Source organism: Dipteris shenzhenensis, chromosome 25, assembly GCF_047967505.1.
Source record: "Dipteris shenzhenensis isolate YYH24624 ecotype China chromosome 25, Dip_SZ_1.0, whole genome shotgun sequence".
NCBI lineage: Eukaryota > Viridiplantae > Streptophyta > Polypodiopsida > Gleicheniales > Dipteridaceae > Dipteris > Dipteris shenzhenensis.
In genome coordinates, this window is record NC_141620.1 from 1,225,590 (window position 1) to 1,369,768 (window position 144,179).

General features: G+C 42.6%; 3 protein-coding genes across 6 annotated transcripts in view; 2 read left to right on the plus strand and 1 right to left on the minus strand.

Annotated features, from left to right (window-relative positions):
• Window positions 1-736: 736 nt before the first annotated feature.
• Window positions 737-86,259, minus strand: LOC147885290 (uncharacterized). Its single transcript, XM_087396895.1, has 6 exons — window positions 86,000-86,259; window positions 73,111-73,381; window positions 57,935-58,144; window positions 45,290-45,551; window positions 25,023-25,211; window positions 737-1,083 (listed from the first exon to the last, which is right to left on the minus strand). The coding sequence occupies exons 1-6, from the start codon at window positions 86,214-86,216 to the stop codon at window positions 826-828; spliced, it is 1,407 nt and encodes a 468-aa protein (XP_087253021.1). The 5' UTR covers window positions 86,217-86,259; the 3' UTR covers window positions 737-825.
• Window positions 86,260-118,285: 32,026 nt separating this feature from the next.
• Window positions 118,286-120,521, plus strand: LOC147885291 (uncharacterized). 2 transcript variants are annotated; one of them, XM_087396043.1, is made up of 3 exons: window positions 118,286-118,439; window positions 118,603-119,092; window positions 119,764-119,906. In XM_087396043.1, the coding sequence occupies exons 1-3, from the start codon at window positions 118,363-118,365 to the stop codon at window positions 119,767-119,769; spliced, it is 573 nt and encodes a 190-aa protein (XP_087252169.1). In that variant the 5' UTR covers window positions 118,286-118,362; the 3' UTR covers window positions 119,770-119,906. The 2 variants fall into 2 exon arrangements, with proteins under 2 accessions (XP_087252169.1, XP_087252168.1); XM_087396042.1 differs by having other exon boundaries at window positions 118,289-118,439; window positions 118,603-119,187; window positions 119,764-120,521.
• Window positions 120,522-142,045: 21,524 nt separating this feature from the next.
• WEE1 (WEE1-like kinase) overlaps window positions 142,046-144,179 on the plus strand; it is a 14,470-nt gene continuing 12,336 nt past the window's right edge. For 2 of the 3 annotated variants that reach the window (XM_087396547.1, XM_087396548.1), the window contains exons 1-4: window positions 142,046-142,356; window positions 142,535-142,595; window positions 142,793-142,859; window positions 143,066-143,350. In XM_087396547.1, coding sequence (XP_087252673.1) covers window positions 142,121-142,356; window positions 142,535-142,595; window positions 142,793-142,859; window positions 143,066-143,350 — 649 coding nt within the window. In that variant the 5' untranslated portion in view covers window positions 142,046-142,120. Of the gene's footprint in view, window positions 142,357-142,534; window positions 142,596-142,778; window positions 142,860-143,065; window positions 143,351-144,179 lie in introns of those variants that run through there. The other variant, XM_087396550.1, reaches the window with a different exon arrangement.

The following is a 144,179-nucleotide window of genomic DNA, read 5'->3' on the forward strand; positions in this document are numbered from 1 at the left end:
GTGATCAAGTACACTACACAGAGACTATATCTAAGAGTTTCTTGTAGGGCTTACATGCCTCCTTTAGACTCTGCTCCTCCTCTTTTTGGAGTAGAGAGCAGTTGTCCTCTCTATAATTCATAATCAAAATGCTACTGAACTCAGAGCGTGGCACTCGCACCACCCCAGAAATCGGCATGTAAGAAACTCAGCATGCTGAATATCACATCTTCTGTACGGCTCAATTTGAAATGTTATGCTGTTTTTCAGAGCAGTCAAATATAATCTCTATCATTCACACAGCAGCTGACGTGTTTTATAAAGATAAGAGGACAAACATTAAATTCTGAAAATGGATTCCTACTTTTGAGATTAAATTTTGTCGTACCAAATGAGGCAATGGGAAATTACTAATAACTAAAACACCAATGCTTATACAGAGAGACAAAGAATTACTAAACATCTTTTGATTCCTAGGTGTATTCTTGCACATAAAAGCATTAATCATTGTGCAGTGAGGAAACTTGGAACAATCCTATACAACACTTCAAGAGAAAATCCACCCCATAAACTGTATCTTCAGAAGCTATATTCCTACTTTCTATTTACTACTTGTTCAAGCTGACGTACGTCATCTATATGCATACACAAGGTTGCTCGAAAGCCAATGTTTCTGCGATAAAATTTCCTCTTCTTGAACGGCCTTAGGGATTATTTTATAATATGTGTTCATGGTGAATATTCAAGTAGAAAACGCTTTACAAGATATAAACATTCTAGAGAAATAGTTTCACTCATTTCTTTTCCTTAGCTTTTGTGGTTGGAACTTTCTGATTATCTTCACATTCATTGTCCTCTAGAATTGGCTGACATTCGTGAAGATAAGCGGCTGTAGTTCTTGGGGACATCGATGCCAGATAGAAAAGCAGGGATGACAGTACATTTGCGAAGAAATCCTTCCAACAACACATCGTCTGGAACCTTTAGTGCCTGTCGTATATGAGTCAGTGAGTGACTTGTTGCAGAATCGTTGAGATCCGTCCCTGTCCTCTGAAGGTATCTGAGCAGTTCTACGTATTTTTCTGAGTTGAATTGTGATCCTGTCTGCATATTGAGACAAAAATGATAATCAAAATGAATCAGTGCTGCAGTAATTAAAATACAGCCTTGCCATAGATGATTTACATTAAAAGAAAACAGACATTTAGATTTATGTTTTCTATTTATCGGAGTGTTCAACTCTGATAAATAGAAACCATAAATCTAACTCTGTTCTAACTCGGTTAGAACCCGAGTTAGAACAGAGTTAGATTACTACACATGGAAATGTGTAAATTGCATTCAAAAACATCAGAGAAGCTCTAGAGACATCCTTAGGCAGGGTTTGCAGTTGATAGACTGTGTTTTGTAAAACCATTTCTGCAATTTTGCAGGAATTAACAAAAAGGTGATCGCACACGTATTTGGACTTGTGTAGAAAGGATGCATTTGCAGACTAACACACAAAATGACAGCAAGGGACAACAGGATTTGGAGCACAATTGCATGCAAACGATGATGCCCATGACCACATCGAGGCTGACACGGAGAGTTAAAAATGGCTAGTGTAAAACAATCATAATTGGTGCAAGTGTACTGGGATCACATGTGTTTGTCTGTCTGTTGAAAGGATGCAGTGCAAGTGACACATTCGCAAGTACTAAACAATTAAATCAGAGCGAGGTGAAGTAAATGAAGCATACACTTCGGGCTTTGACAAGACCATGGCACACTGACAGAAGACAGACAATAGAGAAGACAGTAAGACATTTGCAGAAAAAAAGAGTTAAATCGGACTGTGCCATTGAGTTCCATTGGCGCACATCTGTTGGTGTATATATATATATATGTATGGACTTTACCATATGGTGAGATATGAGTAGAGTTATAGTGACCATGATATGGTCTAGTGGAATTAGGGATTTTTTATATAGTGACATGAGTTGAGTTTAGTATAGGGCGGCTGTAATACATGATCTCCTCTCTGTAAAGTAGAATGAGGTTGCATGAGCATTGTGATTCATCCTCTCCTCTCCCCTTGTTTCAACATTGTGGTATCAGAGCTGCAAATATAGTATTGACAGTGCCAAGGTTTGAAAGATCAAGTTCATTAACATCCACGGCCTCAAAACCAGCTAGATCATATTGTCGGCAGTTTGCTGGATCTGACAATATACCATAAGAGCAGGCTGTCCAGCGCCTGCTAGGCCAGTGCCGTCCTCACGTGGACCACCAAGCTGTAGCGTTGGGATGCCTAATTGGTGAATGATTGATGCATATACCTCACATGAAGTGAGAGGTTGATTTGCAGATCAAAAAAATTCAGCTTATGGTGCATTTGGTGGATGAATGTCTTATCACTCACATGAGTTGAGGTGGATTTGGGGACAAAAGAATTCAGTTTGGCATTTGCCTTGAAAAGCGTTATGGTTGATGCCATTTATGCTCAAAAATTGGAAGCCGTGGATGCCTAAAAAGAGAGGGTAGTTTCAGACTTGCATACACTTGCAAGTGGTAAATTTGAAGTGGTTTATGCCTTTGCTGTAATTTGAAAAGATAAAATTCTCAGATTACGCAAATCGTGGGTGAGAAACTCACCAAAGACAATTATAGTGTTTGGTCTGATCGTATGGAAAATTTTCTCATGGGCAAAGGAGTATGGGGTTTGATTATGGGAGAAATGAATGCCCCAGATTTCCATGGGATGACCCAACGGAGGAGCGAAAATTGGAATATAGGACTATGTTCGAGAAGTCCAGGAAGGTGTTGTATTGGATATCAATATGCATTTCAGAAACTCTCATTTGACATATCAAGAAGGCCAACACTCCAAAGACTTGAGACGTAATTCAAAAAATGTATGGTCAAGTACCAAAGCAATAAAAATTCAGCTCAAGCAGAGACTCCACGGAATGTGGAGAGGCAATCGAGGTATTACAGATTATGTTGCAGAAGTTAGGCAAATAATGGAGGATTTGGCCACCATTAATTGCAATGTGGAGGATGATGACCTAGTTTCCATCACGCTGAATGGGGACTAGGGCCAAAATGGACACATCTATCTCCGTGAGAGGTTCTATGCCTGATTTTGAAGAGCTGGTTGCTAGCATGACGGAAGAAGTGAAGCTTGGACTAGTAGTGGGAGAGAGAATTTGTTCTATTATAGGAGAGGTAGCGGTGATTTTAGAGAAAGGAGTGATCCTCTAGAAACTGCAGTAGAGCCTCATATGATCATGAATACCCTATGGATAGAAATGAATATGTGCCTTGAGGTCGTGGTTATATGCAAAGAGGAAGGAAGAAAATCCCCAAACGTGGTAGAGGCAGGGCCAGCCATGCACAAGGAGCTGGAAATTGCCATTTTTTATTGTTATGCCAAATAAAATTCCAGCCATGAGGCTGTAGTGAAAGGCACCAATATGATAATTATGTTAGCCAAAGAGAGTATAAGCATAGGCATGGAGCTCATTTATTTAGCATGGAGCATGTTATGGGAAGCATGTTAGAGCCATCACAAAATGGCAATTCATAAACTTTAATTCCATTTGCCTCTTGGCAATTCACACATTTAGGTGCATCTAGGTCTTCAGCCTTAGATTCATCTAGTCTGTGCCATATCACCCTCACCAAGGACCGTAACATTGATTCCTTTAACCGTTTACATACAGCACAGTAAAATAATGCAAAAATCTTCCCTCGAAAGAAAAATGTCCACCGACCCTTCCGAGGTCATGTTATCTCAACTAGAGCATAACATTTCTTCTCTCTTCACGCATCAGCGTCCTCGATGATGAAATCTCGGAATACTCTCTGCATCTGGTATGCGGATTTCCAAGTAGCCTCAGATAGAGGTAAACCATTCCATGCAACCAACACCATGTGGGTATCTTCCGATTGCAATTGCATACTTGCATTGTTCCTCGGTCCAGGATTCTTGTTGGTTTGCGTCTTGCATATACTCTGTCTCCTGAAACAAAACAACATCCTCAATTAGTGAGTTACCTGGGTGCAAAAACTTCTTTAAACGAGAAACATGAAACACTGGGTGCACCTTACAATCCTATTGTAATTTCAATTTGTAGGCCACCTTGCCTATTCTTTTAAGAATTAACCGCGGTCCAATATATCGGGGTGATAATTTAGCACACTCTACTGCAGTCGAAGCCTTGGAGTGTGAAGGAACTCTGAGAATAACTTTTTCTCATTCCTTAAATTCTCTGACAAGCCTATTTTCATCCGCATACGTCTTAGCTCTATCCATAGCTTGGTGGATGTTAGCTCAACTCATTCCTTAGTGCCTCAAACACCGTAGTCCAAAAATGACTGGTAAATTTAACATCCCTATCTGACACTATGGATCTAGGTATCCATGCACATAAAATATATGTTTAGTAAACAAATTTGCTACTTGTGGAGCACTAACAGACTCCCTAGTCGGAATGAAGTGAGCCATCTTGGTAAGACGGTCAACCACCCCAAGGATAGAATCATATCCATCTTGCATCATAGACAGACCAACTATGACGTCCATGGATATGTTGGATCAATAATTTTTAACACCGGACTAGAGACCACAGCTGCTTTATAGCGCTAAAACTCTCTTGTTGATTCTATTCTCATCGAAAATGTACTTTATCTGAGGTTCGGTCAAACAAAGGTGATACTATCTCGGAATATCCATTGATATGCCTTCGATCAAACTGAACAAATCCTAAGAATGATCGCAAAGCGGTCAAACTTTGAGGAACATGCTAGGTTAGTATCGCAACGACTTTCTTCTGATCCATTTCCACCCCATCAGGAGTAATAATGAACCCTTAATATTCGAGTCTCACCATGCACAACACAAATTTTTTTAAATTCACATAAAGATTGGCTTACCTCAAAGTATCGAACACTTTTTGTAAGTGTTTACGATGCTCAACAATACTTTTGTTGTAAACAAGAATATTGTCAATAAAATGTACTACAAACTTTCCGATATATGGGCATAGTAAATCATTCATAAGCATGACGAATGTCGTCGGAGCATTGGTAAAGTCTAAACAACATTACCAGAAAGTTATAATGTCCAAATCTGCTTCTAAAAGCGGTTTCATACTCATCCTCGGCTCTAATACGAATCTGATGGTAGCCATACTTAAGATCTATCTGTGCTGAAAATTATGGCTCCATATAATGCATCTAGCAAATCATCAATCCGAGCCATCGGATACCTGTTCTTAATAGTGATGATTTTAGTCCTCTATAATCTATACAGAGATAGAAAGTATTATCTTTCTTCTTCTTCAACATCATTGGCGAAGCGAAAGGTGAGAAATTGGACTGAATCTCCCCCAACTTGAGGTATTCTTCTAATAACCTTTGCACCTCATTTTCCTTAGTAAAACTTAATCTATAGGAAGGCCTATTTACAGGTTTTGCCTCCGGAATAAGTTTAATCTTATGTTGAACATACTACTCTGAAGGTAAACCATATGGCAACTCATTCCTAAAATAATCAGAGAACTCCCCTACAATCTGATCTGCCAACTTGGCCATCTCCCCATCTTGGTGGGTAGCGTTAGTGCTAGTCGATGGACCGTCAATCGACTCTACTGATGTTGTACAAAAAAACAAAACTCCTTTTGAGTTTTTCAAACTTCCATCACAGAAACTAACGGTCCCTAGCGCAAAACCTTTTCACCTAGTAAGACATATAGCCCATCCTTCATCTTGAATTGATAAATATGCTTTTTTAAATCAATTGGCTGGATTCTTCTTAGAATGCCACGCCTTTCCAAGGGCTATATCTACATGAGCAAGCCTAGTCATTTCAAAATCCATCTTCTCTGCATAGTCATGAATCATAAGTTCTAACTCGATAACCACTTGGTCCCATACTTTAGTTGAACTTTCATCTGCCATTCTGACTGTATATGCATAGTCAAATGGACTAGTTTTAGTTTCATCCTCTTTACGAGCTTGGAGTTAATTACATTGTGTGTTGACACATAGTCAAACAACACAATGACATCATGATTGGCCACCTGTCCCTTCATTTTAATTAAATCGGTATCGCTAAAAGCTATATACCCAATTGTTGCAGACTTAGATAGGATATTATCAGGTGCACAACCCACTAACTTAGCAATAGATACACACAATAATACCGGCACCGACCTCTGAGAAGATCCCACTAGCTGAATCTACATTTGGTTGGCTCTGGGACTTGCCTTAATTTCCACGTCGCATTCTGAGATCACCATCTCATCCATATGACGATCCTTGTTGTGTGGACAATCTTTCTACTGATAAGGGTGAAGGCATCCAAAATATAAGCCTTCTCTCCTCGCTTTTTCTTTTCGTTCTAGAGTCAAAGAAGATTTTAACCAAGCGCGGGCTGCCATTGGAGTTACTTTTCTCTTCACTCCTATGGTGGTACTTGGTTTAGAAGGAGCCTCTGTTGGCTTTGCCTACTTGGCTTGGCTACTAGGTTGTGAGGCATTGCCCTTACTAATCCAGTTCTTCTTAAACCCACTCTTTTTCGGGTACTCATACCGAGTCCCAACCTGCACAAACCCACTTGGCTTGTTACCCTTGGCATCTTCATAGTGCAAGGCTATGGCTATTGCTTAATCTAGAGTGTTCACATATTTAGCCTGAACTTCCATCTTGATTCTATTATTCAGTCTGAAAATAAAATCCTTTACTTGTACCGACTGAGCAAGAGTTTCATATAATTTTATTACACATTTCCTAAATTTATCACTATATTCAACCAATGATAAATTTCTCTGACGAAGGTTCCTATACTTATCCCAAGCTCGGGATGCTTTATTAGGAGGCAAGAAATGTTTTCTAAAATCCTTCTTGAATCCCTCCCAAGTAGTGGATGCCACACCATCCCTTTGTTGTTTAATTCACCACCTATCCACTGCCTCATTAAACATGTCAGTTTTTATTTCAAAAATGGCAAAAGATTCTCCCCATTTGTGCAACCAGGCTTCCATGACATTAGAGCTACAATCAATCATCTGACCATAATATTTTTCTGACCTGTAATTGGCAATATTAGGTATCATAGCCCTCCTAGGCTCAACCGTATGAATATTGGTTTCAGGCTCTATCAGAGCTTTTCCTTTATCCTCCCTGGATGGTCTTGCAGACATACTATGAACCATCTCTCTAAGTTCGGATTACCCTACATTTGCTTGTATTTGCTGAGCCAAAATTTGTTGTAAGGCATCCTCTAGCAAAGCAATCCTACCAGACAATGTATCGCTGGGCGCGACACCCGCTGTGTCAGCCGGACTCCCGATTCTACGGGATCCACCCATGAAGCTTCTTCTTCAACCTCCATTGCTATAGTTTTGCATTTATCCATATAACCTTAAGTCTAAAAGACTTAACCCTGCTTGGGTTGGTTGTTTTTATTTTTTATTTTTTAATACATTATCTCAAACTGAAATTCCAAGTACATATACCAACTCCAAAACCCCCTACAATCTCCTATTACTGGATATACGCACTATATGCACCTTTTTTTAAATCGCACAATCACAAAAGGCATCTATACAATAGTGAGTTTACAGTCCTGAAAATTCACAATCCTTGAAACCAACTCCCTTTTCCTATACTAGGAAAAACTGCAAAAGAACTTGAATCCAACAAAGAAGCACTCAAAAATCGAAAGGCTGAATTCAAGAGAGAAATGGAAAGCTCCCTGGTCTGGTTTTTTGTTTGTTTAGCTTGCGCTTAGCTTTGTCGTAACTAACGTTCCTCAGCCCTCCCCCTAGCGAGTAACATCATCAACACTAGAGGCAAGAAGCCTATTAATGGGACGAACACAACTTTTAAAGAGCCTGTAATAGGCCTATCATTATGACCACCAAACTGGAAAACTGGTAGAGGCGGGGCGCCGGAGCATGAGGCACCAATGAAATGCACAAACACCTATGTAGGGCCGCCTTGCCCGTCCTAGCAGTATCAAGGCCTAAATGTGACAATATTTATCCCTGAGCCAATTGCCGTCGCTATCACCTACAACTGTGTCACTTCGCAGAAGCAAAGACTCGTCATTTGACAATTTCGCTTAAGCCTTGTACAACTGACAAAGCTTTTGTGATCAATTCATAAACCTCTACAAGGCGAATCACAATCTCTGCTCCCATGAGCAGCCCTCTATCAACCAAATCACAATCTCCGCTCCCAGGCCAAACCTGTACGATGGTGTGAACAAGGAGATCACGAATCCCATGGGTAGGTTGGAATTCCACATTGGAATTCCACACTGTGGGTTTGATGGTCGCATATCCATGGGAAGTATGACGTACAAAGCTCCTCTTAGCCTTAAACGACAGTGTTACCTGTAGCTCTAGCCTCTGGCCCCAATCCTGTATTACTCAAATGGAGGATCCCCTTTGTTGTTGCATACCTTCACCTACAAGCTCTAATACCAAATGAAACAACCCAATCCAAATCTCGGAGCCTAAATCCCAAATCTAGAAATCACGGGCGATGGCACATGAAATTTCCGCCCAGCCAACCTCAAGAGAAGCAAGCCCAAGAAGTATGTACGTAATTACTCCTAAATACTTCCCTAGATCCCTCATCTCCCTAGATGAATCTAGATGCTGCATGTCATGATCTGGAAGCCCCTAGCATGCACCCCTTTTACCCCTCTCTTGGGATAAATGTTAATTCCATTTGCCCCTTGCACGTAGGTGCATCTACGTCTCCAGCCTTAGATTCATGTAGTCTGTGCCATATCAACCTCACCAAGGACCTTGACATCGACATAAATAATGTGCACTCACTCTAGGGTTGAGAGTGGTCAACCTTAAAGTCTGTTCACACATGAGATGTGAAGGGACGTGGACCTTCACGGTTCCCAACTCTCTCACCTATCTTTTCGTCTTGTATTCATTGTACGTATGTGGAGATGGGAGAATGAAATGAATGGAATGCATTATGTTTTCAGCCTGCTTATTTCTTGCAAAATGAATATGTTTCTCTCTCCTCATCTCCATCTTTTAGGCTGTTTTGTCATGCCTAACATTGGCGATCTTGTTGTTCGAATACCCTATTAACTCTGAGACCGAATATGCCTAGTCGAATACCCAACCAATTCTGGTTGATCGGGGCCTTGTGATTGAGGGTACCCAAAGTTTGAAATCAGAATTTTGAAGATGCAAAGTACGTGAGGGTGCAAAAGCAGTGTGAAGAACAACTGCCGAGTAACTAATCAAGAAAGAGATCCACACAAAGATAGTAGCAGGCAATTTTCTGAGATTCACAACCGCCCTTGAAGTAAGGTCAACGTGCTTCTTGAAGGTAAGTGTCTAGGCGAGGCTCGTGAAGGAAAAAGTATTCTTTGTGTGAGTTTCTACCAAAAGTTTCACGCTGATATGAAGATTCATGTTGAATAAAGCAATCCAGATCTACTTTAGGAGAGTATCTCAGCAATTCGGATCTATTTTCCTCGGCAAATTTTAAGGTCCGTCTTGGTCCAGCAACGTGAAGCACATTCGGTTCCTCTTAAAGCTCATTCAACTCCTATTCCTACAATCCCGCACTTCGAAACTCCGTAACATAATTCCTTCTGCAGGAACTTCAATTGTTTTGGTGATTCGTCCAACGCTATAGTGATTCCCACAATTCAAAATCTGAAATCCGAACGCCAGCACATTTAGGATTGTCACTGGAGAAAATTTCATAGTTACGCTGAAACATGTTTCAGAGCCCAGCCAAGCCTGAAACGCTGTTTCAGGGAAGCTTGGATGCTGAAACACATTTCAGGATCTGAAACGTTTTAGGACCTTGAAACGGCTGGCTGAAACGTTTCAGCCAGCCTGAAACGCGTTTCAGGGCACAGAACCGTTTACGACAACAAAGTGTCTAGGGTCAAAATGTCGCAAAAATTCGCTGCCAGCCCGATTTTGGTCGTTTTGATTTTGATTTTGGCCTCTTGTGCAATGTTTCACTCCTTCCACTCCTTCAGCCTCATACTCTCTCCATCCTCAAGATTTTCCAGCCCTCCTTGAGCCCCATTCACTCCTTTGCACTCCTTTCTCTCTTGCAGGCTGCTTCAGCCCTCCATCATCATCTACTCCCCTTAAGCCCTCCTTCAAAGCTCTAACTCCACTCCTTCAGCCCTCTTTCAGGCTTCAGCCCTCTTTCAACCCTCCTTCAGCCCCCTCTTTCATCCCTCTCTTTCAGCCTTCTAAGTTAACTCCTAAGTTCTAACTTCTAAGTGACATTGTGGTAAGTATTATGCGCTATATTTTAAGTTACAGGTAGGTTGTAGACTATAGCAATCTAAATGTGTGTGTTATCATCTCAAAATCCCCTTTTCTAAAAAACCCCCTAACTGACGTGGCGTTTTTCCGTTTCAGCCGTCCCAGAAATCCCGAAATGTTTTCGTTTCTTGAAACGTTTCCGTTTCCATTTCCGTTCCCCGTTTCCTCGTTTCCCTTTCCCCCAACTATGGGAGAAATACAACAAGAAGATCAAGATCATGACGTTCTCAATTCAACAGATCCATTCAATTCTAGCACTTCCCTCTATTGCAGAAATCAATTCCATGGTGTACGAGAGAATGAGATAAATCAATTCCGATTTGCTAAGCTAGAGTTTCAGATCCGGTCCAAAGTTTCCTATCTAATCCGGAGTTTTAGATCCGGTCCAAAGAATAAGGTGCGGATGAAGTGGAGTGTCAAAGCAATGCATGAGGAAGACATTAAAGCACTGGATTGTCCGATGTCATCTGTGGAGAGCTCTCGCCTTCCGTTCCTTTCAGCTTCGACCCGACCTCCTTATTTTGTGAAGAAGGAAGTGTCGATCATCAAGGTGTGAACAGCGTATGTGAAAAATTTGAAGAGCAGTAACCACAATCAATTGTTCACAATCGTCAAAAAATGGAAAGACATGAATCAGGCAAAAGATTTGGACGAGCAGATCTTCAATGACTGACCCCAATGGCCTAGGAGAGCAGGCCGTAAATATAAAATCAATCTATGAGGGCAACCAATGGATTATATGGTGCTACATTTTAAAGAAAATGGCCTACGTGAGAGATATCGGCTTACATATGCAGAGAATTGTTCAATTGGTGAAGACAATCGCCCATTAAGTCAGCTAAAAGGAGATTGCTAGTTTGACGCTGAGGAATCCGCACATGGTGGATTAAGGCAATGCTCAAACCAAGGCTGACGATCAAACACACACATGAAAATCTCTACAGTAGATGGAAGACTTGAGAGACACCTACGCTTGTTGATCATGAGTTGGCTCTAAAGGAGGAGACAATGACTGATAGGAGAAGCCTCTGGACATCTGTGTTCGACAAAGACAAAGGTTTGATAAAGAACCTTCAACAACCTTCAAGGCCTGAAAGATCTACTTCTAATCTGGGTATCTAGTGTTATGCTCTAGCCAAGGTAGCATGACCTCGGAAGAATCAGTTGACATTTCTCTTAAAGGATCTATATTTGTAATATATTTGTTTGCGCTTCATGTAAATGATCGAGAGGGAATTAATGTCAAGCTCCTAGGTGAGGGTTGATAGCACCAGACTAGGTGGATCTAAGGCTAAGGTTCTAATGCAATAAATGTGCCTAGGGGCAAAGGAAACTAAAGCATCCCAAGAGAGGGGTGAAATGTTGCATTAGTAAGGCCCTATAATGATGGCATGTGGCATCTAGATCCATCTAGGGAGATGGGGCTTGTTGAAGCTAGAGAGAGAGATGAGACTGAGTTTTTCACGTATGTTTTGAATTGAATTCTCTATTGTTGGCTCTCACGTTTCAACAAGGTTGGCTGGGTGGAACAATAGTGGTGCTTCTCCCGTGATCTGCCTGTAGCTAGTAGTTAGTGTATAACAATTGGTATCAGAGCTCATGGAAGAGATCAAGGGATGGACGAAAGATCAGAGCCCAGGCTAGGTGCAAGATACGTGACGTGTAGAAGAACGGGACTGTTCGTGGGTTTGACGGAGGGGCTTGATCGACGCTGGCCTACACAACGGCGTCGAATTGAAAGACCTACGATACCAAGAGAGGGGATCTGGTAATTAAGCGATACGTGGATGAACGGGTCCCGCAAGGATGGTTGACGAATTACGAACGATGTAACGACGAACAGCAGGGCCTGGGGACAGCGTGGTGGCTGAGCTCGTATTGCGGGAGACCTTCGATGAGATTCGTGGATGGGCTCACGATCGCAATATGCTCTGTCGTATATTTAGCACCGATGCTCTCTGGCTACGTAGCTGACTTGCCGCGTAACTTGGTAGCGGACAACAGGCTTGGAGCGCAGGTGTGACGCTAAACAGCGTGGTGGCTGTACGTATCATTTGCAAGGTCATCGCTTGTAGTTCGTGAATTGTGACGAAGGACTTTGACGGAACATTAGCTCACACGTAGCGATGGGCGACGCACGGACAGCGTGTTCATCTACGATCTATTTGTGATAAAGTCTATTTCATTTGCTCCTTGGGTATCAAATCGAGAGGTAGGGGCGTATCATTTTCGTTCAGAGAGAGCAGGCTTCGGGGACTCGAATTGCATGGAGTTCCAGGGGGCATCAATTTTTCCTTTATTATAGAATTTCAGTTTTTAGTGTGCAGCTTAGCTTATTAATTCTGTACAGCAGAGTTTGCAGTTTACTATGCCTGTGTATGTACCTGTGTGTTTCGGTCAGAGTTAGTTTGCAGGAATTTCCCTAGTATAGGGAAAAGCGAGATTGGATATATGTATGTGTCAAATGCCTGGTCAGTTGCCTGGTCAGTGTGCATGTGTGATTGGAGGTATTCCCTAGTATAGGGAATTGTGTCAGAGTGTCAGTACACTGAATTGCGTCAGTTTGTAAATACAGTTTTCTAGCGGTGTTTAAAATTTATTTATTAAAAAAAAACACCTATTGACCTGAATGGAAGCAGAAGAAGGGGCTTCCAGGAGGGACCCTGGTGAGTCAGGACTCCGGCCGACCCAGTAGGTGTCGCACCCAGGAGCTCACATCTTATCTGGCAGGATTGCATTACTTGAGAATGCCTTGCAGCAGTTATTAGCGCAACAATTACAGACAAATGCAGGGCAATCTGAACTTAGAAGAGCAATATATAGTATGTCTGCCAGACCTTCTCGAGAGGAGAAAGGAAAGGCTCCAATGGAGCTGGAGGCTAAAGTACCAAATATTGCCAATTACAGGCCGGAAAAGTATTCTGGTCGGATGAACGACCGTAGTTCCGATGTCATTGAGACCTGGTTACACAAATGGGACGAGGCGTTCGCCATTTGTGAAATCAGGAATGATATCAAGAAGATCCGCGAGGCCACCCATATGTTTAGTGAGGCAACGGATCGGTGGTGGATTAAGCAACAAAAAGATGGTATAGCATCCACTACCCGGGAGGGGTTTAAAAGAGAATTCAAAAAACATTTCTTACCTCCTGATGAAGCATCCCGAGCTTGGGATCAGTATAGGAACCTTCGTCACAGAAATTTGTCAGTGGCAGAATACACTGATAAGTTTCGAGAGAGCGTAATGAAGGTTGATGAACCCCTGCCTCAATCAATCCAAGTGAAAGATTTCATATTTGGATTGAATGATCGGATAAAAATGGAAGTTCGGGCTAAGTACGCGAACACGTTAGATGATGCAATAGCCATAGCCCTGAACTATGAGGATGCCAAGGGCGACAGGCCAAGTGGGTTTGCATAGGTCGGAACCCAGTATGGGTATCCGAAGAAATTTGGGTTTAAGAAGAAATGGATTAGTAAAGGGAGTGGTTCTCAGCCGAGTGGTCAAGCCAAGCAGGCGAAACCAGCTGAAACTCCTAAATCGAGTACCACCATTGGAGTGAAAAGGAAAGTAACCCCAATGGCAGCCCGGGCTTGGTCTAAGTCTCCCTTAAACCCAGAACAAAGAGAAAAAACGAGGAGAGAAGGCTTATGTTTTGGTTGCCTTCAGCCTCATCAGTGGAAGGATTGTCCACGGAATAAAGATCGTCAAATGGCTGAGATGGTGGTCTCAGAATGCGACGTGGAAATGGAGGGAAGTCCTAGAGCGGAAGAGATACAGATTCAGCTAGCGGGATCTTCTCAGAGGTTAGTACCTTGTTTGTTATGTGTGTCTCTTGCTAAGCTAGTAACGAGTGCACCTGATAACATCCTATCTAAGCCCGCAGCAACGGGGTATACAGCTTTTAATGATACGGAGTTAATTAAAATGAAAGGGCAAGTGGCCAATCATGACGTCATTGTGTTGTTTGACTCAGCGTCAACTCACAATGTGATTAACTCCAAGCTCGTGAAGAGGCTGAAATTAAAGACAAGTCCATCTGACTATGCATATACAGTCAGGATGGCCGATGGAAGTTCAACTGAAGTATGGGACCAAAGGGTTACTCAGTTGGAGCTTCGTGTTCAGGACTATGCTGAGAAGCTTGATTTTGAAATGACCAAGCTTGCCCATGCAGATATAGCCCTGGGTATGGCAAGGCATTCTAGGAAGAATCCAGCCATTGATTGAAAAAAGCACGTATATCAATTCAAGATGAATGATGTGCTTTATGTCTTGCGAGGTGAAAAAGATAAACCTCAGGGACCGTTGGTTTCTGTGATGGAAATCCGAAAAGCTCAAGAAGAGTTTTTATTCCTTTGCACAGCATCGGTAGAGCCGGTTGATGATTCTTCGGCTAGCACTGATGTTACGCAAAGTGGTGAGATGGCCAAGCTGGCTAATCTTATAGCAGAGTTCTCTGAATGTTTTAGGGATGAACTACCTTATGGGTTACCTCCAGAGCGGAATGTTCAGCATAAGATTGAACTGATCTCGGGGGCAGAACCTGTAAATAGACCTCCCTATAGAATGAGTTTTACTTAAGAGACGGAGGTGCGTAGAAAACTGGAAGAATACCTCAAGTTGGGGCAGATTCAACCAAGTTTCTCACCTTTTGCTTCGCCAGTGATATTAAAGAAGAAAAAGGATGATACGTTTCGCCTCTGTATAGATTACAGAGCATTGAATAATATCACTGCTAAGCACAGGTATCCGATAGCTCAGATTGATGATTTGCTAGATGCATTACATGGAGCCGTGATTTTCAGCAAGATAGATCTTAAGTGTGGCTACCATCAGATCCGGATTAGAGCCGAGGATGTGCATAAAACCGCTTTCAGAAGCAGGTTTGGTCATTATGAGTTTTTGGTAATGCCCTTCGGACTTACCAATGCTCCAGCGACATTCGTCATGCTTATGAACGATTTACTACGTCCGTATATCGGAAAGTTTGTAGTACATTTTATTGACGATATTCTAGTGTTCAGTTAAAGTATTACTGAGCATCGTGAACACTTGAGAATAGTGTTCAGTACTTTGAGGAAAGCAAGTCTTTATGTAAATAAAAAGAAAACTGTACTGTGTATGGTTAGGCTTGAATATTTAGGATTCATAATTACTCCAGAGGGGGTAGAAATGGATCCGAAGAAAGTGGCTGTGATACTATCTTTGCCAATCCCTCAGAGTCTGACCGCGTTGCGATCATTCTTGGGATTTGTCCAATTTTATAGAAGGCATATCAAAGGGTATTCCGAAATAGTATCGCCATTGACTGATCTGACCTCTGATAAAGTACCTTTCATATGGGGACAAAATCAACAAGAAAGTTTTAACACCATAAAACAAGCTGTGGTCACAGGATCGGTGTTAAAAATAGTTGATCCCCAGAAACCGATGCAAGTGGCATTGCGGTAGGAGCAGTTCTCCTTCAAGAGGGAAGGCCAGTAGCCTTTGAAAGCAAGAAGCTTTCTCCCTCTCAAAGGAATTGGCCAACTCATGAATTGGAGTTATATGCTGTTATCCATGCTTTGAAAACATGGAGGCATTATTTATATGGTTTAGAGTTTTATGTGGATGTGGATCATGATACTCTGAAACATTTTTGTAAACAGCCTGACTTGAGGGGCCGGCAAGCTAGGTGGACAGAGCTCATGCAGGAGTTTAATTTAACGATTCAGTACCGAAGAGGAAAAGATAATAAGGTTGCTGATGCGTTGTCTCGCATTATGCACAATATGAGTTTCACGGTATTAGAGAGTACTCTAATGACGGAGATCAGAGAAACTCAAAAGGTGGACGAGTTTGTCCAGAGCTTATGGCCTAAAGCTCATGTGTTAAAACACGGGGAAAATGAAAAGGATGACCTGGCATCCAGAAAAGGCCAAACATATGCAAGATATACCATAAGGGATGGTATGCTGAAAAGAAATGGCAAGGTTGTAGTACCTAGTCAGAATGATCTCAGGCAGAGAGTCATTCGACAGTGCCATGATAGCCTGTGTGCGGGACACCCAGGGGTCGAGAAGACATATGATCTCGTGAAGCGAGATTTCTTTTGGTCAAAGATGAAAAAGCATATTCATGAATATGTGACACGGTGTTTCTCGTGTCAGGTAAGTAAGGCCGAGCGGGTGAAGCCACCTGGACTTTTACAGCCCTTGGAAGTACCACTAAGTAAGTGGGAGAGCATTTCCATGGACTTTATTGTAGGGCTGCCTACAACACAAGGAGGATATGCTTCTATCCTTGTGGTGGTTGATCGTCTAACCAAGATGGCTCACTTCATTCCGACTAGAGAGTCTGTTAGTGCCCCGCAAGTGGCGGATTTGTTTATTAGACATATATTTCGTCTGCATGGATTGCCTAGATCCATAGTGTCAGACAGAGATGTCAGATTTACCGGTCATTTTTGAACAACGGTATTTGAGACACTAAGGACTGAGTTGGGAATGAGTAGTGGGGATCATCCTGAGACGGATGGTCAGACGGAGAGAGTCAACCAGACTTCAAAGGATATGCTGAGGGCATATGTGTCATTGAGGCAACATACATGGGACAAGTGGTTGCCATTGTTGGAGTTTGCCTACAATGATAGAAAACATTCCTCTACAGGGTTCAGTCCGTTTGAGCTGAACTATGGTTATAGACCAGCAAATCCAACTATAGTTGGAGTACCTCAGAAAGTGCCTAGTGTCGCGAACTTTGTGGTTCAGATGCGGGAGATGCTAGTACTTGTGAGATCTAATATCCGCCAGGCTATAGAGCCAAGATGTATGCGGATGAAAACCGATCTATAAGAGTATTTAAGGAAGGAGAAAAAGTTTTTCTCAGAGTTCCTTCGCACTCGAAGTCGTTAACTTCAGGAGAGTGTGCTAAGTTATCACCTCGATACTGTGGGCCGTCGTTAATTCTAAGGAGAATAGGCAAGGTAGCCTATAAATTAGAACAGGGGTGTAAGGTGCACCCGGTTTTTCATGTTTCGCACTTAAAGAAATTTTTACATACAGGTGACTCACTAATCGAAGGTGTGGTTTTGTTTCAGGAGATAGAGGATAATGCGAGGCGCAAACCAACAAGAATCCTGGACCGAGGAACAATGCAAATACAAAATCAGAAGATACCCACGGTGTTGGTTGCATGGCATGGTCAGCCTCTATCTGAAGCTACCTAGGAATCCGTATACCAGTTGCAGAGAGTGTTCCCAAACTTTATCATCGAGGACGCTGATGTCTGAAGAGGGAAGGAATGTTATGCGCTAGCCGAGGTAGCATGACCTCGGAAGAATCAGTCGACATTTCCCTTAAAGGATCTATATTTGTAATATATTTGTTTGCGCTTCATGTAAATGATCAAGAGGGAATTAATGTCAAGGTCCTAGGTGAGGGTTGATAGCACCAGACTAGGTGGATCTAAGGCTAAGGGTCTAATGCAATAAATGTGCCTAGGGGCAAAGGAAACTAAAGCATCCCAAGAGAGGGGTGAAATGTTGCATTAGTAAGGCCCTATAATGATGGCATGTGGCATCTAGATCCATCTAGGGAGATGGGGCTTGTTGAAGCTAGAGAGAGAGATGAGACTGAGTCTTTCACGTATGTTTTGAATTGAATTCTCTGTTGTTGGCTCTCACGTTTCAGCAAGGTTGGCTGGGTGGAACAATAGTGGTGCTTCTCCCGTGATCTGCCTGTAGCTAGTAGTTAGTGTATAACATCTAGCGCTCATCGAAGCAGTTGATTTTGATGAAGGGAAATAGTTGATGCAGATTTCCATAAAAGGACAACTTTGATACGCAAAGTTGGTGTTAAGGAGAGTTACAATATGCATCTTTCAGGATGAAAACCGTTCAGATCAGAGATTGGCACAATGCTAATTACTTGAAGTCTCACACCAAAGATCATGTTCTGAATAAGCAAATTTTTGTGTTTCTTGCCTAGCAGAGACTCTAGGCGCTGCACAACAATATTTGTGTGTTCTTCCTCTCAAAGCTTTGGCTTCTAGCATTTGCAAGGTTCTACGACATCTAGTGATTGTGATGAGTGTTTGAAATCTCGACGGTTGTATTGGTACAACGTAGCAGACATTCAGGTTCATGCTTGGAATGCCCCACGATGGAGGTCATATGCCTAAGGCCCTCGTTGGGCTTCTGCTCACAATTTCAAAGATGGGTAGCCCCAAGGTATCTATGGTGACCTAAGATTTATCATTTGGATGACAGAGATACAAAACAGAACAAAACAGAGATACAGAACAAAATAGATATATAGATCCGAAACTGGCATCAGAAACAGAATCCGGAACAGTACAGAGATCCAGAACAAAACTAAAATTCGAAACATGCACAAACAGAGATCCGCATTCTAGAGACAGAACAGAGATCCTGCATTCTAGAGAGAGAGAGCCAAAATTGGGAACATAACATGGATCCTGAGCAGAGACTTACAAGATCTGGATTTGAAACCGGAATTTCACCCATAACTGCTGTGGTATTTCTGTTCCTTTTTCTATATAAGTTTTGAATTTTTTATCAGTATGGCAAAGTCAAAACATAAAAACCAGATCCGAAAATGCTCATTGTATTTTCTCATTTTCGGAAAGATTGTGCCTTGTATTCTTGCAAGAACTGTTCGCAGCAAGGTCATGGTAGGAAATATTGTCCATTTCTCTTGGATGAGAACTTTTATCATATTTAGCCGTCCATTTGTAAAGCAAAATCTATCCGAAAGGTCCAAAAGCTCTTGGAAAGCTTTCATTGCTTGATGATGCAAAAGATTGGCATATGAGATTTCATCGAGGTGATTATAGATCTCGTCAACATATTTGTGCCATTTTAGAGCTTCAAGGAAGAGTTTAGACTTTACAATCAGAGTATACTCCGCACGAAGATGATGAGTCAGATTCCAAAGATAATGGTATGTTTGAAGACTATCCAATGCCAATCAATTCTGGATTATGTCATAAACAATTGGAGCAACAAAAAAGTAAATTATCTTCTTCTTCTTCTTTTTTCAAAAAGATTACTTCATTAAGTATGAATGAAAGCCGCAAGAGCGAGCTCTAATGCGGGAGTACATCATGCCATGCATGAGATTCATCATCCTTCTCCTTGTTGATCATTTCCAAGGTCACTTCTATCTTCTCAAATCCCCTTTTTCTTGATTTTTGAGATCAATGCAAATTAGTATGGATGTATACTAATTGTTCTGTATTCTTTGGAAGCAACCTATTCCTTCTTTTGGTATGTATAAGAGAGAACATGCTCCAGTTCCTCTCACAAGGAGAAGCACATGTCCCCTGCGAGAGCACTCGAATAGCCAACTGCTGCAAATTTGGAGTGTGAGTCCCAAATGTCTCCCACCACTTCACCCCTTGGTGCATCCTCTTATCATCCTTCGCAATTGCCTGAGTAAATGTGCTTGACATGGACTTGTAAACATCAAACTCATCAAATAAGATACCCTGCCTCTCAACATCATACTTCATGTACCGCTCAATGACATCCATCCACCCATCACGCACCTCCTTATCACCATCTAGATTTTTCTCTCTCCAAATAGGATGGAGAACAAAAGTTGTTGCATGTAATGGAGAGTGCATCATATCCCACCTATCAACACACAAGGCTCGGACATCAACCAACTTGGAGGAGTCTATGCCATCTATAGTTTGTATCTTCTCCACCATTCGATTAGTGAGCTCATATACAAGTCCCATGGTAGCCCCTTCCCTATCAGCCAAACGAAGGATCTTCAGAATAGGTGCACATATCTTCACTATGACTCTTGCTTCCTGCCAGAATGAGGCACCCAATACAATGGAAGACACCTGTTGTGCTTTCACAGTTCGTGATACTTTCTTCTTGCAGTACTCATCACTCACAACCATATGATGCAATCCATTGTAGACTCTATCATCCAACAAGTTTGCTAACACGATAAACATGTAAGCAAACCAAGTCTATGCGAATTCACTAATTCCTTCTTGCTGAAAGTTCTAAATAATGCTAACACAGTGTGCTTCCGAGTAACAAACGTGACAATCATGTTGGCATGTGTTAACACTGGCTTCACCCAAGCAAGCTGCCCAATGTCCTCAAACAAAAGGTCAAGGCAATGGCATGTGCATCTAGTATAGAAAATATGAGACCACTCCTCCTCTACCATTTCTCCTGCTCGCACGCAGTTAGATGCATTATCCATGCACACCTGCACCACATTATCTCACCCAACATCAACAATCGCATCTTTTAATATCCCAAAAATGTATTCCCCTGATTTATATTGTCCACTAGTATCCACAGACTTCAAGAAGACTGATCCCAAAATGCATGAGACCATGATATTAATGATAGGCCTATGCCGAGTATCAAACCAGCCATCACACACTATGTTGCATCCACACTTTTTCCATTTCTCCCGAAACTGCAGCAACTCTTGATCTATGCACCCACCTCATTTTTCAGCTCTGAAGTGCGCAAGGATTTATAAGATGGAGGCTTAAAGCTAGGCCCAACTTGGCCAATTGCACAGACCATTTCCAAAAAATATGGACTCCTCACCTTCCAATGAGGAATGTCCTCTGCAAAGAAAAAGCGCCGAAGAGAAATGTAGGCATCCTTCCATGCCTGGGACTCCCATGCCTTGGCTAAGGCTCCCTTTGACACCTTTTGTTTCTTCTATTTTGGTTCATGTGCAGATGCACTTGCAATTGGAGCACCACTCTCTCAAGCATCTCCCAAATCAGCCACATCTGCATCAAGCTCTTCTGCAAATTTATTTTTACCTGCCTTTGCTTGCAACCTTCTGCAAGTGTCTTTCACATTTTCAGGGGGGGAGGTGCAAGGGTCAACCCCAAGGCTTGTCAGCCACTTGTCTTGAGTCTTTTCATATCAGTCAACATCAAGCTTTATCTACATGTGAGTATTTTGGTTATCATTGCCTTGCACTTGTACTTTCTTTCCATTTTCATTATGCTTTCCATGTTTCCATTCCGTTCCTAGTGTTAAGAGTGATGCTCCCCTCTCCAGATGTCCCTTCATGTGGTATCAAAGCCTCCGTTCCTAGCCTTTCCCTTTCTCCATAGCTCATTCTAGAGGATGAGGAAGGCCCGCAAATGGAAGGCTACTCTCTCCTCCATGATTGAGCTCCCCTTCCCTCCACCTGAGCCTCTCTGAGTGAAGATGATGCATTAGAGATGAAGATTTGAGCTCTCCACCAACACTTGGCTTCCCCGACATTGCTTCTTCACCGCCATTGGAGCTTCTCACGGAGAATGAAGAAGTTTTGATCGCCAACAACTGATCGATGGAGACGAAGCTGATTACTGAAAGTGTTGCCGATGATGCAGGATATCTTCTCCCTACGAGCTGCTGATTCATGACGCACCGCTTCCTCCTCTACCCGAGATTGCTCTACTCCCCGCCATTGTGCCCTCTGCCCTACATTCGCCCATTTGATCACCAGATTTCTGCTTGCTGTACCTCTGCAAATTCCACCATCAACTGAGCTCATTTCATGCAATGTACTTGCAGTAAAATGCTCAGCCAGTCTGCCTCTGACCAGGACTGTTGGCAAGAGACTTAGGCGGAAATATGAGCTTGTTGATGTAGGAGTAGAAGCAGCTCATTGGCCCGCAGATCTGCTGCCCATTCGTGAGCAAGGGACGCGCGCGTTTGCTCACTCTCAGCCCACACATCTGTCCCGTATTGCTCATTCTCTGCCTGGGCATCTGCTACGCCCATTTGTGATCCGCCTCTACAGCAAGAACTGCCCAGCATTGAGCAAGCATACAGTCGAAATGTGCAGAACAGCTCCAGAAACCCTAAAAGCCGCCTCCCCTAATTTCTGCCCTATTTTAAGATAAAAATTGGGGGTTTTGTGCTCTGAAGGTTCCTAAGAGCTGTGGGCAGACACTCCTTCAAGAAATTTTGAATTCTGTAAAACCCTAATTTTCTACTAAACCCTAATTTTACAGATTTAGGGATTTTCTTATTTTTGTATCCCTTCAGCTCTATTGAAGCCCCCAGCATGTAAATCATTTGGGCCAAATTCATGTAAATTTATTACTATTTTGTCCATTCACTTGGGAATTTTGCCCCATTTGGGCATAAGTGCTTAAATTTGAGCTTCCACCCCGACATTGCTTATTTGATCAGTGCCTGAGGTACTTCACATTGATCAAGTTTCCGATTGCTTGTGGTACCTAAGGCCTCTACATCGACCTTTGGGTGACTCTCACTTCGACACGTTGAGAGTCATGCGGTGATCGCTCCGCAAGTTGTTCCAATGGGCTTCATCGACATCTTCAAGGGGCATTCTTCCCATATATCAGGAAGAATGTGCACACTTGCGTGCAACAACTATGCGGAGGACATCTCTTACACAAAGAGATTTTTATTTATGCTATAGCTTGATGTATTTTGGGGTCCTCTGCCCTGGGTAGTCCCCCTAAAATGATATGTATTGAGTTTGGATTTCATTGAGTCTATAAAGGTACTCATCCTTGGATAGTCCTCCTAAATTGATGTTATTTCACTTCTTGAGTTGTGTGTGGCTTCTTACCCGATCTATCGTCATGAAGCCAGGGGGGGATGTGTATTGGATGGAGTTCTTCCATTGGTTGTGGTGTATATTGGAAGGAGTCCTTCCATAGATAGTGGTGAGTGCACTCGATCAGGCCTGGCCGAGTTTTCAGGATGTTGGTGCATTCCTTGGACCAAATTCGTTGGGTCAAGTAGCCACGCTTCATGAGTCTCTGAGCTACTAGGGGTGTATAGCACCGAGTGACTTCATCATGGTCATTAGATGTGGTTTCTCTCCTCTATTCTCTCACCATCATAGGATGTGGCTTCTATCCTCTATTCTCTCACCTTTCCTTCATGGAGGGATGTTAGAATATGAAGCCAAAGTGTGAGTTATTTGGAGAGCCAAAGTGTAATTGTAGCACCTTATTTTAAGGTTGCTACTCATATAATATAACACCCAAAAAAAAAGTGAGTTATTTGGAGTGTACTAGGTCTCTAGGCGGTGTTTCTAGTGTATTTTAGTAGACACCATTCTACTTTATATCCTAGAGTGCCACATGTCACTATGGGACTTATCCCATATACATTGTTTGTTTTCTAGAGTCTAGTGACACACTATATAATGTTGTACTTGTCTTGAGTCTTTTCATATCAGTCAACATCAAGCGTTATCTACATGTGAGTATTTTGGTTATCATTGCCTTGCACTTGTACTTTCTTTCCATTTTCATTATGCTTTCAATGTAGAGTGATGCTCCCCTCTCCACATGTCTGTAAACCCCTCTCCACATGTCCCTTTACAAACAACCTCAATTCTCCAACCTCAACTCTTCTTTGTCCAAGCTTTCGAGATTCACTATGTCGAGTGACAAGTAGGAGCCGCCCTCTCATTACAAACTTGAATATAAGACCTATGGTGCCAAGATCTTTGCTGATCTCCTATGTCATGGCCTTAAGCAACCCCTCTTTTGATCGGGGTCTTCTATGTATATGGCCCATGGTTCCCTGATCATCCTTCTTGCCAACTACCCAATCTCAATGCGAAAGCCACACTGGGGCCTTTACCAACTTCTAGCAGCCTCGACCATTGCAGCCCACCTCTGGTTAGGATTTCCACTTGGCCATTCTAGAACAGCTGTGGCCCAATGCTACTGCTTTGCCTCTACAGCTGGGATAACGCGTATACTTGGCATGGCTGATATGGTCAGCATAGCTTGAAGTCAAAGTCATAGTTGAAATCAAATTGAAGATGGCACGTGTTAAAAACGCTATACAAAGGGTAGAGCCTGTTAGAAGAGCTCTCAAAAATCCTTGTGTCAATATATTGGCTCAATTTTTGGTGGGCTGTACCAGCTTCCACGATATAGCCCTCTTGTCCTTGAATCAAAAAAGGGTGCTAGAATCTAGATGAAGCAGTTGCCTAGCGGAAGCAGGGGATGAGAGGGGATGAAAGAGGACAAAAGAAGAGAAGAAAAAGAAGAAAGAATAAGGCACCCTTACAAGAAAGAATCAGGAAAAAACTGTTTCCTTTGAAGGGCAAGAGAAAATCAGCTATGGGGGGACTGTGTGTATAGCTACAGCCCTTGTAAAGAGGGGACACCAATGCTATGGGACGAAACACTATGAGTGACTGAGAAGAGGTTGAAGGGGGCTCATTTGAGGTGTAGGGGAGCACCGATTTTAGCTACAATGGCAGAATTAAAAACAAGAAAGACATCATCAAAGGATGAGAGCGAGAGAAAGAGACTGAGAAGCTGGAACAAGTGGCAAGCTAAAATAAAAGATGCAAAAAGAGAATGGAGACAACAGGAGAGGAATGGAGCGCATAGGGCAGGGACGACGAGGCGCAAGGAGGGGTATACTGAAAGATTGGAGATTTGAATGAGAGGGTGCATCTGTGAATCAGGGGTACCATGCAGAACAGATCAACTAGATACACAAAAGAAAAGCTCGAATAAATGAAAACGGGTTGGTCGGACAACCAATTTTCCTTTTTCTTGTATTTTTCGATGATCAGCAACCCTTTGTATGGTTGTTTTTTCAAGCATGAATAGAAAGTTCTTCTAAGAAAAAAGAGCACATGACCTTATTTCAGAATAATGATAGCAATCCTGTACAAGACAGGTCTAAACCATGAAAGCTGGATAAAAGAAGGCAAGAAAGATACCTCTAGAACATGGCCAACTTGGGCCAAAATATCTAATTCGGACCTTGAAGGGCATTTATTTTCCTTAAACATCATGTCAATAAGCTCTTCATACCATTTGTGGCACTCCATATTCAACCTAAATGTCTCTATTCTTCTTGGACTGGTGGTTGGTCTATTGTCCCAACTCTTTTGAGCAGGACTTAACTTCTGGAACAAGAAATTTGAAGAGTTGTTAGAAAAAAGTAATAAAAATTTTCGTTTTTCGCTGAATGAGAAAACATCATCACAATGCTTCTTAAAGATCTGGTCACTTTAAAGCTGTTCTACCCTGTAATGATGGGATTCTCCGTACTTTCTCAAATTAAACTATAAACTTGTATTGGTACTAGAAAATAAAAATAATTTTCAATGAGACATAAAAGCCCTCTTGCAATCCCCACTAACTAGATCTCCTAATCAGTGAACATATAAAAAGAATTGAGAAGACTCTCTCTTTCCTTGAAAACTCATGAGATGGTCAAACTTGCCATCTATAATGTGATTTTTAAAAATCCCCCACGATTCTCTTTGACTGCATACAAGACAAGGCAAATAGGTTTTCTTCCCTCGAAAGTCAAAAGAAGATCAAACATAAATCTGTGCAATTATTATGGGAAATTATTCTTAAGATGGAAAGAGACATAAGAAATTAAAAAAAAAGGTCTACGTCTGCTGAAAAAAACTTTTGCATACTTTGTGCATTTCTGCCTGTGCCACTATCGATGGCTGTTCAACTTAGGTGAGATTATTGTGTGGACCACGCAAAGTGGTGATGCATGCTCATTTCTCCAAGCTTATTGTGCAAGTCATATAGCTTAACAAAATACAAGACTGGACCTCCAGTGAATTCGTCTTCCCCTTTGTCTCCCATGCAACATCTCATTTTGTCTTGTGTACACCTCAATACATGCCTTCATAGGGTGATGTACATATCAAGGTGCTGGTGAAACAAAACCAGTGTTGTTGTGCGAGCCAATGGCTCAAAATGGCAGCTGCTTGAATGAGGTCAGGTGAAGTACTGAAGGTGGCCTATCAATGGGAAAGAGCTACGTGGTAAGTGGTGATCCACAGGTAACCAAGCTTTCACCCCTTAAGATCTGTTTGTGATATACGATTGTGTTCAAGGTGAAGCGATTGTGATGGTGGTGGAGGACTCACGATGGCAAGTCGTAATAAAGGGAAAGCTGCTGTCTCTGATGGCTAATAAAAAGCAGTAGTAAGGGTCTCTAGAAGTGCTCCTTGAGTGGTCTGCATAGCCTACGTCTCCAGCACTCGTTTATTAATCTAACTTGCAACCACTTCTGTTACAAACCTGACCAAGAGATCATACGCAGGTCCAATGGAATATGGGTTTGGGTATCTTGCTAATCTCTCTACTTTTCTTTTCCCAAAAGATAACTTCATTAAGTATGAATGAAAACCGCAAGAGCAAGCTCAAATGAGGGAGTACATCATGACATGCATGAAAGAAAAACCAGTTCAAAAAGAGCTAACAAAAATCCAAGGTGGAGGCTGAAAATGCCACCTCAACCCTAAAGAAGACTCAGAGAAGAACGGAGATCCTCTCCAAACTCTGAAAAAAGTATCTCTCCTAGCTGTAGCTACTCTGAAGGATCCCTGCATGCTCACCCAGATGGCCATTAGAGTGTGTATAGTATCAGTCCATATAAAGGCCATAGACTGGGACGGGTGAACTTGTGAACCCTCCATCGCCTCTGTACACCTGTGAACCCTCCAAATATGCCAAGCTGCAATGCTAGCCAGAATCTCCCAAGATGTGTCTACCGAGGCGTGAGCATCTCTGAAAGGAGTGAAAGGAACATCCTGGAGAGAGCATGACTCCACAGAGCTAATCTCTCTACTATAATCCTTGTGCATCAAAATTGCACATCTTTTTTCTTTCCCAAAGAAAAGACTTCTATTTAAGTATGAATAAAACTCCTAGAACAAAGCATAAGGAAGAATACATCATGCTAGGCATAAGAAAACAATACCCTAATCGGGTAAAATCAAGCTCTTGTAATAGAGCTAGAAAACATGCAAGTTGATGCTGAAAGTGCCACCTCAACCCTATGGGGGACTCCGAGAAGAATGGGGAGCCGCTCCACTCCCTCAAAGTTGCACATCTTTTGGTGAAGCCATTCCATATCCGTTGTAGTATGAAGCAGCCTCATGACAACGAACCCTACTATACTACTTGCATCTCAGCATGGACCTCCCAATGATTGGTGTCTTCCCTTGTTTCCTCCTACGGAAGCCTGTGTCATCAAGCATAGCGGCATAGCTTCACCTTGCCATCAGTCTTGATCAGCTTGCTTGCTAGTGTGTCCGATAGCCAATATCACAAGAGTTAAACCTGGCTAATTAACCAATTTTGGTTCAAGCTTCAAAGTTTTGCATTGAAAAATGCAACACCAAATCTCCCACCTTGAGCTCCCTCTTGAGATTCATATCATGTCAAGTCAATATTTGATAGTCCACACCCCTTGTGCAAAAGGTTATTGCATTAGTCTCTTCACCTATGCAAAAATGTTATTGCATTAGTGCTCTTAAAGCCTCCAAAGTCTAGAGCTTGCTACAACGACATTGTCGCTTGATTGGTTGGAGGTGCACTTTTTCTATTGCATCCAGATCAGGAGAGTTAAAGGAAAGGACTCAACTTGTTTTTCTCTCGTCAATGTTTCTATTTGCTTCCTCAAAATAGTTTCTGGCATGCATGCTAGAGGAAAGCAGGCCATTGTTTGTTCCCTCGAATTTTTTTTGACACTTCATGTGGGAGGTTTCGAAGGCTTCCTGTGTGACCTATTAGGGGAGGTAGTAATCAGGAGCGGCCTTTTCTGAGCTCTTGTTGATCTTTTGAATTGGGATTAATCTCTATCTCGCACCTCTTGAGTAGGCTATGCGAGGTTACGGATTGAGATTTATCTCTCACCTCTGTTGTAATTGTTTTGGGGGTTTTGAGCAGGATTGGGAAGGAGATAGCTCTCCCACCTCTTGAAGAGGCTAACCTCTGTTGTAATTGTTTTTTGGAGGTTTTGAGGAGGATTGGAGATAGCTCTCCCACCTCTGATGTACTGATTGTACTTCGGTACTTTGTTTTTTTTAATAGAATATATTACTCTTTTCCAAAAAAAAGTATGTCGCCTAACATCACATTGGCATCAAAGTGTTCCTTGTCTTATTACTCTTTGGTCTAGTTCATATGGCAGCACGATTGAATTCGAATGGATGGTTGTCTGGATGACCATGCTAGCATTTTCTATAGCCTGTTTTGATGGGAAGGCATCTTGATCTTTCTTGATGACAAGTGACTAAGCATGGTTAAATTACCTAGGGTGACTAATGTAGATTGGTTGTAGCCTCGACAAAGTGACTTAGGGTGGTCGAATTACCTAAAAGGGCTAGTGTGGTCAAATAGCCTAAGGTGTCCTAATTGCCCAAGTGCACATGGTTGCTTCATCACTCTAGTCATGGTATTTCAGCCAGTGGGTGGGATTTTCGGGCATATGCCTTATCCTTGTGACTTATCCTAAAAATCAGAATAGGCATAATATATAGAATAAGAACTAATAGGCCCTCACGGTGGCACTATATGACATGTGATACGTAAGGAAGTGGGATTATCCAACATAAGGCATAATGAAATATAAAGAGATAAAAGGGTTAGAACCCCTGTCTTCCCAGTACCTTAAGCTCCTCCCTTTACAAAGGAATGGGGGAGAGGATCAAGGGCTACGAAAGCACGGCTTGATATGTCGCAGCGAGGGAGTGGTGACCCTCACATGCCTAGACACTCGTTACCTTTTGGTGTCTTCATATATGATGAAATATGCCTCTCAATTTAGTCCCCAACTTCACTAAGTAAAAATATGGGCTGGTGAGCACAATTTGGCAAAGATTTTCCTCGACTGATTTGGTGTTGTAGTTGCCTCGCTTAGTTCGAATCTTCACCAAGAAAACAAAGTTCAAATCCTCTTTAAAGGAGATGTTGAAATTTTGCAAAAGTGCACCAAAGGGCTCTATCTACCTTGTTTAGAAGCATCACATGCATGGACATAGGATTGAGATCATTTAAATTCTTGTCCAGCAAAGCTCGACATGCATGATTTTTCTTGTGATGGCATGTGGAGAAGAGTGTCCACCTTCCATATCTACATGGCCATCCTTGAGAACTCCTGGACATCCTAGGAAGGATACACCTTCTGGGAATGTAATTCTTGTACAGCCAACTTAAAGTGTGCCACTTGGATGATTTGGATGTTTTCCTATGGACAATAATTGGATTATAATTAATACCATTGTAGAACAGGCTTTTGCGAAGGAGCTGCTGCTCCTCCCTGACCCTTGCTGCCCCCTCTCCCTCAGCCCCTCCCCCTCTCCCTCCCTCAGTCCCTCTCTCCTCTCCCTCTCAGCCCGCCCCCCCTTCCCCACCCTCTTAGCCCACTCCCCCTCCTCCGCCCCCTCAGCCCTCTCCCTCCCCACCTCCTCTTCCCCGCTACCTACTCTCTCCTACCCTGGCCCCTTCCCCGCCCCCTCCTCTCCCCCACTCCCTACCCACCGCCTCAGCCCTCTCCCCCGCCTCCTCTACCCCTACCTCTTCCCGCTCCCTACCCCCGCCTCAGCCCTTCCTCCGCCTCCTCTACCCATACCTCTTCCCTCCCTCCCCCTACCTCAGCCCTTCCCCCGTCTCCTCTACGCTCCCCTCCCCGCCTCCTCTACCTCCCCAACCCCCCCCCCCCCCCTTCCTACCCCGCCCCTTCTACCCTCACCTCAGCCCCTCCTCCCTCCCCCTCTACTCCTCCTCCCTCCTCTCTACCCACCCCTTCTCCGCCCCCTCCCTCCTCATCCTCATCCCTCATCCTCACCCTCCTCCTCCTCCTCCTCTCCCGAGCAGCTTAGTGCAGAAGGAACCTTATCGTGTTCGAGTCGGCCTCACCCACCTCGATTGGTGATGGCTCTGCCTTAGCCAATCTCCGTCCACTCCCACCGGCTGCAAAAACAGTTGTTTTCTCAAAAGACGAGTTGCAACAGCTCAAAAAAGATCTTGAGCAGGAGAGCTCGACATTGCTCTTTGCTCGCATCCATGGGTCGTCTGCTTGGGCGAAGTTTCTTCCAGATTGTTTTTGACTCCTCAGAGGTAGCTCGTACAGTGCTGCAGGCTAGCTCGTTACCTTTTTTTGACCCCTTTTTCTTTGGGGTTTGATCCTGTCGAGGAAGACAGCCGGACGACATCACTCTTTATCAGATTTCTAGGCCTTCCTCAGGTGTACCATCGACTGTTACATTCCATTGGAGCCGCCTTTGGAGTGGTTACTGAGATTCCCCCTCTCCCTGAGATGCCTACTTCAGCAGCAAAGGCAGTCAGGTCCGATGGGGTACCGCGTGTTCGGGTCATTGTCTCTGACCCTAACATCTTGGATGACCACATTAGGCGTCAGCGTCCAAATGGCTCCTTCTTCAGATAGAGAGTCGAGATTGCAGGGAGACAGGATCAATGTAGGATTTGCAGGACCCTTGGGTACTTTGCCAGAGATTGCCCAAGGAAAAAGAAAAGACCAAAAAGATCCACAGGTGCGCCTCATAGCTTCACCCGACCTTCACGACTAGTTCCTACCGCCTCACGCACTGCTAGACCTTTAACTTCACAGCCAGGACCATCAGCCTCTCATCTTGGTACTTCTACAGCGCGGACAGGACAGTCAGCAAGTCTTGCTTCGGTCATCCCCCGTTGGGTGCCTGTCAGAGTTGGTGAGCCAGTACCTCAAGCTACCACTGACAGGGCCGCGGACCCGTCTCTTCAGGCAAGAGACATCCCTGACCTTGTTCCATGTGCACATGAGACTGCTCCTGACCCTGTTCAGATGCAGGAGCACTCATCTAGGGAGAACCTTTCTGCAGAGGCCCGGGCTTTACTTGAGGAGGGTGACAGAATTGTGGCTGAGGTCTGTCTGCCTAACCTGACAAAGGTAAGGGGGTTATTGGTTCCACTCCTCCTTCCGCAAGGCTCCTTCGCACTCTTGCGCCAGAGGTACTTTGCAGGAATTCATTTTCAGTTCTGGCAGACTTGGCTGAGTTTGAGGCAGAGGAGTTGTTTATACCCTCCACGCTTGGGGAACATATCTTCCAGGACAATGTTTCCTCCTCAGCAGGGGGGGTGTGCTTTCCCTAGTTGACTTCCCTCCTCTTGATAGGAGGAATTTTTCGCAAGAGAAGGCTTTCTCCGCTACCAGGTCGGGTAGGATCTTCCATCCAGCCTCCTCCTCTCGCAAATGAGGATTGTCAATTGGAACGTTCAGGGCCTCGGGGGTGTACCTCACCACCGCCGCAGGTAGCTAATTCGTAACCAACTTCATCCAGGTGTTACTGGGAGTCCATGGACATTCTGATGTTTCATGAACACAAATTGGATGCCAGGGATTGTTCCAAGTCGGGTAAGCTTCTTTCAGGCCACACTTTTTGGTCACTCACCTTGGGCATCAGGGGAGGTAGTTGCATTTTTGTTTCTTCTTCTATACTCCCCTTGGTGATTGGACACGGGATCATAGTCCCTTCCAGAGCTCAGTGGATTATACTTTTGATTGATGGGCATAAGGTTGGTCTCTTAAACCTTTATGCACCCAATTCTAGAGGGGATCGTGTTCTTTTTTGAAAGGAACTGCTTTCTTGGTCACATATTGCAAATGCTTGGATTATAGGGGGCGATTTCAACATGGTTGAAATGCCCTCAGACAAAAGGGGTGGTAGGGAAGGTGGCCTTCACTTCCCAGAGAGAGCAGCGTGGGATGCCTTCCTTTGATGATGCTTTTCACACTCAGCCACATTCTCTCTTGTTTTCTTGGTCGACCAGGAGATTGCAGATGCCTATACATGCACGAATTGACAGATTTTATGTGGATGATTGGGCTCTTGACAGAGGTGGTACTGTTTACATTGCCACTGGGGTGTCCACTTCGGATCATTTTCTAGTGGTTTTGATGGTCTCAGATCCCCATGTGAGGCGCCGCTCTACCAGTATCAAGATTCCAGATTCTTTCTATGCAGAGGAGGGCCTTACAGAGACAGTGTTGAGGACCTCAGTATCTCATTTGCAGGATGGACAGCTTTCTCCTTTAAACTTAGCCGCAGTCCTCTCTGATATCAGTGACTTTTATCTTTCAGTTTCTCGTATCAAAAGGGGTGAGATCCTCATGCGTGAGATAGGTATCCGCCAACAGTTGGCTGCCCTCCAGAGGAAGGAGGAGAAGAGGCCTATAGATGCTTGGATTCAGGAGTGCCTTGCTGCAGCACGGGCTCAGCAACAACAATCACTTTCAGATCAGAGAGCAGAGTATGCCTTTCACGCCAGAGAGTTATTTTGGACACAGAAGGGAGGTAGGGTCAACACGCAGTTCTTCTTTACTCTTTGCCCCAGACATAGTAGGGAGAGGCTTGTTGACTCAGGCGGAGTTCTTCCGCCAATCCAGATGCCGTCTTGCAGGTTGTCACAGATTTCTATGCCTCCCTTCTTACAGCAGATTTAGACACTCAGGCCACAGATGATGCTAGTGTGGTTATTTGGCGACACTTACCTGGGTTGGTGACAGGGGATATGACTATTTCACTTGATGCACCCTTCACCAATGTAGAGTTCAGAACTGCTCTCTCTGCCCTTGACAAGGGTAAGTATCCTGGTTCAGATGGACTTCCCCCCTTATTTTTTTATTATTTTTTGGGATCACATTGGGAATCATATTACCTCAGCCCTGCAGGGTGTATGGGACTCGGGTGAGATGCCAAACTCACTTACGGAGGGCCTCATTCATTTGATTCCGAAGGGAGTTGCAAGAATTTAGTGTCTCAGTGGAGACCGATTACCTTGTTGGGTACCTTGTACAAAATCCTAGCTAAAGCTATCAGCCTTCGTCTGCAGCCCTTTCTACCACATCTTATCCATGATACGCAGACGGGTTTTGTGCATGGTAGGAGCATCTTTGATAACATCTTCTCATTGACTATGGAAGTTTGAAAGACTCCAAGTGAATTTTTATATGTTTGTAGTATGTGTATTAAATGTACCAAAATGCAACAATAAATTCCTGGATGATCTAGATAGGGAGATGGCCTTACTAGCTGGTCAAATTCTCATCGAGTTTCTTATGTAGCCTTTACAAAAGTATCTTAAGTACAAAGACAACTGGAAGAATACGTCAAGCTAAGGCAGATTCGACCCAATTTCTCACTTTTTGCTTCATCGGGTAATATTAAAGAAAAATAAAGATTATACTTTTCAATTGTGTACTGATTATCATGGTTTGAATAATACCACCATAAGATACAGATATCCAATGGCAAGAATAATGATATGCTAGATGTGGTACATGAAGCGTAATCTTTATCAAAATTAAAGCTCAAGATGTGTATAAAAATGCTTTTAGAAGCAGATTTGGTTACTTTAGTTTTTGATAATGCCATTTGGGCTTACCAATGCTCCAACTACGTTCGTAATGCTAATGAATAATTTACTACATCTCGATATAGAAAATCTTGTAGCTCTAGGAGTGCAAACAGGTGAGGACGATCTGGAAGGGTGTTGCTAGGATTTTTAGCATATTTCATAGAGCACCCTTCTTCATGACTTGGGGATCAGTGGCATGGTTATCTCTTACTCACCCCCAAGTATTTTTCGAGGGACGTGACTTAGACTCAACCTTCATTATACAACGACACTCTGTGGAGTCTTGTTCTCTCTAGGATGTACTCTTCACTCCTTTCAGAGCTGCTCATACCTCGGTGGACACACTGAAAAAAGTAACTCTCCTAGCAGTGGCTGCTCTGGAGGATCCCTGTATGCTCGCCCAAATGGCCATCAGAGTGTGTACTATGTCAGTGCAAATACTGGCCATAGTATGGGAAGGGTGAACCTGGATACCCTGCATCGCCTCAATACACCTGACTCTCCAAATATGCCAAGCTGCAATGCTAGCCAAAATCTCCCAAGACGTGTCTACTGAGGCATGAGAAGCTCTGAAAGAGTGAGGGGAACATCCTGGAGGGAACAAGACTCCACTGAGTGTCGCCGTACAATGAAAGCTGGATCTAGATCATGTCCCTCGAAAAACACATGTGGGCCAGTAAGAGATAACCAAGCCACTGAACCCAAGGTCATATAGAAAGGTGTTGTATGAAAGATGCTGAAAATCATAGCAACACCTTTCCAGATCGTCCTCGCTTGTCTACACTCCCAAAGGCAATGCTGTATTGACTCAACTGCCATGTGACAACGAGGACAAGTAGGGTCAGCCCTGAACCTGGATCTCCACAGGTTCACTGCAATCCCTCCATGAATAGAAAGCCAAAATAAAAGAGTGAACTTTCTATTCCTGAGGGATTTCCAGAGCCTACGCCAAAAGTTCTTCCGCACAGCTGCAGAAATCTGAAAATTATCCCAATGTGGCACTCTGGAGGGCCTCCAACCTCTAATGCTGAGCTGAAACCTCCGGGCATTTCTAATTGTGTAGCAAAAGAAGGGAAAGCTCTTCTCTCGATGCCCCTCATCAATCCATTCCCACTCCCCTGGGTCCCACTGCAAGAACCTAATAGGGGAACAACCATACAGCCAGAGTCTCCAAGACCCCATCGCAAGGAAAATAGGATCAGGGTCAAGATACCACTGTGAATCCCTGCCCCACTCCATGAATCCTACAATCCTAACAGGCTGAAATGCAACCTCCAAAAGAATATCATCAAAAGATCTGATAAGTCTGCCTCCCGACTGAACATCAAAGACAAGGGTATCCTCATGTGCATCCTGCAATGCAATGATCTATAACGGAATGCCCGTCCCTGCTGAGAACGCTTCCCAACAAGTGGACTTTGTAAGCGGCATGTCATCTGTGTCAATCCACTCTAGCGGAATGGCTGCCTATATCTGTTGTATCCTGAGTGCACTCTCTCTGAGGTGGCCAACTGCTAAAGTATCTGATCCTCTGGAAGTCTCATAAAGGCCTGCCAAGCGCCTACAGTAGAGGCACAGGTCCCCTCTCCCATCTAGACCACTGCATATAATGTGACACTCCAAGTGGCTTCTTCATGAGAAGTGGGTGGAACTCTACGAAGTGTGTTTCTGAAGCAGCCCCAAGCTTTCATAATAGCAACCATGAGAGGGGAAGGGGGGGATTTGAGATGGACTGAAGTAAAGATCCATCTACTGCTGTCCAACCAATCTCCCCCATGAGAAGGGGTGCAAGACTGAATGCTGCGTGAGAAAAAATCCTTCCAGGGCTCCTGTCCAGGCATCAATCCACGTTCTACAAACTTGTAGAGCAAGGCCATACACTACAAGATCGGGTCAATAATATTGAGACCCCCTTCTCCTGTGGGGAGAATGAGGGGCTCCCAAGCCATCCTGGCTACAACATCTGAGGTACCATCTAAACCGCTCCATACGAAGTTCTTGACAGGTCTCATGAGCTGAGCGATACAATCTCTAGATCTGCACCAACATGAGCAAACAAACCAAGCAATGGCCAACAATTCCTGGTTCACAAACACAACTCTGGATGCAAGGTCAAGTCTGGCTGAACTCCAAAAGATGAGTTTCCTTCTGATACTCTCCAACACAGGAGCCAACTGCTGTGCCGGAGAGATGCCCAACCCAACCTGGCATCCCAGATATCTAACGGAGACTCCCATCTGAATCCAAGTGAACCTTATGTCAATCATGCTGTTCTGAATGAATTCAATGTCTGTGGAGTGGCATCCAAAAATACAGCCGTGTCATCTGCCAACTCACTATCTAAGAGCTCATCCTCCTGCCTCAGAGGAAGCCTGAGCCCTACAATTCCAGCTTGAGCTCTAATGTAATAGCTCATAGCCTCAGCCACAAAAAGGAATAAAAAGGGGGCTAGGGGGCAACCCTGACGGACTGATATAATAATCTCCAACCTGTCTCCCCTAGCTCCATCAATAAGAACCTGGCTGTGGGCTGATCTGTAAAGGGTTGACACCCCTCTGATCCATGCATCTGAGAAGCCAAAGCGTGTGCCCTCCAGAAAGCCCCAGTCTACCTTGTCATAAGCTTTCTCAAAGTCCAAGAGTATAGATGGGCCAGCCTATGGCCATTATGCATGGCCCACTCCGAAGCCTCCCAAAATGAGACGATGTTATCAAAGATGCTCCTACCATGCACAAAACCCGTCTGCGTATCATGGATAAGATGTGGTAGAAAGGGCTGCAGACGAAGGCTGATAGCTTTAGCTAGGATTTTGTACAAGGTACCCAGCAAGATAATCGGTCTCCACTGAGACACTAAATTCCTGCAACCCCCTTTCGGAATCAAATGAATGAGGCCCTCCGTAAGTGAGTTTGGCATCTCACCCGAGTCCCATATACCCTGCAGGGCTGAGGTAATATGATCCCCAATCTGATCCCAAAAAGTAATAAAAAATAAGGGTGTAAGTCCATCTGAACCAAGATACTTACCCTTGTGAAGGGCAGAGAGAGCAATCATGAACTCTACATTGGTGAAGGGTGCATCAAGTGAAATAGTCATATCCCTTGTCACTAACCCAGGTAAGTGTCGCTAAATAACCACTCTAGCATCATCTATGGCCTGAGTGTCTGGATCTGCTGTAAGAAGGGAGGCATAGAAATCTGTGATAACCTACAAGACAGCATCTGGATTGTCGGAAGAACTCCACCTGAGTCAACAAGCTGTGAGGTGCTCTCCTACTATGTTTAGGGCAAAGAGTAGAAAAGAACTGCTTGTTGACCCTACCTCCCTTCTGTGTCCAAAATAACTCTCTGGCGTGAAAGGCATACTCTGCTCTCTGATCTGAACGTGATTGCTGCTGAGCCCTTGCTGCAGCAAGGTGCTCCTAAATCCCAGCATCTGTAGGCCTCTTCTGCTCCTCCCTCTGGAGGGCAGCCAACTGCTGGCGGATACGTATCTCACACCTAAGGATCTCACCCCTTCTGATACGAGCAACTGAAAGATAAAAGTCACTAATATTAGAGAGGGCTGCGGCTAAGTCTGAAGGAGAAAGCTGTCCATCCTGCAAATGAGATACCGAGGTCCTCAACACTGTCTCTGTAAGGCACTCCTCTGCATAGAAGGAATCTGGAATCCTGATACTGGCAGAGCGGCGCCTCACATGGGGATCTGAGACCATCAAAACCACTGGAAAATGATCCGAAGTGGACACCCCAGTTGCAATGTAAACAGTACCACCTCTGTCAAGAGCCCAATCATCCACATAAAATCTGTCAATCCGTGCATGTATAGGCATCTGCGATCTCCCGTTCGACCAAGAAAACAAGAGAGAATGTGGCTAAGTGTGAAAAGCATCATCACAGGAAGGTATCCCACGCTGCTCTCTCTAGGGAATGAAGGCCACCTTCCCTACCACCCCTTTTGTCTTAGGGCATTTCAACCATGTTGAAATCGCTCCCTATAATCCAAGCATGTGCAATATGTGACCAAGAAAGCAGTTTCTTCCAAAAAAGAACACGATCCCCTCTAGAATTGGGTGCATAAAGGTTTAAGAGACCAACCTTATGCCCATCAATCAAAAGTATAATCCACTGAGCTCTGAAAGGGACTATGATCCCGTGTCCAATCACCAAGGGAAGTATAGAAGAAGAAACAAAAATGCAACTACCTACCTTGGTGCCCAAGGCGGGTGACCAAAAAGTGTGGCCTGAAAGAAGCTTACCCGACTTGGAACAATCCCTAGCATCCAATTTGTGTTCTTGAATCATCAGAATGTCCATGGGACTCCCAGTAACACCTGGATGAAGTTGGTTACAATTCAGCTGCCTGTGGCGGCGGTGAGCTACACCCCCGAGGCCCTAAACTTCCAACTGACAATCCTCATCTGCGAGAGAAGGAGGCCGGATGGAAGATCCTACCCGGCCTGGTAGCGGAGAAAGCCCTCTCCTATGAAAAATTCCTCCTATCACGAGGAGGGAAGTCAACTAGGGAAAGCACACCCGCCCCTGCTGAGGGGAAAACTCTGTCCTGGAAGATATGCTCCCCAAGCGTGGAGAGTACAAACTACTCCTCTGCCTCAAACTCAGCCAAGTCTTCCAGAACTGAAAATGAATTCCTTCGAAGTACCTCTGGCGCAGGAGTGTGAAGGAGCCCTGCGGAAGGAGGAGTGGAACCAATAACCCCCTTACCTTTGTCAGGTGTAGGCAAACATGGTAACATTTGCCTGACCTCAGCCACAATTCTGTCACCCTCCTCAAGCAAAGCCGGGGCCTCTGCAGAAAGGTTCTCCCTAGATGAGCGCTCCTGCATCTGAACAAGGTCAGGAGCAGTCTCACCTACACACGGAACCAAGTCAGGGATGTCTCCTGCTTGAAGAGACGGGTCCGCGGCCCTGTCAGTGGTAGCCTGAGGTACTGGCTCACCAACTCTGACAGGCACCCAACGGGGCACAACCAAAGCAGGACGTGCTGACTGGCTTGTCCGCGCTGTAGAAGTACCAAGACGAGAGGCTGATGGTCCTGGCTGTGAAGTCGAAGGTCTAGCAGCGCGTGAGGCAGTAGGAACTGGTCGTAAAGGTCAGGTGAAGCTATGAGGCGCACCCGTGGATCTTTTTGGTCTTTTCTTTTTCCTTGGGCAATCTCTTGCAATGTGTCCAAGGGTCCTGCAAATCCTACACTGATCCTGTCTCCCTGCAATCTCGACTCTCTATTTGAAGGAGGAGCCATCTGGATGTCTTTTGAGAAAATGATGGTTTTTGCGGCCAGTGGAAGCGGGCGAGGATTGGCTGAAGACTAAGCCATCAATAATCGGGGTGGAAAGGCCGACGCAAACACAGTTGAACTCCGTCCGACTAGAATGCTGCAAGGAAGGAGAAGGAAGAGGCTGAAGGGAGGAGACAGGAAGGGGAGAGAGCTGAGGTAGGCAGGGAGAGGCGAGGAGAAGGGCTGAAAGAGGGAGGAGGGGTGAGGATAGGGGCAAGGGAAAGGAGGAGGAAGAGGGGCTGAAGCGGGCGGGGGTAGAGGAGAGGAGAAGGGGCTGAGGGTAGGGGAGAGGGTAGGAGGGGGTAGGGGGTGAGAGAGGGGTCTGTAGAAGGCGGGGTAGAGGCGGGGTGAGGGGGCTGTAGAGGGCGGAGTAGAGGTGGGGTAGGGGCTGAGAGTAGAGGCAGAGGGTAGGGGTTGGCAGAGGGGGGGCTGGGAGGGCGGAACAGAGGCAGGGGTAGGGGCGGGGGAGGGTGGAAGAAAGGGCAGGGATAGGGGCGGGGAAAGGCAGGGGAGGAGGCTAGGAAAGGGGGCAGGGAAGAGAGGGTAGGGAGGGGGCTGAGGGGAGGTACGAGAGAGGGGCGAGGAAGGGGGGTAGAGCAGCAACAGGGAAGGCAGGGAGCAGCAACAGCTCTTTAGCTCTTGCAGTTTTCATTCATACTTAATGAAGTAATCTTTTTGCAAAAAAAATTAAAAAAAATCTTGTAGCACACTTTATAGTAGATGGCCTAGGGCTAACAGTTAATGGTAGGCAATAACAATTTTGTAGGGACATCCCCGGCGATGAACATTATATGAGAAACGAAGCTGTGTGAGGCTTCGCCTTGAGAACTATGTTGTGTATCGTCCCACTTTCTGCTTGCATGCCCGAGTGATCCCATTAGGGAGTGGGTGTTAATGTGGGAGAGGTGAATATCAACCCCTTTTCTAGAGTATGGGGTAAGCAGTTCGAACTTGAAGCATGCAGGGCATCCTAACTAGGGGAGATGTGAGGGGGAAGGGAAGCACGTGGCTGAGCCGGCAGCCCCTAGCAAAAGGATGGCCCCAACACCCCCCCCCCACTTGTGCGCATGCGCAACCGTGTGGTCTGTGTCCTCAGAGATGGGTTAAGGTGTTCGTGTGAAGGTATAGAGATGGGTTACAGTGTTTTTGTGTGTGTGTGTGTGTGTGTGTGTGTGTGTGTGTGTCAAAGTGTAAGAATGAGATCAGCCTTTTTGATTGATCAGGATGTGTATACAGCTTATACTGAGATCTTTTCTTGAGTAGTAGCTACTTCGTTTTTGAAACAGCTATGAATGTAATTATTCTATAGAAATAAAAGATTTATTCTCACAAAAAAAGTGTGTCAAAGTGTAAGATCACTGTCGAAACTCTCTATGTGTGTGAATCCTAGGGCAATTTGTGTGGGCATCATGAGACTGCATGTATAAGACATGGCAACTGGTTGACCTGCACAATGGATGGCTCGTTTGTTCGTAAGGTACACTATGCAGCCAGAGGCTTTTTTGAGGTCATCATGGTAGATGAGATTCACACGCAAATGCTTTTGGAACATTCGCCACTCTTTTTTGGGCAGCAAATGGTGCACGTTTTGCCATGGTCTCCCACAAGGGATTATCAGGTTCTGATTCGACATCGATGTCCGGTCTGGGTTGAAGTTGTAGACTTCCCGCAATGCATGGCTTCACTCTTGCCTAAAATTGCAGCAACTTTAGGCAAAGTGGTTTGCCCACCGCGGCCTAACGGCAACTCTAATCGATTTTGCATTCTCTAGGATACTGCTAATCCCACACCGGAGTCTTATTCAGTCACGGTGAACAATGTTGACATGGAAGGTGCTTTTTATAAATTCAAATGGAGATTATTTGCAGGGGCTTGCTTTGAATGTAAAAAATTTGGGCACATGGCTTCACAGGGTCCACTAAGTTAGCATAAAATGCCTCCTGCTACTTTGCCTGCTCAGATGCCCAATAAGGATGCTTCTGCCTCTATTGGGAATAAAAATAAAGGTAATAGACAGTTTTTTGTGAATCAGGATAAAGGCAAAGCCCCAGTTGTTTCAAATGGGAGTGCTCCTTCCCCTTCGCTTCCTGCTATTCAACCCTCAGCAAAAGGACCAAAAGACTGGCATAGTCTTTTGTGGCCTGAGAAAATTGTTCCAACTTCTCAATTGATTCGACATCTTGGCTATCCTCTAGGTTGGGGACTCACTCATTCTCAATAAACTGATTGGGTGCTCACAAAGTTGAGAGCAAAACTGGAATATTGGAAGCTTGCAACTTGGCCATTACATGTTCGTTTGCGAATAACGCAATCCATTTTGATAGCATACATACAATTCTATTTGCCCCTCATCATGTCTACTAAGGCAGATCTGGTTTCCTTTATGTCTACTATCATGGAGATTTCTGGCGTTCAAAAAATGGCAAGACAAGTCTCAGATTACTCTCTATGCATCGTCTTTGTTCTCCAAAGATGCACTGGGGTTCGAACATACTCAATATTCAAACGCATATACTTGCTCACAGGGGGAAAATGATGTTGCAATTTATGCAAGGGGATCAGCCTTGGGCTTTCATGATCCGCTCTCTTTTGTTGCATATTGATACCTCTGTTTTTGGGCATTGGGAGCCTACACAATGGGATTTTCTATTTGGCTCTATTCTAGGCAAGATCAGAGGCTGCCCTTTTGTCTCTCGTTTGCTTCTTGATTGGAAGCATATTTTATCCCACTTGGAATGGAATGGCAAGGATTCTTTGTCGGGAAATTTCTTGAGGGCTGAGAATATTTATTGGTCCAAAGTATTCCACCCTCCTTTGGCTATACAAGACCCAAGCATTCTTATTTTATATCTTTCAAAGGTATTTCTTATGTGGCAGATGTACTTCAGGATGATGGGACTCTTTTATCTTTTTCAGCGACTACTAGCAAGTATGGTTTGGGAGCTCATTATCGTCCTTTATGGCACAAAATTTCAGAAATGCTTCAACCTTTCTTGCCAGTACCTCGTTTGGAACTTCAGGATAGGCTTGAGGATCCTATGCTGCAACACATTGATCATCTAGTGGCTACAAATTCTCTCCATGGTTTGGAACTGGATGAAAATCACAGCATGGTTGCTCAGGCCTATGCTGATGATTCTTTCTTTACTCCAAGGAATACTCCACCTGATCTTTGTGCTTTGATGCAAGCCCTTTCAGTTTATGGTTTGGCAGCTGGCCTTCATGTTAATTTTCAAAAGTCTAAGCTGCTCCCATTGCATCTTAAAGACTGGCACAGTCTCTTATGGCCAAGGGAGATCATCCCACCCACTCAGTTAGTTCGACACCTTGGTTATCCTTTGGGCTGGGGACTTACTCGTCGATAGCAAATTGATAGGGTTCTAATCAAGCTTCAGAAAAAAATTGAATATTGAAAACTGGCAACCTGGCCTTTACATGTTCGCCTCCGAATAGTGCAGTCCATACTTGTGGCATACATTCAATTTTATTTGCCTTTGATCATGTTCACCAAGGCAGATCTTGATTCCTTTATGTCTCTCATTATGGAGATCTTTAGGAGTTCCAAACATGGCAGAAAAAGTCTCAGACTGCTTTCGGTGCATCAAATTTGTTTCCCTAAAATGCATGGAGGTTTGAATATCACTAATATCCAAGTGCACATCCTTGCTCACAGCGGGAAAATGTTGCTGCAATTTCTGAAGGGTGATCAGCCCTAGGCTCTCATGATTCAATCTCTAGTCCCACATATCAGTACTCCTGCTTTTGGTCATTGGCAACCCACTCAATGGGATTTCTTGTTTGGATGCATTAATGGCACTTTGCATGGCTGCCCTATGGTCTCCAACTTGCTTCTTGACTGGAAGCGTATTCTATCTCACCTAGAATGGCATGGTCGACAGTCTCCAATGGGTAATTCTTGCGGGCTGAAAGCATTCACTAGTCCAAATTTTTTCAACCTCCGCTTGCTTTACAAGAACCTCGCCGTTCTTACTTTATTTCTTTTAAAGGGATCAATACTGTTCCTGATGCTATTCATAATGATGACTCTATGCTTCCTTTTTCTCTAGCAGCCAGCACACAGTTGGTTTATCGTACTTTGTGGCAACAAATCACTTGTATGCTTTTGCCTTTGGTTCCGATTCCCCCTTGGAACTCCAAGATCGATTAGAGGATTGGACATTGACTTCCCTTGGGTCCTTCTCTCGTCCTTTGAGGCTATCTCAGATTACTATGCCTGCATTATATAAAATCCTTTTGCCTCAACCCTGGGTTTCAGAAAGGGGCAATTCGCCTACCTTTCTATATGACTTGGGGATCAGTGGCTTGGCTTACTCTTTCAGGGCCCCAGGTATTTTTTGAGAGACTTGACTCCTCTTGGGCTCTTCACATCCGACGACACCTTGTGGAGTCGTGCTCTCTAGAGGATGTTCTGGCAACTCTTTTCAGGGCTGCTCACTCCTCGGTCGACTCTCCATGGGAGATCCTAGCTAGCATTGCAGCATGGCACATTTGAAGAGCCAGGTGCACTAAGGCTTTGGAGGGTTCTCAAGTTCACCCTTCTCAGATCTTGGCCAGTACTTGGACAGATACGATACACACTCTGATGGCCATTTGGGCGACCATGCAAGGATCATCTCGAGCAGCCTCCTCTAGGAGAGTTACTTTTCTCAGAGATGGAAGAGACTCTTCCTTCTTTGCTGACTTCTACAGGGTTGAGATGGCATTTTCAGCCTCAGCCTTGGTTTCTTTCTACCTCATTCCTCTGAGGTGTTTTTATTACATGCTTAGCATGGTGTATTTCCGCACAGAGCTTGCTCTAGCGAGTTTCTTTCTTACTTAATAGAAGTCTCTTTTTTGAAAAAAAAGAAAAGAAAGGGGTAATTCTCTTTGGCGAATGCATCAGCCAGCTAAGTGGTGGAGGAAAAAACTGCGGCAACTTTGGGCATACAAGGTTCCACTTCAGCAACAGGTTTCTTTATGGCGAGTGCTTCTGGGAATTTTTCCATCTGGACAGTTACTCACCCGTAGGCACATTGCTCCTGCTTTAACAGCATCTTTGGGCCTACAAAACTCCTATTCGGCAACAGGTTTTCTTCTGGTGCTTCTGGGCATTTTTCCATCTGGACAGATGTTGGCTCATAGACACATTGCTCCTGCTCGTTGCCATAGATGTTTGAGTTCTCAGGAGACTATGGCTCATTTATTCTGGTTTTGTCCATGTTCTCGTGAGTTCATTGATCTTCTTCAGCAGTGCCTGCGAGCGAGATTCCCGACTGTTCCTTTTGGGAAGTATTTCTGGCTCTTTAGTTTTCATCCACCCAGACCGGAGTTTCATCTTTTCTTTGTTTGGGTGGAACTGTAAAGTCTTTAGTGATCCTATATTTTCCTTGTTCGGCTTTTTTAAACGTTCTCTACAGCAATCCTTCTTTGATTGCTTGCAGATGCCCTGCATAGATCATGATGTATATCAAGCATACACTGAGATTTTCAGCTGATGTAATTTCGGCTGCCTCATTTTGAGGTCGCTACTCTTGTAATATAATCAATTAAAAGTTTCCACTTTAAAAAAAAGTGTGTGTATGTGTGTGTGTGTGCGTGCGCGCGTGTCAAACAAGTCCCCAATAAGGGCTAAGTGATGGAAAAATCTCAATAAGATGATCAATGGGTTGGTGGGTGACTGGAACATGACTGTACAAAGTGATGATAGGTTGTTTGATAGTCTTGGAGGCTTGAGATGAGCTGTGTCTAGGTAAAGGGTTGATTGATGCTATAGAGTTAGATGCAGAGGGGCTGAGTGGATATTCGTGGAGTAATAGGAGGAAAGGGTTGGAGAGTAGAGAGAGTAGGATTGATAGATTCTACTTTTCTCAAATTGGTCTGTCCACTCAAAGGGTGATCTCCAGTTTTTTCAATCGAATGGCATGGACCAGAAGTCCCCATGGAGACGACACAGCCGAGACTCAGAGCGAGAGACATGATAGACCTTCAACATGTTGATGCACATATAAGGAAGCTTGGGGATTTTCCCTACACGTTCGCCGAACTAGGGACACAGCTGACAGGGGTGACAGTGGCACTTAGCCGATGTAGAGCTACTACGAGGAGACCACAGTGGACCACGTAGGTTGACCGACACCAGCACTCTATTTTGGGTTTCATTCCTCCACAGCACTGAGCCTCTTCTGTCAGAGCCCTTCTATCCATTGTCAGACGCCTAGTGGACTTGATTCCTCAGATAGCATACAGATGACCGTCATAGTGATATCACTTTGCAGATTTATCCTTCTCCCTATGGATTCAAATATTTAGTATTCGTATTTGTATTTGTCTTGAGGGCAGATATACGCTTAGTGGCTCCATTCATTCAGCTCATTGTATCTGGTTTTTTCATTCTCATAGACCCTTTGATTCTTTCAAAAGATTTTAATAAACTTTCTTTTTTTCTTCCTTTCTCGTTTTGGATCATGAGGCAATACAAAATACAAGAAGAGCATACATAGGGAATAATTACTCACCTTCAGACAAGTGAATTGACGGGTGTAAGAGAATGGCCGTGCAGAATCTGTTGCCTTGGACACTTGTCTCAGATGCTTGTTGAGGTTTTCTTGCACTGCAGTGAATCTTGTTTCTTTATCTAGAATATTACTCAATTGTCGTAGACTTGCATCTGCAACTGCTTTAGGAGGTACTGTGCTAGATGTACGTTTTGTGTTTAAACTTTTGAGAATATTAGTTGTACAATCAGCAGTATATTGTCTTGCTGTAACAACTGCAGATCTGCATAAAGTCATCAGGAGAAAAAATCATCTATGGTATGCTAGTATTGCATGTGCTACAATTTATAAGGACCCTTTTATGGATACAAATTCCAAATACATATAAAACAAATGTAGTCTATACTGTTGTTGCAAGGGACCCAAAAAAAGCTTATGAAAACCCGATTTAATAAATCTGTGACCCATTGATATCATTGCAAGGAAAGTTGCATTCCATTTCATGTCTTTCCTGCCAGACATCACCTAATCAATCAGAATAGACTTCTCCACTTAAAAGAATAATTGATACATTGCTAGTTCTCCATTTCTTTATGGATGGTGTAGTGGAGTGGACAATCAAAAACTGTGCAGTCTTGGTTCATAAGAATATATTCAGAAAGACAAAAAGTATTTCACATACAGAGACACACGTGCATTCCTCGCACAAAGGTGCATGCACACCCATACACACAAAATCACCAGCGTTTTGGTACCAAATGGGAGAGGACTATATACATGACATTCTTACTCTTATGATCATTATGACGGGTGGACCTCACACCAACCAAGAAGGTAAATTTACAAGATCATTCTATATCAACGGCTACAGATGCATGCTGAGTGTGCATATTAATGGACATCACTTGTATCTTTAAGTATATATGCACAAAAAGAAGGAATATCTTATAGGGAGATGCTGAAAGTTGTATCTGGGAGAGAAAGGGGGACTAAACTATACTTTCACAAAATGAGATGAACGTTTCACCTGTCCTACTGTGTTGGTCATTCAAAAGTTTAAACAGGGCTTTCCTATTTCTCAGAAGGGTAAACATGAGATCTTGAGCATCTGGCTTGTCTGTGAACAGAAAACCAGTAAAAAAATATGATATTATTCAATTAGAATGTAGTGCAGAAATGAAAACTTCAAAATAAGCTTGTGCAAGTCAATAGGTAGATACCTCTATGTTTTGCCTATGCTTACGGTCACATATTGTCAGGATAGTTACCTCAGCAAGGACTAGTTAGCTGTCATTGAATTAGCTAACATACGTACATTGGATAGTGAATAACAGCTAGTTGGCTAACCAGCTAGCAAGGACAAAATCAGGCAATGATTGGTGACATGAATAGTAAAATTATTAAACGCATGAGAAAATTAGCCATATCTTAATATAAGGACTTGTTTCTAAACAAATCCCTCTAAGGTCTGGACTTAAATAATAGGAACATTTTACGTAAATTTTGTGAAATAACATCCTTTAATCCTTTAAAAAGGCAAATTCAACACTTGTGTGGGTTGCTTGAGTTATGTGGGTTAGCCCAATGTGTGGGGGTTAAAGGTCACTGTGCCTTTACCCCAGTTATGTACAATACTCAAACACATATATAAATGAATGAAAAAGAAGATTAGGATGGTTCTGCACCCACCAAACTTGTGTGGCTCCCTGTCTCTCTCTCTCTCCTTCTTCCGTTCTTGCTTCCGTTGAGAGCACTCTCAACTGGTATCAGAGCCCGGGTGATCTAGCTGAGCATGCGTGAATGCTTGAAGTTCAGCAGCTCTGTGGGAGGAAGGAGAAGCTTTGTGGGTGACTTTACTTGCATCCAAGTGTGCAGAGACCTTGGAGGAACCTTTGGAAAAGTCACTTTGGCTTTACGAAGTGGTTTTGAGAGCCTATTAAGTAGTTTGAAAGAAAAAGTCGTTTTTTGAGCTTTTCCCTGTTCCGTTCGATGACAGAGACTCCGTATTGACTTGTAGAGGCAACTATTGCTTGCTTTTGGTGTCCACATTACTTCAGGAGCTTGGAAACACCTTCATTCTTGAATCTGGGATCATTTCATTGGATTTCTGACTCACTGTGTCAGTTTCTGCGTTTTTTGCCCGGGTGTTGGAACTCAAGTTTGGAGCAACCATTTGCAGATCTGTCAGTTCCAGTGGACTCAGGAGGTCCTAAAACTTCTATGTTGCTCATCATTCGCACTCCGGTGGAGTTTACAAACAGCTCTGTTTCCAAAAACGTTTTTCAGTCCGTGTGTTGGACCCAGTGATTGAGACCACGGTTTCTAAAACCGTCTGTCCCATTGCGTTCCGGACGCCCAAAAACCCCTACCTATTAATTCTTGCACAATTCGGTGGAGGATTTTCAGAGTTATAGATCTCTGTGTATTCGATTTCGCCTCTCTGTTATGCATTTTTCATTCTAAGGTTTTGAAACCTTAGATTTATGCCACGTGGTAGTGGATAAGTATTGACTCCCATTTCTCACTCATCGGTTGGGATTTTGGAGTTCTGGCAGAAGAGAGATATTTGCAGATTTTCTTGCTGAGTCCGATTATGCAAAGGCGCCCATGTTTTGAGGCATCTCAGGTTCTATTTTCAGTAGCGCTCATTACCGTGGAACTATGATTTCTTGAGCATACCTTATGCAGATCACTCTGGTTGCAGTTTGAGCAGTGTGCGCTCATTCGTGGTATGCATTGGGTTGCAGTGGATGATTTATAGGCCATTTGGATGCATTGCGGTCCTTGTTGGATGCGCTAATAGGCCCAAATTGCCTTGTGGGATGCTATTTTTTATGGACGCTTTGCACATGGATGCTATTTTATGCTGAGGGACAGCTTTGACACATTGCTGGTAATGCACTGATAGTGCTATGTTCTCTTGGATGAGATATTATTGATGCATATGCCAGTGGACGGTGTTTATGCTTGAGTCATTTGGCACTTATTGGCATTTTCTTTTGGGCCAAATTTGCTCATATGGATGCATAGTATATGCACATGAGTCAGATGCATCTTTTGATGCTTTGAGCTTTGAGTTTTGGTGACATTTCACTCTATTATGGCATACACATTTGGGTGCACCTGGTATTTGGTGTGATTCTCTCTTGCAAGCACTAGCATTTGGGATTTTGTTTCATTTGCATCTTGGCATCCTCTTCCATGTCTGAAAAGGAGTTTTTCAACATTAAAAAGTTTGATGGGACAAACTTTTCTTTGTGGAAAGAACAAATAAAGGGATGTACTTATTCAAAAGAAGCAGATTAAACCCTTGGCAGGGATTGAAGCTAAGCCTGCAAATATGTCTGAGGATGATTGGAATGAGTTGGATGCATTAGCAAAGTCTACTATTAGACTTCATCTTGCAGAGTCAGTTTATTTCACAGTAGTAAATGAGCAGATAAATGAGCAGACTACAGAAGATTTGTGGAAGAAACTGTGGGCCACTTATGAGAAGGAAACTGCCTCCAATAAAGTTTACCTCATGAAGAGGTTATTTGAGCTGCAGATGAAGGAAGGGGTCTCCATTGCTTCTCACTTGAATGAATTCAATATTATTTTCAGCCAGCTTCAGGCTCAGAAGATGAATTTTGATGCGGAGACTAAGGCAATATTTCTCTTATGTTCATTGCCATCCTCATGGGATACCTTCCGTACAGCTGTCAGTAACTCTGCACCTGGTGGAGTACTGAAATTTGATGATGTTGTGGGTAGCTTGTTGGCCGAGGAGATTAGACGAAAGTCTATGGATGGCAACAAGCAAGATGCAGCCTTAAATGTACAAAGGGACAGATCACAGTTCAGGGGGAAGTCCCAAGAAAGAGGGAAGTCTCGTAGCAAATCCAGGGCACGGAACATTGAGTGTTACCATTGTGGCAAGAAGGGCCATATGAAAAAGGATTGCTACAAGCTGAAAAGAGAGCAAAAGGATAAGAAAAAGAATGCAAATTGGGGTGCAAATCAAAAGGAAGAGAGTCCAAGGGAGGACAAAGGAAAAGTGAAGATCGAGGAGATCAATGCAGTCACACATGATAGTGACAATGACGTTCTCTTCATGTCTAGTTTATCTACAGAGTTGCTTGCCACTTCAGATGATGCATATTCCCAGGATTGGATTTTGGATTCTGGTGCTTCATTCCATGTTACTCCCCATAGGGAATGGTTCTCCACTTATGACAGTGGAAAGACAGGTTGTGTGCATCTTGGAAATGACTATGCATGTGACATAGTGGGAGCAGGTGACATAAAGTTTTCTTTTGCAAATGGGTCTGCATTTGTTTTGAAACATGTGAGACATGTGCCTAAGCTGACCAACGGTCTTATTTCAGTGGGTCAGCTAGATGATGCTGGTTTTCACACCACTTTTGGCTTTCAGAGTTGGAAAATTCAGAAGGGCTCTATGCTTTTGGCCAGGGGTGCCAAGTGTGGGACTTTGTATCCCTTACATGTATCAGGGGTATTTGATCATGTTGTTGCAATAACCGAGCAGCCAAGCACTTCTTTGTGGCATTGCAGGTTGGGGCACATGAGCCAGAATGGAATGAAACTCTTATGCCGTTTGGGTTATGTACCGCATTTGAGTTTCTCTGATTTTGAATTTTGTGAGCACTGTCTCTATGGGAAGCAGACTAAATCAGCCCATAAAAAAAGGGAAAAGAAAGAGTTTGAAATGCTTGATTTGATGCATTCAGATGTATGTGGTCCCATGCCTACACGGTCATTAGGCAGGGCTGAATACTATGTGACATTCATTGATGATGCAACTAGGAAAGTGTGGGCTTATGCTATAGCTCGGAAAGTGATGTGTTCCAGGTATTTCAGAAATGGCTGGCCTTGGTTGAGAATCAGTCAGGTAGAACGCTTAAATGCCTACGGACTGACAATGGTGGAGAGTATCTCTCTCATGACTTTCAGCATTTCTGTGATACACGTGGGATTAAGAGGGAGCTCACATCCCCTCGTACTCCAGAGCAAAATCCAGTTGCAGAAAAGATGAACCGTACCATTCAAGAAAGGTTGCAATGCATGCTTTCCAATGCAAGTCTTTCTGGTGGTTTTTGGGCTGAGGCAATGAAGACTGCAGTGCATGTGATCAATAGATCACCTAGTAAGAGTTTGGATGGTGGTATTCCTGAAGAGGCATGGAGTGGCAAGAAGCCCTCTTACTCTCATTTGCGTATATTTGGGTGTGAGGCATATGCACATGTGCCAAAAGAGCTTCGAAAGAAGCTAGATCCTAAGTCTAGGAAATGCATCTTTCTGGGTTATGGTGAAAGTGGAGAGATGGGCTATCGTCTCTGGGATCCAGAAGCAAAGAAGATCATACGCAGCCATGATGTGGTCTTCAATGAGAAGAAGATGCATAAGGCACCCATGAGGGATGTGGAAATGAGGAGAATCACTTTTCAGGATGTGAATCCACCTGCATATGTTGATAGACAGCAAGCTGTCCATGCACCAAATGTGCAAGAAATGGTACCACCAAGTACTCCCACAGGTATACAATCAAGGGTAGATGATGAATCATCTATTGGTGGAAATGATGAGCCAAATGTGGCTGATATTATGCAGGTGGGACAGCAAGCTGAAATGCCCTTGAGAAGATCATCTAGAGTGTCTAGACCACCTGATAAGTTTGTTCCAGGGGTAGACTATGTGATGCTTACTGATTGCGGGGAGCCTTCTTGCTACAGAGAGGCTATGATGCGTGAGGATCAACGCAAGTGGGAGTATGCTATGCAATCAGAGATGAGTTCACTTATGAAGAATAAGACTTGGGACTTGGTTTCTTTGCCACATGGAAAGAAAGCATTGCCATCTAAATGGGTCTACAAAATGAAGGTCACAGGTGATGATGTGCCTAGGTACAAGGCCCGTTTGGTTGCTAAAGGGTTCAAGCAAGAGAAGGGTGTGGACTTTGATGAGATATTCTCTCCGGTTGTGAAGATGACCACACTTAGATGCATGCTTGGACTAGTGGCATCAGAGGATATGGAGCTTATGCAGATGGATGTCAAGACAGCTTTCTTGCATGGGGATTTGCATGATGAAATTTACATGATGCAGCCGGAAGGCTTTGAAGAAAAGGGCAAAGAGCATTTAGTTTGCAAGCTGAAGAAGAGTCTCTATGGTCTTAAGCAAGCACCTAGAGAATGGTATCAGAAGTTTGATGCTTTCATTCGGTCCCAAAGTTTTAGGAGGAGTGAAATTGATCACTGCCTCTACACTAAAAGGGCTAAGGATAGTAGCATGATAATCCTGGCACTATATGTGGATGATATGCTATTGGCTAGCAAGAATACTTATGAGCTAGATGCATTAAAGGCCAAGTTGCATGAGGCCTTTGATATGAAGGATTTGGGATTTGCAGGTCATATTCTTGGTATGCGCATCACGCGTGATCGGAGTAGGAAACTCCTTTGGCTTTCACAAAAAGAGTATGTTACAAAAGTATTGCAGCGTTTCAATATGGAGGGGGGGAAGGCAGTGAGTACTCCATTGCCTCCATATGTGAAACTGAGTCATACAGATAGTCCCAAATCAGATGAGGAGAGGGCCATGATGGCCAAGGTTCCTTATGCATCAGCAGTTGGGAGTCTTATGTATGCTATGATAGCTACTAGACCAGACATTGCATTTGCAGTGGGAGTTGTTAGCCGGTATATGGCTAATCCAGGAAAAAGGCATTGGGAGGCAGTTAAGTGCATCATGAGGTACATGAAGGGTACCAAGGAGATGTGCATCTGCTTTGGTAAAGGAGACATGCGTGTACTTGGGTACACAGATTCAGACTATGCAGGGCATGTGGATAGTAGGAGATCCACTTCTGGTTATGTGTTCACCTTTGCAGGTGGTGCAGTGTCGTGGATGTCTCGTGCACAGAAGTGTGTTGCTTTGTCTACCACAGAGGCTGAGTATGTTGCAGCCACAGAGGGTTGCAAGGAGGCTATATGGCTTGATCGGCTAGTGGGAGATTTGGGGATTCATACAGGTATACCGACATTGCATACTGATTCCATGAGTGCTATTCAGCTAGCACGGAATCCGGTCTTTCATGCAAAGACCAAACACATTGAGGTCAGGTACCATTTCATCAGGGAGGTACTTGAGGACAAGCGCATAGAGCTTGTCAAGGTTCATACAGATGATAACCCTGCAGATATGCTGACGAAGAGTCTACCTAGTCAGCGGTTTGAGTATTGTTGTGTATTGATGGGCATTGGATAGTATGCTCACTGGTTGTTCTCCCTTAAAGGCACATTGTCCTTTAAGTGGGAGGTTGTGGGGGTTAAAGGTCACTGTGCCTTTACCCCAGTTATGTACAATACTCAAACACATATATAAATGAATGAAAAAGAAGATTAGGGTGGTTCTGCACCCACCAAACTTGTGTGGCTCTCTGTCTCTCTCTCTCTCCTTCTTCCGTTCTTGCTTCCGTTGAGAGCACTCTCACAATGGTCAAAGATTGCATTGTGAGGTCTTTGGTCTGAGTTGAAAGAAAGAAAGAAAGAAAGAAAGTCTATTAACGTCCACTAGAGACCAAAAGGTCTATGGGACAGCAAGAAACCCTCTAGTACATCTGCTTTAGGGAGGGCACATGGCAGCTCCCAAGGAGTGCAAAAAGCAACCCCAATTATTTAGAGTACCTACATGATATTCTGGAGAGTAAACAGTCACCAATCGTAGCTCTCTCACTGCCTGCTGCAGATAAAAAATCTGATCCTGTTGCCCAAGGATGGGCCGTTTTGAGCCTTCTTGTTGGTAATTCCGTGCGTATGGAGAGGGTGTCATGGCTGCAACTATAGAGTACCGAGTCCTGATGGATGTTGAAGGAGTTGAGGGGGTTGAGGGGGACTTGGAGGAGAGGGTAGGCCAATCCATAGTTGGCTGTATGATGAACCCCCTGGCTTAACCTAACCCCTGGGTTGGGTTGGGGGTTTAGCCCAACTCGGGGTGAGAGAGAATGTGAAGAGGAGGAAGGTAGGCTGGGCCATGCTTTGCTAGCCATATCTCCTGTTACCCCCTGGCTGAGCTAACCCCCCTAATTGGGCTGGGGGTTCAGCCCAGCTAGGAGAGGCTACGGGAGAAGGGTCGGAGAGACTACAGGAGGGGCGGAGAGGCTACGGGAGGGGGGGGCGGAGAGGTTGCGAGAGGGGGGCGGAGAGGCTGGGGGGGGGGAGAGAGGCTACGGGAGGGGGAGCGGAGAGAGAGAGGCTATGAAGGAGGGAGCAGAGAGGCTATGGGAGGGGGGGCGGAAAGGCTGCCACTAAAGTTAAAAAAGACAAATGGATGCATATTACAGCACGTGTTGTTTGGTTATTTGGATAGCCAAAAACAATTATCAGTTTAATAATGTAAATGTTCTTGGTGATGATGTCACCATTTGGTACTTCTCTCAAGAAATAAAGTATAATCTTTATTAGACTTCGCTTCGGTCAAAGAATGTTGACTTTGGTTAACTAAGAATAAGTTTTATTGTTTTAATTTAGCTTTGCATTGGTAAAAGAGAATTGTGGGGACGCCCACAAGGGACTAGGATTAGTCCAAGAACTAGGAATGCATGCATTTCACTAATGTTTAATGGATTAAAGTGTTGGAGTTTGTGTAGGACTTGGAAGAGTGCTAAAATGCTCAAAAAGTGGAGCAAGTGAGGTCCCACAAGGCAAAAAGCACCCGGGAGATGGCGCCATTAAAGAAGGAGCCACGGGGTTCTAAAAAGAGCATAAAAGCTGCCCCAAGGTGGGCTAAAAGCATGAAAGCTTAGCTTTTGTAAATAGTAGCTTTAGGAAAGCAGGTCTAGCTTTTAGCTAGGCCAAGTCTATAAAAGAAGGGGCCTCAAAGCTCCTAGATTCATTCAAGGTTGTACTCAGCTCCATGCTCTTCTTAGAGCCAGTTGTACAAAGTTTTTTCTATTGCAATAAAGACCTTCGGGGGGGGGTCCAGCCCTTATTTCTAGCCCTAGTGATGTGTATTGTCTTCTCCTCTATCTCCCAGATACTCTTCTTGTGCGATTCACTTTTTTCTCACATCTTCCACGCCTTCCCCTCAGTGATGCAACTGATTCTAACGCAGCAATCCTCTCCAATTATTATCGCGATTTGTTTTCCAGCCCCCCAAAGTCTGGTAGGCTGCTGCGATTAGGGTTTCCAGCAAATCCCTATGTCCTGAACTTGATTGCAATTTGTACAAGGAGGCTGGAACTGATTGGATTTACTCTAGAAGGCCAATATCAGCTCCGATTTGATCCCAGACTGCCAGATTGGATTGCGAATCGCCTACCAGAGCTCCTAGCTGCTGTGAACTTATACCTGGGATTGATTTCAGATGCTATGTTTTTGGAATGGTGGCACATGAACAAAGACGACTCGAGAAGGCCATTGCAGTATACAATGAAGCTCACACCCAAACTGAATGTGGACCTCGAAACCCATGCAGCCAGATGCCAGGATGGACCACACAAAGCGGTTGTTAAGTACCCAGTGGATCCTCAGCTTTCCATTGATACTAGATATCCAAGCCTGTTGATAATGACACTGTTTCACCTATTTTGGAGGCTCCTCCTCCTTCTGCTCATACATTTAAGGTGCCTACTCCAAGAACTCCTGCTTCCAGAGAACCTACCGTCATTGCCAAAGGACCCACTTCTATTAAGGAGGACGAGTCACCCAAGATGCACAAGTACCCAAGCACCTGGAAAGTCAAAGAGGAAGAGGATTGACTACTCCTGTCTTCTGTTATGTTGGATGCTCAGTCTCTATCTTGTCTCTAGAATCTATGATGCTGCTTTCTTTATAAAAGCTTTTGTTATGAGTATCAGGCGCGGACTATATAGATGTACTAATAATATATGAATAATATAAATCAACTTTTCTTCTGCTCGAAAAAAGAAATTCCATTCCCCCTAGGCACAATTCACAAATAGGGACATCTAGGCCTTTGGTCTTAGACTCATCTGGTCTATGCTAATCACCCTCACCGACGACATTGACATTAAAACCAGTTTACCATACACATAAAGCACAATAAAAATTCCTTTACAATTGTTGGTCCTCTAAAGGAAAATGTTGACGAACCCTTCTAAGTTAATGTTAATTGAGCATAGCAGTTAATCACAGAAGTTACTCCAAGATTGTTGTATGTGGTTATGACAGAAGTCTTCTTTCTAACCGAAAGAAAGATAGAAGAATTTTGCAAGATTTAAACATTGATTCCACAAAGTCCTGGTGGGGCATAAAGCTTTCCATTTAAATCTTGTATATACACATAGCTAATAGGGACCAGTTTGTCTCTGAGCATGTCCCATTGATGAGTTGTCTTCCACAAAAGGATTTTAATTTCGGGGTGATATTGCCCTAGGAGTACACCTCCCCCACCAAGCCTTATGGGGATCACAATTCTAGTGCTAATTAGTAATCTATACACGGTCTTATTGGAAGTCCTATGTAAAGGTGTCTCATGTTTTTGTACACGCTCTTGTCTATGGCATTTAACTCACGTTGTAGGGCTAAGGGCATCATTAGTGGGCTAGAAGTTCGAGATGCCCCTAATAACATTAGGGTGTAACAGCCTCTACACTAGCCTTGCTGGCCAATGGACCTTGATTCTGCTTGCAGACTAGACAGCGCCAAATGCTCTCCCCAAATCACCCCATATTCCCTGTTGTCAAGGCCTCCTTCAGCCGAACATCAGGCCTTATATCACGTTGAGATCCTGCCAAGCCTAGGCTGGTCAAGGCCTGCTTCTCTCTCTCTCTCTCTCTCTCTCTCTCTCTCTCTCTTAGATGGGAAGAAAGAAAGGAGCTGAATCGGAATTTGTGGACATATTGAAGTCTTTGGGAAAGGGGAAGTACACTTGGAAATGAAAGTACTGCCCTCATCATTGGGATGGAGGACCTACCCACATAAGAGCACACTTTCTAAGGCTGACATGCCTTAGAGTTGACCCTTGTACCCGTCCCCCTGAAAACGTGAAAGAAACATGCAAAAGGTTGCAAGCAAAGGCAAAGTCTTAAAAATTTGCAGAAGAGGTTGATGCAAATGTGGCTAATTATCCTACCTGTGCATTGTGCATCCCTAAGACATACCAAATGTCAGCGCGCCTAGCATATCAAGTCCAGCCAGAATCCATTTTTAAGTGTGTTCAAAAGATTCTAGAGCTGATACTTCTCCATTTAGCATGCGTGGTAAATATCTTGATTCCAAAAGTCCTTTAACAAGGATAACTTACACATACTAACATTTGAATCAAATGTTGGATTGAGAAGCATAGTCTAAGGAGCATTGATTCGACTTTCCTACTTTGATTTATGCTACCATAAATATATCTTAAGGGTGGGAGAATGTTACATCTATGGCTGGACTAACGAGGGTCTAGGCTTAAGCAAAGCCAAGGCTAGATTAACATGGGATCTAGGATTAGATCTAAGGTTAGAGCATGGTCTGACCCAGGGTTAGAAATAACCTAGGGATGTGACCAAGGTTAGCATGCATGAGGTCTAAATCCTGTAGATTGAGCTGTTCTGCTAATCTGGGCATGGTTGAGCGTGGTCCACAAGTAAAGCAAAGCTAAAGTTAAGGCACATTGCTAAAGATAGCCACGACCTGGCCTAAAATTATAGGTCAAGGGCCCATTATCAAGAGTCCGAGGAGTGCACTCCTTAGGGGATGTAGGCTTGCTGGCTTGGATGAGGCAAGGGCATGTTTTATGGGACACATGTCTCAACTTCGAGGCTGGCTGGCTCTCTGCAGTGGTCTAGACATGTGGCTTTGGGATGGCTTGACAATTGAGCGTAGGTGAGCTGCTAGCTCCAACCCTTGTGGGTTGCTTGCGGGGGTTTGTATGGACTTTGGCTTGAAGTTGTACCCTACCAGGGTCTGATGCTGACTAGACCCTGGTAGGGGTGTCTCCCATATAGAGAGCTCAACCAGCTTGAAATTTTTACTTTCATAAAGTCTTGATCTTAAATTAAGGTCTCTATTGTATTGGATGCTCCATGCCTTACAGCATACATCAACTCTTCTCAAACAATTAAGAAAGTACTCAACATTAAGAAACAACTTCTCAAAGTGAATATGAATTGGAAGATCGTTGTCATCAACCCACTTGCAATTGTGGCCAATTGCCTTTATCTGATCTTTTTCTTGGATCTTGACAGTGCACAGAAGCACAAAGGAAGAGGAGTCGGGATGAGAGTGCTCACTTAGCATGGTACATGAAATTCAGATTTAGAAACATAGCTTATTATTTTTCATGTGAATCACACTGTAGGGAAAAAGGTCCTTCTTAGTGTTAGCATACTAAGTACTAGCAAATAACTAATCATGTGTTACAATTTTCAAAACTGATTTCAACCTAAATTTCCATCTAAATGCTTGCTCCACTCAACCATTCCATATAGCCATCCAAACGGAGAATTGAAACAGAACTCTACTGCTGTTAGATCCACAGGGTGCCATAGTTGACCCTGGAGAAATTTCCTTCATGGTATTAAAAGTAAACAATACTAAACATTCCTGTAGGAAATATAAAATGTGGCTACTTGAAAAAACACAAGGCTTCCAGAGAGAACGTGCTGATTGTGGAAATTTACAACAATGCAATGGCAATAAAAAAGTCCACATCATAAACCTGGCAGAGGCAATTCTCTTGGCTTCTACGCGGTATGCAAAAATAAGAGCAGCATTTCTTGCAAGTTGTTCAGAATACTCAAAATCTGGAACAGCCTTCAAATTCAACTTTGGGATGGTTGGACGAATGGACTTTGATCTGGATTCAGGGCCTTCAGTCATAGTCTTTACATCTAATTGGTTCATGCTTTTCATAAAATATCTTCCCATCCTGGAGACATAACTGTATGGGATGAGCTCAGGCCTAAGAATCATTAATATGCATATACAGCAACTGACGATTTCACATTGATTATCCACCTGTGAATTATAACAGTTTTTGATGTCACAACTGACTCTTCCACAGGAAGATACTAAAGATTAAAAATTTGGTTAACCATTTGTGACTTATCATTGTCTTTGATGTCATAACTGACCTCTTGCACAGGGAGATCCTGAAGATCTCGGGATGATGATAAAATTACATTTTTTAAGATAAGACTATAGAAAACACAAGTATCCTTCAATATGCACCAAACTTGTCATCACTGATATTTAGACATGACAACATAGCATCACCTTGTAAATCGCCCCGTGTTGTTTTCAGGATTCTCTTTATAATTTCAAAAAATATTTTCACCAAAAAAAAAAGATGACAGCGTAAAACTGTATCACCAGTGACCACACCCTTGAACATGATACATAAATTTGAAATTTTAAAAAAATTTGACGTAAGAATAAGTTAATTCTGGATGCTAAATTCACAAAAATCGTCCATTGCATATAGACCTTTCTAGAGCAGTGCAGGGTATGCATTGTTTCCAATGGCATTGATTGATTAATTGGATAGCTTACTGATATATATAAATAGACACATCCATGTAAATAAATGCACACACACACACACACATAAAAAGAGACATACTTTCTTTTTCTTGGGGGGTGAAACATAAAGAGAGAGACAACTTTTTGGTGAAATCTTTGATTGATTATATTATATGAGTAGCAACCTCAAAATAAGGTGCTACAATTACATCAACTGAAAATTTCAGTATATGCCAAAAAGGCCTCATGATCTATACAGCGGGTCTACAAGCAATCAAAGAAAGATTGCTGCAGAGAACGCCTAAAAAAGCCAAACAGAGAGAAAGTAGGATCACCAAAGACTTTATAATTCCTATATGTCCATAAAGTCCATAGTGCCCAGTAGCGAACCCAAACGAAGAAAAGATGAAACTCCGGTCTGGATGGATGAAACCCAAATAGCTAGAAGAACTTCCCAAACGGAACAAATGGGAATCTCGCTCGCAGGTGCTGTCGAAGCAGATCAAAAAACTCACGAGAGCACGAACAATGCCAAAACAAGTGAGGCACAGCCTTCGAAGAAGCAGATCATCTGTGGCAAAGTGCAGGAGCAATGTGTCGTGAGCTAATAGCTGTCCAGATGGAAACACTCCCAAAAGAACTCACCATAAGAAAACCTGTTGCCGAAGCGGTACTTTATAGGCCCAAAGTTGATGTAATCTTTTCCTCCACCACTTGATTGGGCGATGCATTCGCCAAACAAAATCACCTCTCTATGAAACCCAAGGTTTAGGCAAAAGGATTTTACACAATGCAGGTACAATAATCTAAGATAGCCTCAAAGGACGAGAAGAGGACCCTGGAGAAGTCAAAGTCCAATCTTCCAGCCGGTCCTAGAGTTCCAAAGGAGAAGTCGAAACAAAAGGCGAAAGCATAGAAGTAATTTATCGCCACAAAGGACGATAATGAGAGCCCAATCCATATGTAGTGGCTACTAGAGAAAAGGGGAGCACAGTACCAGCATCATCTATAACATCAGTAACCAAGGTGATGCCTTTAAACGAGACAAAGTAGGAACGTCGAGGTTCCTATAAAGCCAAGGGAGGCTGAAAGACTTTCGACCAATGAATGCTTTCAGCTCTCAAAGAATTCCCAAGCAAAGATTGCCGTCCATTCCATTTCAGATGAGAAAGAACATGCTTCCAATCAAGAAGCAAGCAGGAGACAAAAAGGGCATCCAAGCAAAGTGCCATCAGTGCAGCCAAAAAAGAAATCCCAGTGATCGAGTTGCTAATGACCAAACGCAGAAATACTGATATGAGTGACCAGAGTCCTAATCATAAGAGCCCAAGGCTGATCACCTTGCCGAAATTGCAGCAACATTTTTCCCCTGTGGGCAAGAATATGCACATGAATATCCATGATGTTCAATCCACCATGCATCTTGGGAGAACAAACGTGATGCATCAAAAGCAGCCTGAGACCTTTTCTGCCATGTTTGGATCGCCAGAAGATTTCCATAAAAACAGACATGAAAGACATAAGATCTGCCTTAGTGAACATGATCAATGCATCATGCAAATAATCTTTAATCCCATCAACCACCATTTTGGCAATGATCTTGTAAATGAGTGGCATGAGCGTGATTGGCCTCCAATCACCAAGTGAATCACATAACTGCTTTTTTGGAATCAGCTTGAGAAGACCCTTTTTCCATGACACAGGCATCTGCTGATTTTGCCATGCTGTATTTACCTTTTGCAGCAAGGTGAATTTAAGAAGATCCCAGAATGCAAGAAAAAATTCAACAGTGAGACCATCCCATCCTAGAGATTTCCATCTGCCACACGATCTCAGTGCATTAGACAATTCCCTTTCAGTGAAGGGATGTTCAAGTTCCAAAGCCTGAGCATCAGACAAAATTGGATGAATATGCTGCAAAAGAAGCTGACGTCCTTACACGACCCAAGGAGAAAGAGTATCCAGATGCCCAAAATGAGTGGAGAAGTGCTGCACACATAAATCAGCAAGCTCTGAACGAGATGTTGACCAAGAACCATCAGGCATCCGGATCCAACAGATATTGGCAGTCTGTCTTTTCTAGTGTAAAGTCTTAAAAATTTGCTTGGAAGAGCAGCCTTTATCCAAAAATGCCCATTGTCTGGATCGAGTTTCCCATTTAGCAAGCTTTCTGCGATCACTGGTGGATTGAAGAGAGAATTGAACTTGACATAAGAGCATGCTTTCCTCTGAAGACAAAGGGCGAAGATGAGCAAGCTCGGTCAAACTCTGACAAGTAAATTTGGCATGTGCTACAGTCTTCCTTGTGGCTTGCATATAGGATTTGCCATAATCTCGAATAACTGCTTACATCCCAGCAACAAAAGCCTGCCAGACATAATCCAAACCAATGCGTATCTGACGAGAGAGAGGCTGAATAGCATCAGAGACCAAGGCTTTAAAGTCAGCATGCTCCAGATAACTATTATTAATCAGCAAAAGCCTTCGGCAAGGCAATCTGTCAGTGGGAAATTCATGTAAGAAAAGCCTCAACCAAAGAGGAGCATGATCATCAACCCAAATTTGACAAGTAAAGGCATCACAATGCTGTGGATCAATTTGATACCATCTGTCCAAGCGTGCCCGATAAGAAGATTGAGCATTATGCTGAAAGGTATAACCCGGAAGCATGGGGCTGTAATTCCTTCCAAAGATCAACCAGGTGCAACTGAAGCAAAAAATCAGACCATGCCTGTGTTTCAGAAGCCAACATATGAGTGTGGCATGAGGTGTTGTCACCCGATTGAGGGACACTATTAACGTCACCAAAAAGGAAAGCATGTTGTCGCCATGGATAAGCATGCATGGTAGCCCACATCAAAGCTCTATTACGAGAAGACTGGGAGGCATAAACCGATGCAAATTCAAAAATTTCCCCTTGAACAAGGCATTGAACAATAATCCATCTACCATGGCGATCATTGAGAGCCATAACAAGTTGAAGGTCATGCTTTACCAAAAAAGCCACACCAGAAAAGGACTGCTCTCTAGCATAGAAGATATCATAACCAACAAAATGGCCTATTTGACCAGCATACATATGTCGATTATGCTCTTGCAAAGCAAATATATCAGGCTGCAATTGCCTGATATACATCCAGACCAGTTTCCATTTGCGACCATCACACATTCCTTGTACATTGAGAGTAACACACTTCAGACGATCAAGCATATTTACAGTTATGGGACAGGTATGTACAGCAACTAACGGGCTGTCTACGTCTGCATTTCCACCTCAATGTCCAGGCCTATGCCCTGGGATGAAGCATCAGCCTGAGGAGAGGACAAAAGTGCAGCAACTTCTTCTTCAGGAAACAAGGTCCGATTTGCAGTCATAGCAACCCAAGTCAAGCCAACACCAGAGTTTTCAGCAGGTGTTTTCCCATGAGAGGATGCACCACTCCAAGTCCGAGAAGGCAAAGGTCGCCTGGGGGAGATCACTTTGCGAGGAGTTTGCCATCCATCAATCAAAATTTTTTCCCCCTTCCCCTGAGGTGGAGAGGACAAAGGCACAGGAAAAGAAGCATTACCATTTGAGACAGCCGGAGCTTTGCCTTTGTCTTGAACAGAGAAAAACTGTTTGACCCCTTTGTTTTTTACCACAGAAGAGGCATTTGCATTCTTATTCAAAGGCTGAACCATTTCAGCTTGCATTGGCATCCGTGGAGCTCGGGAAGGGCATTGTGAAGCCATGTGCTCAAATTGCTTGCATTCAAAGCGAGCACCTGTAAACAGCCCCCACTTGAGCTTGTAAAAGGCACTCCCCATGGAAACATTATTCACGGTAACCGAATATGAAGCTGGAGTGGGATGATCTATATCCCACAAAATGCAGAAGCGATTCGAATTTCCATTGAGCCGCAGTGGACATACCACCTTACTGAGGGAAGCTGCAATTTTAGGTAGAAGAGAAGACAAGCATCGAGGAAAATCCACAACTTCTACTCAAACACGGCAACGATGCCGAATCAATGCTTGATAATCCCGGGTGGGAGACCAGGGCAGAACATGGACCATCTGCTAGCCATAGAAGAGAGGAGAGTGCTCCAATAAAACCTGACGGTGCTCCTCATCAGCCATGATGATCTCAAAAAAGCCCCTCGCTGCATAATGAACTTTTTTGACATAAGAACCACCCAGGGTTCGAGTCAACCAATTCCCAACATCTGCTGCAGCAGGCATCCGTCCTGAGAAGAAAATTATAATGGCATGCTTTGCATACTCCTTAACTGGATCAAATGTATCATCCACTTCCACCATAATGTCAGTGGTGGGAAATGGATCTTTCCAACCTTTGCGGGTGTCTTCAAACCCTTCATGCATAACCTCATAAACAAGTTGAGCCTCTGCAGAGTCATGAAGGGAATCATCTGAATCCATCACCTGTTTTTGTTTCTTGTTGAAAACCGACTTGTCTTTGTGAAAGGTTTTCTCATAGGAATAATCCGCCATTCGAGTTAAGGAAAAGACTTGGAAGCAGCAACGCTTTACAAAGCACAGCAGGTACAAGATTGTACGGATTTTTCCTGGCTGTACGGACAAAATCGTACGGATTTTTTACAGTAGAATTTTATTTTATTTTATTTTTTCTGACAGCAAAACTGTATGGATTTCCCTGACTGTACTGACAAAACTGTACGGACTGTTCCTGACTGTACGGCCTGACTGTACGGACAAAATCATAAGGATTTTTGACAATACGATTTTTTTTTTTTTTGGGATGAATTTTATGACAGAGCGTATGGACACAAAACAGACGTCAAACGGAACCTCGAGGGCGTCAAACTGAGGGAGAAACAAGCAGCTGCAGTGTGGGAGCACGAGGGCTAGCACGGGATCTCTCACACTCACACTAAGCACACACTGCGCACACACACACACACACACACACACACTCAGGCAGTCCTTTTATGATTGCCTGCATGCGGGCCAATTGGATCACTCTCGATACTTGGCATATATGCAAGTTTTCTAAAGATGTAATTTAAAGAGAGAGACACACGCACACGTGTGCACCCACACATATATACACACAAAACAGACAAACTGTTATTGAAAGTTACACACTTAATGTAACAAAATACGTGCTCATATCCACTATATATACAGATATAGGGAATAATATTCAAGGTGGAATGATCCTTTCCTACACTCACTTGTATTAGATTAAAAACTTCGACTTACATGGGTTTTAATTCTATGGTTTCAAGCTCTATGTAAGAAAAGTTCCAAAAGATGAGGGTATCCTCCAACAGTGATTCGGTGCACATTAGCATACTTTTAGAGAAAAGAATACGTCTTTTTTCCCCCTAGATAGTCCAGCATAGAGGCCTTGCCATTTGGGAGGATGGATAACTTTGCACTTTCTCAGTGGTATTTTGCTGAGGTTTAGAGCACAAAGCTTTGCACTTGTGGTTGGTTTCATGCAGCCTAGAATCATTTTATACGAGAGTCACTTTACAACCTCCAACTATTACATGGGTGGTCCTTATGGGTCTTTGTGATGACAGGACCTACTTTACAAGGTCAATCTGTTTCTCTTTTTAGGTCAAGTATGTACTTTGATTAGAAATTTGAAAACATGTTTCAATTATATTCTTCACACCTGTATCTTGGTTCTGGGACAAATGCTCAAGAGTATTGGACTGCTAGAGGCACTGCTAAAGAGAGGCTCAAGTTACTAGAGACACAATGGAGACCTTCAATGTATACCAGCCAATGCATCTTCTTGTGGCTGCTGTGTATGCTTGTTTGATCTGCATTTTCTGTGGTGTTTCCTGTTGAGATTCCGCATCTCCAGGCGTGGCCAACCGACCAGCCCCCATGCAGCAAGGGGGGCCAGAGGGGGTAGGCTGGCCGACCAGCTGGTCGGCCCAGTTGGCCTGACCGACCAGGCTGGTCGGTCCAGTCAAACTGGCCGACTTCCCCCCTTGGCCTGCCCTATAAAAGGGCCTCCTTCCCTTCATTTCCTCCAACACTTCTTGCAGCTCCTCAAGGCTCCAGCATACAGCCTGCTCCTGACCATCCCCTCAGAGCCCCCTCTCAGCTGCTCAGTTGGCTGCCCACACTCCTGCAGCAGATCTTGCCTCTTCAGGGCTCTTGCCTCCCCACTCCAGGCCTCTGCCTCTTCGTTTCAGGCTTCTCCTGCCTCCGTGCTCTCAGGCTTCAGCTTTCTTGTGTTCCCCCTTTTTTCTCTACTTCAGTTCAGCCTCTCCAGCAGCTCCTGTTTTCTATCTTATTCAAGATATCTTGTATTTCAGTTGCTGCCCTGGTTTAAGGGCTGATTTACAGCAGATCAGTGGTGGTACATTTTGTTATCTCTAGTGTTCTCTGTGTGGCTCTATAATTTCAGTTCGTTTGCATCTTCCGCTGCCATTTTAATATGGTATCAGAGCACCAGGTTACTCTCTGATCTGGGAACTTCTATGTTGTCCTCGTCAGCAACTCTCCTTCCCACTGACTACAGAGCTTTCTTCTCCCGTCCCTTCTCCCCTCCCTATCAATAGCAGATATTTTTTTTCGTCCCGAACCGCGGGCTATCAATAGCAGCCTACTGCTTCATCAAGAGCCTCTCCCCCCCTTCCTTCATCGCGCATCGGGTCGGCTCCCGTCTTCACCCGTACGACTTTATTCAGGGGTTTCTGGCAGAACTTATTGGCTCTTGATCTTTGGGTTCGATTGTTGAGATTGGCCCTGTTCTAGACCTTGATCTTCTCTTCAGCCCCTTGTTGCTGTCCATTCTCTGTTTTCAGTTATGGCTGATGAAACAAAGGATTCTACTCCGGATCTTCGCGTATCCCCTATGTGCAGTTTCTTTCAAGAGTCTGACAAGCCTGTACGTATTCCCACTCTTCCTACATTTCCAGATGCTCGGCAGTTAGATGGGACCAATTATTCTCTTTGGAAAATTCAGATGGCGTCTGTATTGGAATCTTATGATCTTGCTGAGTTTGTTGATCCCGGGATCCCTCGTCCGTCACCTGAGGAGGAGCCACATGCTTCTCTTATCTGGGATAAATTGAATGCTCGTGTACGCTCGTTCATCTTTCTCAATTGTCAACCAGGGGTTCTCAATCATATCAAGCATCTTACTTCTGCACGTGCTATTTGGGAATTTCTTGATGGCATGTATCTTCGCGTCACTCCCATGAAACGTATTTCCTTGGAAGTTCAGCTTCGTCGCCTCGATCCAACTACTTCTCCTTCCATACGGGACCACATCAACAAAATGCAGAGCATGCATCAAGACATCCTCCATGCAGGCAAGGCTATCTCCTCCGAAGATATGGCTATTACTCTCCTATCTCATGTTATTACTGACAGTCGATATGCAGCATTCTATTCTTCTCTTATTACCTCTGGCCGCCTCAGCACCATCACTTGGGAGGAACTTGTCCCCATGATGATGGATCAGGAGGAACAGTTCACTAAAACCTCTGATGGTTCTTCTGAGGCTCTTGTGGCCCATCGTCCCAAATCACGATCCAAGAATGCCCCGTCCTCTGCCAATAACTCATCTCCTTCAGATCCCTCCAGTGACCGTCCTGCTCCCAAAGGTAATTGCAATCACTGTGGCACTCCTGGCCATTATTGGCGCAATTGTCCATACCGCAAACACAAACGAGCTGACGCACCTCTGGCCGCTGCGGCTGATGCTTCCCTTACCCCTACTCCTGCCTTTGTTCACCTTGAGCTCTTGAATTCGGTCCCCCTTCCTGCAGCAGAGTCATTGGCTCTCCATAGCTCCGATGCTCGTGAATGGATTGTTGATAGTGGGGCCTCTCGGCATATGACCCCCTCCTCCTCACTGCTCCAGGATCTCACTCCTCATTCTGGTCGTGTCTGCATCGGTGTCTGCATCGGCGATAAGCACTCTATTCCTGTTCATTCAGAGGGCTCTCTTGATATTATTCCGCATCTCCAGGCGTGGCCAACCGACCAGCCCCCATGCAGCAAGGGGGGCCAGAGGGGGTAGGCTGGCCGACCAGCTGGTCGGCCCAGTTGGCCTGACCGACCAGGCTGGTCGGTCCAGTCAAACTGGCCGACTTCCCCCCTTGGCCTGCCCTATAAAAGGGCCTCCTTCCCTTCATTTCCTCCAACACTTCTTGCAGCTCCTCAAGGCTCCAGCATACAGCCTGCTCCTGACCATCCCCTCAGAGCCCCCTCTCAGCTGCTCAGTTGGCTGCCCACACTCCCGCAGCAGATCTTGCCTCTTCAGGGCTCTTGCCTCCCCACTCCAGGCCTCTGCCTCTTCGTTTCAGGCTTCTCCTGCCTCCGTGCTCTCAGGCTTCAGCTTTCTTGTGTTCCCCCTTTTTTCTCTGCTTCAGTTCAGCCTCTCCAGCAGCTCCTGTTTTCTATCTTATTCAAGATATCTTGTATTTCAGTTGCTGCCCTGGTTTAAGGGCTGATTTACAGCAGATCAGTGGTGGTACATTTTGTTATCTCTAGTGTTCTCTGTGTGGCTCTATAATTTCAGTTCGTTTGCATCTTCCGCTGCCATTTTAATATTTCCATGGTTCAGTTGAGATAGCTCCCTACTTTGTTCTTCTTAAGGTTTGGGATTTGTAGTTCTTTGTCCGCCCACCCATTGTAGTTACTATTTTGAGAAGCAGTGTACTACCACAATTAGTGAAAACTAGCAGCATATTTAACCTTATAGAAGAAAATCTCTCTTGATAATGCAATCCAAAAAACTCAGCCCAAGCAAGGGTTTCAACTTGAAAAAATAAAGAGCACATAGGAGTCCACCAAAAAAAGAAAGAGAAGGGGATGTCACAGGAAAAAGGTGGAAAAACATCATGTACATATTGTTCCTTATAAGAAACTCAACAACTACCAACGACTAAAAGGGTTTAAAGTGAAAAAATTACACCTTCTATTCAACAATAATTTCAAGGGAGCTTCTTTTGGCCTTATTGTATTGTTCTGGTAATACTTAACAGAAGTTACTTTCTTGCCCCCCCAAAAAAAGCACAACTGAAAATGCACAAATAATCATTGTAAAATAAAAAATAAGGGGGTTTGGACTCGTTGTAGGTGTTGTATGCGCCACGATGGCAAATCCTTGAAGGAATTCAAATAATCACTAACACACTACACAAACGCAGCAAAACAATAAACCGAAATGTTGCATGAAGGATTACATCTTGGAAAGGATTCATATGCGTAGCACCTCGACATCGACTGATAAATAAACTGGACACCGCCACAGCCATCAACAATCACGGCATAGACTCCTGCCAAAATCTTGCCATGATCAAAGGAGACGCACCAGCAATCCGATCCCCTATAAATCACGCCATGCAGTTCTCATGCAGAATGCCACTTGGCAGTTGCTCCACCAAACCTAACAAACACTTGACCAAGAGACTCAACCTGATCACCTAATCAAGGTTTGCCCTCCAACACCCCCCTCAAACCGACAGTGGGTGATTCTAAAAGATCAACAGTGATGAAAGAAACCTCCTGCCAACAAATTCACAAAGCTCAAACAAGAGCTTGCAATTAAGTCGACGCAGAAAACAAATCAAGCCAATACATAAAGTCTCCCACAAGACAAAGTGGAAAACACCAAAAGTATTCAGCTCGCAACGTTCACAGCTGATCAAAAACGACCAAACAAACCACGACACTAACTTAGACAGAACAAAGAACACGACACAGACCGAGCCTCAACCCTGCGGGGTATTTTTGGCTGATTATTACAAATTTTATTAACCAACCGAGATCCCTTATGCAACTCTAGAAAGCATATTCGTCGTAGTCAACACCTTCGACGTCGCAAATTCCTGCAAAATATTCTTGTAACTCTGTTGCATGTGCCGACTCCTCCGCTTTGGTTGCCTCTGTTCTTTTTCTCGGTATCTTCTCTTTTCTTGAAACAATACTCCTTGTGATGCCCTGGCTTCCCACAATACACACATTTCAGTTCCGGTTTCTTTATTTGCTTGCCCTTTCCGGAAGGTGTCTTCGTGAGATGAGCACACTCATCATCATAATTATCTTCAAGCTTTTGCCGACGTTCACCATCCAAGAGCGTCGCAGTCATTTCTTCCAAACTTATATTGGCATTCACCCGCAAAACTTTCACAATGTCACCGTAGGTCGGGGGGAGACTTGAAAGAAGAACTGCCTTTGCATCATCATCTTCTACATGGACTTCCAGATCCTCAAGTTGACGCTTGATGGCCTTCATCCGATTCAGATGCTCTCCAAGTGTATCACTGTCTTTCATCTCCAGGCCAAAGAATTCATGTTTGAGAAGAACATTCGAGTTCTTCAAGCGTGCACCAAAAAGCATTTCAGCTGCTACCCAATTGTCACGACCTTCTCTGGGGGCTCCTGAGCTAACTTGCCAGTAGGTTTCTTCTCTGTGCCAGCAACCATTGCCCACAGCCCTTTCTCCATGAAGTATAAACTCAGGCTTAGCTGCCATGCAGCAAAAGTAGAACCCGAGAAACAAACAACCTTTGCATCAGATGATGATTCAAACTTTGCTTCAATCGAACATGGCTCTGATACCAACTGAAGGAACTCAAATAATCACTAACACACTACACAAACGGAGCAAAACAATACACCGAAATGATCAACAAAACTTATATTGTGTGAAGGATTACATCTCGGAAGGGATTCATATGCATTGCACCTCGCCATCGACTGATAAAGAAACTGGACACCGCCACAACCATCAACAATCGTGGCATACTCCTGTCAAAATCTCGCCATTATCAAAGGAGACATACCAACAATCCAGTGCCCTATAAATCACGCCATGCAGTTCTCATGTAGATGTGCCACTTGGCACTTGCTCCACCAAACCTAACAAACACTCGACCACCTGATCACCTAATCGAGGTTTGCCCTCCAACAATCCTTATAGTCTCCTTATAGTCCAACAATTGGTTAAGTGGCAATAGGGGTGGGGTCCACTAGCCCACAGACCAACTATATTAGGGCTTTAGAGATTTTGGCAGAATGAGTTAAAACATGCATGGGTTCTATGACCAAATGATGTGTTAGCAACCATACAATTAAACACTGGCAACCCGGAGGACATACTCATGCTCCAAGAGCACATGTTATGAGTGATAAGGCATTCACAGCTAGAGCTTCTCCTCGGTGTGGGCTTGTTTTTCTCACAACATCCGGTGGGACGGCCCCTCTGGTAGTAACTCCTTGCAAGCTGAAACTATACATTGGTCAAAGGTGTTTGATAATCCACTAGCTTTAGAGGAACTCAAGCGCTCTTATTTTATTTGGTCTAAATGGATTCATCCTATTGGTCATGTTCTAGATGACACTGGATGTGTGATGTGTTTTCTTGTCACAACTCATCATTTTCATTTGGGATCAAATTATCATCCCTATTGCATCTACTCTCTCAGCCCCTTCAAGATTTTCAGCCAATTCCACCTCTGGAGCTTTAGGACCGTCTCCAAGATTGGGCTCTACTTCCTGTTTCTTAGAGACAACGTCCCCTATCACTGGCTCCCAGCCCCGTTCTAGACTTCTCTCATACCCAGACCAGAGGTGCCTCACCGCTTTCATTCATGAGGCGGTTCGACATAGAAAGCATCTCATCAGATCGCAGAGACATGGATGGGGTGCTTCATCAGACGCATCTCATAGAATGATCACGGAGTTCTTCCAACTAGAGCATATTGCTAGGTGAGGCGGAGATCTTGAGATTGAGATGCGACTTATTCGGCAGAGGTCGGATGCATAGATCACATTAGATGTCGTCTATGTTCAAACCCGGGACACGGCCCACAGGGTCACTATGGCGCTTGTCAGACGTAGAGCTGCTACTAGGAGGTCACGACAGACTACATCCACAGACAACAAACGGGGATCTGTCACGGGCTTCATGCTTGCATAGCATTGCTGGTCATCGAGTCTACTTTGATATCTCATGCCGTGTTGCAGCTTTATACAGGGTTCTTTTACCCCCTTCCAGGTTTTCAGCTCATGCGAATCATATCTGGTCCTTGCATCACACTCCTAGGTGGTGGAGGAACAGATTGAGACTCATTTGGAATTCAAAACTCCCTATCTGGCAACAAGCTTTCTTTTGGAGAGAAATTGGAGGAGTATTTCCTACTGGACAGTTATTGGCTCGTAGACATGTTGGCCCTTCTCACTGTCACAGATGTCTCGCTCCACTGGAATCTGTGAACCACATCTTTTGTCGTCGTCCTCACTCCAGGGATTTCTCATTCTTTTTGCAGCGCCTGTTAGTGGCTCGTTTTCTTGGTGCTACTTTTGGTAGGCCTTTCTGGATTTTCGGACAGCACCCTATCAGGCCATGCTATGAGCTTTTCTTCTATTCGGTTCGCTATTCGGCTCTTTGGGCTATATGGAAGGACTGCAACCATAGAGTATTTGGAGACCCTCTCTTTCATAGATTCTCTTTCTTCAGGGCATCGTTAAGGCAATCTTTCTTTGATTGCTAGTGAGCCCATCAAATTGATAGTACTACGAGTCTATTCTATAATGACCTTTTCTGATCTTGTAATTGCTTCCCCCTTCTTTTAAGGGGGGCTGCAAATTGTAATATAAATACAACTGGATTTCACCCCACACAAAAAAATGTGTGTGTGTGTCTGTGTGTGGAAGATATACTTATATCCGAGAGTATGATCATTTCTTCTCCTAGTGTTGATATTGGGCGCGTTGGTCATTGTATCGTGCTCGTACCATTCGACACTATGAGCACTCTTCAGTGAATGTCCTCCCATGCTTTTGAGCTTCTTTGCTTTGGTCTCTATAGGATGCTCATTCCTTTGGAGATCTTCCTCAGGCCCAGTTGGAAGTTTTTTATTACTGTTTTAGTTGTGAGTAGTAGTTGTCCCACTCTAGACAGCTATGAATGTAAATGCTTTCTTAATGCAAAATTTCTTCTACAAAAAAAGAGTGTGTGTGTGTGTGTCTAGTAAGCAGTTTTGGCTGTTTCCGAACTATGATCACTTCTTGTCCTGGTGTTGCTATTGGGCTCTATGGTCCTCATATCATACTTGTACCATTCGACTGTATTAGTGGATGTCTTTCCCTATTTTCGAACTTCTTTGTATCGGTCTCTCCAGGATGCTCACTCCCTTGGAAATCTTCCTCTGGCCCACTTAGAAGTATTTTATTACTGCTTCTAAGTTTGAGTAGTAGCTGTTCCACTTTGGACAGCTACGAATGTACATTTTTCTAAATGGAACATCTCCTTTACAAAAAAAAGTGTGTGTGAGATTGTGAGTGTCACTTTGAAAGAGTGAGTTTGAAGACAGCATGTGAGTGTGAGAAAGTGTGTGACACAGCATGTGTGTGAACGTGAGGGAGTGTGTGAATGAGTGTATGAGTGAGTGAGAGTGAGAGTGTGATTGAGGTGTGAGAGCAGAAATGAAAGGGCAGAGGCGGGCAGGGAACAAACAGAAGGGCAGAGGCGAATAACAGCAGGAGGACAGACACAGAAGGGGCAGGACAGAAGATCGAGCGGAAAGGAAGCAGAGAAGTAGGAGGACAGAGTGGAAAAGAGCAGAAGTGGGAGATCAGAGCTGAAGAGAAGGATGAATGGAAGCAGCAGCGGAAGGATCAGGGTGGGAGAGAACAGGGAGCAGATGGGTAAAAGCAGGGAGGAAGAGGTAAACAGTGAGTGACGGGGAGGAGCAGCAGCACCTGTGAGAGATTTGCTGAGACCCTTAATTGCAAACGTCTAAAGTTGCAGAAAATTTTTAATCGCTTCTTTGAAAGTAATTTCTCATGCGTCAAGTCAACCAATTTAGGGAAAAGATTTAGGATTTGAAATCATCCTACTGCATGGTCCAGAGGTGGGACATGTTTGAAATAACCGCATCCTGAATCCAACCTATATGTTGTTTAGTTTAATTCATTCCTATAGAGCAGATATGAGATTCATACACTTTCATATTCAATTGAATCCTCTGCCACACAGGATTTCTGTAGCAGAGGGTTTCTCCCCAAGCCAAGGGGGTAGACCCTGAATCATACACACCCGTTTCCTGGGGAATGTTCCTCTGATTTTCACATCCATGTAACTAGGATATATTTGTCCAAGTGAGCAAATACACTCCTGATGTCAGATCCACTTATGCTTATTCAACCTGTGTACAAATGCCTAGAGGGAGTATTATTTCCTTCGAAAAAGATTTTATGCAATATCTGAAAATTTCCAGACACACAGTATGTGCTCTCAATCATGACTTCAGTTGATATTAGGAACACACAATTTGTTTAAACACCTATATTGTGTGGTAAACATTCATTGCACTTCATTGTACCGTAGATTCCAGAAGAAACCATTGATAAGGAGTTTCTAATCAATACCTACAAGCTATAAGCCGCTTGTGGGACTTCTTGATTTTCTCATGAAGAAACTCGAAACCGTTACGAGCAGAAGCTAATCTTGGTAAGAATGGAGTGCCACACCAGCGCTCCCCATTCCAATAGCAGCCCTTTAATTTTGTCGGCAACACTAAGGGTTCTGTACCAATTGGGACATCCTCAATTTCAAGATCGTCCTCTTGACCAAATCTGGAATGGTATACTTTGAAGTTTTTTGGCAGTAGTGATCTATCCCTCTCCAGATCAGGAGTTCCTAATTCATAGTTGTAAAGATCATTCTTAGTAATTTACAAGCTTTGTGTTTCAACATTTACAAACCAGAGTACGAGCCAGGGCAGAGACATCTCCAAAATAAAGGCTCGTGGATGCAAAGCTAAAAGCTCTATAATATCAATATACTTCTGGAAAATATGCCTTTGTACTTTTCAAACAATCAACATAAACATCTGAACAAAAAATAACAATGAAAAGATTGCTGTATATTTTACTTGATCAGGTGTAGGAAACCCACGGGAATCATGGACATATAATTAAAAAAAGATGCAATAAGAAATACCATTACTTACAGTCTGATAAGGAACAATATTTAGCATATACACATCCCTAATTTTGCATGTTTGTGCGTGCGTGTGTGCATGTACATGTGTGTTCACAATCTTAATTCTTGCTGCCATGAGGTGTCCACTATGCTATTCAAAAAACTGCCTGGGGTAGACTACGTCAGATACTCCCAAAGGTACTAGCAGTAGTTTAGGCTGCTCATGCCAAAAGCCGCATTAGTTAAGTTCAGAAAAACGGGAAGACACGTGGTTGAAGGTAGATTACTCCTGGCCTTGAGCCGCTTGTGCAAGGAGGCCCTTTAGACAATACCCATTCATAGTACAACTGTTGCTTGTTGAGCCAAGCCAAACCACTACATCCAGCAGAAAGAAAATAGATAACTAGCCCACACTATAATGGATTATACTCTATCTATGTACACAAGCATGTGTGATAAAATCAACACTTGGATCTGAAGATAGGCAACGAGATATGCAAAACTTAAATAGAAACATCAATAGATAGGAGCAAAGATTGGTACATAAGGTGTGCCTCTCAAATGACGCTTCAGTGGCTCAGAGAGGAGACCCGAAACCATCTTCTCAGCTATCCTTTTACTACTGATGTTCTGCTCAATCTAGAGCTCTACATCCAGCTGGAAGCTTATTCTTGCTGCTGGGGCCTTTGCTCCACCCTGCTGCTGACAGTACTGGGAGTACATTTCTGACGGCTGGAACTGCTGCAATAAATGTATATTTCTGCCTCCCCTTAAAGGGCCTTTATAAAGGACATGAATCCCTTGTAATCTCTGGCTGACCAGATCTGAACTGGCCAACCAGAGAGTTGGCTGGACCAGATCAGGGTGGGGGCCTATAAAACCCCCTTTCCTCTGCTCATTTGTCTGGGATTTACCCCAGGCCTACTACCTACCATGTGGGTTATATGCCAATATGTAGGGCTGTGTGCCATATCTGCCCTACAAAAGAAGCCCACTGAAGGCTGCTGTCCAACACCCAATGCAATGGTCCATATGTGGCCGAATGAATGGCCAACACAATAGCTGTCGACAGATCTACCCTATGCTGGGTAATCAGTCGTGAATAATCAGTCGATGATGACCCTCCAAGTGGTATCGACCATCTGCTTGATGTCTTCACAATCTTCAAGTTGATCCCTTCATAGAGAGATCCTAATGGGTGGTCCGGATAGATCCCCTTGTCCAAGATTTCATCCAGAATTATTGCTTCGCAATCAACCATCCCATCTGTAGCGTACCAGTCTTTGACTAAGTCTCCTATGAGAATCTTACAACTGGATCTTATCAGGGTAACCTGATTGACAACTAAAGTTGTCAGCTTTATGGCCTTCAAGAAGGCCATCCATCAACTCTTATAGTCATCAAGCAAGACTCATCCCATGCCTCTGCATTGAAGCTGTCCCCTCTGGCTGTTTGGTGGTCTCTCTCCTTTCTCCCTGTCCAGAACTCCAAGACAATTAGATACTCCAAAGCATTGTATTGAATTCATAAATAAACAATGATAATACAGCCCCAGATTGAAACAAAGGCAGTTCTAACTATAGATAATGAATCCTAGGACTAGAGTAGAAGTACCAACGACAGTCAATGAAAACCAGGACAAATGCAATGTACCTTTTAACTTGGGAGACAATGAGTAATGGGTTGGACTCACAATATTGGGCGGCACGTGGACAAAAGACAGAACTCTTATTGAGTTAAAGCTTGAGCAAAGGACTCAGCTGTATCGAATTCAAAATAAGTGGTGTTGCAAATGTGAGACACTTATATAGTTTAAGGCTGTTGTAGAATTATATTGGGATTAACAACTATCGGATCCTTGATATTCCTAAAAGAAAGAAAAAACGATTGCCTGCAGGCCAAGCCTTGTAGAAACATTGATGCTGCTCATTGGTCTTCTCGAAACCCTTTGTAGCTGCACCGTGCTCCCTAGATGTTTTAGCCTCTAATGCTACTAATGGTGATTGTCTTCCGGAAAAACAAATGGGCATTCTCTCTTTGGAGAGAGAGGCATCATTGATCTCCAAAGATGTCCTGACTCCCTGCTCACCAAAGAAGTAGGGACGTATTGGAACTGTGGGGAGGTGGACACAAACAACAGTGTGATCAACACAGCTCCACTGAATAGCTCCTCAAATAAAGTACAACACATAGGTTATAAATGGAACCCAAATATGAAGAAATAAAATATACTATAATAATTAAGCTAAATATAGCCTACATTACCATACCATTGTAACATTCCTAAAAAACCCCCTCAATGGTATGCTTGAAGTACTCAAGCAATGTCTTAGTGGTACCTAAGGTACCTAAAGTACCATGTTTGCACAAATTCATCCATAAGATATAGAAACCTATGGGAGTACAAAGAAATAACAATGTCATTTTATAACCCCCTTGACATTGTTTGTATGCTCCTGCCCAAGCCTTCTCGATTGTGAGACTTCTGTGAAAAGGCTCTTAGTAAAGATATCCGCCACATTATCCTCAGATGGACAATAGATAAGGTTGATGAAACCATCGTTAATACAACCGTGAATATAATGTGATGATTTTCAATGTGCTTCATGTGAGGATGAAAAACGGGATTGTTTGCAATGGCAATGTAACTCTGATTGTCACAATAAGTGGGAGCAGCCACACAATCCTGTGAATGGCACAAATCATGCATTAACTTCCTCAACCACATGCATTCCATAGTGGTAAATTCCACTTCGCTAGATGAAAGACTAACTCTAGCTTGCTTCTTATTGAGCCATGAAATGCAAACTGAACCCAATGAGGAGCAATAGCTAAAAGTGGATCTTCTATCATCAATGTCGCTTGACCAATATGAGTCTATGAACCCATGAAGGGCAAAGTCATAGTCTTGAGCATAATGTATACAAAAAGTGCATGCCATGTACATATCTGAGAACCCTTTTGGCTGCATTCCAATGAATGATTGTAGGACAATGCATAAATTGACTGAGCAACCTTGTAACATAGGCAGTGTCATGCCTCACACAACACAAATAGATGTGTAAGAGATTACAAAGATATGGTGTTGTAGGCATAAAGTCAACCTTATGGTTGACCGGTAGTACTTGGGTACTATATATACCAAGTACTTGTATTGTTTCATTTGAACATTTCTATTGGAGCTTTCTTGTGTGTGCACTCTTACTCACTTGTGTTCACAACCTGTCTTCACTTTGTTCCTACATTTGGTATCAGAGCGCTTCCGTCTCTAGAGCCCATTCCCGCGCTTGCTTCTAGACTCCTGCAAGCTTGGTGCTCTAGTGCGCGTTCCTGGTTCTCACATTCAGCTCTCTAGCTTTTGCTTGAGGTAGCTCCAACAGTCTAGCGGCTGTTTTTTGACCTTTTGAGGTCCAATTTCGACGTTTTTTGAAATTTTGAAGCTGCCCACATACAAACAAGCCTGTCCCGCACCATTTCAGGCAGGGAAAAAAAAAAAGAAAAATTTCGTCCGTACGGATCTGTCCGTACAGTTGTGCGACAGTGCCACGAGTCCGTACTGTAAGAAAAATCAACGTTAGGGTTGACCTACCGTGAGTGTATGGAGCGTTCTATGGCGAAGGGAGGCATCGCAGTGCCTAGCGGCCAGCCACTACTATATGGAGGATAGTGCTCTCTCATGTGAGGTTGATTTCCATGAGGAAAACGTCGACGGCCGTTTATGCTCCCTCTTGCTTGTACATACTTCTATTGCAATCAAGCGCGTTCTAGCGACCGTTTGGCACTCCATCTAGTACCGTCTTTCAAGTAACGTCATGATGCCATCTTGTGGGTTGTGATCTTGTGGTGCACGTTGAAGCGCACGCACGGGAAAGCAAAACGTGGGACGGGTTGAGTACACGTGAAAGTGAGTGGGGAACGGTAAGGGCCATGTTCGTTCTCCATACCATTATATAAACCGTGAACCGTTTGGTACCGAGCCGGGACTCGTGGTGAGCCCGAAGGGGTCAAGCGTGCCGACCCACGTAAAGGCCGCTAACCAAGAAGGAAACGTGGGCTAATCAGGACGTTGCGCGGTGGACGTTCCCGAGATCTTGGCGACCCATGTGACTCCGTGGACCGAAGATAGTGAAGCCTAAGGGCTTGCCCAGTGGGGCGTGGTGCAGTGGGATACTCGGTGGCCAGCCCATGCTAGGGGTCGTGTTTGGCTAACGCTTTGCATAAGGGGATTGTGGTATTAGAACCGAGATATTAAGGGAGGTTGGGACTCGTCAACAGGTCCGACGTGAGGTGCCACGACTTAGAGACTAAGTCCAAGACGCTGGTACCTTACACGTATGACTTGTCAGAACCTGATTTTGAGCCCGTACGACTTGTTAGAAGCCGATTCGAACAGTTTTCGGCTGTTTTTGGGCGTTTCTGCTCAGATCTGGACCTTTTTCAGTTCCAGTCTCTCCCGGGTGTGTTCGAGCAACTCCAGGCGTCTCCATACTTCTCCAAGCTCTTCTCTACACGTGTATTGTGTTCATAAGTACTCCCGACAGCTTCATTCAGCTCCAAACAGCTCCTTTGTCATCTCCAACTTGCACTGTTTTGCAGGTGGTTCGGGCCAAGTTGCACTTCCAGTAAGTGTTTTGAGCTGTGTATTTCGCTTCGGGACTGTTTTTGCAGCCCATACTCTTGCACTCTCACGTGCATTTGTAGATACTCTACATTATTCGGTGCATTTGCAGTTACTTTACAGTTGTGGATGCTTTTGAGCTCCGTTGGATGCATTCACTCGTGGGTGCACTCTTTCAGATTTGGGTTGTGCATTTTCAGTTGGGATTGCACTTCAAATTACAGCAAAGTGCAGTGATTGGTTGATGCCATTTTTGCAATGATTGCATTGTGCAGTCAGTGGCATTTCAGAGTAGCCAATCGTACTTTGCATTTGCAGCTAGTACTAGTTTGGGATTTGCAAGCACATTTGCAGCCAGTTGCACTTTTGGGACTCGCAGTTCTTTTTGCAGGTACATTTGCAGCTTGTGAGTATCCCATTTTGCATCATGTCGACTCTTTCACACAGTTTTGGCAATTTGTCCGAGGGTGACAAGCTGGATGGACCAAAATATGCCTTGTGGTCATTCATGCTTAAGAACATCTTGGTACGGACTCCTGGCACTGTCGCACATCCGCCTGCAGAAGTCCGTACGGGTGTACGAGCAGCTGTATAGACAAAAAATTCAAAATTGTTTTCCCTCGAAATGGTGCGGGACAAGGTTGTGTATGTTTGGGCAGTGCCGAAATGTCAAAAAACGTCGAAATCGGACCTCAAAAGGTCAAAAAACAGCCGTTGGAATGCTCCAAAACAAGTTTTTGGTGACCAATTGACGAGGAATATCCGCCAATGGTGAGGGAGAACCACGAACTGATGCAGGAGTGAGCTGAACTCACAAACGAGGACCAGGAGCAATCACTAGGACACCGCAGTACTTGATGGCGAGGAATCATGGCGAGGCTAAGGGAAGGGAGGCTCTACCTTAGAGGAGAGGGGAGCTTCCATTTGCAGGCTTCTCTCATCCTCTAGATAGAGCAAGAAGAAGGTAGGAAGGGAAGCTCTGATACCACATGAAGGCACATGGTGGAGAGGGAGAGAGAGAGAGGGTAGGCTAGGGAGAGAGGAAGTGATACTCAAAGAGAGACATAATGAAATGGAAATGAAATGACTAGAGCAATGAACCAAAATGAAAGTACTCACACGTAGACCAAAGAGCTTGTAGCTTGATGCTTGATTGATTTGACACTAGACAAGTACAACTCTTATATAGAGCACACACACACACATGAACACCTATGCATATGGGATAGCTCCCAATGTGACACGTGGCATCCATAGGACATACTAGACTAGAACTCACATTAGAAGGCACCAAACTAACTCAACTTGGCTTCATATTCTAACAGTGAGGCCCAAATGGCCTCTATTTATAGGGCTCCAAGCCCCTTGATCTGGCCAACCTGGTAGGGGCCATATAGCTGACCCAATAGCCTCTTCCAACCCACCGTGGAGGGTAGATCTGGCAAAGACATGTCCAGAGGCTGTCTACGGATGGAAGAGGCAGAACTGCGCAGGGTTTACAGCAAGGAACAGCGCACCTACATAGCAGATGATGTCACTCAGTATGGAACTGCTGCAGTACATGTACGGACCAGAAGTGAGGGCCTTTGGGGCCTTGACATGGCCTCAGAAAAGGTGAAATGCAGGCAGAGGTGCTGGTATAGCAAGACGACTGGTTTGCGCAGCATATGAGCCTGGAAAAGGACCAGGAGCAGGTCGGTTCTAGGGAAGGCCTGCCTGGGCCAGTGGCAGCCTGCCACGTGGCCAGGCAGGGCCAGCAAATGCATGAAAATATGGGCCGACCAGGTCGGCCAGGTAGGACCTGCCTGGGTCTTTTCCTCTACTAAGTACCCTCCTCTCTTTGCTGCTCACATGGCAGCCTGTTTGCTGCTCATGTGGCAAACCAAATCTACCTGATGCACTCCTCATTTGGGGGCTCAAGCTCACAGATGGGGAGGTGACCCCTACTAATCCAACATCCTTAAGGTCCCCATTCAAAAAGGCAATCTTAACCCTGTCTTAACATCCATCCGATATACTACCCACCCATTACATGCAGCTAAGGAAATTGCACGACGAATGGTGGCCATTTTGGCTACCAGAGCAGAAGCTTGCTCATAGTCAATTCCCTCTTCCTGTGCATTCCACTTGGCAATGAGATAAGCTTTGTATTTCTCCACTGTGCCATTTGAAAATGGTACTTGACCTTATAGATCCATTTGGTGCCCACAACATTCTCTGCAATGGGAGGATCAACAAAATTACATGTGGCATCCCTTTCAATGGACCTAATCTCAGACTCCATGGCTTTCTATCATAAGGGATGACCCTGCGCATCTTTAAGTGTCTGACGCTAGATTTCAGCATCCATGACATTACTACCATTTTAGCCTACTTTATACCACAGAATCTGTAAGAGATTACAAAGATATGGTGTTGTAGGCATAAAGTCAACCCTATGGTTGACCAATAGTACTTAGGTACTATATATACCAAGTACTTGTATTGTTTCATTTGAACATTTATATTGGAGCTTTCTTGTGTGTGCACTCTTACTCACTTGTGTTCACTATTAGAACATGGAGTCAAGTTGAGGGTGTCCTAGAGTCTTAGGGTGTCCTACAATTGTGTGGGTGTGAATGTGTCTAGTAGGTGAGCAATTAGTGCCACCTCCTAGAGTTAAGTAAGTTAGGTGTATGAGGTGGAGGTCTAGTGACCTCACCTACGATGTCAAAGAGAAGGCTGCCCTGCCTATAAAAGAGACACTTGTACTTGCTATCACATGAATCCAATGATATCAATTTGTTGCCTCAATCTTGTCTCTATCATGTGATTATCTTCTGCTCTCATGTTCCTTCACGTGGTATCAGAGCCAACCGGGGTTCCTACACTTCTACACGTGAGATGCAAGCCAGTCTGCTCCAACCATTGCACAACTACTATTTCCAGCTTTTCGATTTGCATGCTTAGCTTATATGGTTCGTTTGAAGCTTTGAGTCCACCACAGCCAGACGCATCTCTATCCAATGATCTACTAGCTCCTGATTTTATACCATTGGCACTGCTTCGCGTGTCTTTGGAATACGAATACTTGTAAATTGGCTATTCAAGAAGGATATACTTGTGCGATTCAGATGCACACAATTTTGAATTCTAAATCGGTGATTCTTTCTAAGGCGGCGCAAGGTATTCTGCAAGGCGTAATCTTCTCTTCTCCAGCATCGTTGAATGGGCATGCTACATGGAAACACAAGGTATTATGTGAGATGCATATTGTTATCAGTTCGTAATGGCATAATCTTGTCAGCATCATTCGCACGTATTTTTCTGAGGTGGTTCTAGAGATTGTCCTATCAAGGCACATAAGACGGCGATGCATATTTGTTGGTACTCTGTCAACGGCGGCGCATCTTCTGCCAGTTTCGATTACCTGGTCTGTATTCATCTATTGATTCAGACAGCCTAGAGGCAGTCAACATATTTCAATCAACGCAATTTTTCATTGATATCTGGCCACTCTATAGCATATTATTTGACACGCTTTCAACAGAGCTTGGTTGACTGGGGTGATGCATTGGTTGATCACTGCTCTCACCATGTTTATCCTTAAGACAATTATTCTGATTCAATACGTATAGATGGCAGTGTATCTTTGTTGAGTGATTGATTGAAGAATGAAAAGCTACAAGCAAGGGGCAAGGTTTGCTAAATGGCAAGCTGTAGTCAGTATTCCTAATGGTCATTTTGTGCTAGTTGTTCAAGTGATTGCATGGGGCCTTGCACGATATGATGCAATTTCTCAAGACAGCAGTATGGTTCCAATTGTAGATCCTGAGATTCTCTTGGATGGTGACCATGATCGGACACTTACAGTTGCAGAAAAGGATGGGAATAAGGTCTTTTACTTCCTCTTCCTTGCCGGAAACAGTGTGGTGTATGAAGGCAACCTGTTGAAACCGCCGATGTGCATAAAATTTAGACACTACAAAATCCCATACATATTGATGGTTCGGTTTTATGCAAGATCTACACACAATTATAATAGGAGTGCCTATGCTTGGAGTCTTTCTACGTTGGCCTGTAAGGATGCAACGAATAATCAGTCATACACCCCTCGAGAGTCTACTACAGCAGAATACCTACTTCAAGAAGCCTCTTATATTGCTGTGGAGACCACCACTAGACAAGGATATTGAAGCATCATTTCACTACAGCAAGGGGATCTATTTCTCCTCAAGGAGATGGGTCACTCATTTTTCACCTTAATCAGTGAGTCATGGGTACTCTGCCCGGGATGACCCCCAAAATGAATGGAATAAAAGTCTGTGTTTGTCAGAGTCCATAAAGGTTCTCAGCCTTGGATAGTCCTCCTAAATTGATGTTTATTTTTCTATTTCTTGTGTATGGCTCCTAGTCCCTTGTCAATCCCTACTTGGAGCCAAGGGGGGATGTGTTCTGTGGGAATCATGTATTGGCCATTGATAGGAGATGTATTGAGGGAACATTTTGGCTTTGATAGGTCTATTTGTTGGTGCATTGGTCTCCTAGACCTCTGAGTTGATCATGCATCCATGCATGATGAGCCTCCGAGCCATGCTAGATGAGATTTCTATGTTATGCTCACTAGCCTGTGAGCCATGCTCACTTGCCTCTGAGATTGTGTGGGAGCCATGTCTAGTTCTAGACCGGCATGCACAGTTTTGATGACCATCATTGTCATATTCTATTCTTGGTTCTATTCCAGTAGTCCCTCACCTTTCCTCCATGGGGGGGTGTTAGAACATGGAGTCAAGTTGAGTGTGTCCTAGAGTCTTAGGGTGTCCTACAATTGTGTGGGTGTGAATGTGTCTAGTAGGTGAGCAATTAGTGTCACCTCCTAGAGTTAAGTTAGGTGTATGAGGTGGAGGTCTAGTGACCTCATCTATGATTTCAAAGAGAAGGCTGCCCTGCCTATAAAAGAGGCACTTGTACTTGCTATCACATGAATCCAATGATATCGCTCTCATGTTCCTTCATTCACAACCTGTCTCCATTTACATGACAGATTTGGGCCTATTGCATTATTGTCTTGGCATTGAGTTTGGCAGACCCATGATGGGATTTCTATGTCACAGACAAAGTATTCGAAGGGGTTGTTGCAGAAATTTAAGATGGAGAACTGTAAGCCTGTGGCTACTCCATTGGAAAAGGGACTCAAGCTGAGTAAGCATGATGCTGTTGAAAAGTTTGATGGCACTTTGTACAGGCAGTTGGTTGGCAGTTTGATATATCTATGCTCCACACGGCCTGATATTACTTATGCCATAGGACTTTTGAGCCAGTTCATGCATTGTTCCACAATCACACATTGGAATGCAGCAAAGAGGGTTCTCAGATATGTCCATGGCACTCTCTCTCTTGGCTTACATTATGCTTCAGATTGTGATCTAAAGCTGAGTGGTTTCACCGACTCAGTTTGATCAGGGAACATTGACGACAGACGATCCACTACTGGCTATTACTTCTCATTGGGTTCAGTCTGTATCTCATGGCTCAGTAAGAAGTAAGAGCGAGTCTCTCTTTCCTTCAGTGAAGCAAAGTACAAAGCTGCAAATTCAGCCACTATAGAGTTAACGTGGTTAAGGAAGCTTTTGCATGACTCATGCACAGGATGGCGAAGCAAACTCTATCTTCTGTGACGGCCAAAGTTGCATTGCCATAGCCAACAATCCTGTCTTTCATGCTCACATGAAACACATTGAAAATCATTATCATTATGTACGGGATTGTATTTCTGATGGCTTCATTGATCTCATCTATTGTCCATCTTAGGACAATGTGGCGGATATGTTCACCAAAGCCCTGTCAACAGATCTTTTCTTACAACATCGACATGGCTTGGGGATCAGAGACATTCTCACAATGTCAAGGGGGGTTGTGAAGTGATTCACAATGACATTGTTTTCATGTACTCCCATAGGTTGCATATCCATATGGATGAATTTGTGCAACCATGGTACTTTAGGTACTACAGGGTATACCTGAGATGTTTTCAGGGTACTTTCAGCCATATCTTTGAGGGGGGATTTGTAAGAGATTACAAAGATATGGTGTTGTAGGCATAAGTCAACCCTATGGTTGACCAGTAGGACTTGGGTACTATATATACCATGTACTTGTATTGTTTCATTTGAACATTTCTATTGGAGCTTTCTTGTGTGTGCACTCTTGCTCACTTGTGTTCACAACCTGTCTCCACTTTGTTCCTACAGAATCATTACTTATACACATTTCATAATGGTGTTTTCAGTGGTCATCTACATTTTCTTACAGTTTTGACCAAGTTGCAGGCCAAATCATTTGGGTCAAAGACTCTAAACCTTTATCTCAAATCTTGTCCCATTGTCAATCAAGACTCCACCCATGGAGCATGCAAGAGATATGATATCAATAACGCAGCTCAGCCATTTAAATTAGTGGCTTATTTATAATAGGCCCTTTTCCAACGTCAGCAGCCGGCAACAATTAAATCATAGTTTCTAACAGAGTATTTGACACGACAGGCAATTGCTCAGCCTTTGAAAACAGCCACCGCCTGAGATGTAGCCGAATTCCTATTCGGGATGTGATTCTACCTCATGTTTGCCCAGAACATCTACTTTCAGATCAAGGCAGTAATTTCAAGACGGGGGTTTTCAAAATTGTGTCAGATACACTGAATATCAAGAAACAATTCAACAGTCCTCATCATTTGGATTGTAATGGGTTAGCAAAAAGATTAAATAGAACTCTAAAACTGGTCCTAGCCATGTGCGTCAACCCTCTACACTCTAACTGCGAATATCCTACCTTACTCAGCTTTTCAAGAATCTACAGGGGTCGTCAGCAACATCAAGCATGAAAGTGGCTTGCAATGGGCTGACTATTTGCAAGATGCTCTCACATTTGGTAGCTGAGCACATCAGGAAGCACAAAGCTGACAGAGATTTCTCTATAAGAAGAGACACAGGCCAAGACATTTCTCCACTGGAGATCTAATGATGGTCCATTATCTAGTTCGGGGGAAAGAGGTCTAGCGGATAAATTTTTGGCACGATGGATTGGGCCTTATCAGATCAGAAAACCAGTTGGCAAGGCGGCATATGCAGTAAAGCATTGTGCTCGAGATCATCGTAAAACAGACACTACAGCTCAAATCTCCCGAGTAAACCCTTACCATGCTAGGATTGTCCATTTTTCGGGGGGGGCGGGGGAGGGGCGGGAAGAACAAGACGTGACGACGTGGCGTCCACGTCGGATGGCCCTGGTGAAAGAACATGACGCTCCCGATGATTCTCGGCTGTGGCATTTTGCTAGGAGAGAGCCGTTTCAGGCTTCCATTGTGTCTTGATTTAAGGATGATTTAAAATGGAGAAAACAGAAAGCTTTCTTAGTTGTCATATGTGATGTGTGTGGAGTTCCTTGTTCCGCTATTCTGGCATGTATGTAAGTCCTTATTCAAGAACGAAATTTTCCTGCTCTTGCTCTGTAGTTTTCTCTTAATTGTTACGCTATTCTACCAGAGGTTGAATGATATTATAAGCCTGAAGAGTATACTACCTTGGTAGACGATAACGAATTGGAATTTCGTTCGGTCGTCAACCTAGTAACCGTCTGACCACACACCGAGTAGAAGTGATGAAGATTTCACTTTCACTATGTTCTTGGCAAGGCTTCAAGTCTATCATAGCAAACCTTTTTCTCGGAAAAATACGTACCAAGAGGCCGATATGGTACCACTCGTGACGAAGCAAATCCTCGTCCTTCCGAACGGGAAGTCTCCAATTGAGCTTCTAAGCCTGCTGTGGACCAAGGATCCAATTTAGCGCTGAAGGGAAGCTCCCGTCGGGCGTCCCTTGATTCCTGGTCCAAACCTTCGTCCTTGATGAGGGAAGGGGCGTTCGAATTTCTCATTGTGCGCGCCACCATCGTCATTGTCTACAACATATTACAACCAACTGCGTTCGGAGACCTTCGGGGAACAATGTTTTGGTCAGCCGTTCTCTCATGCAACGTGGTCTCGGGCTTGCAATTTTGAAAATTCCCCAAATGGGAGTTTTACTCTCGGAAAAAGCAAAATTCAAATAAATTGGCAAATCTTTCCTTTTACTTTTAGCTAGAGGTATTACAACAGTGGTCTCCTTTGTGATCACTGGTGTGCTACCCGCGCTTTGCTACAGCAAAACATGATACATGATACATGTGTTGTTGCTATGTAAAACACTATTGATTATAGAAAAGGGTATTCACTACATGTATTTCTCTGGATGTAAACTTTAGACATTTGCATCGGAAATACCATTGATTGTAAACCCTTTAACTTTTTAGCGAAGATGAATATATCTATGTTATCAAATGTAAGAGGGAAATATTGCTCATAATATCTATATTCCTATGGAGATAATTTAGAAAGAAGCCTCTACAATGTTAAGTTCTTGTCTGGAATAGCACATTTGCAATTAATTTAATTTAAAGGAACAATAATAATTTCAAAAAAATGTACTATTTTCAAGATAACAAATTTGAAATTTGCACTCTAAGAAGTTGTCTCAATGGGCGATGTGAAGATATCAAAGCAACACCAATCAAGAGTTGTACTATGTAGGATCCATCCATGTGAAACATGTAGTCCCATATATGATACTTTCCACGTAGTCAAGTCCACATGAGTGTTGGATAAGGTTGTATCTTCCCAAAATACATATACACCTTGTTCTATAATCGAGACAAATATCCCATACATCTCTATCGAATCATCATAGAGACGTATTATGAACGTACTCGATTGTGGTAAATTCCTGAATCAAACAAATCCAATATTAAATCAGAACAAATTCTTACAATTTGATTGATGAAAATATAAATACGTGTGTAATTTTGTGTTTGATATTACCAATTATAAATGAAAAGAAAAGAAGTGAGTTGCCTATGAGATTTGATAATTTTAAAGCAAAAAAAATTTACCCAAATTTATAGGCATCTGCTGCCGTGAAGATAGGGAAATAAGGCTGATTAGGTGATGACCATAAAGGTGGTGCTGTAAAGAACGAAGGTAAGTCATATTATTTCAATAATAAAAAAGACATTTAAAATTTCATAAGAAGGTGAATGTTGCTTCTGACACTGGTTTGAATATATCAACGCAATTCCAAGTGCAAAATGACATTGTCTTATCATGCAGTTTCCATCCATTTGGAACACATAGTCCCAAATATGAAACCATCCACATCATTAAGTCTGTATCGGTGCTAGATGAAGTGATACCTTTTTGATAAAATATATACACCTCGCTCTACGATAGGGGCAAAGATCCCATACATCTCTATGGAAACTTCAAAGAGATGCAATATAAACATATCTAATTGTTGCAGTAAAAGCCTGAATTCAATAAATAAAAGAATATTAAATTAAAACATGTATTTGCAAAATGATTAAGAAAAATATGTTGGATTTGGTATCTTAATATTAAATATCATGAGAATAAATAATGTTAAAAGAAATATAATTTTACCCATCTCTAGAGGCACCTACTGCTTTGATGATAGAGAAAAAAGGCAGATCAGGTGATGACCATAAAGGTGGTGTTGTAAATAATGAGGTTACATCATTTTATATAAATAAGAATAAAGAAATATAAAAATATTAATGATAGTGATACACACCTAGAATCTCTGTGATCTCTTTCACCGGCATTCCCATAAAGAATGTTGCTTCAAACATTATCCCTAAATTTAAATAAAAACCATTTGTAAGATAGAGACCTTTCTATTGTTGTTCAAAAAAAAAGTGCTTCCTTTATCCTTGAAAAATGGTAGTTTTTAGATAAGAAAATATAATATTATTATCATTATATGTAGTAATCTTAAATGATAAATAAACATAAATATATTTTATTGCAGCTTAGAAAGTTGTATTTAAGTTTTAAAAAATGTTTTTAAAAAATCACTAACCTTTAAGCTCTTAAGATTTCTTTATATACAATGTTTGATGTTGTATAAATGGTGCCATCAAGAATTGTTGATGACATTGCTTCTATATTTTGTTGTAGTAGCACTTTTATAGTATTAGGAGACCGAGTGCGAGATATTGCTACATACAATTGACCATGAGGAAATATTGGTGTGATTAAGTACAAACCTAAGACCTCCAAAGATTGCCCTTGTGCCTTATTTATTGTCATTCCAAAAGCAAGTCTTATTGGAAATTGTCGCCTCCTCATGGTGGTAAATGGGAGTTCAGTGTTGGTGATGATGAAGTTTATCCTTGGAATGAAAACCCTTTCACCAATCTTGTTGCCTGTGATAATTCCTGCTTCTAAGACTGAAACTCTTTGCATATCAATCTTGTCCCATTACAAAGCCCACGCTTTGGATCTATGTTACAAAGCATGATTATAGGGGCACCAAGCTTTAAGAGGAAGCGATGTGGTGGAACTCCACTTCCTAGTTTCAAATAATTAAGGAATTCAGTTGAGTAAAGAAATGAATTTTGTTCCGTCTCTAGAACTGAATCTGCACTGAAATATTCATTTAGCTCGCCAAGCATTGTTTCCAAGGCACATTGATTGATATCATCAACCTCACTATTTCTGGGAAGAATAGCTCGATTAGAGAAGTAGGTCCAATACAATATGGTGATAGTTAGATCAGAATAAACCCAATGAACCAAATCATCCAAGGTAGAATTTTGCATCACCATCTCTACTGGTAATATTTGCATTGGGTTATACTGAATACAATTAATTCCATTGCCAATGTTCATTAGCCATTGCTTGAAGTCATCTGAGTGATCTGTTGTGATCCGTACATTGCGAGCCAATTTCAAGACCTCGGTAATTTGCCATATGTAAGATCTACACAGCGTAGAGTCAACAATATCCTCACACCTTCCCTTTACAACAACTAGCAGAATTTATCTGAAATCATCTCCCAATAGAATCACTTTTCCTCCAAATGGCTTATTATTAAATTGAACATCTTGCAAAGTTATGTCTAAATCTTCAAAGGCATGACGATGACACGTTGGAGCCTCATCCCAAATGACTAGCTTACAATGTCTTTAATACTTCTACGAGATAACTATGTACTGGAATGTTGCATTGTGAAGTATTGTTTAGATTTAAAGGTATTTAAAATCTACTATGAGCAGTACGGCCATTTGCTAGTTGTAAGGAAGCTATTCCAGATGATGCCATGGCAAGCGCAACAAATCCTTTAGATCGTATATGAGCAAGCAAGCAGTTAAGTAGGTCTTTCCTCATCCACCAAGTCCATCTAAGAAGAAAATCCCACCTTTATCATGTGCGACTGCTTGCATTATTGTATGAAAAGCAATTCTTTGACTATCTGTTAATGATAATAATTTCATGGATTCTGATATGATTGCTTGCTGCACTGGATCAGTCTTTCCATCATCTCGTCTCATGTATACAAGATAACCGCTGCTATCCACAATAGTTTTCTTTCGCAAACTTACGTGGGTACTTCTTTGTACATTGTCCTTCTTGCATACAAATGGCCTTTGGGTTGGATGCCCCACATGGCCTATGGATATTGCATTGAGAGATGATATGATGAGATGGAAACATTTCATGATTGGGCAATTATGCAAAAACTAATCTATCATATTGGCCCACTGTTTGGGGTTTGTGTGAGGACCATCTGATATAAGCAATGTATGAGAATGGGGCAATCCTCTCTTTTGAAACTCTATCACTGAAACATAGCCCATCATTGTACCAAAAAGTTTCCCTTGAATTATTTATTTCATCATGTTTCTATGCTTATGATGAAAAACTCTACATGATGTTAAGTCTGGTCTATCATTTGCACTCTGTCCAAGGAGTAAGTGATCGGTTACTTCTTTCCATCTGGGGTTGCATGTGAAGGTAATAAATAGATCCGGTTTACCTTTTGAACGAACAATGGCCATAGCATCTTGATAAGGCTGGTACATTTGTCGTGGACCCTGGTACATTTGTCGTGGACCCCCAGTAAAACTTGAAGGTAATACTATTCTACTGTCTACACTTCTTCCCATAATGTTATCATTTCTTGCATCATCATGCACCATGTCTACTAAGCTCGAATAAAGTTCACTACGCAGAACCTTTTGGTTGTTCCAAATCCAGTGCAATCAAGATTCTTCTAGACTACAATATGCATCAACCGTGTACAATTGAAGTAGCTGTCCTCCATGTAGCAAGCAAATATTTGTGTCAAGTCGAATCTGTAATTGATATGCATAATACTCTCTTTGAGTGATGCATTGACTATTTATCAATGATGATTCAAGAATATCATTTGGAACATTTGTATAGGGAATCCTCAAGTGCCTTCCATCATAGCCTCTTGGAAATAGAAGAACATATAGCAAAGGCATGTAAGATCTATGCAAATTGGATATTCTTTTGTAACTCCCTTGTGTAGTACATAGTAAAATATCATGACAACCAATGTTTTGTTCATCACCCTAGCCAATCATGATTCCTGCAATCTCAATTGTTGAGGGAGCTGGGTACTGCTTTGATGGTATCTTTCTCTCACATATTGTCATTTTCAACTCGACACCTCAATTCTCATTGAGCATTTGACTGACACACTTCAAACCTTGTGCAAATGGATTGAATTCGTGCATCATATGTTGTAGAGATTCAAGTATTGATGGATCCAATTCATTCATTAAGGCCAAATGATTTTGTAACTCATGCTCAGAGTCGTAGACATACATCTGAGCAAATTGAGGCCTTGTTGCATCTGGTACTAAGGATCCAATCCTATGATACATAGAGCCATGAACTTTGAAAGTGTAAACTCCACTTTTTTCAACAAAGGAATGATCAATCTTTGCAACCAATGATGCAAAAGCCAAGGCATTGTTATAGGCACGGATATGGCTATTGAATTTTTTGCTAATGTTGTTTTCCCCTGTCAAAAGGGAACTCAATGGTTAATTAGGTGGAGGTAAAGGAGGAAGAGAAATTCATCTTGCTTTACAACAAATTTTCCAATATCTTGGCCATGAGTTCTATCTTTTTTCTCACACGTCAAGATGCAAGCATGGCAAAAGTGACACTAATAAGACATAGAACCCAAAAGATGTATGGAGACATTGGAATATATGAGAGGTCACATTGAAGGATGTATGCCTTCCAAACGAGGTAGTTCATGTAGAATTGATAATAAACCTCCTTTATTGTGATCAAAAACATAATGTGGAATATTTCTGACATCAGAACTCATACCAACTTGATGACCATATTGATTATCTTGCATTTCTGTATGCCCAGTGTGATCAACCTCAACATGTACATAAGTTTGATCAACATATGTATTGGAACACACATTCCTTGCTGTTGTATTTTATGTTCGAAGAGCCTTTGCTCTTGCCATGAATATTTTCCTAGCATGGAAAGAATGCAAAATAAACTTTTATTCCAAATATCAAAAGATACAAACATTGTGATAACATATTTTCTTGTTTTGTCCTCTCATAGAGCTTTCCCCATTTTAATAAGGAGTGCATTAAATTTATTTAATGCTACGTTTAAAGAAGGAAGTTCAACTTCAAGCTTATGAACGTGAGCTTGCAGTGTTCGCTATTGTTTGGTAAGGGCAGTCATTGTATTCTCACAACTCCAACTCTTCCAATTTACTTTCTCTTGCCCTTGGTTGCTTTTGAGTTCAATATTGTTGCACTAAATGATATTCCCAGTGTCCTTAGTTTGATGACACACTAGATCACTTACAATAGTTTGAACTTACATGATATGAGAGTTTGTTGCATTCAAAGTTTTAAGGATTTTTTTTTAATATTGGGGTTTTTTTGTTTGTCCCAAAGAAGCCAATCTATGACTAACTAGGTTCCTTGCTTTCCTTCTACATCGGAGAAAAGCCTTGACAATTCCACTTCCACTTTCTCTGTTGTTGTTTTTAGGTCAGCTTCGTTTTTTGGTAGATCTTCAGACATGAGATTTTCTACTTCAATGGGCTTAATGTCTTCTTTATATGTAGATTTCACAATTTCTTCTTCCATACTGTACATAAGATGTAGAGTTGATTATAATCATTACGCATGAAAAATCAATGTTATTTTTCCATATGGTGCATAAAATTTAGACTTGATCATATGATGCATACTATTATTCAAAGAAGCTTACCTGCTGGTAATATTGTGTATCGAATCATGCTGAGAATATTCAATTGAGCTAGTGTTATTCGATAAGTTTTTCCTGCATGCACATTACAATCAACACATCATCCATTATACTATGAAGAACATGCAAATTTAATTGCAATAATGCCAAAAGAGACTAAATAACACCATATTAGAGAATTTGGAAAAATCCCAATACTTTGGGAATTTTCTTTTCAATCTAGTTTTTGCTATATTTTGAGTACCTACTTGATTTGGATGGAGACTTCAAGGCTTTCAACAACGAATACAATAATACAGTGAGTGTTGGAATTCCTCACTGGAATCCTTAGGTCGACCTCATGGGGAGACTTGATGATAGTCTAAGGTTTGAGAGGAGTCTATCTTCCTCTAATGCTATTGGTCATATGATATGGTAGGAGCTCAGTAATTGGGCCATCTTTGTAAGTGTGGTGGTTTGCATGTCCATGCATGGAAAGCAATGTGGAAATTTGTTGGTCAGCTGCATGGGATTGGTCCATGCAAGAAGAGCAAAGTTGATTGACTATTTAGAGCATGATGGGCACATGGAGCTGGCTCTTCGTGATTCGATGCATGGCAACTGATGGCAGTTCGTGGAATCAAGTCTTCAAGATGTCAATGAGCAGTTCCTTCGAGAAGGCGCATTTGCAATGGTTCTTCTTCTCTTTATCCAACCCGCCATCTCTAACACTGATGAGAGTCGACTATTTTCTTTAGTAAATGCTAGCATATCAAAGAGTCATGTCTGCAGGGTCCCTAGTTGAGTCCAGTTTTGCTGAGCAAGCTATGCTTGCAATAGACACGTCATTGTAATAACCTGCTCTCCCTTACCTCCCCTAGCTATGCTTGCAATAGACTCATCATTGTAATAACCTACTCTCCCTCACCTCCCCTACTCTCCCTCACCACCCCCTCTCGCTGTTACTCACTTACTCTCCTCGCAACCCTCTCGCTGCCCTCCTTACCCTCTCGGTGGCCTTCCCTTACCCTCTCGCACCTCCCTTTCCCTCCACAGCCCCCTCACAATCCCTCTCATTCTTGTTCCCAATGCTCTATACCCCCTCACAACCCTCTCCCTTTCCCTCTCGTAGCCCACATGCAACCCCTTCTCTCAACCTCCTCTTGCTACCCCTCCCTTTCCTTTTACCTACCCCTCTCATAGTTCGCCATCTTATTCTTTTGCTGCCCCTCTCCCTTTGTTATCAACTCGGTGGTTTCTCTCACATCTCGGTCCCATCAAGAAGATTGAGCTCTAGGTGTTCATGGTCGAGAGGACAAAGATTGTGCCACTTTCTTTGTATTTTTTGGTTCTTTCAGCATATGATATAAGCTAAAGCTATCATTTTATGTGAAGTGAAGAGCAAGTATTGCATCATCATTGTAGCACCGTGCGTGCCTCTCCTTTTGCTACTACGATTGAACTCACCTCCGCAAGGGACTTTGGTTGACTAGACTCTGGAGGCAAGGCGAGGAAAGCCTATCAAAGCAATGGAGAAGAATTGGTAGCAACTCTTGCCGTGCTTGCTTCCAAAAAATGTTGGCATGATGCAGGGTGTCTTCTAAGCCATCTGAACGTCATGCCAAAACCCAAAACCTATCTGAGTTAGAGTTTGACAGCGTGTCAACAGCAACCATATCCGAGCATACAAACTTTGAAGCTTTCTTCTCCCCCAAGTACTCACGCAAAGACTTGCCCTTTAACTTTTATCATAGAACTTGCACATGTTTGCAAACTCTAGTTTTTACACATCATGTTGCTATTTACCTATCATGGTAGAGCTTTCACTTTATTGCAAGGTTGCTATCTCTTTCCTAAATTTTTGTCTCTCATATGCAAGCAAGGTGCACAATGCATAGTGCAACCTATGATGCAATTACCTTCCATCATCACACTATCCATTCTTTTTGTGTGGTTGCTGCTAATTATGGACCATGGTGAGAAATCTCTCTTAATTTGAATACCTGTATCGGTAACACGAACGGGAAACACATGCAAGTGTACCCTAAAATGTTGCATCATCGCTCACGCTTATCTTGGGAGCACTGTAAAAAATGTTGTTGACTGAACTACATAGACCTAGGCCTAGGCATTATTTAAGAGGAGCAAAGGGAAGCCCATGAGAGGGCTAGAATGGTAAGGTCTCTTGTGCAACACATGCCATTAATGGAAGAAGCCATTTGGCAAGTGCTGGGTTTAGGGGAGGATTATGGAGGGAGCTCATAAAAGGAAGGAGGTTGAGATCTCACAAGAGACAAGGGAATGTAAGAAGAGGGAGCCCACACATGAATGCCTAGCTAGGTGGAAAGTAAAGAGAGACCTCTTGTTCAAGATTGATACATTCGTATCAGAGCCAGTCAACTTCACCAAATCTTTTCATATGAGTGACACCTTGGCGACGAGATTGGCTTGCACATAGAATCTATGAAAGCTTATACAACATGTTGTGAAGCAGCATCTCACGTTTCTTTTAGCTCTTATTCCTCGGCACAAATTTTCATGCATTCCAAAATTGTTTAGCCTGTAGTAGATGCATTGTTTTCCTTTTATGGGTGGATGTTAAGAGAGTGTAGAGACATAGACAAAGAAAGCCACAGCTGGTTCATGCATTCCAATATTTTTAAGCCTGTAGTAGATGCATTGTCTTCCTTTTGTGGGTGGAAGTCAAGAGAGTGTAGAGACACAGACAAAGAAAGCCATATTTGGCGACGAAATAGATAGTAATAAGGGCAGATAAAGCACATCAACAAGGCGACAATTACTTTGAAGCGCTTACAATTGTAGAGAAGAGCATGAAAAATTTATGGAAAACAAAGAAGCTGAACATGGTATCATCTATGACCATCCCAATAGGTGATGTCCTTGAGGGAATTCCATGCAGCAAGGTAGCTTCCATCTAGGCCACTTTCTCTAGTGCAAGTAGTTTCCATAGAGCCCTACCTATTGCATAGTCCTTGCGAGACTGGCACACAAAGAAGAATGACACGACTGTGTAGAGTAACAAATTTGTAGATGCTCGACGTGAAGGAGAATACACAAAGATTGGTAGCCACATCATATTAGGGTCTTTAGACCATTTAAAAAAAAGAATTAAAAAAGGCCACATCATCAAAGATCAATAGACCTTAAGAAAAAAAGCCACCTCAACTCTTATTTTCTACCCCTCTCTTCCCAGGGTTGGGTCCAAAGGCTTCTCTAAAGCTCTTTTCTTCCCAAAGATCCTCATTCTCCAAGACCACTTCATCCCAAATTAAAGCCTCGCCATCATTAAAAGAAAGAGGATTGAAGTTTGAGATTGAGAGAAGTGCAAAATCAGGATCCAAAGATGAGATCGTAAATTGAAGAAAGCGAGATAATTTTAAAGACATATCCAAAGCCTTGACCATATTCCAAGGAAGTGGCCATCATATTTTTCTCTCTGATAGAAAGCTTTTTGCTTTATAATTTCTGGAAACTATACATTTAAAAAATGACAACTCCAAAAAGAGATGAAATGATTAGGGAGAGCGAGGAAAGGGCTAGAAAATGAAAAGATATAGGTTAAGAGGAAATACATGAGGAAGCGTGTAACAAAACTCAAGATTACAATGATTATGGAATTCTATATTCGGAATTCATTAAACTTGAAACTCAAACGCAAAACATAGAAACACAGTTAGGAACTATTAGTGATACAATGAAGACCCTAACTGAAACCATAACCAAACTATCTGATTCTCAATCAGTAACTCCTATGGCACAATCATAGATTCCTCCTAGCCAAGTTGAGAGGTCTACCTCTCGACTTAAAGAAACCTCTTATATTCTTAAGGACTTGGAAATAAGGCCTGTAAATGGCGGATGAGCCTCAGAGAAAATAATAGAATTCCTAGTTATTGGGCTGAATTTGAACAAGCCTTCTTAAAAGAGTTTTTACTTGAAAATGAGTTAGAAAGAGCTTGGGAGGCTTGGGACAAAATCATACTATGGGTAAAAACACTTTAGTCTAATACATAGTGAACTTTAGGGAGGCACTCTTTAAGCTAAAAGGAATTGCTGAATTCCAGAAGATAAGGGGTTTCGTGAGAGGTCTCAAGTACACTTATAAGGTTGATGTGAGAATAAATTCTCCCAAAACCTTTGAAGAAGCAATTAAGTATGCCCAAATATATAACAATACGACAATAAAATCCAATGCTAGAACTTTGGAACAAACAGGTTTTGTTCCTAAGTTCAACAAATTTCCCAATTTGAAAAGGAAGGGGCACTTCAAGAAGGAGGCTTATCAAGCACCACCTAGGAAACCTCAAACCAAAAATGTCCTCTCTTAAAGAAAGAGGATTATGAAAGGGACAACCAATAAAATCTTTGCTTCAAATGTTTGGGCAAAGACCATGTTACTTGGAACTGCCCTAAAAACAAACAAGTGGGAGCTAAAGCCCCAAATAAACCTCCACAAAAACAAGTACATGATGTGCAAGTGTTGCCACTTAATGGTACTGAAAAGTACACTGGGTAGAGGTTTATCATGAGGATAGCACCCATATGTGTCATCTATCATCGGCAATGTGGCAGCCCACCACCTTTGATCCTCATGATTTAATGAGAAAAAATAAAGTGGCAAAGGGTAAGAATTATAGTCGATGATAGCGCAACACATAATTTCTTTATTTTTTTGAGAAAAACAACACAATTTCTTAAACTACTCGCTAGTTAAGAAATTGAAGTTGCCAGAGAGACGAAGTGCCCATAAATATGTAGTCTCTCTAGCAAAGGGCAATGATAAAAAGGTTTGGGACAACATGATTCATGGTGTGGAGGTGGAATTCCAAGGCTTCTCAGGATGCCTTGGATTTCCAAATTTTGCATCTCGATTGAACATATATTGTGCTTGGTTGAGAGTGGTTGTATAGTCTTGGGCATAGCTTAAAGCGGAGTTATTTAAATAACTCCATTATGTTTGAAAAAGATGGTAGAGTCTTCCAAATTTGGGGAGAACATGATGTGCCCAACTCTCCTCTTATTTGTTTGATGGAACTGGAATGACTTCTACAGCAACAACAATCCGAAGTATATCTATCTGAACTTTATTTTATTGGTGCATTTATTTCTGCTACAACTGAAAAGAATAAATTTTATATTGATGTGATTAACAAGTACGATTCTTCATTTAAGGACTTAGTGGTTGAATTGAAATATATTTTCCCATCTGATTTGCTTGATGGTTTACCCCCTTAGAGAGAAGTAGATCATAAGATAGATATAATCCCAGGATCTACCCTTGTTTGTAAAGCCCCATATAGACTTAATCAAATGGAAAAACTTCAAGTTGAGATACAATAAACTAAATACCTTAGGAAGGGTCTAATTCAACCAAGTAGATCACCTTGGTCTACACCAATTCTACTGGTAAAGAAAAAGGATGGTACTATGCATTTATGCATAGATTACCGAGCATTAAATAAAATCACCATAAAAATTAAGTATCACATGCCTCGCATAGATGAGCTCTTTGATCAATTGCAAGGAGCAAAATATTTTACTAAAATTAACATAAGGTTAGGATATCACCGAGTATGAATTAGAGAAGAGGATGTCCCTAAGACATCATTTCATACTAGATATGGGCATTATCAGTTTAAAGTAATGCCATTTGGTATGCTCCAACAACTTTCATGACACTTATGAATAGTGCCTTAAGGCCATATTTAGGGAAATCTGTTGTAGTACTACTAGACAATATCTTTATTTATAGTAAAACCAAGAAAAAGCATTTGGAACATTTGCAAAAAGTGTTCTAGTTGCTTAGAGATAATTCTCCCTTTGCAAAAGAATCCAAATGTGAATTCTTTGCAAAAGCATCAATATATGACCATTCCTTAATAGAAGACATATGGTATGCAGCCTCAAGAAGGAAGTTCATGATTTGAAAAAGCATCAATTTACACTTTGGGTTAAAAGGATTTTTTGAAAGGAATGATGATTATGGCTTATACACTTTGAAGAAATATGGAACTTCATATGATTATAGTATACAATGACAATCTAATTATGGAGATGATAGATCATGCCAAGGTAAACTTGGTCTAGCCCAGGGAAAAATAAATATGATCTTTTTGTGATAATGTGAGCACAATTGCTTTAGCAAATTATCCAAGAGATCATGGGAAGGCAAAGCACATCGATATTCATTATATTCCATTTGCCAATAAATCAAATAGAAATAAATTTAATCTATGAATTATTTCTTTGAAGTTTGACGTATTCACCTAGTTGAAGTTTGAGGAGTATAGAGAAGTCTTGTCTATCATGGATGTGAAATCTTCTACTAAAGGGGAAATGTTAGAAAAGTCACAGTATAGTTTCATGTTGATGTAATTAGTTACATAAGTTACATACAAATGGAGCAATATAAGAGTCAAAATGAGGAGCAACCCCATTTACATGCATCTTTGCATCTATTGCTTGTTGATAAAACTAATGTACTGTATGCAGGATTTGTGTGAGCTTGTTTGCTCCATATTCCTCCTCCCTCTAGCTACATTTGTGCTCTTTGAATTCCATGTCTCCTTGGCAATGTTATAAATTCAAAGAGTTGCCTAGTCAAAAGCATGTACATGAAAAAATCTTACACTTCTTGCTCAAAGTTCATCTTTGCGTCAAGTCATCTCTCCCTTAGGTCAATTTTTTGTGATTCTATCATGCACATCCTCCTTTGTTGCTCATTTTCCTTTCAGTCTACTAGTTCATATCCCTCAATCTCTATCTAATGCAATCTTCATCTATAGATAGATTTTGCAGTCCTTGTTTTCCCTCATCTGTACTTTCATTCTTATCATTGGAACCTTTGTCCATTTGAACGAGTTCACAATTAGAAATACCTAGGCACATGTTTTCAAAGGCTCAGTTTAATCACCCCTATATTTATATAGGACATTTTCCATAATCCTTCGAAAAACCCAAGGACTTTATAAGACCAAAATCAAAATATCCCTTTTGTAATTGGATTTGTGTTAAAAATGTATAACTGTTGTGTCTCCATAGCCCCTTTGTTGTCTCTTAGATACTTTAAATGCTAAGAACACCCCCCTCTGCCCCCCATCTTAACCTTCCCTTGCTCGAGGTAGACATGATTAGAAGTTGGAGTTGTCCCCCCCTCTTAGCATCAAGGTATGCCAATGGTACAAGATGTAGGTTCAAGTACATGTGGTGAGAATTAAACCTTTATTATACTTATTGTTCTAGAAAGAAAATGACATTCAAGGTAAGATCCTATAAGAGTCCCATACAAAATCATGCAAAAAGGAAATAATGCTATCGTAACCCAATCCAAGAAGTGGAAGTGCCATTAAGGCCTAGTGGCTATACCTATAGAGTATAAAGTAGTCACTCTCTCACGAAGGAAGCTCCCCTAGCCACTACAGAATATGAGGAGCCCTGGATCCTACCTTAACTAACCATGAGAGTGTGTGTAATATCCTTGAATGAGAGGCATTAGATTTAGCCCCATCTAATTCCTTTGTGCATTTAGATCTCCAAATTTTCCATGCAATAAGCTTGACAATGATCTCCTAAGCTAAGTTATAGAAGGGTGCAAAGATCCAAACATTTCATCTAGAGGGATAAATTGAGGGACCCCTCTATTAATGAAAATGGCTCTATCTAGATCTACTCCCTCTCATCCTATCAAGAAAGTATGCAATGCTCTACTATATCCTTGAGGTCACTCTATGTCTCAAAATGCAATGTTTAATGAACCATGGAGCGATAAAGCACAATGGGCTGATGATCCATGCCAAAGACCTACTTTCGCTAGAAGAGATTAAATAACATGGAAACCTATCTCTTCTAGTAGTATCCCTAGAATCATATCCAAAAGTGAGTTTGCAAGGGTAAAATGATGCTCTAGTGTATCTCCAAGTGTGCTCTCTTGATGCATTTCTATATTGTGTAATTGAACAAGGGTAGTGTCCTATGAGGAGATACAAAATCAATCCAATGCCACTCTCCTAAGTCCCAAGCTAAGCACTAGAGTGTCATCCACCATGTGGCCGAAGACACCATAAATTTCCCATGACAAGAGAGGGGTGAGGATCTATGTAACATTGGCTATGATTAAAGCCAACTAATCTTATCATAGAATCCTCAATTGTCTCCTTGTATATAGATCTAACTAGTCTCCAACCCTTTATAGCCTCACAAAGAACTATTCTCCTACATGGTCCCAAAGAATGCAAATAAACTAAAAAGGAGCACCTTTCATTGCTTCGACATCAACTAATCACAAGGAATATGCAAGGGGGCTAGAATTGAATCAAAGCAAGGGCGACAAGTCCTTGCTTATGAAATTCTCCATTTTCCAAATGAATAAGAGTCTAAAAAAGGTTAGTGCATGATCCATTAGAGGGTTAGAATTGAGGTACACAAGGGGATGTCATAGACAACTACAACAAGAGGCAAACAATATTTTTGGAAAAAGTTTCATACCTTTGCTTCCGTATAGAGGTGGATGATACTCACTCAAATTTTGTGTGATATTTAAAAACTGAAGATGCATTTAGTGTTGCCACTTGGGAGGTGATGAAATCACAACTTCAATAAGCAATGCAGTGAGGAAAGTTAAATATGTCAAATGAAAAGGATAAAATGCCTCCCTTGACTCATAAAAAACATCTTGCCCTCTATACTATAGATTACACCCTCTTTCCCCAGCACATGCTTCATTCAATTCAATGTGTGCTTGTAGCCTTCTAATGCCAACTAGCTACCATGTTTAGAGAAGTTTATAACCAGTGTCATGTCAAGCTTAGTGTCATCTAGTGCTTGCCACATACAAAGTAATGAGAGCACTTATTGGTCCAAATATTTGGATAAAATCTATTGAAATGGAAAGTTTACTTAGGAAAGGGTGAGAAGCCTAGTTGCATACATCAAGCATGCACTTCCCCCCGATGCTATTATTAAACATGCCACTAACTCAAGCAGCAATCCAAAGCAAGAATTTGACTCATATGTGGTGGAACTATCCTCCAAAAATCCCTTGATTGTATTCTATCTCTCTCTTACCTCTCCTGAAAATTAAAATTGCACCATATTTTCATAATTCAATGTGCTTATGTCTACGCTCTTTTTAAGTATATTGATCTCAAATGATCCCCAAAATGGAATGCACTTTTTTCATTGGAATTTGCTCTTTCTTTCCTTACACTTGTCTCACATACATCAAATTAACACTTGATTCATTCTTGGGTTCATTTAAAAAACTATTTTCTTGGTTAGTAGCTCTTGTCAACATTATAATGTTATATTGCAATGTCGTAGCTCTCTCGCTTATTCAATTAGTGCAAGCCAATATACGTGTCCATTGGTTCAAAGTGTTAGCATTGTGAAAAAGTTTGGGCATCAAGAACTTCAAGATGCTAGAGCCTTTTAATTTTGTTCAACCTCTCAATGCTCTAATTGAACAATACCCACCAATGGGGGACAATATCTCTCAATTTCTCTAATCATGTGTATAACTATTGCAAGGCAAAAGAGGAGGTGGATAGGATGACCCACGCAACATTATAGCATTATTATTCAAGTTTCCATGGAATTGTATTTGAAGTTGCCATCACACCTCTATTAACTATTTGATGGATGCATCGTTATTTGCTACACAGTTCCAACTAGCTAGTCATTAATCACTTATGAAGACTTTGAATGGTCTCAATTCTAGCTATACTGTCCTATGAATTTGCACCCATATATTTTTAACTTGTTTCTCCACAATTAGTTGAGGTTGCCCAAGTTTTAATTGCATACCACATGATTGAATTGGCCCATATGAGCATGATATTATATTAAAAAGAATATTCTTTTGTAGCCTAACATTAGAAATGGATAGTGACACTCAAGGAGTGATCTCATCCATATTAGCACATAATTTGAGAGGTTATTCATCACCCTAGAACAATTACAATCCCAAAGAACATGTGTAATCTTTTAACAACTAGATTACCTTTGGGAATTCTATCCGATTCTTCAATATTCAACTCTTTGCACTTGTCAGCCTTCCTTCCTTCAAGTTGCATTTTTCATTTTACATCATAAGAATGTGGAAACTTACCAAAAGAATTTTGCATATTAGTGGAGACTGTGTCAATAACAAAAGTTGGATTATATTAGATTTCTTTTTGTTAACAACACTAGTCAAGTTCATGTAGCTCCATAAATGCAAACTGAAGGTCTCAAATCTATGGCAACATCGTAAGACCACCTTTTAGCATCATTAACCAAAATGTTTTGATATAGTTGATCTTGGTCAAAGTAAGTATTTTATTTAACTAGAAAGTTTCTATAGGAAGAAATTTAATCGTCATTCTTGACAGTAACATGCTAGGTCATTGAATTTCATTAGGAATGTGGCTTGTCTCTACCTCTTCTTATGCAAATTTCTAGCCACATTAGGCTCACAAGAGCTTTAAGGAAAACATTTTGGCCACATTATGCAAAATTAGAGATAATATACTCAAGTAAAGATTGAAATTGTACCCTATCTGATTATGATGCTAATGATTACAATTTCCTCTTGTCATTGTAAGAAAACAATACTTCTGTGCTCAACAGATAATAGGATCTCGTATGCAAGAGAGAAAAGCAGATAGTATGGAGAATCAAAAATTTGATTACTGTAAAACTGATACAATAGATGGCATGCCTCCCAGCCATGCGCTCCTGTGTGAGAAGCTTCGATGGCATGCTGGAAATAGTAGAGGATGAGGCTGGATGCTAAGGAATCAGGGTTGTTGTAGCCAGTGATGATAATGGGCTTCATGGGCTTGCTCTTATATAGCCACCCGTCATAGTCGGTTAGACCCAATTGGGTAATCGACCCAGTCCACCCAAAATGGCCGACTCCTGAAATAGGCCACTGACCACACGATAGAACCGTGGCGTAGAATAGAGCAACTGACCTACGGCTGCCGTTCAGCCCAAAGGCATCCGGGATCATCTGGGGCTCTAAACGGCAGGCCCGACAACCCGAGAGTGGGTTGCCCCAGGAAATGCTCCATCTATCCTCTGTGCGATCAGTCATGGGATGCCTTCCCGCACTTGCATGTAGCCTAGTTGGCAGTGTGCCAACTCTATCTAAAGTTGTCCAGCCATCAAGCCACACATGGCCCCCATATGGTGTCCAAACCAAGGCCTACCCGATAACCTAGCTACTCAAATGCCTTCTCCTCATATGGGGGGCTTACAAGTAGAGTTAGCTGGTTCCCACGTAGTTACACGAGAGTGGAGCATTGATATCTAACAGTTATATCATATGTTGCTATTGCTAATAGCTTCTATATTCAATTTGTGATGTTCTACTTTTTAATTGCTACCTATTACTATTGCTAGGCTTTTGTTACTAATGTCATGTACCTTGCTAGACTTTTGCTAATAATATCCTATATTATTTATGCTACTAGAGACACTGTGAGCTCAGTATTTTACTTTCTCTCCATCGTATGCTCCTTTCTAATTGTTTTATTTTCCCCCCTTTGAGTTGAAAACTTATTTTGTAGTAATTGCACTACTTGGGTGGTAAAAAATAACCCAACATAGGGCTTGTGTTTCTTGATAGGCATTAGAAGCTTCTCAATTTCTTTCATCCCTTGAGGAGGTATGCAAGCATTGTGAGGGCTACAAAGTACTAGAGAACACAATAAAAGAAAATATGAATGGCTTAGCTTAGCTCAAAATAAATGCCACATGTCATGCAATGAACGAGGGACAATTAACAAAATGAGTAATCAATAGAGGATTAGCACTAGCTTTGTGGCAAGCATCTGGGCAATGCATCAAGCATCTAGCCATAGCTTTAACTAGAATCTAGCCTATTAATTCATAGAAAACGTAGCTTTGAAAACACTAAGAGATTATCTTAATCAATAATATCCCTTTGGATTATCTCAATGTCATCACTACTACTAGATGTGAGTTTTAAATACACTAAGCAATCAACTTAATCAATCACATCCCTTTGGATTATCTCAATGTGATCAATGCTACTAGCAATGGATAAGCCTTTATGTCAAATAACAATGAGTACATAGCTTCACTCCACCTCTATTATTGTTTTGCTTGACTTCATTTCTTTTGCAAGTTGTGATGCATATTTGTTTTGATGAATTGGCTACTTTGATTGTGTCGAAACTTTTTTCCTTTCAAATTTATTTTATACTTTAGTTTGGTTTTAAAATTGTTAAGCAAAACTTGAAAATTGTAAATGTCTCTCCTCATATAAAGGAAGAATCCCCTCTAAAGGCCCATTCACAACATTTCCTAAAGGGGTAAATGTCTATTGGGCCTCCAAAAAACTTGAAAACTCTCCAAAATGCAAGGCAAATTTTCATAAAAGACCTCTAAGGACTTCATTTTCAAAAGGGCGTTCATAGCCCATTTTTTCAAAAGGGCCAAAAATCCTCAAAATCCTTCATTTCTCAAAGTTTTTTTAAGCAAGAAAAAGGGGACCCCCATTTTAGTTCCTTTTTTTTACATTTCTAGCTACCAACAAACCCTCACATCCCATGGAGAGGCCTTTGAGTTTCTCTACATCACAAAAAACGCTCCAAGATCAATGGTGGTTAAAATCTCCAAATTGCCTAGGTACCCCATTTCATAGACTTTTATTATTGACCAACTTTCAATTTTAACCCAAAAGTTTGACAATTTGTGGGGGAATTTCTTTTTATGGGCTATAAGTTTTTACCATAGCTCTTAATTCAAATTTGTTTGAACAACGTCAAGGTATAGAACTCCTCTTCAAGGTTCATGTCTCAAATTGCAAAATGGAGCAAACTAAACTAGGCAAAGTGTTGAAAGAATCGTGGTTTGTAGAGCACTTACTAGAGTTTAAGGGCAAGTGTGCACATATTTCTTATGTGAAGAGGCACATGGATCAAGCATGGCCTTCATAAATGGATTACATGGATCACGCCAAAGTACTATGTGGTGGAGGATACAAATAAGTGTATCGAGATGGATGTGTGCACGAGTGTGTGGTGTATGACACAAATGGGTGGAGCGAGTCTATTGTACGGGCTAAAATGCAATTGGACTTAACCTTTTGTATAGATGTCATCTTTGTGGCCTTATCTTCTCTCTCCTTCTTCCAAGTGTAGTCTCTCTCACTCCTAGCTATCTACTTCCTGGCTTGCATGCATAGGATTTTATCACAAAGACTGACAAGATTGATAAATCACTTTTATTAGGTTTTCATGATCCAAGGACCACCCAAGGACGTCTTGCATCCGCATGATGACATTAATGGATTTCCTTGTTTGCCAAAATCTTTAGTCTTTGATGAAAACAATTTCAACTTTATAAGACTCAAAATAAAAAATACATTTTTTCGAAAGAAGTTGTGGACACTTATTGATGTAAAGGGTGCTTACTAGCGTAAAATGCATTGCAAGTAGACAAAGATGCTTATGATGAGATGAATGTTGAAATAATTAACATACTCATAGCATGCTTGAAGAATAAAGTGTTTTCTTAAGTGATTCATTTCACAAAAGCATCAAAAGTTAGTCAACATGGATGTCCATGTACGAGGGTGCAAGACACCAATGATATGTCTCAATCTTTCAAAATGCAAGATGGAGATGCTATAACAGACCATCTAAACATGATGAAAGTGGTCAAGTACAAACTAGCTAAAAACGGCTTTGTATGGAAAGATTTTGAGTTTATAGAGCACATAATCCATAGTTTACCACAATCGTTTGGAGGCCTGAAGGTGGCAGTCATTGCTAAGGGGATAGATATCAAGTAGGTGAATATATAAGCCTATTGGTCCGAGAATAGTATTAAGAAAGGGTATCAAGGATGCCTATGTTGAATGTCCACTAGTTGTGAAGATGTGAGACATTTAACTTAAAGGTAAAAAATGTGAGAGAAATGTTCAACTCGGTGGAAGTTCTTGGTCCAAGATTGGATAGAATAAGATCAATTAAAGTGGTGTAAAGGAACAATCTCATGCCAAGCAAAGTGGAGATTACTTTCTAAGAGGAAGGTAAGATACTATAAGCTAGGTCACATTGCTAGAGATTGCTATAGCAAGCCTACGCATGGGCAAGGCAAAGCTAAGAAACAATCCTTAGAACATGCAAAACACGTGGAATATGATTTGAAATGGTAAAATGGAGGTTACACATCTCACAATAAATGTTGTGAAACTAGGGTGCAAAGGCAAGAGGGCAAATTATGCCAAATGGGCCATGCAAACGATTGGACATCTCAACTCCATCACATTGTGCACAACATTGCTTGTAGCCCATGACTTTGATAAAGATATTTGGATCATGGATTCTATTGCATCACAACATATGCATTGAAGTAAAAGGATATGTTCAAGGTGTTTGATCTAGTCACATGAGGTAGTCAATAGAGCGAGCGAGAAAAAGCGAGCGGGCCCAATTAAGCGAGCGAGTTTTTTTACGATTCCTCCGATGAGAACAAATTTGAAACCAAACTTACTATAGCAAGATGTTGTCATAATAAGCATACCAATAATCAGACTTACAATCCACCCTATCTTTCACTTGAAGAACATAAACTAATTACCAAACTCATAACATAGATGACTGTTGAAATACCACTTCACCTACAAAATGCACTAGACCAAAACTTTCCAAATGTGTCCATGGTTCACCACAACAATTATCAGTCTATGAACAAAATGGTGTTTTAAACCATATTCTAATCCCCCTGACATTCATCATCAAGAAAGTAGTTGCGCGCATGTGGTTTAACTAATTGGCACTCATCATATCTCTTGTCGGCTGTCATGAATCTTGCCATTTTTTCTGCATAGCATGGTAACAAACTACAACAAAACATACATTTCAAAGGAAAGTAAGTCAAAGTGGAACAATGAAAATAATTTCCAATAAGAAGAACTTGCCATCCTTATGTGTTATACAAAAGACAATTCGCTACCAACAAAAAGCAGAAAAAATCAATTGCTAGATCAAGGCCTTACAAACACTATCCAAAGCATCAAAATTTGTACTTTCTTGATTCAAAGGCACCCGTAAATGTTCACTATCTACCATATTATAAAGATGCTAAATAACACTTTCAAAGTCCTCAATTTTAGCATTCAAAATATATAACAAAAAAACTCAGGGCCAATAGCATACTACTCATCAAAGGGGTTTGTGACAGGTTCCACTCTCTCTTCTTCCCCCTCTCCATCATGCTCTGACCTGATCCGTTTTCCAGAATGATCTGCCACAAGTGGCTCAACAATGCTAGCCACAATACCATTGTCTGAATCAAATGAAAAACAAGGCCTGCCAATGGCCTGACAAGCACGGATAAGAGGGGTTGTACCACAACCCATCTCTAGAACCAGCCCTCCAGGAGCACAGAGAAGAGACATAATGCAACCTACAAAAAAACTACTCCTCTCTAGTCCACCTCGTGCTAGCTGAGAAGACATCGGCATGATTGTCCTTGTAGAGGGAGGTATGTGATGAGTCCAGACATCTTCACGTGGATCAATCAAAAGCTGTTGGAAAAGTGGAAAGCTCTCCTCCCAAAAAACTGTTGGATTCTTCTTTGCTCTACGTATTAGAGCTAATACTGAAGATTGCATCTGGAAACCACATGGAGAAAAACATGTATAGTATATTGACTTCAACTAGCAAGCATTTTAGCATGAAAGATGGCAAACATAGCATGCATAGGACTTATCCTTCCAAACATAGCATGCATAGGACTAACGAGGAGACATTTGTCAAAGACACTTTTATCATGGAATGCAAACATAGAATGCATGGAATGGTAGCTTACCTTAACACTTTTATCATGTTCTCTACAAAATCCATATGGAAACTTGTCATGAATGATCACATGTCTGACAACCTCCAAGCCCTGGACATATGCAAACCGTTCCATCCAACCAATACATTGTCCTGCAAGCAATTAATTTTATTTAAAACTAGTAGAATGGAAACACAAAATGTGAAATGTCAATTGTGGTATTGTGCCTTACCTGCCAAATGACATATGCATGCCAACCAACCACTATCAGACAAAGAAGCTGATGCAACTGCAAGCCCATGCCGCACATGGTCCTCGAGCAAGACATTCCAAGTAGGAGTGGATCCTCTCTCATCAAGTGGATAGCCAGATGGAAAATCGAGCAATATAAAATCTGAAGCCCACTTCACCTTCTTACCCATCCTCTTGTAGTCCTGATCTCGACTAGCCACCGTAATAAAAAACTTGGCTAAATCGTCCCAAATTCCCATTTCAGCTACAGACTTGGCTAAATCGTCCCAAATACGATTTCAAAGTGAAGGTAAGATGGCTGGACAACAGAGAGAGTAGGAGAAAGGAAGACTAATTGAAAGGCGAAAGTAGCAAAATCTCTCCGCTGCTCCTTCCTTCCTGGATGAGTGTGAAGCTCCCTAATTCAAAGGCTCACGTAGTGCTAAAAAACCAGTCACGGGGTCCCAACGAGTCACGACAGGTCATGCCCATTGCCTTGCGAAAAGCGCACGTGCTCCTCATGAGACTCAAGAGTCAAGAGTCAAGCTGACCCGTGCCATTGCTTGCAAGAGACAGAATTTCTTTGGGGAGAGACGTGTTTGCAAACGATCGCGAGCGTCCTAGTTGGCGAGTTTATAAAAAAGCCGGCAATGTCCTTCACAGCTGCTCCCTTCTGCCCCCCCCTCCATCTGCCCACTCGCCGCCTCCTCCTCCTCACTTCCCTTTACCGTCCACATTCCCATCGTTTCTCCTTCTCCCTCCCTCCCCCTCTTACCCTCCTCCTTCGCTCTCACGTTTTTCGTTGCTCCCAGGACCACCCCGAACCTCAAGAACTAACAGATGACCTTTTAATCTCGGACTTCCAGCTTGTTCTTGATAATGATGATCATTGGCGTTGGAGCAAGACCGCCAGGGAGCTGGTACGCCTCTCTCATCGCCCGAAACTCGATTTGTTGTTTTCGGACCAACAAGACTGCAAGAGAAGCAGAGATACTTGATCGTTTCCATATTTTATTGTAACGCAAGAAAACAAAGAAACCAGAGTGCTACCCTCGTGGGATGATCACAATCAATTCGCAACCTTTTCAATGATATCAATGCATCCTCTACTCAAGCCCGAAGAAGCTTTCCCTTTCCGTGATTGCTTTCAGAGGTACTAGCTGGTTGGGAGTGTTTAAAGGTGTAGCTTACAGAGGTACTAGCTGGCGAGTTTATAAAAAAGCCGACAATGACCGGGTCACCGCTGTCTCCCAAGGTTGCCACTTGTATTGCTCTATAGGACAAAGTAAAGACACTCAAGTGAGCTAAGCGGGCTTTGAATTGGCGCTTTGAATTTTAGGCACTAGATTGAAAGCAGTTCGTAGAAGAAGGTTGGCGCTTTGAATTTTAGGCACTAGATTGAAAGCAGTTCGTAGAAGAAGGTTAAATCATATGCAAGGAGATAATAGCAGCGAGTGCAACGTGCGCGGGTAGATATATTATACTTCACTTGCAAATCTAACAGTTCATGAGCTTGAAGCAAGTAGCGAAACGGGTCACATAATCGATAGTGTTCACCGTGCATCATTGCGCATCAACTCAGCTGAAGCTATTTGACAAAGCTGCTTCCTCTCATCTCGGCACTAAAAGCTTTTCATCAATCGCCCGTTCACCAACAAGGGCCTCCCTTCCTATTTGTAAACCAACCTCTCATTGCGCATAACCAGGACAATACCTGTGTTTCTTGTTGTTGCGGCCTCTTAACAAGGCCCCTTTGCAGCTCATCCTCCACCACCATCGTCCTTCCCCTTGCAGCATTAAGTCTTCCACTCATGGCCCAGAGTTTAAAGATCAGTTCCACTGGCATCCTGTATGTGATTGCTCTTATTGCCAACTCCCTAGCATTAACCGCAGCTGCGTCGCCAGCTCCTTGCTTTTCTTCTTCAACCACTCTCAAGTACTACATTCACGCCCTCATAAACTCCATGGCTTATATCATTAATCCTGTGGACGTTATTCTCACGAACAACAATGAGTGAATGACGAGAATGTTAAGAGCATGAGCAATGCACCTTGAATGATAAGGAGAAAGTGACGAGTAGCAGACACGAGTCTTAGATTTCGTTTGTGGTCGAGAAGTAGCCGATGAGCGATTGAAGGGAAAACGAGGCGAGCTGCTTAGAGTTTGAATCAGTAGCTCAGATTCTATCGTCAAAGCAGATAAATTATCACGAAGCTATGGAGAAATCTTCCATTTCTTATGGTACGATCTTCGCTTTCCTTGCCTTCCTGCAAACTTTCGTCAGCACCTTTCTACCCCGTGAAGTTCAAGATGCGATCAAACGGATAGCCTGGACTGCCTGGGGCTCCTTCCTTCCTAAACTGCCTGGACTGCTTGGACTGCCTTCCCAGCCTTGAGCTCCTTCCTTCCTGGACTGCCTGGACTGCCTGGGGCAGCAAAAGAGGCAGCGCGTTAAGGCAGCAAAAGAGGCAGCGCGTTAACGCGCTGCCTCTTTTGCTGCCCCAGGCAGTCCAACTGCCACCTCACCTTCTGCAACCTCACCACCCGTGAGCTCCTCCTCACTCTCCTCAACCTACAGTTCATGAAGGTCTCTGAACCCGTCGTCGACGTCACCATCTCCTTGCCTCTGAACCCGACGTCACCATCTCCTTGCCTCACCTTCTGCCTTCCCAGCCTCGAGCTCCTTCCTTCCTGGACTGCCTGGACTACCTTCCTGGACTGCCTGGGGCAGCAAAAGAGGCAGCGCGTTAACGCGCTACCTCTTTTGCTGCCCAAGGCAGTCCAACTGCCACCTCACCTTCTGCAACCTCACCACCCGTGAGCTCCTCCTCACTCTCCTCAACAGCAAAAGAGGCAGCGCGTTAACGCGCTGCCTCTTTTGCTGCCCAGGGCAGTCCAACTGCCACCTCACCTTCTGCAACCTCACCACCCGTGAGCTCCTCCTCACTCTCCTCAACAGCAAAAGAGGCAGCGCGTTAACGCGCTGCCTCTTTTGCTGCCCCAGGTAGTCCAACTGCCACCTCACCTTCTGCAACCTCACCACCCGTGAGCTCCTCCTCACTCTCCTCAACCTACAGTTCATGAAGGTCTCTGAACCCGTCGTCGACGTCACCATCTCCTTGCCTCTGAACCCGTCGTCGACCTCACCATCAAGCTTCCCAACCTCGAGCTCCGGAGGTATCCAACTTCCTTCCTGGACTGCCTAGACTGCCTGGGGCAGCAAAAGAGGCAGCCCGTTAACGAGCTGCCTCTTTTGCTGCCCCAGGCAGTCTTAACGGGCTGCCTCTTTTGCTGCCCCAGGCAATCCAAGTGCCACCACAGCGAGCAAGGTTATCCAACTTCCTTCCTGGACTGCCTGGGGCAGCAAAAGAGGCAGCGCGTTTTTGCTGCCCCAGGCAGTCCAACTTTCACCACAGTGAGCCACCTTGCTTCATATCTCTTTCGGCTCACTTTGCTTCATATCTTTTTCTTGCTTGCACTCTTGCCGTTACGCTTGCCTCCCTAGGCTATGGTTGTTGAATTTCTGAAGAGAAAAGAGTACTTACCTCAAAAGCTCTTTGCTCGTTGATGTTTGTTGAAGGCCGCAAGGAGGTCGATGTCGTTGAAGTTTGTTGAAAGCCACAAGCAGCTCGATGTCATGGCAGGCACCTCGGAAAGGAAGGAGTCGACATCGCTAAATTTTTGAACTGTGAGAAGATGAGAGGGCAGGAATGTAAAATTTTTTGGACATTTGGAGGAGTGTGAGGAGCATTTGGGGGAAGCTTCAAGGCTGGAGAGAAAGAGAGATAAAATCGCTTCAAGGCTGGAGAGCCCACCACGCCCTTCCTTTTGCAAGCGATGGTCATTATTAGACAAATTTTGCAGGCGATTTTGTAGTAATGATTTTGCAGGCGATGGTCATTATTAGACAGATTTTGCAGGCGTAGCCTTTAGAGAAACGATTTTTGAGGGATTTTGCAAGCCTGGTCATTATTAGACGGTAGGAGAAGACCGCATAACTAACACCTTGTAATAGTGAGGAGAACACCATGTAATGACTCATGATGGAAATAGTAATGTTGCTCGTTCATGCAAATGTGAAGTAAACTAACACATTTTGATAGTTTTCATTTTAGATATGGATTTGAACAACTACTCATTCTAACTATTGCTAGTAAAATATAGTAATTATAAATCTTTAATTTTTTTCTTGATATTTTAGTCTTTCAATACCAATATATAAATTTGAAAGTTACTTCTCTTTTTATTCATTTATATTAAATGTACACCCTTACTGAATGAAATGCATGGAGGCGTCATTCAAATGCATGAAGGCATCTTGTTGTAGCAAATAAACATATATTTGTTCAATAAAGACCTGTAGTTAAACGACCATCTTGGATGCTAATAGTGACATCCATTTACATTTGACACTTATAGAGACGAACTTGCTTCTCTCCCATAATCCCTCTCAGTGGCTCTTTCAACACTTCTCTTTGCTCCATTCTCTTCGGTCTCCAACACATCTATGCCATTTCTTCTTTTGCCTCCCTGCTTTCTGACCCTTTGTGTAGCTAGCTTTTCTCTTGTTCTTTGGTTGGTGTCGTCTGGTGCTACATCTTGGCTCTAGCATTTGAATCATGCCTTTCTCAGTTTTCATTCGCTTTGGAGAACATGAATCATTGACCATTTGTTTTGACACTCCTTTCCTAGAGGTTTCATTGGTGGAGCTTAAGGAACACTTTCACATTGAGAATGAGGACATTGAGCTGCATCAAGAAATCGGAATAGATGAGCTTGCCATCGTAATTCCAGTAGTGAACTTAGAGGATGGTCAGAAAGGGTTCAAGATTAGTGGTGGCCAACAATCAACCTTAAGAGTTCACATGTCCGATAAGAGAGGTACTCATGGTGACTTTATGAATCATGAACTGAATAGTGTGGTTTCACTTATAGAGAGGATGCCCTTGAATAGTTCTCTTCATGTTGCGCTCAAATCTGCAGTTCGGGTGGAGAAGGTTATTGAGCTTCCTCTAACTTACGATGGATATATTGTCTTCGAACTTCCACCTATGCCTAAGGGTTCACCAATGTCTGGAATGGAACAGAATGCTGATGGTCATGTTTGGACAAAATATTCCACATGTTCGCAAGACTGCTTCAATGGTGTTGTGAGAATGAGTAGATGTTCAGGTTATTTGAGATGTTGTAATTTGGATTGTCCTTTCCTTGAACAAATGGGAATTTTAAATGATACACAATGGAAAGGAAAGCTTAGGAACCTCCTCTACCTGGTCCCATTGATCCAGCCTTGGGGTCACTTGTGTGCAAGCATTGTGATGCAATACCAGAGTGTGTTTACCTATGCAGTGCTATTATATATTATTGCTTTCCCCATGAACGAGTGAAGACAATGAGATGCGCAGTGCATGTGGGTTTCCATGACCATCCAGTTGAAAAAGGTAGAAGTCAAGCAAAGGAAATGCAAGTAGAGGATCTCATTTCAATGCGTGCCAGGTTGAATGGAAATTCCTCTTGCAAAAATATCGAGGTGTCTATGGCACAAGACCTTATGATGGAGATGATGCTAGCAAAGGATGGGGTTGTTGTGGAGCTGCTAGATGATCAAAAGTTCGAAGAAGTGCTTGAAACCATTACACCAATGACCCAGACAAGGAGGCTTCAGAGAGTGGTGTAGAGTGCAAGAAGTGAGGCTAGAGGAGGGGATGGTGGAATGGATTCAATACTTGATTTAAAGAGGAGATGCAAATATCCATACCTACAAAGTATCCTATTTCCTGAACAATTGCAAGATGAACAACAACCACATATCTTCAAAATGTCGACCATTGGTCTAGGATCAGGAGTTGATCTAGTGAATCGCATGCGGCCTGGTGGAAGCTTGGGATCACAATGGGTTCATTTTGACCATGTGCATCGAGTGAGGGGATGGTCAACAATGGGTGCTCATGTGTATGACCCATTCATAAGGGAACTATTAACTATAGCAATATGTGAATTCAAGGTGGAGGATAACCATGCTCAAGTTCGATTCTAGGAGCTACTGAACAATACAATGGAGAAGAATGGTTTTAAAAAACCTGAATTCCGTGGATTCATGGCAGATGGAGCAGGAGCAAATTGGCTGGCTGTCCGCACTGTTTACAATGGTGGACCTGAAAATGTGATGGATGGTAGAGAAAGAACTTGTGTTTTCCATTGGGAGATGAGCATGGTTGAGCACACCAGACGATGCATTAAGCCACAATTTCAGGAAGAGAATAAAGTTCTATGTCGGAAGTGGAGAGAGGCAGCAACTTCAACTTCTGCAGATCAATGCAAACAAACATTGAATTTGTATTGGTCCCCGACTCATGTGAAGGAGGGTGAGCTACCAACATTGCATACGTGGCTTGCTTGGTGGGATGTTAGAGTCAACCAGTGGGGGGGAATGTTCTTGCGGCAAGAAGAGCACTCTAGATTTGTTCCTACACTGAACCTTTCAGAGACAAAACATTCTAGCATTAGAGCAGCACATGGATATGCAAAACACATAACATTGTATGATGCTTGTGCAGCAGATCTTGCAATGAGTGTCCTTCAGAGTGCCCACTATAATGCCTTTATGAATGGAAGACACTTGGGTACTGGACCAAATTTGGATGCTCTCTGGCGAATAATACTTGATGGTAGTGGGTCTGGTAAAGGGGACAGAAATAGGCTTGTGGATTTATCACACATAGTGATTGAAGAGGCTGGGATACAATCTCCTGAGATGAATAGGCCAATAACAGAACCGGTGAGCATAAGAAGAAAGAGGGGTTCAAAATGTTCAACATCGGTCCATGGAAATGATAGTCATCGACCAGAATACATGACAGTGACAACAAGGAGAGTGATAGGAAAAAGAAGACAAATTGATTTTAAAAGTCCATCACAGGACGTGGTTTGTAGAGAGATAGATATTCATGAAGCCAATTGGGCGATCAGGAGAACCGAACCACATAGCGTTGTCACATGCTTTGGCTACTTGGTAGAGAGTCGGAGGCGATGTGGGGCACTAATGGTAGAAGTGCAAGTTATGGTGTGCCAGCCCCTTGTTTTAAGGGAAGAAGGCAACATTCTCATGGAGTGATAGAGCAGTTTGTATGGTTTTGTAATACTTCTGTCACCCATACATGGAATGTGGATAAATCCATTCAAGGTGTTCCTGGGGTCTCTCCAGGTGTATGGAAGGTTGCAAGTGGGACATCAATGACTGTAGATGAGAGGTGTAAGGGCAGGGATCGTATTTAATAGTGATGATTCTATTGGAGCATAAATTGTGGTAATTGGTTGTCCTGGATGAATATGATGTGGTTGTTATTAAACAGATAACACCTTGCATTGTTGTTTGTCCACGCTCGCTTATTTGGCCTCGCTCGCTTTTCTTCGCTCGCTTTTTGGTAATCCTCTAGTCACATGTGCATTAGGATCCACTTCTATTTGAGGGAATCAATCATCTAGGGGATATCTATGGTCATCTTTGTCATACCTCTTTTGGCTCTTATACAATCTCTAACAAGACTTATAATTTGATCTAAGAGTGATGGGTTCCTAGTTTCGATGAGCCATGTGTATTAGGCAATTATGCAAGATGTATGTTCTTATGGTGGTTTGTTGAGTGGGAATTTGTGGTGTGTTTGGTATGTGAGAGTCTCAAGTCCCACCATTTAATCCACAAGTCTTGACTCAAAAAATTGCAAGACGTTTGGATGTCAAGGTCAATTTGGACAAGTAACGCTTAACATTTCTTGATTGGAAAATGTGCAAGAATATTATTGGAATTGTTACTTCTTATGTACTGAATATTTTGGTGAAGGCACATATGATTTTTGACCTCTCCCAAGTCCCATCCCTCTTCCAGCTTTTCCACCACCCACTCCTCCTCCATATCATCCACCTCTTCCATCTTTACCTTCATTTCCATTTCTACATGCATTGTGTGAATATTGTGTCCCATAAAATGTGAATATTGTGAGTGAATATCTTGTTCCCCCTCATCCCTTCCCTTTCATTTTTTGCAACCCCCCAATTCTCTTTTGAATCCTTTTTCACAAGGATGTCGTGGCACTATAGACCACCCCCTTGGCTTTTTCTGCCAGATTGTAGAGGTCAGGATAGAGTTCTTTGTCTCCCACTTCTTGTATAATTGGTTTTGAATGGAATTAATTACCGCATTTAGTTAAAAAAATCCTTTATGGCAAGTCCCACCGACTTCCCTTCATTTCCTCAACCTCCTCCATTTTCACCTTTGTCTCCTCCTCCTCCTTCATTTCCACCTCCTTATCCATTGTGAGTGAATGTTGTGTCCCCATCCCACTTCCGTCTTTTCCACCACCAACTCCTCCATTTCCTCCATCACTAACTACTCCTCTGCTCCACCTCCCTAAGTTCCATCTCCATTTCCTCCTCCTCCACTTCCACCTCCATCTCCTCCTCCTCCTCAACTTCCTTTATCTTTTTACTATGTTTCAGGGTTGTTGAGTTCATAAGAAGGTCCCCTAGATTTCGCAGGAGGGTCGAGTAATGGATGTTGTTGGAGGTGGAATGAACATATAGGTTGGGAATGGAGCTAGGTGCACTCACTTTAGGGCACGCATAAGATATCGATGAGGGTGCAGACAAGAGATTTTTGATGCCTTTGCACTCTTTCTTTTGTTTTGTAGTTGAACATTGGAGTGGTTTTCCTTGCACTCTGCCTTTGGAACACTTGGGTGGTTTGTAGTTGAACACGGTTGTGGGTAACCTATACTATATAGAATTGATGTTGTTCTCTCTCTAGAACTCAACGCTCTCTCTTTACATGTGTCACCTTCAAAAACCTCCAAAAAATGAGATCTTAAAAAAAGCGAAGAAATTGTAAGTTGCTCGGTAGTGGGAGGAGAGGTGAATGAATGCGCGGTTGCCATGTGGTCATTTAGCCATGTACAAGGACCACAACAAACATGGTAGCTACACGTGCTTGCCACATGGCTACATGCCACCCGTCAAAATTCAAATCGCTGCATGTGCTAGAGTAGAGAAGGCAGCCATCGCGCAAACACTTGCCACGTGGCTATGCATCGCCCAACCAAATTTGAATCGCCATGCACACAAGGAATGAACCCAATACCAAACTCAAGGAGCCTTGACATAGTGATACTCTACGTAAACTATAATCTAAGGGCTTGTTCCCATGTTGGAGAAATGTGCGCATGTAGGCATCGGTGTGAGCATTTCTCCAATTCAAGCACGCCACATTAATAGCCACTTTGCAAGTGAGGGAATGGGCATCGGTGGCCATAAGGACCCTTAGGCCATTGGGTGACTTGTTTTGCCATTGGGTGCTTCTAGCGTTGGAATTAGTGCATGCTCGTGGGGCATCCAATGGCCATGCTCTCGGATAATAATTTGGAGAGTAAAATGGAAAGGTGTGTGCATTCTTCTGTGTGGCTTGAATACACAATGCCAGTTAGGCCACTGCACCTACCACTACTGGTGCCATGGCATGTTGCCTTTCTGGGAACAGGCCCTAAGAGGATCTCTTTGCACTTGTGCTACTAGTGCTAAGGAGGGAGAATCAAGTCCCACCATGTTGCCACCATGTTGCCCACACTACTCAGCTTGGCTTCGTCGGTGGCAAAGGGTGCTGGGAGCAGGTGAATGCTGGGTGAGTCTTTGGGCTGGCATTTGACTCTTGGCTTTCCATGGTGAGCGAGGGGGGGCCTCCCTAGTGAGGTTGACCCAGCCCCACTAGCTGGCGTGGGGAAGCTATTCCCAATTGCCACGTGGTGTGCCATAGCAATGCGCTAGGGCCGAACTATGGGACTTTGCCGGACGAGCTTCTTATCGCACGTATTCAGAAATCCAGGCAGCCACCCAACTCAGGAGGAGGGGCTATGGATATCGTCTCCTCCTCCTCGCAGTCGCTGCTTTGCCCTGATCCATTCCAGCCCCGATTTGTTCAACGCGAAAGGTAAGGTTCACCATTTGCCCTGCTCTTCGATCTCTTCAGAATTCGTTTCTCGTCCTAGGGAGGCTGAATTTTGATCCGACTATTGTTGTCGTTGCTGCACCCGTGTGCCCTCGTAAAGCTCACGTACAGACCAGAATTTAATGCGGACTTGTTTGCTGTTCAGCTTTCCTGCGCAGCCACAAGCGTTCGCCTTGCAACTCGGATTTTGTCTGAGGAGAGACGGCGCTTCTTCCTGCCGTCAGAATTGCAGATTCCGATCGCGATGTTTGAGACAGGAAGAAGAAAATGGGAAGTTTTTCTCAAGTTCGCCTTCCAGCTCGCCCTCAAAACCTCCGTTTCCAGGATCTTTAGATTGGGACTTTGAGGACGATCTTGACGTACCTTTGGTGAGAAGTGAGTCTCCAAGGGGCGCTTCTTCTAATGATGAGTACAGATATGGACGGAGGTCCAGTGAGTCACCCAGGGGCGCTTCGTCCAATGATGAGTATAGATATGGACGAAGGACCAGAATTCCTCCAAAACAAGAAGAAATTTCTCTTCTAACAGGGAAGAACAAGTTTATAGTCGCAGGGATCTTTGTACTGGGTATTGGAGCTGGGATTGCAATGGACTCGGGTTTAAATGTGGAGCCCAGCAATGTTGCGTCAAGGGAGGTGATTGATCGTCAAACTCCGAATCCAGACGTATGCCTGGCAAATGGAATGAGTGCAATGGTTCTCGATCATCGTTTATTCATCACCTTTAATCCGTTAAGTTTCTTCTCGAGTGCTTAAATTCTATGGCAGTATTTCATGCGTGTTTTTGTACTTACTATCTTGCATCGTATTCTTTATGTTTTATATGGGCTGCTCATTATACGCTCAAGGAATGTTTACAATGGGCACATGAATCCCTGTGAGCAACAGCAGTTAGTTAATATGAATTGTCAATTTGGAGGAATATGGGCTACGTAGTATCTAATGAATTTCAAAAAGCATCTGTGAGTACCAGCAGTCATGTAAATATATAATTCGAAGGACTTCAAGCTGACATTAATGCCTCTTAATGGATACTTTTCGCATTGTATACTTAGACTTAATATATGCCCAGACTTAATAGAGTCTAATGGGACGACCTACAAAACTACAATAAACTCCATGCTTGTGAGTGAGAAAATCTAAGGATTTCATAGGAGAGATTTATTATGAAGAGTTTTTGGTTTGGTGTATATCCTGGAATTGGGAGAAACAGATCTGGAAATATTCATCTTGAGTTGCACTAACTTCCTTGCATCACGGATGCTGTTTATTGACACGTTCTGTGTCATCTCTGTTTTCTTTTGCAGTTTTAATGTTTTTGTATCTCAGGCTGAGGTAAAACCAGGGTGTGTACTCCGGCAGAGTAATTGGTTTGTGCTGGAGTCTCGCGGTTTAGTATCCCCAGATGAAGTGAGGGATTGCAAGAGGAACATGAACACTTTTGGTTTTGTTGGAGACTTAAGGCAAGCTCCTGAAATCACTTGTGTATACCACAGTGAGAGTGCTGAGAATCAATTTTTGAAGGACCCAGCAAAAGCTGCACTTGGAGATGGCTTCCAGCCAAAAACCTTCAATGAGTGATCAATGCAGGAACGCCTTTATGCAATGGGAACTTTATATCTTTCATGTGCTGCTCACCTATGTCAAGCTGGTTTTTATTGGGCAGGGTTCCAATCTCACAGAGGATTGCGAAGTCAGTCAAGGTTCAGAAATCATCTGTTTCTTGTGGGTCTTGGGCTTCACCGAATACAACCTCAAGGTTGTTTCTGAAAAGAAAATCTGGAGCCTATTTGGTGCTCCTCTATATGCATTCACCTCAGAAACACTGTTCCAACCGTGGATGTTTTTTATAAAGGACACTTACCTGTGTTCTAACAATAAACATATATATTGCACTGGTGATGTAACATCCGTGGTGAGCTCACCTATTGGCCGACATGTTATATATTATTTTCTTGCACGTTGTAACTTTCAAAGTGGTACATTCAGTCCATGAAAGCACGCCAGCCATTTCTCTCGATTGTACCATAGTGTGTTGAGTTAACGTTTGATAGTTCTTCTCTAACTCAAGAGCCTTTCTAGTATTATAATTACAGCAGAGGCACAGCATGGATCATTGCGATCATTGTGAGGTTTTTAATATAGGATTTATTCGATAACTTTTGAGCTCACATTTTGGAAATCACTCCTGTCTGGACGTTTTTACCAAGGAGCTAGCATCAAAGGAAATTGTTGCATAAGCAGCAATCATTGAGTTGCAGAGCTACAAGACAGAGAGTTGTTCAGCGAGGAGGAAATTCTAGTGATTGATTGCTTTTCTGCTGTGTTCTGAAAGGTTTGCTAGCAAGAAGAGGCATTGTATCTGGCTTGTCGGGAGAGAAGCTAGCTTTAATAACTTTTTGAAAGAGCATACAGTCTGATGATTAGTAATCAAATAAATTTACATTTTCATCACAACGATGTTGAGAAGAGGTGCTGACATATGTTGTACATCTAGCATGCGAAGGCCATTTTGCATAGTAGTGGCATTGGCACATGCAGATACATGTGCATTGCCGCAGCAGGTGCACTGTGAGCAAGGTTTCTCTATTGCATTCTCTCTTGCCTTGGCTTCAATTTCTTTGTTGATTTAGATCTCTCTCCTATTCAAAGTTAAAAACCAGTTGGGAGGTTAGGTTGTAATGCTTTTTCGATGTTGTTACAATCTCTCTCTCTCTCTCTCTCTCTCTCTCTCTCTCTCTCTCTCCCCCTCCCTCCCTCCCTCCCTCCTATTCCATCCTATTGGCTGAAACAGGAATGCTACCCTAGAAGGAGAAGCTCAATACATCCAGTACGTCAGCACGGTGACAAACAAAGGCTTCCATTACAGAGCAATGGAGGCAACTAAGCATGCACGATGGGACAAGGCAGGTGTAGAGTGGATGGCACATTGGGGGTTCGATGCACACGATTTACCACATCCAATGACTTCAAGAGAACTACACAAGCGAGGCAGTACCTCAAAAGACAGCTCGTATGCAGGATGAGGACCTTGAGGTGGGAACGGCCAGGTGTTGACTTTACACTTAATGCCAATTCTAGATTCTGAGGGTTTCATTAGTACCTTTATGTCCAATCCCCATGTTGGGAGGAATGGAGGGTCCTAGGTATTGCAAGAGATTTCCTACATAGACTATATGCACTAGGGCCAAGATAAGCTTAATTAAGTCCAAGCTTGTACATTTTGTTTAGAATGCAAGCTAGCATGAGCTCCAATGGGGGCCTTCACAACTTGAGTCCCTTAATGCCACCCCATTAAACTTAACTTCAAGCTGTGGTTTAGAATACAAGAATAGAAGCCTTGATGAATAGGTTCCTCCGAGAAATTTTTTGGGTGAGTAGGTGCCTGAAAGAACATTTTTAGAACAAAGTGATGGGAAATCGGTCTTATTGTCTTCTTTTGTGGACTCAAGGCTAGAAACATGCAGAAGAAGGGGCTCAGTCAATGGGAACAGCTCTGGGATGCTGGTAAAGCAGACTGGAAATCATCAGATGAGGTCCGGGCTCAGTTTAACCTTAATTCTTCAGAAGCGAATGTGCTCAGCGCTGTCTACTCTGCTATCCTGGAGGGTTGGGCTACAAAGTTTATTGTTTCCCTCAGCTGAAGGGTGAACCAGTGGATGTTGGGGTTAAAGGCTCGAGGAAAAGTTCTGCTAGAGATGTGTTTTGAGGTCTGCTGGTCCAAAGGTCGTTGATCCCTGTTTTGAATAATAGGTGGGATCTTAGGTGTGGACCAGGCTGCTGGAAGTATCAGCTCGAGGATTTATGGAAGCACTGTTGGGTTGGGAAAGCTCAGGTTATTTTGTGGAAGATTTAGCATGGCCGGTTGCATGGTAGTAATGCCATTCTCCCATTGCAATGTCACCATTCAAAATCTTGGCTTTGCAAAGGGAAAATGGCACCAGAGCCATTCTCCCAATGCAATGTCTTGATTCAAAATTTTGGTGTCACAAAGGGAGAATGGCACGAGTGCCATTCTCCCATTGCAATGTCTTGATCTAAAACTTTGGCTTTGCAAAGAGAGCATGGCACCGATGGTATTCTCCCAAGGCAAAGTCCCAAGTCAAAATTTCATCTTCACAAAGGAAGAATGGCACCTGTCTGTTCTCCCTTATGAAGTCAAATTTTTTTCTCAAGTCAATGCATGGGGAGAATGGCACTGGTGCCATTCCCCTTTGCAAAGAAAAAATTTTGAATCAGGACATTGCAATGCTAGATTCTCCCAATGCAATGTCTTGATTCAAAATTTTGACGTCACAAAGGGACTCCCATTGCAATGTCCTGATCTAAAATTTTTGCTTTGCAAAGAGAGCATGGCACCAATGGTATTCTCCCAAGGCAAAGTCCCGAGTCAAAATTTCATCTTCACAAAGGAAGAATGGCACCTGTCTGTTATCCCCTATGAAGCCAATTTTTTTTCTCAAGTCAATGCATGGGGAGAATGGCACTGGTGCCATTCCCCTTTGCAAAGAAAAAATTTTGAATCAGGACATTGCAATGCTAGATTGTCACGAGTAAACTTTTCATGTTAGTCAAGTCTGTTCGTTGTGTAAGAGGAGTGTGGAGAGTCTGCGGCATCTTATGCTAAATTGTAAGGTGGCAGAAAATCTTTGGGTTTAGATAGTTGGAGCGGTTTGGAGGGCGGCCTGATGGCCTCTTTTTCTTGTAGAATATTTTCACTGGTGACCCATCAGGTTACACTTAGACAATGGTTGTTGTGTGCTTACCATTTGGGAAGTTCGAAACAATATTGTGTTTGGACGTGGTTTGAAATTGTTGCATAGTGAATCTGCAGTAATTGCCAGATGCAAAAGCATGTTGTTAGACATGGCTGCCGGGCTCCATGAGAGAGATTCCTTGATCCATCAATATTTGACGGATGCTATTGTGTGTTTTCCTTAGTTTTAAATCTAGGTGTGATAGTGTAGGCCACAGAGAGCTTGCCCTTCTTAGCTCGCCAAATTTTGTATGTTTCTCTTTACGGTAGGCAACCTAGGAAGATGTTTGGGTTTTCTCACACCCCCTTGAGCCACGTGTCATGAATCTAAGCCCTTGATTTGGTTTCATCTTATGCCCTTGATTTAGTTTGTTGATCTGGTTTCATCTTATGCCCTTGATTTAGTTTGATGTAAAAGCTAAGCTTTTGACTAAAGCACTAAAAGCATATAGGTGCTTTTCACAATAAAAAGACTATATAAACGATTTAAATCTATTCGATTTGAAGAGATGGTCTACTTGATTTGCAAGTTTGGGCTTATTGGCAAGTGAAGCTTTGGAGAGCCTCGTGATGACCTTATGCTCTACCGTCACAAGCGTAAAAGCTCGACTTACTACAATGATCAAACTCCCATTTTTTCAAGGTTGGTTTGAGAGGCATGTAACATTGACTAAGTGGAGAGAGAGAATGTCACGTGCTCTACTTCAAATTTATTCTGATGATAGTTGTCTTTTTGTGTTGTCTAGAGTCTATTGAACGATCTAAGAATGTTGAAATCATCCCGCTCAAGGACACACTTAACATCCTCTCAAAGTCACATTGGCAAGTTTTTCGGATATATTCTCTCGACTTAATATGCCAGTTTCTTATCCATTCGCGACTTATCCCCGGCGCTAGTATTATTGACGTTATCTCGACATCCAAGGAAGGGCTCGTTCCCTCGGATTATAACTCTTTGGGGAAGGAAGCGTGTCATCTCCCCGTCCACATTGTGTGGTTATAATAATTATATATTATATATTATAATATAAATATTTTAAATTACTGATCCATCTAAAATTTCATGTTTTTAATCTAAATTCTTACAACATCCCTCTCGTTTAATGCATGTTATTGATGCGAGGGAGCAAGGAAATCCAAGATGGATGCAAGATTGAAGAATGACTACACTTTATTCATATGGTTGTAGTTCATGTGACAATATGGATCCAAGATTGAAGGATGACTACACCTTTATTCATATGGTTGTAGTCCATGTGACAATATTGTAAAAATTACAACGAGGATCAGCTATTGTATTGCTTTATTCATGTATTTATTGGACTTCAACTTCCAAAATATGGATATCACAAAATCAATAATAAATCACCACCCCTGACATTTGCAGGGAGGATCAGGTCCTAACGGACCCTGTGTTGCGTCTCATGTTCACTATTTTACTCATTCTCTTTTTTCCTTAAACAATTAATAAAATAGAAGGATTCAGCTTCAATTTCGAGTTAGTAGTTTCTTGCTCCACGATGGAAAGACTGACAGTCACAAATCTAGTTTTTCTAATAATTAAAGCCGGTATTTTTTTCCTTAATAAAAAGAATAAGAAGCTATATCTCTCGAAGCTAGGTAATGTTTGAAGTGGTGGTTTTTAACTAGCAAATAAATAGCCCAAGTAGAAGTGACTTGCATGCCATATACATGCCTAAGGGATTCAAATAAGTACTACATAAGTAATATGATTAATTTGTGTAAAACTATAGGGGACATCTAACTTCGACTTAAAACATATAGGTAGGGATTGAACAACTAGATATAGGTATACTTCAAATACATACTTAGTTGTATGTACTCCATGTGTAAATGCATCGTGATCCCATGGAGTCAATAGCTTATAGATAAAGGTATTGACGATGTGACAGACAAAAGAAAATGGAACATCAAAGCAGAGTAGTTGCTCTAGTGGCTTAGCACTAGTATCCTAGGAGAGACTTGATATGTTGCTAGGTTTGCAATGGAAAATATTTGGGAGCAATACTAAGGCTAAGAGCAATTTTATAAGAGCGATATTACAAAAGTAACGTGCCTTCTATGTGGTAATACTCTATATGTTAGGGAGCCCACAAGAATGGACCCTATATATTTGTAGACTCGAGAGGCCGACCTACTTCAAGACTAAATCCATCTTCTCTTTGTTGAAACCTTTGCCAGGTTTTGGGGTCACTGCTTTATGAAAACCTCCATGTCATAGGAGAGCCACCTATAATAGCATAGTTCCATTTTTGGGCATTGTGAAGCTACTTGAGATCCCAACCTTTTGGATCCATTTTGAGAAAGGTTCACATTGGCTTTGCCACATGGCATTCCCAGAACAAGTGGATGCCATATTGCTTGCCAACTCAGCACACAAAGCATCTATTGTCAATGTTTTTCATCTCATCAACTTGCCTCTCAAGGGAAACCATTGATGCACTGCTATCTAGCAAAAATGTCGACCATGGCACACTACCAAATAGCTATGGTCATGCCTATTTCAAACCATGTTCAACCTGGTAATTATTATTGAAATTCGAAAGATACTTGTATGCCTTTGCTGTTAATTTTTTCCAACAAGGCACCCACCTTTAGCTACCAACATCTAATCCATGTTGTCTAATTGCTACATGGCTTAATGGTCCAACATCTTGCCACTACATCCAATACTTTCTTGATAACGTGACCCTCGACCCTCGCTTCCTCAATGGTAAGACAAAACCCATGTTGTCATTCCACATGTTCTTCCATTGGGTTGACCCTTTGTTTTACAATTTTCTAGCCCTATGCTTGTTTCTGTATGCCACTGGGACACCTCCAAGATCAAAGCTTTAGACCACCATATGCTTCACCAAAGGTAGTGTTGCCTCTTAAATCATAGCTATTCTTCGAGTTGCTTCCATGCGAAAACCATTCTTGCCACAAGCTTAGAGCTTTGACCTTAAGAGATAAGAGGAAAAAAGGGTTATGCTACTGTGAGAGCCCGTTCCAACCCCAAGGCATTTACCTAGGCTAGACCCAATGAACCATCTCACCATTTCATACTATGGTGCCTTTACCGAGACTAGACTCAATGAACCATCTCACCATTTCATACCACGGGACCTTTACCGAGACTATACTCAATGAAGCATCTCACCATTTCACACCACAGGGCCTCCCCATCCTAGACTCTAGTGATCTACTTGCTTAGAAGGGATTTCAACTTCCTTTTTAAGTCAGGTAGGCCCAACCTCCCATTATCATTGCAAGATCCAACCAATGCTATGAATTTTTTAACTTCTCTTATGATTCATCCAAATAAATCTCCCTCCTATTTGCTTCATTTTGCCTTGTTAAAATTCCACAAGCTATATGGTAGGATTTGCTTCACAATTACTTCAATCTCAGGCATCTACTAGTCTAGTATTTTAGCTTTCCTTTAGCCTTGTCCAATATCCACTCATACGAGGGTGCCCAAGATTATTAGTGGCCTCTAATGCCCCACCCTGATCCTATCTGGCTTTTTTGGGATTAATTTAATAGGCCCAAATTTACATTTGACGTAAGATCTCCCTCCCTCCATGCTTCATTAAATCATGTCAGTTGGGGCACTATTGATTTTGTCTTGAGCATGTACAAAGAGTTGAAGCAGTATCTCATCCATCCTTGGTGACTTGTTTCATCCTTTCTAAGGAGTACATGCCCTAGCTATTCCGCCATAGGCATGCCTGTGGTTCTCGAGACAAACTAGAAGCTAAGCTTTGGGGCCACCCAACTTGCCCACAAAACTAAGAAAGGAAGCTTACTATCTTAGCCATGATACTCGTTGCTCATAGATCTAATTTGTTTTCCCTATTAACGACCATTGAGAATGTTAATGTGGATATGGCCCATCCAAACCCTACGGGTTTTGAGCCATAAATGGATCAGTTTCAAAGTAGTCGCTGGGAGCGCCCGAATTAGCAAGGGTAACACAAGAGCCATTTGGAGACAAAGGGAAGGTTGAGAGAATTAGCACATGCCTTGGCGCCATATGGGCCCAAGTGGTTGTAACAAGAGAGAGAGAGAGAGAGAGAGAGAGAGAGAGAGAGAGAGAGAGAGAGAGAGAGAGAGAGAATAGGGTTGGCCCTCCCTTCAAAATGTGACTTGTATAAAAGGCCTAGTGGCTGTGTTTGGTTTTCATTGTGTAGTTGCAACAATTGAAATACAAGCTCTCATTCTCTCAACTCTTGTTCATGAGTATGGGTGCTTGCTTTCTTGGTGTGTTGCCTTGTGATTGCCACTCATCCCCTTCCCCTCTTCTCTAGCACCCCCTCCCCTCTCTTCCCTTCCCTTCTTCCCCCCTCATCAACTTGTGGAATCACTTGTACATATTTTGGTAGGCACTTGCGTGACACAAGTGTAGGCTTTTGCATCTCAAGGCTCCCATAAAGAGTATCTCAGGAGTGGAGACTCATATGGCATCCCTCCAAGATCCCCACAACACGTGTGTTACTGCTGCATGATTACACATCTTTGGCACCACTATCGGGGAGGTAGAGGTATGCTCTGGTTCCTTTCTTAAACTACCCATTGCACAATGCTTTAGGCTTTTTTTGTGGAGATTAGGAGTGAGTTTTGAGTGGAAAAGAATGGAGAAAGTTTAGAGTTTAGAGTATAGAAAGCTAAAGAGAAGGATTCTCATGAAAGTGCAAGATTAGACTCACAAGCAACAAGAGGAGAGTGAAAGGAAAGGAGGATAGAATTTCTTCAATGAAGCTAAAAGAGAACGTCCAATCAAAGAATATTACAAGAGTTAGAGCTTCATGCTCTAGGTAGAGGAAGAAGCATGGAAGGAGATATATGCATGGATACGGCATAGCTACAAGGATAAAAATGAGGTGTTTGAGAGAGAGGAGAGTGTCCTCTTTTATAGAGAGTGAGAAGAGGCCTCTCTTATAGAGCGACTCTCACCCTCTACCTTGTTACATTTCTAGTTAGTAGATACCTTCACCCTTTGGTGACATAAGACATGGGTCACCATCATTTGTTCATTTAGGCTACTTTTGATAAGCCTCACATCAAAAGATTCTCATGACTTTTTCAAATAAGAGAAGCCAAGAGTATACTCACATGGAGCCTGCAGGGACCCTTCCACTCATGCTCACATCCATAATCATACGACTAATTGTTTCAATTATAAGACCATATTTGTTATTGCATGAGATAAAGTAGTGGACATCAAATGATGGACAAGCCTGAATGACATAAGTTGCAGAAGTTGTCTCCCATCCCACTAGCTTCTTTGTCACACTTCTCAGTTTTCCACATTTGTTTTGTTGCTAGGTCCCATAAACATATCTCCCCATAAAATAGTCTCATTCCAAGGAAATTCTTGGTATTACATGTCTTATGAATCATGAGAATCAAACTATTCCAAAACCACATGTATTAATTTATGGTAAGGACTCTAGAGATCACTTCAAATAATATGATTTATGACACACTCATGATAACTTAGTCATATATATTACAATGATTCTTGATCCAACCAATGACATCAATAACTTGCCAAAATGTAGTACAATTTATGGTTCTCAAGTTTCAAGAACCTGAATAACTAAATCTTCACAGTACTATGAACGTCCTCAAGTTCCACTTGCTCACTTTGGCAGCTGTAGTCTCCTCACTTTTGGTGTCTCTAGTCTCCTTCTCATATACTAGCTTCTTTTCTATGCTTCCTCTCATAGCACTGCATAAACAATATTGCTTCGAAGAAGCTTGAAAGATGAGCTGCTTTCATCTTAATTGTTGTTTGACTTCAGCCCTTGAACATTATGCTAGCATATTTGTGAAACCCTTTATCTGTAAATTTATCATGAATAAGAGACACCCTTTTTCTTAGATGGTACCCTTTTGTGTGTGAGAAATGGGGATTAAAAAAACTCCTTTTGTTGAACCCATGTGCTATCTTACATATGTATGAGTAACCCCCCGAGAGCAACATAGAAAAGCCAACATGATACACAAGCTCAAAATAGCACAGAAACAAAGCTAGCCAACAACACAACAAGTGATTAGCAGTGTCTGAATAGAAAGGGAATAGAACCAAACAATAAGTAGTCAACAACTAAGCAAAGCACAGTAGTGCAAACAACAACATAAGCAAAGCATTAGCATCATAAAGCAATAAGCTTGTAACAAAGCAAGCAATTGAGTAATGGAGTAGTACAACAAGATGTTAGCAGCACATGCATTGTCATTTTCATACCCATTATCTTCTACAAGGAGACATCACCTTGGCCATTATCTTCTACTAGGAGTCACCACCTTGGCCGTTCCATACCTACCCTAAGGGCTTCTTTCTCTTCTTAGAGATACGTTTTTGCCATTTCTATTTGCCTGTTGATTTTTTGGTTGTACTCATGTTATCTATAGGGCAGTGCTAGTATTTTAGGGAAGAATTGTCCCATTTTGGTTTTGTTGGTCTCTCTTGGAGAAGCTATCTCTTTCAAGTCGTTGACTATTTTTGGTGGTTGTGTTTGCCACCATTGCCACTAGCAACTACTATCGACATTTGACTTAAAGGCGTCTGTGGTGTCCTCTTCTTGCACTGACTGTCAAGGTAATAGTACTCATTGTTAGGAAGGAAGCGTGTTGATAGTACTTCTAAAGTATATGTCTATCAGTTCAGTCTCTATTTCTATCTATTGTTGTTTATTTGGAGAATGTTTTACTACATATGTTCCAAGCTATTATTTATGGGCACGAAGGCAAGGTGTTTTTTTCTTATTTCAGCCTCTTACATGTCATTGATGTTGCTAAGCAATTAGTTGTGTGCACAAAGGTGACCTACGAGGTGTCTTTTTTCTAGAGCGGACCTTTATGACCTATTTTATTGGCTTGGATCTATTTATGAGCTATTTTTTGCCACCTTAGTTTTTCCCATAACAACTAAGGTATCGATTTTAGTAAGCTTACTTCAGCGAGATTGCCCAGTCTACTATCGACAACTTCACCAACATTTGTTCTTGGAATTCGGCACATTTTGACACCTCATATACCTCAATTTTATGCAGGTTTCTTTGAAAAATTGAGTATTTGATCTCTACGAGTAGTTTTCCATTTTTTCCAAGGATTGTTCATCACATATTTTGAGGTACAATGGCCAAGAATTTGTCCACCATTAAAAATTTAGTGGTGAGGTTTTCATTCATGGTAAACAAAAGTCAAGTATATTTTGACGTTCAAGGGTTTCTTGCCATACACAAATCAAGTTGAGGACGGCTAACAAAGCTCAAGGCATTATTATGCTTCACTGATAAAAGACTTGTCACTCTCAATGGCGAATCAAAAGTGGGATCAAATGGAGAAGTCACTAGTCTAGTGATGTATTTTTAGTACCATTAGTAAGTCTGCTCGATAAAATCCTTTTTCTTTTTTTGAATTAGTTGACACAATCCAATACTTATTATTTTGTATCGAGGGAGGGTCTTCTTCAACATGATTGGATGCTTATAAGATTGGATAAGATTTTGGAGCCATTGTTGCCTATTTAATAGTTGGAACCTTGTGTGTATTGTGTGGAGCAAAAGGAGCCTTATCCTTCATAAGGTTGATAGCTAATACAAGCCTTACATGATAGCTTTCATCCCTTCCTTATCTTCCCTTGTGTTTCCTCCATCCCTTCCTTATCCCACGTTTTGTTCAAGCTCTTCTTGCTCTTACAAGCCTTACATGCTAGCTTACATCACTTCCTCCATCCCTACCATATCTTCCCTTGTGTTTCCTCCATCCCTTTCTTATCCCATGTTTTGTTTAAGCTCTTCTTGCTCTCATATTTTCTTTTTGCTTCTCAACACATGGCAAAAGAGTTGGTATTGCATTCCTTAAGAAACTCTAAAGAGGATTAGATGAGCACATGGGAGAATCAAAGCTATATGAATCATTACAAGAGTTGTAGCCAATATTTGAATGTTATAGAGAATTTTACTTTGCCATTTTGGCTCGTGTAAGCATTACTAAATTCATGTCTTATGATCACGTTGATGTCTACAATGATACAGCGATGGAGGGAAAAAAAAACCCACTCCAATTGGAGATGGAATTGAAGCTATCTTACAACTCCACAAGACATGAAAATATGCATTTTTTTATTGGAGTAGGTTTTAAGGACGAGGAGATCATAAGAAAGATGCTTTGTATTTAAAATATCAACCACAAGACCAGGATTTGGTATAGACATTGTAAACATAATAATTTTTTTGGGAAATGGAGATCTCAGTAGAGTTTTGATCATGTTCAATCAAGTGCATCATGCACAAGGTTGGGTTACAATGGTTGCTCAAGCTTATGATCCAAGATATACCCTCGGTTTGCCTAGATAGTGCATGAAATTCATAAAATGTCTAGAAGGTGATTATTTTTAAATATGCATTATTTCATTGTGGGAAGGTGATTCTTTTATCAACTTTTAGCAATTGTAGGTATTTAACAAATTATATATGAAGTGAGATGGTAACCATTGGTGATAGGTGACTTAAAGAGATATTTAGCTCATAATTTCTATGAATTCATGCCAGATGAAGTAGCAAGAATTGGTGAGCTGTCAAGACAACTTATAATGGTGGTTTAGAGAACATTATGAAAGGATGAGAAAGATCATGCTTATTTCATTGGGAGGAAAGTTTAAAAATATACACAGACAAATAATTGCTATTAACTTTTGATTTGGGCATATATCCATGTGTGAGAAATAGAGAACCTCATGGAACAAGGAATTTGCACTTGCTCAGTACAAACGTGTTTGAGAATGGTGGATGAATGGGAATAAAGTGATAGAGAAACAACATGAGTTCTTCGACCCTTATTGAGAAATGAGCTAGATATTCCAACTGTAATCTGTAGTAGTGGTTCTAGAGATTGCCCAATAAGGGTAGGCCAGGAAGGGTCTTTACATTAAAAGGGGCGAGACCAAATGTTGCTAGGGGACATAAATAAAGGGTGAATACCTTAGGTAAATTGGCCATAAGAGAAATGATTATTGATTAAGGATATTGAATAGGAAAATTGCAATGGGGAGATAGTGCTGAGGGGTCACATTTGTTTGGTAGTAGTGCTTTGTGGGGGTTAAAGGCAATGTTGTACCTTAACCCCAGTTATGTACAATACTCAAACACATATATATGTGGATGACATAGAAGATTAGGGTGTTATGCACCCACCAAAACTTGTGTGGCTCTCTCTTCTGGTTCTCCCTCTCTCTCACCTTCTTCCATTCCGCTTTCGTTGTTGAGATCTCTCAACTGGTATCAGAGCGCGGGTGTTCTAGCTAGCCCGGGTGTGAGCCTGAAGCCCTAAGTCTGCTGCTGCTGCTACAGCGATGTGGGAGGAAGGAGAAGCTCTATTGGGTGACTTTACCTGCATCTTGGTGTGCAGAAACCTTGCAAAAACTTTGGAAAGTTTTGTGAGTGGTTTTGAAGCAAAAAAGACGTTTTTTTATGATTCCCCTATTCCTTTTGACGACTGAAAGTCTGGAATGACTTGCAGAGGCAACCATTTCCTGCTTTTGGTGTCCATTGCACTTTGGGAGTTTGAAAACCCCTTCATTCTTTGTATTTCGGATCATTTCATTGGATTTTTGACTCACTATCTTTGCTTCAATGTTTTTCTGCTAGTGTGTTGGAACTCAAGTTTGAAGCAACCATTCACAAAATTGTCAGTTCCAGTGGACTCAACAGGTCCTAAAATCCATGTGTTGGACTCGATGATTGGGACCACGGTTTCCAAAACCTTCTGTTCCATTGCATTTCAAGGCCCAAAAACCCCTATGTGTCAGCTCTTGCATGATTCCATGGAGATTTGGAGAAGTTCCGTCTCTCTAAGACATCCAATTGTTTGTTTCTCTATCAAAAATTCATTCAAAGGTTCAAACCTTTGATTATTTGATTACAGGTCAATTGTAAGGGTTGACTCCTTGTTTCCCATTCATCGGTTGGGATTTTGAAGTTCTAGTAGAAGAGAGATATTTGCAGATTGAGTCCTGTTATGGAGTGACGTCCATGTTTTGAGACATCCCTGACTATATTTTCACTAGCGATCATTGTTGTGGGGCAGTGATTTCTTGGATATACCTTATGCAGGTCACTTTGGTTGCAGTTTGAGCCGTGTGCACTCATGTCTGGTTTACATTGGGTTGCAATGGATGCTTTACAGGCCATTTGGATGCATTGCAATCCTTGTTGGATGCGCTTATAGGCAGAGATTGCCTTGTGGTATGCTTTATTGATGGACGTTTAGCACACAGATGCTATTTTATGCTGAGGGAACAGCTTTGACACATTGCAGTTGATGAACTGATAGTGCTATGCTCTCTTGGATGAGACATTATGGATGCATATGCCATTGGACGATGTTTATACTTGAGGCATTTTGCTCTTATTGGCATTAGGTTTGCCATTGTTTTGTCATTGCAGGTTGATGTTTTCTTTTGTGCCAGATATGCTCATATGGATGCATAGTATATGCACATGAGTCAAATGCATTTTAATGCTTTGAGCCTTGAGTTTTGATGATAGTATCCTCCATTAAGGTAGACATATTTGGGTGCACCTGGTATTTGGTGTGATTTCTCTCTTACGGGTACTAGCATTTGGGATTTTGCTTTATTTGCATCATGGCATCCTCTTCCATGTTTGAAAAGGAGTTATTCAAGTATTAAAAAGTTTGATGGGACAAACTTTTCTTTGTGGGAAGAACAGATAAGGGATGTGCTTATTCAAAAGAAGCAGATTAAACCCTTGGTAGGGATTGTACGTATGTTTGAGGATGATTGGATTGAGTTGGATGCATTAGTAAAGTCTACTGTTAGACTTCATCTTGCAGAGTGAGTTTATTTCACTGTAGTAAATGAGTAGACTACAGAAGGTTTGTGGAAGAAATTATGTGCCACTTATGAGAAGGAAGCTGCCTCTAATAAAGTTTACCTCATGAAGAGGTTGTTTGAGCTATAGATGAAAGAAGGGGTCTCCATTGCTTCTCACTTGAATGAATTCAATATTATTTTCAGCCAGCTTCAGGCTCATAAGATGAATTTTGATGCGGAGACTAAGGCAATATTCCTCTTATGTTCATTGCTATCCTCATGGGATGCCTTCTGTACAACTGTTAGTAACTCTGCACCTGGCGGAGTACTGAAGATTGATGATGTTGTGGGTACAGAAGTCTATAGATGGCAACAAGCATGATGTAGCCTTAAATGTGCAAAGGGGCAGCAGATCATAGTTCAGGGGGAAGTCCCAAGAAAGAGGAAAGTCTCGTAACAAATCTAGGGCATGGACATTAAGTGTTACCACTATGGCAAGAAGGGCCACATGAAAAAGGATTCTACAAGCTGAAAAGAGAGCAAAAGAATAAGAAAAATAATTCAAATTCGGGTGCAAATAAGAAGAGAGTCCCAAGGAGAATAAAGGACAAATGAAGATGGCAGAGATTAATGCAGTCATTGATAATAGTGACAATGACATTCTCTTCATGTCTAGTCTACCTACATACTTGCTTACCTTTTTAGAGGATGCATATTCTTAGGATTGGATTTTGGATTTTGGTGCTTCATTACTCCCCATAGGTAATGGTTCTCCACTTATGACAATGGAAAGACAGGTTGTGTGCATCTAGGAAATAACTATGCATGTGACATAAAGTTTTCTTTTACAAATGGGTCCGCTTTTGTTTTGAAAAATCTGAGACGTGCCTAAGCTAACCAAGAGTCTCATTTCAGCGGGTTAGCTAGATGATGATGGTTTTCATACCACCTTTGGTTTTCAGAGTTGGAAAATTCAGAAGGGCTCTATGATTTTTGGCAAGAGGTGCTAAGTGTGGGACATTGTATTCCTTACATGTATCAAGGGTATACGATCATGTTGTTACACTAACTAAGCAGCCAAGTACTTCTTTGTGGCATTATCGGTTGGGGCACATGAGCCAGAACGGAATGAAACTCTTATGCCATTTGGGTTATGTACTGTATTTGAGTTTTTCTAATTTTGATTTTTGTGAGCACTGTCTCTATGGGAAGCATACTAAACCAGCCCATAAAAGAAGGGGAAAGAAAGAGCTTGAAAGGCTTGATTTGGTGCATTCAGAGGTATGTGGTCCCATGCCTACTCGGTCATTAGGTGGGGCTAAATACTATGTGACATTCATTGATGATGCAACTAGGAAAGTGTGGGCTTATGCTATAGCTCGAAAGAGCGATGTATTCCAAGTATTTCATAAATAGTTGGCTTTGGTTGAAAATCAGTCGGGTAGAAAGCTTAAATGCCTACGAACTGACGATGGTGAAGAGTATCTCTCTCATGACTTTCAACATTTATGTGATACACGTGGGATCAAGAGGGAGCTCACATACCCTCATACTCCAGAGCAAATTCTAGGTTTTGCAGAACAAATGAACCTCACCATTCAGAAAAGGTTGCAATGTATGCTTTCCAATGCAAGTCTTTCTGGTGGTTTTTGGGCTGAGGCAATGAAGGCTGTAGTGCATGTGATCAATAGATCACCTAGTAAGAGTTGGATGGTGGTATTCCTGAAGAGGGATGGTGTGACAAGAGGCCCTTTTACTCTCCTTTGCGTATATTTGGGTGTGAAGCATATGCACATGTGGCAAAAGAGCTTTGGAAGAAGCTAGATCCTTAGGCTAGGAAATGCATCTTTTGTTGAGAGTTGTGGTGCCCTGAGCACATGTAGAGCAAAGGTATGAGTAAAGGGCAAGCTACCACATGGCATGGAGGAGATATCCCACATGTGAGCAAGCATATGGATGTAAGTACCCTCACCTATAAAAGGGAGGTTCATTTGAAGTAATATCAATATAGCACTTTGCACTATCTCAAGATTCTCTTTAAGAGTCCAAGCTAATCTATCTTGGAACCTAATTGACTTGAGGTACATGTCATGAGCACTCTCTTAATCATGTCTCCACATAGGTTCCATCCACCTTAGAGTGCTCCATAGATCCTGAGGCACGCATGTTTTGTCATGGTATCAGAGCATAGGTTTAGCTCTCCTAGTTTAGCTCATTAGTAGTTCACTAGGATTGCTCCCATTCCTAGATTAGTTTTAGGCATGGCTTAGGAGCTCATGTTTTTCGACGGCTACCTACCATCAACGACCACACGGGCTGGCTATCGGGATTCCTACAACAGCTCATAGCTTGCCTCTCTCCAGCTTCAGCACATGGACGTCGACTGCCTCCTGCTGCTCCTATGAAAAAAAACCCAGCGCCTTCAACAATCGTAGTGCCACACGAGCTCTATCGAGCCACGACTACATCAATGATCTACAAACAAGCACACGGACCTCTCCGTCTCACGGGCTCCCTCAATACGAGCAACGCTCCAAGCCCCATCATCGTCACAGCGTTGCAGATAAAGCTTCAAAGCTTTTCTCTTTTCTAAGGTTGTAAACCTTAAGACACGTGGCAGATAAGCCACTCACCTTGGGTTAGTCTACAAAGTGACATGTGGTAGATAAGTCTCAATCATGGTTTGGTTAACGTAACCCACCATTGTTAGAGTTAGGGTTAGTTAACTGCCACATAAGCATGCACAGTCACCACAGTGCCACCTAAGCACTGAGTCCCTTGCTAAGCATAGTATGGAATTCAGCATGTGAATCCCTGTGCCACATCATCAAGACCCCCTCTTCTTCACAAAAACTTTGACAAGCCGTAACTTGAAATCCAGGAAGAATTTGCACACGCTCCGAGAAGGAAAAGTGATCATCTTTTCGAGCTCTATGTGCGTATCAAATCAGAATCATTGTTAGCAATTAGACACTGCCATTGAAGCAAAACAAAGCTCATGATAAGACCTTTGCAACAAATGGAAAAGCAAAGCATGAATGCACACATCGTTGTCATAAGGCCAAAAGCACAAGTGCATGAGATAACCATAGCACGAAGCATGGCATCCACACATAAAGCATCAAGGCACATGGAAGAACAAAGCATCATGCATGAAGCTACACAAGGAAGAAGATTGCAGATTGAAGAGCCAGCAAGTCAACTACATAGCATCATCATCAAGGCATGAGCAGAATGACAGGAACAACATGTATTGAGAAACAAAAACCTTGCCAACCTTGCCTATATTTTGTAAATCAAGCCTGACCACCTAAGAGCAGCTATGAAAGCACCCAGGGGAGGATTTGATCTTGTAACTCACATCTGACCACCTTACAGTAGCCAAAGGATCATGGCACCAAGGGGAGGTGTTGAGAGTTGTGGTGCCATGAGCACATGTAGAGCAAAGGTATGAGTAAAGGGCAAGCTACCACATGGCATGGAGGAGATATCCCACATGTGAGTAAGCATATGGATGTAAATACCCTCACCTATAAAAGGGAGGTTCATTTGAAGTAATATCAATCTAGCACTTTGCACTATCTCAAGATTTTCTTTATGAGTCCAAGCTAATCTATCTTGGAACCTAATTGACTTGAGGTACATGTCATGAGCACTCTCTTCATCATGTCTCCACATAGGTTCCATCCACCTTAGAGTGCTCCATAGATCGTGAGGCACGTAGCCACATGGCATGGACGAGATATCCCACATGTGAGCAAGCATATGGATGTAAGTACCCTCACCTATAAAAGGGAGGTTCATTTGAAGTAATATCAATCTAGCACTTTGCACTATCTCAAGATTCTCTTTATGAGTCCAAGCTAATCTATCTTGGAACCTAATTGACTTGAGGTACATGTCATGAGCACTCTCTTAATCATGTCTCCACATAGGTTCCATCCACCTTAGAGTGCTCCATAGATCCCGAGGCATGCATGTTTTGTCATCTTTCTGGGTTATGGTGAAAGTGAAGAGTTGGGCTATCGTCTCTGAGATCTAGAAGCAAAGAAGATCATATGAAGCCATGATGTGGTCTTCAATGAGAGGAAGATGCATGACACCCACGAGGGATGTGGAAACGAGGAGAATCACTTCCCGGGATGTGAATCCACCCACATATGTTAATAGACAACAAGCGGTCCATGCACCAAATGTGCAAGAAATGGTGCCACTAGGTACTCCCACAGGTACACAATCAAGGGCAGATGATGGATCATTTATTGGTGGAAATGATGTGCCAAATGTGGCTGATACGCAAGCGGGATAGCAAGCTGAAATGCCCTTGACAAGATCAGCTAGAGTGTCTAGACCGCCTGAAAGATTTGTTCCAGGAGAAGACTATGTGATGCTTATTGATTGCGGGGAGCCTTCTTGCTACAAAGAGGCTATGATGCGTGAGGATCAACGCAAGTGGGAGTATGCTATGCAATCAGAGATGAGTTCAGTCACATGAAGAATAAGACTTGGGACTTGGTTTCTTTGCCACATGGAAAGAAAGCATTGCCATGTAAATCAGTCTACAAGATTAAGATCACAAGTGATGATGCGCCTAAGTACAAGGCCCATTTGATTGTTGCTAAAGGGTTTAAGCAACATAAGGGTGTGTACTTTGATGAGATCTTCTCTCGGGTTGTAAAGGTGACCACACTTAGATGCATACTTGGACTTGTGGTAGCAGAGGATATGGAGCTTATGCAGATGGATGTCAAGACAACTTTGTTACATGGGGATCTGCACGAGATAATGTACATGATATATCCGGAAGGCTTTGAAGAAAAGGGTAAAGAGCATTTGGTTTGCAAGCTGAAAAAGAGTCTCTGTGGCCTTAAGCAAGTGCCTAGAGAATGGTATCAGAAGTTTGATGCTTTCATTCAATCCCAAGAGGTTTTAAGAGAAGTGAAATTGATCACTGCCTCTACACTAAAAGAGCTAAGGATGATAACATTTATGTGGATGATATGCTATTGGCTAGTAAGAACACTTATGAGCTAGATGCATTGAAGGCCAAGTTGCATGAGGCCTTTGACATGAAGGATTTCAGAGTTGCATGTCATATTCTTGGTATGTGCATCACACGTGACTGGGGTAGGAAACTCCTTTTTCTTTTACAAAAGGAGTATGTTACAAAAGTGTTGCAGCGTTTCAATATGGAGGGGGGGAAGGCAGTAAGTACTCCATTGCCTCCATATGTGAAACTAAGTCGGCCAGATAGTCCCAAATCAAATGAGGAGAGGGCCATGATGGCCAAGGTTCCTTATGCATCGGCAATTGGGAGTCTTATGTATGCTATAATTGCTATTAGACCGGACATTGCATTTGTAGTGGGAGTTGTTAGCCGGTATATGGCTAATCTAGGAAAGAGGCATTGGGAGGCAGTTAAGTGCATCATGAGGTACATGAAGGGTACCAAGGAGATGCTTGGCATAGGAGAGATCCGTGTACTTGGGTACACCGATTTAGACTATGCAAGGCATGTGGATGTAGTGTCGGTGATGTCTCGTGCACATAAGTGCATTTCTCTGTCTACCATAGAAGCTGATCAACTAGTGGGAGCTTTGGGGATATGGGTTGCAAGGAGGCTATATGGCTTAATCGACTAGCCACTATGTTGCAGCATAGTGGGTTGCAAGGAGGCTATATGGCTTGATCCATTAGTGGGAGCTTTGAGGATTCATACAGGTCTATCAACATTGCATAGTTTGTCCATTAATTGTTCTCCCTTAAAGGCACATTGGCCTTTAAGTGGGAGGTTGTGGGGGTTAAAGGCCACCGTACCTTAACCCTGGTTAGGTGCAAAACTCAAACACACACACACACACACACACACACACACACACACATATATATGGATGACATAGAAGATTAGGGTGTTGTGCACCCACCAAAACTTGTGTGGCTCTCTCCTCTGGCTCTCCCTCTCTCTCATCTTCTTCCATTCTGCTTTCGGTGTTGAGATCTCTCATGCTTGATAGTGTCTTTTGTTTTAGGTTTAAAAGTAAAGTTCACTATAAAGCATGTAGCGAAACGCTAACATATGCATTGAAGTTAAATACAACATGTTTTTGGCATTTGCAATATCAACCAATGGAAAGAAAACACATTTGCAACAACCAAAGTGTCCTATGAGATCTAAAGTATTCGAGGACCTTGACGAAGCTCTAAAGCATTCATGATGAGTGCCTTGAGTGCGACTTCGAGGTATAAGATATAAACATAGAAAAGCAACCAATGGAAAGAAAACACATTTGCCACAACCAAAGTGTCCTATGAGATCTAAAGTATTCGAGGACCTTGACGAAGCTCAAAAGCATTCATGATGAGTGCCTTGAGTGCGACTTCTAAGTGTTATGTAAAACATTTGCCTTGAGGATGACTTCCAAGTAGGCTAAAAACCATTTTGCATGAGCGAGTCCACACTTTCAAGATAATGCTCATAGTCCGGTAGAGCTGTTGTAGCTTTTGGTCACAATTTACAAATGGAGCCAATCCTATGGGATCCTTTCAATTTCTATATTGGCATAGGGAAGAGAAGTGCAACCTTCTAAGTGGGTACCGAGCTTTTAGTACCAATTGTGGCAAGCTCTATTCAAGGCTCTACAGAAATGGTCGAGATTCTTGAGGTGTGCTTAGCCCCAGCACACACCAAGTGCCCGTGTGTGGGAGGTAGTGACATGTGCTAATTGTTGATTTGCTACACAAAAAGTGGAGCACCCATGCAATCAGACAACCTCCATGCCCCCTTGCCCATCACTTGCTCATTTGAAATTTGCACTTGCACATGAGATTTGAACCCTCACCAGCCAACCAATAAGAAAACTCACCCTCTAACCACATGGTCCATATTTGCTTGTTTGTCATTGTAGATCATCCTTCTTATTTATGTTTTGGGTGCTTAGTGTGTAACCACGCAATGCTCGTCCCTTCTCTTGCACGGGTAGGTGCGAGGGTTATGTATTGGGCCTCACATTACCAAAATGGAAAGGAAGGGCACATGAAATTTAGTCATCATAAGGTAGGGCTGGTCACACTCTAGAGGAGAGCGTGCCTACTCGCGCAAAAAAACTAATGTGCTATGCCAAATGGCGCACCCCGATTAGGGGCACGATTTTTGCCATCGCCCAAACTTCATGCTTGCGTGAGGGAATTGTCAAAAAAAAAAAATAATGCGCGTTGCTCCTAGTGGGTTTGGAACCCATGACCTCTTTTTATGTACAATGTGAGACTTGTTCAACAAGCCCTTGGCAATGTGCATGTAATCTTGCTTGCCACCAACCACGAAATATCAATTTGGGTGGGAGGAGTTCAGATGTGTAGCCACCCTTAGGGGCGTTACACACCCATCTGCCCACAAAAGGATGGATGGTGTGGCGCCCAATAAAAAAACGCACTGGCATCTAAACACTTTCACACACGTTCGTTCGTCGGATGGCCAAACTTGACGTGGAGTCCGAGTCATGGATGGCGGGCGCAAAAGAATTTATGGACGGCCTCAACCTAATGCCCATGAGCGTGTCTGTCATGCACAGACCAATAGGCGACCGTGCAAGGATTTGAATGTGGGACCTACTTGTTCAAGAATGAGAAACTTACCAACGAGCCATCCCTCGGAAGTGCTCCAACTGAGGAGCATTTAATACTTAAATTAAAACATATCCGCCCAATTGTGAAGATGGCCGTGGATGGGTGCTTCAAAGGAGGCTGGGCACTCATTTTGAGGGCTTCACGTGTCCGCGGACGGGTGTGAGACCTCCCTTAGAACCCTTCAATGTTGCTAAATAAAATCCGGCATTTATGTATTTTTAATGGAAGAGATTGCAACAATTAATTCGTGAGAACCAAAAACCATGCGGGAATAAAAGGGAGTATTCCCGCCTTTTGGATTAAATACGAAAGAGTTAAAGTAATGTAAGAGCTCTTGTTTCTGCGTCTGCTTCTTCTTCTTCTTCGTCATCTTCATCTTCTTCTTCTTTTTCTTCTGTAAAGCAATGAGAGCAGCAGCAAGCAGCTCAGTTTAGTGATGGGTTGTGGTGGCGCTGCTTCCTCCTCCTCCTCCTCCTCCTCCTCCTCGTCTATGGATCTCTCCTCCTCTTCTGGCGATGGCCTCTGCCTCAGCCAGAAGCTCAGCCAGGTTTCCCTCCACCCTCACCTCTCCATCGTCCCCCCTCGTCCCATCGATCACTTCCTCTCTTCCATCGCTGAAGATGATCTTGCTGCCCCCTCCGAGGACGCCCTCTGCAGCCAGGACTTCTTCTGGTACTTGTCTCTTTGTGCCCTCTTGCTTCTCACTTCGCCCTCCTATGGTGCTCAAGCTTTGGTCTTGATATTAGTTTATTTTGCGCGGCATCTTCCTTCGCATCCGAATCTCTGATGTGAAGGTGTTCTCTCTATGCTATTACTGCTTGTCATTCCGGTCATTCTTTTGTAAATGCAGCACGCCTGATTTCTTAACTCCCGTGGAGCAACAGTTCGCCGTAGGCTTCGAAGGCAATAAGGTACCCCCTTGAACGCGCTTGTGCAATTTCAGGCTCCGGGGAGGTGGGCGACATTGATTAAAGTTTATAAACCTTCTAACGTGCTATGTCTAAACTTGTGGCGGCAAGGCAACGACGCATTCGCCTATTTTGCTCATATGGTCCGCACATAGTTTTGAACATTTTCCACTTATGTTTAGAAAGCTTCGCTTATGCAGGAGAATGTGGGACTTATCTCTTCACCGTTGAAGCTTAGTCCAGTTCGAAGCAAGCGGCCCAGGCCAGGTCGCTACAACTCAAACCAAGGACGGTCTTTTTAGTGTTGCCTGATAAGATATAAAGACGTGGTATCTTAGTACTTTAGTGTCTTTGAGTGATGGAATGCAAATGATGTGCATAACTCTTTAAGTTATGGAACGCGACCGATGTTTTTTCTCCTTAATCCACCGACATAGCATCTCACGGTGCATTGTGTTTTTTCATGATCGCAGACGCTGTAAACTTGCAGCCCGTATCATGGCTAAAGGATACCTATTCATGCTCACAGCAGGAGCAGCCCAGTGTTCTTGAAGAGTCCGATGATGCGCCTCTTCCTGGAATACAAGCACATACACAGCTGCAGATACAGACTCATGCAGGTTACATTCCTCCCAACTCGAAAGCAAGGATAGCGAGCATGAGAAGGCGTGTGTTGTCACCACCTTGTATCAAAAATCCCTTTCGCTCTAAAGATAACGACGATATCATCACCAATGAACGGACGCTGCCAAGACAAGGTGATTTTGTTTCTTGAAATTGGGCAATGGCAATGCTGCTTGAGTAATGTGATCCTCTGAGGTTTTGACATGCCATTTGTGCTATGCCTGGAAGCTTCCGTAAGTCAATAACTTGGGGTTGCCTTTTATTGTCTAGAATCAGTTAAGGGCACTGGCTTGAAAGTCATCTGTGTTTCTTGTCACTTCCTTACATGAGGCTTTCGTGTCACTGCACGCACTCTATACTCTGCAGAGAGAGATTGTGTGGTGTACGAATCTATCATATGGGAAGAAAGTAGGGAATACTTGGGAGTATGGCTCAAGTGATAATCATGAACTTCTTGCAAAGAGAAAAAAGTGATAATCATGAAGGAGAGCTTTGATGGACCAGCTTATGTGGGGGTTTGTAAACTCGATCTGTCCTGCCACTGGCTCAATCTATCAAGAATGTTAGTGAGCAACTCCTTGGTGACATAGTGCAAGCACAAAATTGAATAATGATTCAGCCATATTTCCGAATGAGGAGAGGGATCCATGGGCTTTTAATGAACATTGTGTTCAAAAGTTTAAGTTGTCATTGGATACTTTCAATATAAGTAACAATGAAAGTCTAATGCTGTCCTTCACATTGTAGATTTCTGCAGAGCCGCCGTCCTATCTTCTCTTGAGCTTTTGGGACATACTGTAGACTTAGAACAGAGCTCCTCCTCTCTGGGTTCCCTGCGCAGTCATATCAGAGACAAGGTTAGAGAGATCATAGACTCATGCACAGACATGTCTCGGTAATTTTCCATTCAGAGAGCTAATATCAAAGCCGTAGGCACATCTACCTCATGTAGGTTCATAATCA

Bases quoted from the DNA above. Each gene is read 5' to 3' on its own strand.
- LOC147885290 (XM_087396895.1), bottom strand. From the start codon at position 86,216: ATGACGATGGTGGCGCGCACAATGAGAAATTCGAACGCCCCTTCCCTC. The intron at 73,382-85,999 runs GTACGTATTTTT...ACTATGAATTAG, and splicing joins GGTACCATATCGGCCTCTTG to GAACTCCTGATCTGGAGAGG. The intron at 45,552-57,934 runs GTTTATGATGTG...GACTTTATGCAG, and splicing joins AAGAGAATTGCCTCTGCCAG to ATCTGCAGTTGTTACAGCAA.
- LOC147885291 (XM_087396042.1), top strand. From the start codon at position 118,363: ATGGATATCGTCTCCTCCTCCTCGCAGTCGCTGCTTTGCCCTGATCCA. The intron at 118,440-118,602 runs GTAAGGTTCACC...TTTGCTGTTCAG, and splicing joins CGATTTGTTCAACGCGAAAG to CTTTCCTGCGCAGCCACAAG. The intron at 119,188-119,763 runs GTTAAGTTTCTT...TTTCTTTTGCAG, and splicing joins TTATTCATCACCTTTAATCC to TTTTAATGTTTTTGTATCTC.